At 45.4% G+C, this 112676-nt stretch overlaps 3 protein-coding genes across 7 annotated transcripts; 2 read left to right on the plus strand and 1 right to left on the minus strand.

Moving 5' to 3' along the window:
* The first annotated feature begins 13622 nt into the window (after positions 1-13622).
* Positions 13623-43586, plus strand: CBFB (core-binding factor subunit beta). Of its 4 annotated transcripts, none has more exons than XM_083163747.1 (6): positions 13623-13829; positions 18602-18688; positions 19372-19488; positions 38795-38911; positions 39435-39563; positions 43033-43586. In XM_083163747.1, exons 1-5 carry the CDS (start codon positions 13752-13754, stop codon positions 39558-39560), a joined length of 525 nt encoding a protein of 174 aa, XP_083019873.1. In that variant the 5' UTR covers positions 13623-13751; the 3' UTR covers positions 39561-39563; positions 43033-43586. The 4 variants fall into 4 exon arrangements, with proteins under 4 accessions (XP_083019873.1, XP_083019872.1, XP_083019874.1 ...); XM_083163746.1 differs by having other exon boundaries at positions 43051-43586; XM_083163748.1 differs by having other exon boundaries at positions 39435-39530.
* A 6757-nt stretch (positions 43587-50343) lies between these two features.
* Positions 50344-78445, plus strand: PHAF1 (phagophore assembly factor 1). Its single transcript, XM_083165262.1, has 17 exons — positions 50344-50402; positions 55074-55198; positions 57021-57103; positions 58030-58113; positions 58205-58248; positions 58654-58733; positions 58828-58922; positions 60522-60619; positions 60718-60830; positions 60922-61055; positions 61348-61431; positions 63180-63262; positions 64118-64161; positions 66195-66238; positions 67134-67192; positions 71268-71340; positions 74037-78445. Exons 2-17 carry the CDS (start codon positions 55135-55137, stop codon positions 74124-74126), a joined length of 1272 nt encoding a protein of 423 aa, XP_083021388.1. The 5' UTR covers positions 50344-50402; positions 55074-55134; the 3' UTR covers positions 74127-78445.
* A 5147-nt stretch (positions 78446-83592) lies between these two features.
* Positions 83593-102215, minus strand: B3GNT9 (UDP-GlcNAc:betaGal beta-1,3-N-acetylglucosaminyltransferase 9). 2 transcript variants are annotated; one of them, XM_083165606.1, is made up of 2 exons: positions 101611-102215; positions 83593-84943 (listed from the first exon to the last, which is right to left on the minus strand). In XM_083165606.1, the coding sequence occupies exon 2, from the start codon at positions 84878-84880 to the stop codon at positions 83657-83659; it is 1224 nt and encodes a 407-aa protein (XP_083021732.1). In that variant the 5' UTR covers positions 84881-84943; positions 101611-102215; the 3' UTR covers positions 83593-83656. The 2 variants fall into 2 exon arrangements, with proteins under 2 accessions (XP_083021732.1, XP_083021733.1); XM_083165607.1 differs by lacking the exon at positions 101611-102215 and adding an exon at positions 89380-89574.
* Between the last annotated feature and the right edge of the window lie 10461 nt (positions 102216-112676).

Below are 112676 nucleotides of genomic sequence, written 5' to 3' on the forward strand. Positions count from 1 at the left end.
AGCTATACTATTGGGATAAACATACTGGTACTTGTTTCCTAGAACGGCCACAATCGTGAGTGATCGTGGCTCTTAATTAAGGGACACGATCCTCACGATGTGGCCGATTTTTTACAATTTTTTCCCTTTGAATGACAGAAATCGGGTCAATCGGTCGGTCGCGACCAATTAAAATCGGCCGCGATGCGACCGACCGATTCACCCGATTTTTCCATAGACTTCAATGTTAAAAAATCTTTTAACATTGAAATCGGGAGGATCGCGTCGGTCTTGTGCCATTATAATGGCACAAGATTAGATGGACTTGATTAAGTCCATCTCACATAGGGAAAAATGATAAAAAAGGTGAAATGGGCCAATATGACCCATTTCACATTTTTTATGTGCCCGCCATGACCCCACGATAGACGTCAACCCGAAGCGTGGCGAGCGCAGCGAGCCCGCGAGGGGCGGCGGTACGCGTCCTCCGACCTTTTCATTCCCCTACTATCCACGTCGGCGTGGAGTTGAGAATATATAGTGTGGCGAGCGCAGCGAGCCACGGAGCCCGAAGCGTGGCGATCGCAGCGAGCCCCGCGAGGGGACGCGTATACCTGTGAAGTTATACGCGTCCCCTCGCGGGGCTCGCTGCGCTCGCCACGCTTCGGGCTCGGTGGCTCGCTGCGCTCGCCACACTATATATTCTCAACTCCACGCCGACGTGGATAGTAGGGGAATGAAAAGGTCGGAGGACGCGCACCGCCGCCCCTCGCGGGCTCGCTGCGCTCGCCACGCTTCGGGTTGACGTCTATCGTGGGGTCTAGCCCACTTAGTAACATTTGGGGGGGCAATTGAAAAAAATAGGGTGAAAAAAAAAAAAAAAATCGGGTGAAAAATCGGTCGGTCGGATCGGTCGCATGCGACCAAATCGCATGCGATGCGATCGATCCGATTTTTTATCTTCCGACCACAACGATCTAAATCGTTGTGGCCGTGCTAGGAAACAAGTACCAACATACTTACCATAGCTATACCATAGGGATAAACATACTTACCATAGCTATACCATAGGAAAAACATACTTACCATAGCTATAACATAGGAATAAACATACTTACCATAGCTATACCATAGGAATACACATACTTACCATAGCTATACCACAGGAATAAACATACTTACCGTAGCTATAACATAGGAATAAAGATACTTACCGTAGCTATACTATAGGGATAAACATACTTACCATAGCTATAACATAGGAATAAACATACTTAACGTAGCTACACCATAGGAATAAACATACTTACCATAGCTATACCACAGGAATAAACATACTTACCATAGCTATAACATAGGAATAAACATACTTACCATAGCTATACCACAGGAAAAAACATACTTACCATAGCTATAACATAGGAATAAAGATACTTACCGTAGCTATACTATTGGGATAAACATACTTACCATAGCTATACCATAGGGATAAACATACTTACCATAGCTATACCATAGGAATAAACATACTTACCATAGCTATAACATAGGAATAAACATACTTACCATAGCTATACCATAGGAATAAACATACTTACCATAGCTATACCATAGGAATAAACATACTTACCATAGCTATACCATAGGAATAAACATACTTACCGTAGCTATAACATAGGAATAAACATACTTACCATAGCTATACTATTGGGATAAACATACTTACCATAGCTATAACACAGGAATAAACATACTTACCGTAGCTATAACATAGGGATAAACATACTTACCATAGCTATACCATAGGAAAAACATACTTACCATAGCTATAACATAGGAATAAACATACTTACCATAGCTATACCATAGGAATACACATACTTACCATAGCTATACCACAGGAATAAACATACTTACCGTAGCTATAACATAGGAATAAACATACTTACCGTAGCTATAACATAGGAATAAACATACTTAACGTAGCTACACCATAGGAATAAACATACTTACCATAGCTATACCACAGGAATAAACATACTTACCATAGCTATACCACAGGGATAAACATACTTACCGTAGCTATACCACAGGAATAAACATACTTACCGTAGCTATACCACAGGAATAAACATACTTACCATAGCTATAACATAGGAATAAATATACTTACCGTAGCTATACTATTGGGATAAACATACTTACCATAGCTATACCATAGGGATAAACATACTTACCATAGCTATACCATAGGAATAAACATACTTACCATAGCTATACCACAGGAATAAACATACTTACCATAGCTATACCATAGGAATACACATAATTACCATAGCTATACCACAGGAATAAACATACTTACCGTAGCTATAACATAGGAATAAAGATACTTACCGTAGCTATACTATAGGGATAAACATACTTACCATAGCTATAACATAGGAATAAACATACTTAACGTAGCTACACCATAGGAATAAACATACTTACCATAGCTATACCACAGGAATAAACATACTTACCATAGCTATACCACAGGGATAAACATACTTACCGTAGCTATACCATAGGGATAAACATACTTACCGTAGCTATACCACAGGAATAAACATACTTACCGTAGCTATACCACAGGAATAAACATACTTACCGTAGCTATACCACAGGAATAAACATACTTACCATAGCTATAACATAGGAATAAATATACTTACCGTAGCTATACTGTTGGAATAAACATACTTACCATAGCTATAACATAGGAATATACATACTTACCATAGCTATACCACAGGAATAAACATACTTACCATAGCTATACCACAGGAATAAACATACTTACCATAGCTATACCACAGGAATAAACATACTTACCATAGCTATACCATAGGAATACACATAATTACCATAGCTATACCACAGGAATAAACATACTTACCGTAGCTATAACATAGGAATAAAGATACTTACCGTAGCTATACTATAGGGATAAACATACTTACCATAGCTATAACATAGGAATAAACATACTTAACGTAGCTACACCATAGGAATAAACATACTTACCATAGCTATACCACAGGAATAAACATACTTACCATAGCTATACCACAGGGATAAACATACTTACCGTAGCTATACCACAGGGATAAACATACTTACCGTAGCTATACCACAGGGATAAACATACTTACCGTAGCTATACCACAGGAATAAACATACTTACCGTAGCTATACCACAGGAATAAACATACTTACCGTAGCTATACCACAGGAATAAACATACTTACCGTAGCTATACCACAGGAATAAACATACTTACCATAGCTATGCCACAGGAATAAACATACTTACCATGGCTATACCATAGGAATAAACATACTTACCATAGCTATAACATAGGAATAAATATACTTACCGTAGCTATACCATAGGAATAAACATACTTACCATAGCTATACCATAGGGATAAACATACTTACCATAGCTATACCATAGGAATAAACATACTTACCATAGCTATAACATAGGAATAAACATACTTACCATAGCTATACCATAGGAATAAACATACTTACCATAGCTATAACATAGGAATAAACATACTTACCATAGCTATACCATAGGAATAAACATACTTACCATAGCTATACCACAGGAATAAACATACTTACCGTAGCTATAACATAGGAATAAAGATACTTACCGTAGCTATACTATAGGGATAAACATACTTACCATAGCTATAACATAGGAATAAACATACTTAACGTAGCTACACCATAGGAATAAACATACTTACCATAGCTATACCACAGGAATAAACATACTTACCGTAGCTATACCACAGGGATAAACATACTTACCGTAGCTATACCATAGGGATAAACATACTTACCGTAGCTATACCACAGGAATAAACATACTTACCGTAACTATACCACAGGAATAAACATACTTACCGTAGCTATACCACAGGAATAAACATACTTACCATAGCTATAACATAGGAATAAATATACTTACCGTAGCTATACTGTTGGAATAAACATACTTACCATAGCTATAACATAGGAATATACATACTTACCATAGCTATACCACAGGAATAAACATACTTACCATAGCTATACCACAGGAATAAACATACTTACCATAGCTATACCATAGGAATACACATAATTACCATAGCTATACCACAGGAATAAACATACTTACCGTAGCTATAACATAGGAATAAAGATACTTACCGTAGCTATACTATAGGGATAAACATACTTACCATAGCTATAACATAGGAATAAACATACTTAACGTAGCTACACCATAGGAATAAACATACTTACCATAGCTATACCACAGGAATAAACATACTTACCATAGCTATACCACAGGGATAAACATACTTACCGTAGCTATACCATAGGGATAAACATACTTACCGTAGCTATACCACAGGAATAAACATACTTACCGTAGCTATACCACAGGAATAAACATACTTACCGTAGCTATACCACAGGAATAAACATACTTACCGTAGCTATACCACAGGAATAAACATACTTACCTTAGCTATGCCACAGGAATAAACATACTTACCATAGCTATAACATAGGAATAAACATACTTACCATAGCTATAACATAGGAATAAACATACTTACCGTAGCTATACCACAGGAATAAACATACTTACCATAGCTATACCACAGGAATAAACATACTTACCATAGCTATACCACAGGAATAAACATACTTACCATAGCTATAACATAGGAATAAATATACTTACCGTAGCTATACCATAGGAATAAACATACTTACCATAGCTATACCATAGGGATAAACATACTTACCATAGCTATACCATAGGAATAAACATACTTACCATAGCTATAACATAGGAATAAACATACTTACCATAGCTATACCATAGGAATAAACATACTTACCATAGCTATAACATAGGAATAAACATACTTACCATAGCTATACCATAGGAATAAACATACTTACCATAGCTATACCACAGGAATAAACATACTTACCATAGCTATACCACAGGGATAAACATACTTACTATAGCTATAACATAGGAATAAAGATACTTACCGTAGCTATACTATTGGGATAAACATACTTACCATAGCTATAACATAGGAATAAACATACTTACTATAGCTATAACATAGGAATAAAGATACTTACCATAGCTATAACATAGGAATAAACATACTTACCATAGCTATACCATAGGAATAAACATACTTACCATAGCTATACCATAGGGATAAACATACTTACCATAGCTATACCATAGGAATAAACATACTTACCATAGCTATAACATAGGAATAAACATACTTACCGTAGCTATACCATAGGAATAAACATACTTACCATAGCTATAACACAGGAATAAACATACTTACCGTAGCTATACCATAGGAATAAACATACTTACCATAGCTATAACATAGGAATAAACATACTTACCATAGCTATAACATAGGAATACATATACTTACCATAGCTATACCACAGGGATAAACATACTTACCATAGCTATACCATAGGAATAAACATACTTACCATAGCTATACCATAGGAATAAACATACTTACCATAGCTATACCACAGGAATAAACATACTTACCGTAGCTATACCATAGGAATAAACATACTTACCATAGCTATACCACAGGAATAAACATACTTACCATAGCTATAACATAGGAATAAACATACTTACCGTAGCTATACCATAGGAATAAACATACTTACCATAGCTACAGTATACCAGGCTTGCCTACACTCCCGGAATGGCCGGTGGGCAAGTCTTTTATATATATATATATATATATATATATATATATATATATATATATATATATATATACACACACACACACACACACACACAATAGAAAACATCCTTGCCATTGTTATACTGTAGGAATAATTAGAAATGACATAAGTATTCTGTAAGCTTAAAACATAATACCTAGCAAAATATATCATATAGGAATAAGCACTTACTATAGTTATTCTATAGGTATAAAACACCATAGTTATTCTATAGGTATAAAACACCATAGTTATTCTATAGGTATAAACCAGTTACCATAGTTATTCAAATTCCCATACATCTATAGCAGAATTTCTTTTCCAATTACACCAATTAGCATGAACAGGTAAATGTCCATGTAGTTACACTGATGCACCACTAGAGGACTCTATCATACTGTATGCAGTGTATGTGAAAGGTCTAGTGATTAGTAGATGTCACTCTGTCCTCTCATAACCCCAGGAGTTACCATCCCCATGCTAAAGAATTCTTGTGTCAAAGAGAATGTCCCTGCATGACCTTGTTCAACATGGTGAAGACTGTCACAACAGCACATAACAATCTGGCACCTTTCTCCCAGACATAAGCAGCACAGAATTAATTGCAAACATCATATAACTTATCGATGGAGCACATTTGTCTTAGATGACCAGTATGATTGAGCTACAGTGGCGTGGGTTTGGTAAACATAGCACATTGGGGTAATTCAGACCTGATGGCATGATGCCACAAATTCGCATCGGCCAGTGTTCATGTTAACACAAGACGGGAACATGAGGGAGGAGGGTCAACATGGCGATATGAGTGGAGTGGGAGGGGATGAAGGAACACAGTACATGAGGTATGCCACAGGACATGGGGTGATAGAGAGGGATAGAAGGGACACAGGACCTGGAGACAGGAGGGAGGGGGGAGGTACACAGGACCTGGATACAGGAGGGGGGTGAGATGGGACACAGGTCCTGAAGACATGAGGGGGGGATGGAGAAGTGGGACACAGAACCTGGGAATATGAGAAGGAAGGAAGATGAGGACATGGGACAAGAGGGTAAAGGGACATGAGGGACACAGGACCTGGGGACAGGAGGGTAGAGGAAGATGATAGAAAAAGACATGAGGCCAGACAGAGCATGCTACACACACATTACACCAGGCAGAGCACGTTACATACATTACACCAGGCAGAGCACGTTACACACATTACGCCAGGCAGAAAACCAGAACACGTTACACACATTACACCAGATGGAGCACATTACACACATTACGCCAGGCAGAGCATGTTACACACATTACGCCAGGCAGAACACCAGAACACGTTACACACATTATACCAGATGGAGCACATTACACACGGCAGAGCACGTTACACACATTACACCAGGCAGAGCATGTTACACACATTACACCAGGCAGAGCATGTTACACACATTACCCCAGGCAGAGCACCAGATCACATTCCACACATTACACCAGGTAGAGCACATTACACATATTACGCCAGGCAGAGCACGTTACACCAGATGGAGCACATTACACACATTACGCCAGGCAGAACACCAGAGCATGTTACACACATTACACCAGATGGAACACATTACACCAGAAAGAGCACATTACACACATTACACCAGGTAGAGCACATTACACATATTACGCCAGGCAGAGCACGTTACACACATTACACCAGATGGAGCACATTACACACATTACGCCAGGCAGAACACCAGAGCATGTTACACACATTACACCAGATGGAACACATTACACCAGAAAGAGCACGTTACACACATTATGCCAGGAAGAGCACCAGAGCACGCTACACACATTACACCAGACAGAGCACCAAAGCAGGTCAAGATATTTTTTTGTTAATGCTCCAAAACTCTGTTATTATTGACCACCCAAATCTCTGTTATTACTGACCCCCACCTACTGTATGTCTGTGATAAGGGAATCCCCCATTATGTAATAACTGCACCCACATCTCTGTTATCACTGACCCTCCCAATTTATGTTACTACCCCCAAACTCTTTTTACAGTGGTGTCCGCGATGCCGGCAACCCCCCGACCACAGATTTTATGGGCTGCCACTCAGAAGCCCATAGAGAGGAATCCATCTCTATGGAGGCATCTCCAGTAGGAAATCACTGCCAGTCAAAGTGAAGCCAGTGTATCCTCACAGACTGCATTTACCTGGGGGTAAAAACCACCCCTCCCTCTGTTATGATTGAGCACAGGGCGGGGTCAGTTAATGTCAGGTGCATGTACTGCTACAGCTGTGGGCTGTACAACCTGAAGTTGCTGGTTGTTTGACTGGCGCACGCATGCACGCACGCACGCACGCACACACACACACACACACACACACACACACACAAATGTGAACTTTGCTTATGACAAATGATATGTTATAAACTGCAGACCTTAGCCCCCTTTCTCTCTGCGCCCGGGACTGGAGTCCCCGCAGTCCCCCCCTGATGGCTGCCCTGCTGCCAGTGGTATTGGGCCGACAGTGCATATGTGCTGTGTGCTAGGTACCACTAGCACTACCAAAGGTAAGGCCCTGCATTTATCCCTCAATGCTTATAATAAGTCCGACCTACTGTTATTGTTGATTTTAAGGTGCCCCAGTGCTCCACAGCAGGGGAAATGGATGTGCACCAAACAGGGACATACATGTTAGACAAAATAAATGCAGCCTAGAAAACATAGGGGGTTATTGTAGTTCACTCTTTCTGACAAAATCCTTCTTAGATGGACAAAACCATGTGCACTGCAGGTGGGGCAGATGTAACTTGTGCAGAGAGAATTAGATTTGGGTGGGGTTTTACTTCAAAGTGATATCTATATTGCAGTGTAAAAATAAAGCAGCCAGTAATTACCCTGCACAGAAACTAAATAACTCACCCAAATCTAATTCTCTCTGCACATTTTACATCTGCCCCCCTGCAGTGCACATGGTTTTGTCCATCTAAGAAGGATTTTGTCAGAAAGAGTGAACTAGAATAAGGCCCATACTAGTGTGGGGTGAGCCCTGCTCACAAGAGAGCTCTAACCAGACTAGTATGCATGTAAACTGAATGTGGACATTGGGACAGTTTTGAGGGTGTTCCAATGTAAACAAACAACAGTAATAGTGTGTACACACGGTGCGATATGGCTTCCGATGTTGTCGATATCGTGAACATCGGAAGCCATATCGCATGGTGATTGAATGCTTTTTTAGGGCTTGCGAGCCCGATGTGCTGCCGATTCGCGCTCTCGTGTGAGTGTAAGTCGGCGGTCAAATAGAGACGGCAGCCAAGACTATATATTGCAGATCTGCACCATATAGTCAAAATTGTGCCACTGCATGCATGCCGTGCTAGGCGAGTCCCGATGCGATCTGATCGTATCGGGACTCACACAGCACGGCATATCTACCGTGTGTACACACCATTACACAGATGCGGCCATGTTGGACTGTCTGGTGAGTCACCTGAGCATTCCAGCTCCACTCACTAGACCATCTGCACCAATGAGCCTTAATTGTTTCCTATATAAACCTGCACCAGTGGCTGAGTAACCAATAGACTAGGCCTGGCAAAAGCACCTGCTGCCCACGCCCCTCACTCGGGCAGAGGTATATGCTGTTCTGTAAGTGTACCGGTAGACCCATCCTGTGCGGAGCCCCACCATAATGCTGGTTGAATTGCTTAAGTGACCCAACTGAATTAGCCCCAATATACAGAACGTTTGCGTACTATTTACTGATGAACCTTTCTACAAACGATTCCTGGCACCGAACTGTTATTTTATCGAGGAGTATGCACCCAACAGCCATGCCTCTGAGGATATCAGATTGTTTGCACATCATATAGGGGCCCATTTATCATGGATTGCATATTGAATGTGATCTGGGCAGAATCTTAGCATCCAGGATTGAATTGCATTACGTGTTCCTATTGGCTGGATGCATCATCAACATGAATCCACAGTCAGATCACACTGCACAGTGGCCACTTCTGGAGGAGGGTTCCTGGGTAACAGTGGCATATTTATATTGGGTACATACTTATCCTCCTTAGTCTGGGGACATCGGCAGGGGATATCAGGCCATTTCTCCGGTGATCTGATCTGACTGAAGATGCACAGTGGAGTCTGAAAGCTCTAATGCTCAGACTCCACAATGGCAACAACAGCAGCAGCAGCGATGCAGAAATCGCTGGAGAAATGGTCTCTGACCCATGTTTCCCAGAGATACTTGAATGCACAGTAGGGTCTGAGCGATGTAATCAGGGGCAGGCTGGGCCGGGGGGCAAGGTGCCATCTGCCCCCGCGGCCGCCTTAATGTTTTGTTTTTTTGCACTGCCGGCAGCCATGTTCCTGTAGACTGTTTGCGGCCACAGGAACATGGCCGCCGGCCTCCACGGCTGCGTGGAGGAGGGCCCGGCCACCTGTTACCTCTAATCCCCGGGCGGCAGTGGCAGACGCTGGGTGTGGACGTCATGACGATGAGGCCTCCCACCCACGCGTCTGCAGAGGACTGAGGAAGGCAGACTGGAGTCTGGAGGAGTCGGGGGGTCGCAGCTGCAGCAGGACAGGCTGCAGAAAGTGAAAGTGAAATTCTGGGAGCCGCAGCAGGACAGGAGGGAGAAAAATACAGTAAGTAAATGAAATGATTGATTATACAGGGGGAGCAGCCTGTGGTGTCATGACATTATTATTATACAGGGGGAGCAGCCTGTGGTGTCATGGCTCCCCCTGTATAATAATAATGCCATGACACCACAGGCTGCTCCCCCTGTATAATAATAATGCCATGTATAATAATAATGCCATGACACCACAGGCTGCACCCCCTGTATAATATAAAAGTAATGCGCTGACACCACAGGCTGCTCCCTCTGTATAATATAATAATAATGCCATGACACAAATTATTATACAGGGTGAGCAGCCTGTGGCATCATGGCATTATTATTATACAGAGGGAGCAGCCTGTGGTGTCATTGCATTATTTTTATACAGAGGGAGCAGCCTGTGGTGTCATGGCATTACTTTTATTTTATACAGGGGGAGCAGCCTGTGGTGTCATGGCATTATTATTATTATACAGGGGGAGCAGCCTGTGGTGTCATGGCATTACTTTTATATTATACAGGGGGAGCAGCCTGTGGTGTCATGGCATTATTATTATTATTATACAGAGGGAGCAGCGTGTGGTTTCATGGCATTATCCCATGACACCACAGGCTGCTCCCCCTGTATAATAATAATGCCATCACCAGTGGCGTAACTAGCAATTTTGCTCCCCCTGCTCAAAAAAACATTGGCGCCCCCTCCCCTCCTAAATGACAGCAGGCACTGGGGTTCGAGCGGGGTAGGCTGGACGCTGACACATGTGATACACACACACACGGTAGCTGGCGGGGGATAATAGCTGGCGGAGGTGAGCGCTGCGGCTTGGCAGTCTCTCTCCTCCACTCTCCTCCCCTGCTTACCACGTCCTGACTCCTGACAGCTCCTGCCGCCGTTTTCCACCAGCCGAGCTGGGCCTGGCCACAGTGATCAGACAGCCTATCTGATCACTGTGGCCAGGAGCGGCGAGGCAGGCAGAAAAACTGTCTCAGCTGTCCCCGTCCACCGGGTACATTCTCCGCCTGGCTACAGGGAGCCCGGAAATACACAGCAGTGTGCAAGCCGGAAGGGCAGCGCTCTCTGGCTGTGTGAGGACGCTCCGTGACCCTGTCACTGCGTCCTCACACAGACAGCCAGAGAGTGCTCCCCTTCCACCATGCCCTCTGCTCTTGGGCTACATTAGAACACTGAACCTGCGACCCGGTGGTGCCTGCTCCCCCCCCGCGCCGGGGCTGCGGAGCCCCAATTACGCCACTGACCATAATTCCCTCTGTATAATAATAATAATGCCATGACACCACAGGCTGCTCCCCCTGTCATTGCATTATTATTATACAGAGGGAGCAGCCTGTGGTGTCATGGCATTATGTTTGGTATTATTATTATACAGTTGGAGCAGCCTGTGGTGTCATGGCATTACTTTTATATTATACAGGGGGAGCAGCCTGCGGTGTCATGATTATTATTGTACAGGGGGAGCAGCCTGTGGTGTCATGGCATTACTTTTATATTATACAGGGGGAGCAGCCTGTGGTGTCATGACATTATTATTATACAGAGGGAGCAGCCTGTGGTGTCATAATTATTATTGTACAGGGGGAGCAGCCTGTGGTGTCATGGCATTATGCCATGACAAAACAGGCTGCTCCCCCTGTATAATAATAATGCCATGACACCACAGACTGCTCCCCCTGTATAATATAAAAGTAATGCCATGAAACCACAGGCTGCTCCCCCTGTATAATAATAATGCCATGACACCACAGACTGCTCCCCCTGTAAAATATATAAGTAATGCCATAACACCACAGGCTGCTCCCCCTCTATAATAATAATGCCATGACACCACAGACTGCTCACCCTGTATAATATAAAAGTAATGCCATAACACCACAGGCTGCTCCAACTGTATAATAATAATGCAATGACACCACAGGCTGCTCCCGCTGTATAATATAATAATAATAATGCCATGACACAAAGTATTTATAATATAATCAACTTCAGACCTAATTTTTTTTAAATTAATACATATTTTTTATTAAATGAAAAACCTGCATTTAACAATGCGCTACTTATGGGCTACTTATGCGCTACTTATGGGCCAGTGCTCTGGACTTGCCCCCCAGGCTAAACTTTGCCAGCCAGCCAATGGATGTAATGTTGATATCTTTAACGCTATCGGCGGTGCCACGAAGATCCTCAGATTTGACTGCATGTTCAGACTAGGGATGGCGATCGTTGCCATTGCCATCAATGGTTGCCATCGATAGCAATTTTGCAACTGCCCATCGATAGTGCTTAACTATGCAAATGACCATAAATATCTTTACATATCGATGGTCATCCATTGTATTTGATTGATTGGCCTGTGGGCCAATCAAAACACGGGGCGGGGCTTCGCGGGTGTCAGGGGCGGGGCTATGCTCCGTGTCCCGGCACTTTGGGGGAAAAAAAACATTGTTTTGCTATTACATCGATGGAGGGAAACCATCTGGTTCTCCCCCATCGATAGCAAAAGTATTCGACATCGGCCATGAACCATCGATGAGTTCAAATCATTGATGGTCAATGGCCATCCCTAGTTCAGACGTTTATCGTTAACTATCCATGGGAGTGCGCATCGTTACCGATATACTGGGTGCACAGAGAGTGGGAAATTTACCAAGATGGGAGTTCTATAATCACAGGGGATGTTGCTATGGGCAACCAATCAGATACTATCTATTATCTTCTAGGGAGCTAAATAAATAAGTAGATTCTGATTGGTTTCCCATAGCAACATCCCCTTTGAAATACGACTCCCATCTTAGTACATTTCCCCCAGAATGTAATAAACGATAATACCGTTATCGTGCGTATCGTTCATTAAAATCAGCTAGTGTGTAGTGTACCAGCTTGTTCGAGGCTCTGATTTCAGCTCGGGGAAGCCCCAGAGTACTATGATGGCCCCACCTGTGTTCAGGTCCAGCGTGTGACACAATGCTCTGAGTAGAAGGGGGTCGCTGCATTTTGTTGTGACCCAAATACAACGCCACGAGACAGCCAGCGGCTGGTGCCTCACTCGCGCTGTGACGGTTATCCTTGGTGTGAGTGACGTCACAAAGCACAGCTGAGGGCTGTGGGCGGGGCCAGTGAGCGATGAGTTGGGACGTGAGTGGGTGGGCGTGGCTATAAACTGTCCAGGAAAGGGGCGGGGCTTAGGACCAGCAGCGGCCACCGGGCGGGAGACACCCCAGAGCGCCGTGACCCGGGGGTGACAGGAAGGCTGTGCGGTGACCCGGCCGGTGACAACATGCCGCGGGTGGTTCCAGATCAGAGAAGCAAGTTTGAGAATGAGGAGTTCTTCCGGAAACTGAGCCGCGAGTGTGAGGTGAGAGCCGGGGGGAGCAACTCCGGCCCGGGGGGTGAGGTAGTGGAGGATGGTGAAAGCACCGGGAATTTGGGGACGGGGAGAGACCCTCCCTCCTGGTAGGGAGGGGGCAGGGGTGATCCAGATGTGGCTGAGGCTTCCAGGTGTTCCCCCGTCCTAGTCATAGGAGGATGGGGCTGGGGGGAGGATAGCAGGGCCTGAGTATATTGGGGCGGGGCGGGGCGGGGGGGGGGAGTGAGTGATGGGGGTGCTGAGTGCACTGGGGAAAGTGAGTGATGACTAAGTTTATGGGGTAAGGGAGCATAAGAATATAAAAAAGGTGAGTGTATTGGGGAGGGTGAGTGATAGGAGGGCCTGAGTGTTTTGGGGAGGGTGAGTGATGGGAGGGTGAGTGTATTTAGGGTGACCTTAGTGTATTGGGGAGGGTGAGTAATGGGAGATCTGTGTGTACTGGGGAAGAGTGAGTAATGGGAGATGTGGTTGTACTGGGGAGAGTGCGTAATGGGGGGGGGGGTGGGTACTGGGGAAGAGTGAGTGATGGGGGGGGGCTGTGTACTGGGGAAGAGTGAGTGACGGGGGGGGGGCTGTGTACTGAGGAAGAGTGAGTGATGGGGGGGGCTGTGTACTGGGGAAGAGTGAGTAATGGGGGGTGCTGTGTACTGGGGAAGAGTGAGTGATGGGGGGGGGCTGTGTACTGGGGAAGAGTGAGTGATGGGGGGGGTCTGTGTAATGGGGAAGAGAGTGATGTGGGGGTCTGTGTGTACTGGAGAGAGTTTGTGATGGTGTAAATGCGTATTGGGGATAGTGTTGTGGGGGGGGGGGCTTTGTTTTAGGGAAAGCAATGAGGGGGCTGTGCACTGAAAGCAGTCCATGTTGCTGAGATTGATGAGTATTACGTACATTGGAGTGGTTTCTGTGTTTTGGGAATGGTAAATGGAGGGGAGACTGAATATGGGGACAGGTAGTGGAAGGGGAGATTGAATGAGGAACGTTTACGATGGGATATGAAATTTTATAAACCAGAATGAATAAAAAGTTGTGGCTGCAGCCCGAGATTGCACGATCACAACCTACACAATGCACCAAAACAATGGCTGGCCCAATCCAGCTCCCCACACTATACTGAAAAAACTCAAAGTGAACTAAAGCTCTGAGCAGCATGGGATTGGACGGCTGGGTACTGTGGTTTATTTTCACTTCTGCACTACAGAGCAGTGCATGCTGGACACTGGCACCAGTAACGTGGCTCCTGCCCAGATTCAGCCCAGTGGGCTCTGGGACTCGCCTGACCGTAAGTGGCCACATAGAAAATCCTCTACTGCTGGTTTCATGTGTAATAAATTGCTTTGGGTGTTTCATCTGTTTAATAAAACTGCAAATGTAATAAAAACTATGAGGCTGATTTGTATAGTATGAGGCTGTGGTTCAGTAGGAAAATGCCCATAGCAGGAAATTATCTTTAAGGAAACCTTTATAAAGTACATTCTATACAATGGTAAGTAGATGCTGATTGGTTGCTATGGCAACTTCACTGGTCCATAACCCCTCTGTGACAAAATATCCAGTATTCCAGAGACCTTCATTTTTGGTCAAAGCGGATGCGTGTTGTGCACAGAAATCAAAGTAGCACTGACCCGAGTGCCTTACTCATTTTACACGGCCTGGTCAAATATCTCCGCTAATGAGACCTGATAATATAGGGGTTATTCAGACCTGATCAGTTCTAATTTGCAGATAGGTGCCGCCTCACCTAAGGGGGGGATTCAATGTAGGAATCCTGGGCCCTTTCTGTTGGCTCGCCTGCAACTCGTCTGGCGGAATTTAATGTTCCGCCTGTTGAGTGTCGGAGAAAACGGCCACGGATTGTCAAGAAACAGCCGTGAACTGGACAATCCTCGGCCGTTTCCGACCAAAAAGATTTGGCTTGTCTTAAAGTTGGATCTTTTTAGTTGAACTCCGCCTTCAATGCTGTCAGGAACGCAGTGGAAATAGCGGCCCACATTGAATAATCCCCTTAGTGAGATCTCACCCTGTGCAAGGCTGCGAATGGCTTCAGAAAATATCGCAGGTTGACGATGAGCAGCAAATCCATTTGCAACTTGCCGTCAAATGATTATTCCAGTTTATGCGGTCTGTGTGAAACAGAGGACTTGCTTATAAGGGGTGATAGAAACAGGCCAGAACTGACGTCGCATACATCCTCCCTAAAAAACTCCTGGGCGCTCCTTGACACTCTTAAGAAAACAATAGATAAATAAATATGAATCTCTGGGCTATTGACATTTTTTTTTATAACAGGACTAACATGGATGGTACATAAATACAGTAATAAGTAGGCGTAAATAATGAATATGTTTAATTTACACTGTAAACACAACAATTAATTGAATTTTAGATTAAAGTATACATTGATAGTGTTCATTCTAGCACCCGCCATCTTTTAAAACCCATGCAGTTCCTCTTCCCTGCCTGGGGTGTCGTTGTCTGCTGGAGTGCTTCTAGAACAGTGTGGTCTGTATATCAGCACTGATATGCAAACCAGACCTGTGCTAGAAACACCACAGCAGACAGCGACACCCCAGGCAGGGAAGAGGAACTGCATGGGTTTTCAAAGGTGGCGGGTGCTAGAATGAACACTACATTGAATTGAGGCACATATAAAAAAAAAGAAGTAATAAAGGAGGTGATTTAGATACTCCACTACCTTAATTGTCCAGTAGTACATACTGTGATTTTCAAATGCTAGTGCAAAAGCAATGTCCCCATTCATGTATAATGCAAATGTCAGTGTGGATAAGGCAGATATCAATAGGGCTACAGGGGTTAAAAAATATGCTGCAGGAAGGCCCACTCAAAAAACTTCTTTGTGAGAGGTAAACTCTCACAAAGGAGAGTTTACCTCTCCTTGGGCCAGATGCTCTAAGCTTCAAAAGTGATAAAATGGAGAGTGATAAACAGCCAGCCAATCAGCTCCTACCTGACATGCCACAGGCTGTGTTTGAAAAATGTCAGACAGGAGCTGATTAGCTGGCTATTTATCACTCGCTGCTGCAGGGGCTGCCGGATGGGGTCCCAACAGTTGGGATCCCGACTGTTAAAACACTGACGGCCGGGTTCCCGACGGCCGTCAGCTATTTTCCCTCGTGGGGGTCCACGACCCCCATAGAGGGAGAATAGAATAGGTGGCGAGCGTAGCTCGCCACCGTGCCCGCAGCGTGGCGAGCGCAGCGAGCCCGCAAGGGGCTTTGTTGCGCTGGCCACGCTGTCTGAGACCAGGCAGTCGGGATAATGACTGTCGGGATCCCGACTGTCTGTGAATCAAACCACACACGCTGCAGGCGGAGGGGCGCTGCTGCTGAAGCTTGCAGCTGCAGTAAGTGCATCTCTCTCTACCTTCCTCCGATGGCCATATAACCCATAGTTCCCTTCTGCGTCTGGCTTGTCCACAGGGGTGGTTAGCAGGTCCACTATAAAAGTCCCTTGATGCCTTTTTCTCCACATGGAGCTTTATTAAAGAGGGCCGGTGAACACCCACAAATGGCGGCTTCCTCTAGAACAACTTGCGAATGGCCAAAAATAAAAAGCTGGATTTAATTGCTGATTGGCCTCGCGCATGCAAACTACGAGCCATATGCGTTTGATTATCGCCCAGCCTGCAAATTTGCAAGCCACTAGTCAGGTCTGAATAACCCCCATAGTAGTGACACGAAAATGGTTACTGTGGTCTGCTTAGTATGTGTGTAAGTAGGAACATGCCTGTTAAAATTTATAAATCCATCTTATTTCTGTGTCACATGTAAGCGCTCATATACGTTATATAATATATATATATATATATATATATATATATATATATATATATATATATATATATATATATATATATATATATTTTTTTGTTACCCATGTTGTTGCCATTTAATATATTGAAACTGTTGGGTTACAAAAAAACAAATATACTTGGGACACCTGACCAGTTGGATTATTACCTTAAGATTGGAAGGTTTTATGAAATCTTAGTTTCAGTTTATTAGCAGTACAGTATTCTCTTTATTGTAGCTACTCGTTGGTCTTTTAGGAACTTAGCCGAACACGTCTTAAATAGTGTGTGTATATGTGTGTATATATATATATATATATATATATATATATATATATATCTGTGTATGTATGTATGTATGCTGATCTAGTGTTCATTCTAGCACCCGCCAACTTTGAAAGCCCATGCAGTTCCTCTTCCCTGCCTGGGGTGTTGCTGTCTGCTGTGCGGTTTCTAGCACAGGTCTGGTTTGCATATCAGTGTTTATATACAGACCACACTGTGGTAGAAGCACTGCAGCAGGCAACGACACCCCAGGCAGGGATGAGGAACTGCATGGGCTTCAAAGTTGGCGGGTGCTAGAATGAACACTACTGATCTGTCTATGTGTGTATACTGATCTGTGTATGTATGTGTGCTGGAAAGAGGGGGGGGGGGGGGGGACTGGACTGCACACCATATTTTTAAACATAATGAGAAGTGCTACCAAGTTAAGGCTTCTAGTACCATACTGGAAAAGAGAACAATACTGATGCACACTCTAGGTGCTAAGAGCACTGATAGTAAAAATAATCTTACAATTAACATGGAGTATAATTGAAGTTCTTAGCACACATTTGCGCAAATATGTGGGCCCATCCACCGCGTCCAGGTGAACTTCATTAGATGGGTCCCTAACATTTCTAATACTAACACATTGCTGATCTGTTTGCCTTTTGTTATTTCCTTACAGATCAAGTACACAGGGTTCCGTGACCGACCGCATGAAGAGCGCCAGGCACGTTTTCAGAATGCCTGTAGGGATGGCCGATCTGAAATAGTAAGTTATCATTACAGGTACCTATACACATTCAAGGGGTATTTAAAGAACACACAACTCAACAAGATTGTTTCTAGGGACATAAAATCTGCCTGAGAAGTTGTAGGGCTCAGTACAATTACAGGCGGTGTTCTTACTCCATGAGTTTGTGCTGCTATATTTGTACTTACGGAACCAGTGGGGCATGGCCAGATGTATGAAGCAGTGATAATGGAGGAGGAGTGGCCCATGGCAACCAATCAGCTGCTCTGTATAACTGTATATTATGCAAATTATAGATGTTTCTTCAGTGCTGATTGGTTGCCACGGGCCACTGCTCCTCTGGCTCACCCTCTCCCTTATCACCGCTTTGTGCATCTACCCCTCAGTACGGAGTCATTGTGATAAATGTGTGCTCCATCTTTTGGCGATCCATGTTCTTGGAGCTGACAATGGGGCCGTTATCATGTAAGTGGCCATGTAGGTGAAGTATAGCTTGAAATGGCCACTGATGAAGCCTGGCCTTGCTGTTTCCATTATTGCTAATTGAAATCTACCGCCTAGATTAGAGTTCATGTTGCTTCTGAAAACTTGGACTCTTTAACGTAACCCCCAATATCTTATACGGGATAAGGCATTGGGACTTGCTGTCAGTACTAATACAGAAGCGCGCTGACTTACTGTCTGTTGATTTTCTATTTGAGGCATTCGTGGCCACCGGAACCAATTTGTCGCTGCAGTTTTTCCCAGCCAGTTGGCAAGGAGAGCCACGTCAGGCACCCACCCGTGATTACGTGGACTTTGAGAGAGAGTCTGGAAAGGTAAGAAGTGGGGCATTAATGAGATGCGTGGTGTCGTGTATGTGTCACGGACATAAAAGATGGCTGCTTTGATACCGTCTTTGTGCAAATATATGATAAATAGTTATCATTCCATCATAGTGACAGAATAATACACAGGTTCTCAAACTCGGGCTTCAGGACCCCACACAGTGCATGTTTTGCAGGTCTCCTCAAAGAATCAAGTAAGGGGGGGGGGGGTACGGTTTAACCTTCCCCTCTCCAGTTTCGACTCTCCCCTCTCTCTCTTTATCCCCCCATGCTGTCCCAGTGCACATAACCTGTTACAGGGGGGAACCTGGCCTGGGGCAGGCAGAATCTATACAGGAGGGAACCTGGCCTGGGGCAGGATCTATGCAGAGTGGCATGATCTGGGTGGGGCAAATATCTCCTGCTAGTCAGTCGCTGCTGGGGGAGATCCTGAAATATGTCGGGCAGCAGCGGCCCTTGTAGCGCGGTAAGTCTTAGTAGCCAGTGACAGGGTGGCATATGAGGGCTGGTAGTGGCCGCAGCAAGGGAGGAGAATGACAGCAGCAGCGCACGATGCCCCCGGGCTACTAACACCGGTTGTGCACAGGGCGCTCAATACAGACTCCGGCGGCAGATGCCCGCTCCCAGGAAACAAGCCACGGCAGGTTCCGAATCTCCCGCAATCGGCGTCACTTCCCCACTGTGCATTGCTGACATCTGTCTGTACCAGAGTGATGCTGCCAGTGCCCTGCATCCATTGCCACAGATAACTGTCCCTACTTTATGGGCACCCTTCTGCAACCTGATCCCTTTCTCTGCTGCATACATTGTTCCCTGATCATTATCCCCACATTCTGGGCACCAGCCTTGCCCCCTGTGGGCACCTTCCATCTAGTCACCTATTGGCCGGTGCATGGCACACAGATTACAGCCAGGGATGGGACATTCTCCAGCGGTGTGGCAGGCATTGTCTCTCCCCACCGCCAATGCCCGATCTGACGAGCTGCCTAGGATTACCGGACTGCGCTTCTCTTCCCTGCAGAGCACCTTCCTTCCAGCGGGGTGAGCACTTCCTCTGCTGCTCGGCCGCCCCGCTGCCAGTGCCCGCGCTTCCTACGGCACCTATTGGCATTCACTCCACACCGCCGTCCGGGGCAGCCAGGACAGTCAGGGACGCCACATCTCCGCCACTCATGTGTTTTGTGCCACATAACAGACAGAGTATGGCAGGAAGGCACTATGACATATCACCCCCATGATTAAACCTGTACCCATGATGGGCACCCTTGTTTGAAAAGAATTAGTCTTCCCCTTTCAATTGATGCTGCCTACATCTATATTTTATTGCGATATTGGGGAGCTCAGGCAGAACAGAAACCTCCCATGGAGCAGAAGGGCAATGCCACCCTGCCCTATGGAGAAATAGGAGAGGGCACTGGGTATGTTCCATCTATCTCATACTGGCACAAACAAGCGGGTTCATATTTGAAAGAGAGAATTCTTTAGTAGTTATTGGGTGATCACAAGATAATGATTGAAAGATACACAAACAAATATACATGTGAGACGCATACAACACCCAGATCGCCTCCATGTTTTTTCCACTCATTTTTTAGGTTGGTTGATTAGTATAAAAAAAAACCGATATGCCTTTTGTTGGGCTACCATAATAATCTCACACGTTGTGAATGCAGTTACTTTATGACGGCAAAAAACAACTTAAAAGTACGAAAACGTTTTTCTAAATATGGGAGGGGCTTTATCGATTCGCTGTCCAATGATCTAAAGTCGCAAATCCACAAATGCTTCCATTCCACCCAGTGGTACGAGACCCGTGTCCTCACTGGACCCAACCCGATAGACTTCCCAACAAATACGGCCACTTTTTGAATGGTGATATGGCTTGGGTCGTGTCTGCCCTCAGTGTTGGAATTTTATGCTTATTCAATGTTAAATGTGGTCCTATATGTATGTTTAAAAAAAATGTGGTACTTGTGTAATATATGGGCGCCCGATTTTGTCATTGTATTGCATTGCATCGCATCGCATTGCATTGCATGCAATATAGTGGCATACAATTCATGCAATGCGATTTTTCATTGTAAAGACCCAATTTTTAATTGTATAGTCAGCCATGGGTGATTTCATACCCCCACTATCCATCTACGCATGGAGTTGATTTTATATAGTGTGGCGAGCGGACGCAGAATACATGTACACGCGTCGGGCTCGGTGGTTCGCTGTGCTCGCCACACTATATAAAATCAACTCCATGCGTAGTTGGATATTGGGGGTATGAAATCACCCATGGCTGACTATACAATTAAAAATTGGGTCTTTAACAATGAAAAATTGCATCGCATCGCATTGCATCACATTGCATCGCATGCCTTAAGTAGTTGCATGCAATGAAAAAATCGGGCGCCCAGATAATACACAAGTTCCCAAAAATTTTCATAAGAATGTCATTTTCATAAGATTCACTGTGATTGTAAACTATGCCAGAAATATGCTTAATCCTTAATAAAAAAAAATGTTTTTCCAAAAAAAAAAAAAAAAATTTTAAAGTGCAGATTTTATAAAACCTCTGCATGAAATCTATTTTTTTGTTCTGCTTTGGAAAGGTGGATTACTGCCAAAGCAAATATCGTACAGCATTTCTTTGTCTATAATTTCTTTTTATTAAAACCACATTTGCTATTAGTTCACTTTGTTGCAATTTCAAGGAGAAAAAAAAACACTTATGGGTCAAATTTTATTTTGTGTGTTAGAAGAAGCAAATAAATGAGTGCTGGGAATACGGTGTCTTCAGGATGAAAACAAGGTGTACAGTAGCCTGGGTACTGCATAGATAAAGTGACATTTATGGTAGTATGGGACAAATGCAGACATAAAGGTGGGCTCAGAACACGAGCGATAAATCAGCACTGTCAGCAGTGAATTGGCGTTACGTTCCCTTACGCATTCTGTTGCCAGAAATGTTTAGTACTGTAGAGAAGAGATTATTTTCACTTTATTGTGCAGCTTTGGTTTTGCCACTAATGCCGCTTTCGCACAGAAAGCCAAATTACAGGGTGAAGCCGTTCTAGCCGGGAATTGGCTGAATAAAACGGGTTATTTTTCTGTATGAAAGACCCGGGAATTTACCAGGGTCGAGGACCAGGGATTAATGATCTGGGTTGACCCTTTCACACAGAAAAGGGAGACCAATTTTTTTTTTTTATTCAAGCATAGAAACTGCTGTAGCCTTTAGTTGGGTTAAATACATAAGTGTAACTGTATATTAACTGTCATAAACGTCCTTTTCTTGCCTCCATGGTATGTTTGCCCTAAGCTGTGTCTGCCACTTGGTGATTGCAGGGCAGTTGCATTGATCTGACACAGCATTGAGACGCAGTTCCCCATTATGTTGATCTGATTCTGACATTTAGGAGATAACCGTGACCAGTGATCTGCTGAGGAAATGACTACATACAGCATGTTAAATATCCCTGACCGGCAATCATGTTTTGGTTTAAATTGGTGAACAGAGGATTTCCAAGATCTCCCCCACCAATCCCCATGCCTCTACAGAGCAGGGAAATGCCCCAATGGCTGCCTAATATATAGTCCCTATTAGCGGCCAAATTGGTATCTTAAGACCTGGTGACAGCGAGGTCCACAATGAATAGTGGCCTTAACACGGACTATAGGAGAATGGGGCATTACTAGATTTGTATATTTATTTAAACACTCTGGGGTAGATGTATGGAGGAGTGAGCCACAGGAGAACTGTCCCATGGCAACCAATCAGCTGCTCTGTATAATTTTATATTATACAAATTATAGATGTTACTTCAGTGCTGATTGGTTGATATGGGCCACTCCTCATCCCTTATCACTGCTTCATACATCTACCCCTGAGTGTATCACAATCCCATCAAAAACTCTCTAATACCCCTTTTACACCAAAACGCCGGGTCACACCCGGGTTTTTGGACCCAGCTTCAACCCGGGTGCGATTCGCCGTTAGTTACCTTTTTACACTGGCGTTTCTTACCTTTTCCACACACAAACACCCCCCGGCGGAGGCGGTTCCTGAGCCACCGCTTGGAGATGGCATCATCTCCAAGGGCCGGGGACCGCCGCACTGGGGGCAAGCCCAGCACCGAGGTAAGCTGCTGGGCTGCCCCCAGCCCCCGTCCATGAGGTGAATTGATGCTGCACACAGGCATACATTCACCTCCTCCCTGCCTCCACTGCTGTCTGCACAGTACAACAGACAGCAGCGGAGGCTGTGTGCCCTGTGTATGCCCCCCGTCCAACCTGCGGTCCGGAGGTTGGGCTTCCCTCATTGATGTAAACGGCGGCTGAGTCAGATGACCCGGTGTACCCGTTTACACTGCCCTCTACCCAGGTCCTGCCCGTGTTTTACCCTGGTCATGACCTGGGTAGAAGTCCCGTGTAAGGGACACGGGTTAACCCAGGGCTGGGCAACACCGGCCCTCCAGATGTTAGTGAACTACACATCCCAGCATGCCTTGCATCAGTTTCAGCATGGCCACATTGCAAAACTAATGCAAAGCATCCTGGGATGTGTAGTTCACTAACATCTGGAGGGCCGGTGTTGCCCAGCCCTGGGTTAACCCCATTTAAACCACCGCTGACCAGGTTCCAAGAGAGATAGATAGATAGATATATATATATATCTATATATCTATATATATATATATATATATATATATATATATATATATATAGATATATATATATATATATATAGATATATAGATATATATATCTATATATATATATCTATATATATATATCTATATATACAGGTCGAGTATCCCGTATCCGAATTATTCCGAAATACGGACATTCCAGAAAGTGACAAAAAAAATTTTTTTTGCTAAAAACTCACTGGGGACATATGTAACAGCATCACTGGGGACATGATATGTAACTGGCACTATATATGTGCAAGACAATGATTGCTTGGCATTCAAATTCAGTGCTGAGATAGTACACACATTTTGTTTCACGTTTTGAAACCTTGTTTTTTTAACAATTAAAATATGTTTGTGTGTATTTTATGTGGTAATAAAATATATTTGTGTGTATATTATGTGTTTATACAGCATAAATGCAAGATACTTCAAAATACATCATTGAAATATTAAAATATTCAGAAATACGGAATAATCCGTTATCCAAAATTCTCCTGGTCCCGAGCATTTTGGATACGGGATACTCAACCTGTATATGTATATGTGTGTATATATATATATATATATATATATATATATATATATATATATATATATATATATATATATATATATATATATATATTAGACAATGTGTCAGTTACTGTTCTGTACATACTGTATGAAAGCAAACGGTTTCTGGTGCTTGTAATAATGACATAAGAAGGAAGAGGACTGAAAAGAGAACTGTACTTTTCTGCTTTGAAACCTTTGCTGTTTCGTCTACGGGCAGTTCATGTAGTCGCTCCGAGACAGATGTTGTGTTAGAATTCATGTACGGTACAGTACGATGCCACATGAATTAATCACACATCTGAGTAATAGGACACAGTGGCTATATTTAGCGTACGCTACCGCCTGAAGAATACCATGATGGACAAGTCACTGCTTATCAATTATTCACAATATAAAATTGTACATTTATATTTTTAAAGTAGGATTTTTTTTTTTTAAATGACTGTTTAGTAACCCAGCTGATCCCAGACACCGCAGTTCTGTATGTGAATATCGGAGTCTTTCTTGGGTGATCGGCAAATCAGTCAGAGCCTGTAGTCCTAATTATTGTGTTGCAAGGCGGCATTCACAACCTACTCTACACGAGGCTCAATATGTTCATTTTGTTGGATTTATCTCCTGACATATTATTTGGTGGTAGTGGAGTGTTTTTTTTTAACTAAACTTTATAATTAGAGTAGAGGGGCGCTCCATTGTGCATGTAAACGATATATTTATTTGGAGAAACAAAACTCCTTCAAGACAATAAAAGCAGATGCTCGTACCAATATAAAAATCACTGTGGGCTGGTTACCACATGATATAGATATAAAATACCCAGGCAAGCTGCTCCAACCGCCACTCCACAGACATCTGATTTACAGGAACAACACGCTGGCCGTTGGCCGCGGCAACACGTTTGCGCTGGCCGGACTTAGAAGGGCAGGGAAGACGCAGGCAGAAGACAGCGCCCGGACACAGTCGGTACGGGTATCACTGACCACGCCCTAACGCGTTTCGTCAGAGGACGTGGTTCAATGACTACCTAAGAATAATTTGATTTGATAATTTAATGTGAAAATTTAACTGGTGAAAAAAATGGGTGCAATAATGGACCAGTCTTGTCATTGTATTCATACAGGAGCACGAATATAGGTATACTAGTTAAAAGCTAGTCAAAACGACGGCTTAGTCCCTATCTGCTCCTACCTCCAATCTCTGTCTTCACAGCTCCCTCTCTCCATATCCACCAAGTTTGACACAGATCATTTTGGTTTCACCTTATGTTAACCAATTTGGTCTGTCAAGTGGCCTCTAATAGGTGAGGAGGATTTAGGATATATATATATATATATATATATATATATATATATATATATATATATATATATATAGTCTATGTACTTTGTTTGCTGCCTGACGAAGGATAAATCCGAAAGCTTGCACTTCTGGCGTTGACTTGATTCCTTGCTGCTAAAACCGATGGGTGCCGCCCTTATGGACTGATCTGTATGAATATTTGGGGCTTGTGCACTGCGGTAGCTGTGAATACTTTACCCATTAGGAGGGTGCCGGCTAATTGGACATATATATATATATATATATATGTGTTCATTCTAGCACCCACCATCTTTGAATACCCATGCAGTTCCTATTCCCTGGCTGGGGTGTCGCTGTCTGCTGTGGCGTTTCCAGCACAGGTCTGGTTTGCAGATCAGTGCTGATATACGGACCACACTGTGCTAGAAACACTACAGCAGACAGTGACACCCCAGGCAGGGAATAGGAACTGCATCGGTTTTCAAAGATGGCGGGTGCTAAAATGAATTAAGCCTGGAAAATGCTTCAAAAGCTAGTAGATGTAGTTACACTTGCTGCCAACAGATGGCAGTGTTTCGTAGTCACACGGGCATTAGACATACTGTATATATGTTATAGTAATATATAAAATGCTGCAAGTGCCCCTGCATTGACACTTCTACACACTTGTCCTAGTCTACTTCCTCATTGTTGTGATATTTCAGGATCTCCCAAGCCCCCCATTTCTTTACAGTTTCCTCCACACAGACAGAGATCACAATCTCCTTCCTGGGGGTGGGGAATATCTGATCAGAGGGCTTTGGCTGGGAACTTCACCAGTCGCTTTCCTTGTGCCTCTGAATGTTGAGGATGTGGTCTAGATCAGCCTTATCACTAATTATATCTCACTTCTCCTGTAGTGGAACTGTGCTAGCTACAGTAGATACAATGAAAGAATATTGCGATACTTTCGGTAGTGTGAGGATGGTTACTTAAACCCCTTTTAAGGCCCCCATACACTAGGGCGACTTGTCCTTAGGACAAGTCGCCCCCGACTTCCCCCTGAGCTTCCCCGGCTGCTCCCCGGGGGAGCTTGATTAGATTGGCACTTGATGTGCCATTTTTTACATGTGATAAATCGTCTCGATTTATCACATGTAAAAAACCCGGGGAGCAGGGGGGGTGGGGGGGGGGGGTGAGAGCTGGTGGGAGCAGGGGGGCTGGGGACGCTGCGGGGGACACATCTGTGTCCCCCGCTGCTGGGGACACAGCGTCTGTGCGGCGATAAGGTAGAGGGAGCAGGGGGGGCTGGGGACGCTGCGGGGGACACGTCTGTGTCCCCCGCTGCTGGGGACAGCGTCTGTGCGGCGATAAGGTAGAGGGAGCAGGGGGGGGCTGGAGACGCTGCGGGCGGGGGACACAGGCTGCATAGAGCCGGGCAGGGGGAGCCGGCCGGGAGCTGTCAGTAATGAATAAAAAAAAAAGCCCATACAATGAATGGGCAGCCTGTGATTGGCTGCTGAGCGCTCTCTCAGCCAATTGCTGACTGGCTGAGAGAGCGCTCAGCCAATCACAGGCCGCCCATTCATTGTATGGGCTTTTTTTTTATTCATTACTGACAGCTCCCGGCCGGCTCCCCCTGCCCGGCTCTATGCAGCCTGTGTCCCCCGCCCGCAGCGTCTCCAGCCCCCCCCTGCTCCCTCTACCTTATCGCCGCACAGACGCTGTCCCCAGCAGCGGGGGACACAGACGTGTCCCCCGCAGCGTCCCCAGCCCCCCCTGCTCCCAAGTCGGGTGGTCGGACGTGCAGCAGGTCCGACCACCCGACGCAGATCCGATGCGCACGGGACCGCGCATCGGATCTGAGGGAACATCAAAACTAGACGATTTTGGTCCGATTTCGGCCAGATCCGACTGATCTGGCTGAAATCTGACCAAAATCGGCTAGTGTATGGGGGCCTTTACACCGAGGCAAAAAACCCGGTATGGAACCGGGTCAGCGTCGGTGTGAAAGGGTTATTGAAAAAAATCAGCTTGCCCATGGCACCCAAGCAGCTGCTCTGTATAATTTTATGTTATGCAAATTATCGATGTTACTTCAGTGCTGATTGGTAGCCATGGATCTATATATACCAATGGAAGAAGACAGCGGCACTCCTGGAATTCAGTAAAAAAAAAAAAAAAACATGGTCTGACGTTTCGAGGCTGGACGCCTTTTTCACACCTTGAAAAAGAGGGGTCCAGCCTCGAAACATGGGCACATGTTTGGTGATGCTTTTTTATCGAAAGTTTTTTTCACTAAATTCCAGGAGTGCCGCTGTCTTCTTCCACTGGTACTAACTGCATATAGAGGGAACCATATATCCCGAGTGGGAGGAGTGCCGGGCATCCACAAATATTTATATCTATATAATATATCTCAACCGCTCCCATACTCCGCAGCAGAATTAGAAATTGAACTCCTGATGCCTACTTTCAGACTTGAGACACATTGGGTGCTGTGCATGCTGGGAGCCACATTGTCTGGAAGCTGCATTGTCTGTATTGTGACAGTGGTGTGCATCAGGTGATAACAATGGCACTTCAGTGCAGCTAGAGCTTGCTCTGTGGATAGACTGGAGATCGCTGCAGGCATTTCAATTGAAACTTTTGAATGTGTGGATTCTTCTATGTATAAGAGAAGTCTATTGTGCTTACATGTGAATACAGGCACGGAGAGGGGGCCAGATGCACAAAGCTTCAAAAGTGATAAAATGGAGAGTGATAAACAGCCAGCCAATCAGCTCCTACCTGCTATGTCACAGTCTGTGTTTGAAAAATGTCAGGCAGGAGCTGATTGGCTGGTTGTTTATCACTCTCCATGTTATCACTTTTGAAGCTTCGTACATCTGGCCCTATGTTTGTGTGGTAGAATATACTGTGCCAGTCTCCAACTGATTTTATAAGCTTTATAGAACCATATTTTACATACTCCCTCTATGCCACCAGTGCTCGGCTTAGTGTTCACTCTAGAAATTGTGCCGGGCAGGGCGCCGGGGGGCGGGCCGGGGCAGCCGACGGCACACTTGTGGGCGGTCCCGGACCGCCAACGTCAGTAAAGTGGGCAGGCCGGGCCGCCGACATCAGTAAAGTGGGCGGACCGGGCCGCCGACGTCAGTAAAGTGGGCGGGCCGGGCCGCCGACGTCAGTAAAGTGAGCGGGCCGGGCCGTCAGCGTCACTAAAGTGGGCGGGCCCGGCCACGCCGAAGATGCTGTCACCACAGTGGGAAGGTGCCTTGATGCCGGGCATCGCCTACTAAGGCGGCCCTGGGCTTCCCCGTGCAAGGAGTCGGGCAGGCACCAGGCTGTGTTAGCGGGGCGGGCCCATTTTGCCCTTTAAAAAACGGGCAGGGCGCAGCGCCCCGCTAAAACAGCCTAGCGGGAACACTATCGGCTCCCCTTCATCATCAGTTCTGCTGTTTTTACTTGTTCATATGTATGACCCACTTCTGGTATCTCTCCTTCAATGTCTGGGGTGGAATTGTAATATTTGTTCGGCCATTGTATGTTGTACTTATACTTTGATGCTCCTTATTGTGGATAGTTCCTTAGTTCCCCTGTACGGTGCTGCAGAACTCTTTTGTGGTGTCCTATATATGCCGATAATAAAGTAGGAGTGGCTGGTGGCAGCCTGGTAAAGTAATGCTTTACTGTGTTCACCTCCAGTCTCCTGGGTACTATGGCATGCTGATGTGGCGCTACTGATCACCCAAAGACTGGTATGTCTAATTGATCAGAGATCTACCCGCTGCAGACCCGTCTATGGGACACGCCCGCTGCACCGGAGGGTGTTGTGGGCGATGTCAGGGCCGGTGCAAGGCACCGGAGCGCCCCAGGCAAGTCGGGCTGGGGGCGCCCCGGTGCCGGGGGGGGGGGGGCAGAAACGTGGCGCAATTGCCGATGGACCAGCAGTGAGGTGTGGGGGGGGTTACCTGTCGGTCGGCGCAGTCTATTTAAATCCGGCGGCGGAGGCAGCGGGGGTCCCTGCAGTCTATTAAAAATCACGAGCGCTATCCGCCGGGCTATGAAGCGCTTCTAGTGTGAAAACTCTGGCAGCACGCTGATTGGCTGAGATCAGCGTGCGCCGTGCTGCCAGAGTTTTCACACTAGAAGCGCTTCCGCATAGCCCGGCGGATAGCGCTCGTGATTTTTAATAGACTGCAGGGACCCCCGCTGCCTCCGCCGCCAGATTGAAATAGACAGCGCCGGTAGGACAGGTACCCGGGCGGCATTTTCCGCCCTCCAGTGGCCGGCGCCCTAGGCAAATGCCTAGGTTTGCCTAGTGGTGGCGCCGGCCCTGGGCGATGTACTCTTGTAAGAGGTCTTTAGCAGTTACGCTTTATGACGGCTCTAGCGTATATTTGGCTTGTTATTTTACACTGCATGGCTATAACTTGTGTATAATGATACCATACACACAAGAAGTACAGCACTGAGGGAGAAAGGATATTGAATAAAAAAAATAATTAAATGAACAATTGGATTGTCTTCACAGATCACACATTTTAATTCTGCACTAATATCACAATATATAAAACAGGGGTGTCAAACTCAAATTCATCGGGGGCCACATCAGCAGTTTGGTCACCCTCAAAGGGCCGGTTGTATCTGTAGGTCCCTCTGTATAATTATAATGCCATGACACCACAGGCTGCTCCCCCTGTATAATATAAAATTAATGCCATGACACCACAGGCTGCTCCCCCTGTATAATAATAATGCCATGACACCACAGACTGCTCCCCCTGTATAATATAATAAAAGTAATGCCATGACACATAAATGATTATACAGGAGGAGCAGCCTGTGGTGTCATGGCATTATTATTATTATACACGGGGACACCTCAGAAAAAAGCAGATATATATTTTTTTTTTATTGTGAGTATGATCCTCACTTACTGTTTCTCCGTCTGTCCTGCAGCTGCTGCGGCTTCCAGCTTTTCTTCACTGCTTGCTGCGGCCACACTGTCCCCGACTCCCGGTCCAGCTTCCCTGCCTGCTCCTACTTCTCTACAGACGCATGGGCGGGCGGGCGGCGTCATCGTCATGACGTCCCCACCCAGTGTCTGTCACTGCCGGGCATCAGAGGGAACAGGCAGCCGGGCCCTCCTCCACGTAGCCATGTTTCTGTAGCCGCATACATATGTGCCTACATGAACATGGCCACCGACAGTGGAGGAACAGGTAAGGCGGCCGCGGACGTGGACGCAGCACTCCTGTTTTAGACACACTGCCCCTGCATGCTATCTCCTCGCGCGGGCCACATGACGAGGTCTGGCGGGCCGGTTTTGGCCCGCGGGCCTTGTGTTTGACACCAGTGATATAAAATAAAGTGCAGGAATAATACTATGTTGTCGCTGTTTATGCTCTAACAAAGCAATGAAATTGTTGGTTCCTATGTTAATCTTGTGGATCCAATCTGTCCTTTTTAATTGCAGTTTGTTGGTGAAACACTTAAAGCAAAATATTTACTGCCCCACTGTGATGGCGGGTACAGTATATCCACCTGTAACAGGTCCTTGAGTTCAGGGGGCTGGTGACCAATCCCAATTTGCCACTGGAGTGGAGCCCAAAGTGCTTGTGGTGAGACAGCACAGAGACGATGTCTGGGGTAGGATTTGCTGAGTACTTTAGGAGATGAGAAGGTCTGGGGCTGGTTCAGACAACTGACGAGCGACTTCTGCTGGCTGCAAGTACATCTGCCGTAAGTACATCTGCCGTGTGTCGGATACAGCTTTATTGATAAAGCTGTACCTAATGTGTTACTTGGCGAATCCAAGCCCTTGGGCATCATCACTGTGACTTAGCAGATGATTCCTTGAATGGTTATAAAAATAACCAAATAAAAGTTCTATACCCCTTGTTTTATTCTTCCCAGCATTCACTGAAATATATTACAGTGAGAGGACACACAAGCCCTACCCCTATCATTCCTTATACACTCCAGTACATAGTTCATGCTGTGAGCATGTCTGTCATCGTCGGATGCTTTGTACAGAAATCTCTATTGTTGGGTTATTCATATGCTGATCACGGACACCCCATCTATCAGCAGACCGCTGTCCTGGAACTTATTCATCGCTGTCATCCGTAAGATGATGAGTTTCTGGCTGGTGCTGGTGGAGGTAGAACTTAATCAGTCAGCCAGGAAGATAACAAATTCTATTTCTCAGAGATCACAGTTAATCAATGTTACAGGTTGTGAAATAGAATGTATTGGGGGGGGGGGGGGGGAGCAGGCACTCCTGAAGTTGCTAGATTACATGTCTGTACAATACCATTCATATACATAGGTTTAGCACTCCACTGGTGTCAATTGCTTATCTAGCCTGTTACCCCTTGAGTTGATCATTGCCTGATCGATTTGTTACTTTGGGAAAAGCCGGGAGCTTGTACTGGGGACGCACAATAGTTATAATGTATGTACGGAGCTGGAAAATCCCGAGTGTCCCATCTTATCTACCTGTGTGGTGAAACACTTGAGAATCACTGGTGAACACGAATATTGGTGGTACATTGTCACACACAGCTTGTGGTACACAGGGTGGTGGTGGTGGTGGTGGCGGTTGCACATTACACCTCAGTTTAGAACTCCATCCAACAGAGGGAGCGGGAGAGACTGACATCTTCCTGCACGCCGTCATTTGTTTGGCTTTTTTTTTCTTTTGCGCTGCCACTTTGTGCTTTTGAATTGCGGTGTTACAGGCAGGAGGAAGCTATGAGACGATACCTCATCCAGGATTATGGCTGCCTTCTGCTAGCTTCAGCATTGTAAATACAGAAGCCCGTGCTGCTGCTGCTGCTGCTCGTGGTCACTGGAGAGAGGAAGGGGAAGTGGAAACAGATATGAACGACTTGGGCGATAGACACAGATGGAGCAAACAAGGGGTTACATGCAAGGTGTCCCGGAGAGGAGGGGACACGTGTCAGGAAGCTATACAGGAGACAGGCGTTATTAATCCTTCCCACGATGGTGAGCAGGTCAGATAAGCGCCAGGATGAGATAGGTGTGCTGGTTCTATTAGTTGTGTTTAACCGTTCTAATTAAATGGTCGACATGGTCATTAGGTTGACACAAGCATTAGGTGGACTTAAGTTTTTTTTATGTTTTTTTTATTTTTAAGAAAGGTGTTTTTTTATTCTTTACTTTTCAAGTGGGCTTAGAGTAAGAATATAATGTGTCTGAAGCATGGCGAGCGAAGACGCGTTACATACGGTGTCCGTGTCGACTTAGACACACAAAAAAGAAAAGATAAGCATTGTATTATGTCCGTATTGTGCAGCATGTGTCTTAGATTATGAAGTGCAGTATTTTTTGCCCGCATGTCCCTATTAGTGAGAGCCATCAGCAGGGGACATGTCCGGCTGCTTGCAGAAATGTGCAGCACTTTCTTGGTGAATTACTGAAACCTCTCTCCCCGGCTCTCATTTCTCCCTAGTTGTGCACCCGTTGAAATCCTCCCTGATCCTGCGGTCTTTGGCACATGTGAAATGACTGTTTTCTTAAGGTGCCCATACACTGTACAATAATTGTTTGCGTTATGGAACGCTCCGTGTATGGGCGTGTGCCAGATCTGTGTGCAGGGCTGTGTGTCGAATGAGCTCTTAGAGTGTACTCGTCGCCTCCAAGCTGTAGTCAAGAATACATGGGCTGAAGCAATATTCTGCTTACTGATTCACTGGAAGAACAGTGACCGTGAGATATGAGGAACTTCAAGCCTCACCCAAACCACCTTGTACTTAGTAACCTGCTTGAGCATTGGTTCCTTTACAATAACCTTTGGCCCTGTAGTGTACACTGTAAGTGAAAACTCCTAATTAGTGTGCTTGGCCAGTTCAGCTATTGAGAGCAGGTGCGTTAAATCTCGCACACAGACCATGTGACCACACTCTCCAAATTTTGACAGCTTAAGCACGCGGTGGGGACCAGATCCATAGCAATGCCAATGATTTTGGAATGAGACGTTCAACAAACACTTATGAGTATAGCTGCCTGCGCTTTTTACCGAAAATAAAGTAGGCAACTGGATCGTATCCCCCTCTGCCTCTCTATCCTGCCATCCGCACTGCCAGCCCTAACCTATTGGATGACCTAGGCAAGATTTTGTTTGGTTCCCCTGGCATCATCGCTAGTTCTACTTCGGACCCAGCGACACAGATCACGGCCGCAGCCAGCAACACCTATCACCCTGTAGCAATTCTCATTGCCAACAAGAGCATTGACTCACCCATGTTTTAAACCGGTCTAGTGCTTGCTGAAGGTGCTCGGCCCATAAAAGGGGTGTGTTCTTGTTGGGAAGGGGTGTGGTCACAATAATTATTTTGACCTACCACTACTAATATTGCCCAAACTGATGTTATATATAGATAGAATGGTCTATAATGGAAAATCTATATTTAAGTGCTTATTTGATAAGATGATAAACTGTCTATAAAGTAAAGGCTTCTGGCTGAGACACAGTAGAATGGAGGCAGAATCCGCTATTACAGATCGCATATGTGCGGTAAGTGATCCCACTAAGGCCACTTCACCACCACAAGTATATTCACCGGAAAGTTGTAAAGTTTCTGTGTCATCACAATGTTATTACTTATGTTCTGAAGTAACATCATCTCCTTCAGTACTGCCCAGGTTATAACGAGCACATAGAGGGCATTATAACAATTCCAGGATTTTAACATTCCTTGCAAACTACACCCTGCAAGAGCTTACACAAGGATTCTGCCTTCATTCCGCTGTGATCCTTCTGACAAGCCTTTAGTCCCCTTAATCGCCCTTTAGAAAAACTTACACTCAGCCCAAAAACATCATTAAACCTCATCTTCCATCCTGCCAAATCTGCCACGCAAACCTCGGGCCTGGCGCCAAACCACTCGCCCCGTCATATCCCTGAACAGTGAAACCAAAGATGGGTCACAGACATTCCCAGGCCTCTTCCTTTATACCCTCACATAGCACCTTTCTCACATAGTCCCGTATATACGAATTCCATTCTGCAGTCATTGTAACACCAGACTCCGCCTCTATTCCACACTGCCTTTATAAAGATGGATGGTGCCGAGTCGTGGGAGCTGATAGTTCTGGTCTGCATGAATGATGAGCTATGTATGATGGGTCACTACATAAAGTAACAGGATCTCTTCTGTGTAATGTTCTCTATTGCAGTGGTTCTCAAACTCTGTCCCCTTGATTCTGCGAGGAGACCTGCAAAACATGCACTGTGTGTGGTCCCGAGGACTGACTTTGAGAACCTGCGCTCTATTGCAATCTAGTTCCTCGCCAGGCCAAAGAAGTATAACCAACAGCTGAAACTCACGAGCAGCTTGGCGAGGTTGTACGGTGATGTCATTTCCTGGACGCAGGTTTGGGTTGGCGCACTGCCAGGCACGTCCACCACAGGCAGTGCGCCCAACCGCTTTCTGTGACATCACCGAATACACGTCGACAAGTTGGTGATGTAATTCAGCTGCTGGTGTGATGTATAGAAGCAGAGATCTGATGACCGTAGCTCGATGTCAGAGCATGTTTATGGCAGTCCTTCCATCGTACTATTGATGTGTTATGACTGATATAATGTGTGGTGTAATGGCCGAAGCTGTAGCCTACCTGCGCTGGCCTGTTCAGAAATTAGAATAAAAAAAGTGAACTTTACACACGTGAGAGATCGTGTAACCTTACTGAGTCACGCTTGCATTAACTGTCTATGAGCCCTGCGCTTACTGGAGTCTGTTGGATAAGCTACAGTTCTCCTTGTAACGATCCTCCCATTAGAGCAGGGCTGGGCAACACCGGCCCTCCAGATGTTAGTGAACTACACATCCCAGGATGCTTTGCATTAGTTTTGCTATGTGGCCATGCTGAAACTGATGCAAGGCATGCTGGGATGTGTAGTTCATCAACATCTGGAGGGCTGGTGTTGCCCAGCAAAGCATTAGAGAGTAGTGAATGTGTTACACTGAGTGCGAGGCTTCGTCTTGGTACATCCTGCTGGCACTGATGAATCATACAGGGCCAGATTGGGAGCAGTCTCCTTCACACTGCTGCAGAGCAAACATCTGTAAAACCATGGTCTGTGGGAGACTAAAAGCCCACAGCATCCTTTTCCTGTGCATGGAAACCTCCCACAGCCACTTCATCCATGCAGGCTATTTCTGTGTTCTGTGTGCACCGTTCTCCCCTTCTGCAGACGACTCTCCTCTCCCAACCTTCTCCCCTGCACAACAAGTCCTTTCAGACACCCAGTCGCCCTATGACCGTTCATTTTCCCTTCATTTCAGAAGCTCAGCATCGGAGACGGGCAACATGTGGCACTACAGTTGCTGTCGCACTACACATTTCAGCATGCCCTGCCACAGGTATGGGATTTTTTAACCTGCAAAATTGCTGCCGTGCATCCTGGGATGTGTAGTCCGACAGCAGCCGGAGTGCTGTATGTGTCTTCTTTATCCCCTGATAGTGTCAGAAGTCTTATATCAAGGGAACCTTTGACACTCCAGCTGTTGGTGAACTACGCATCCCAGCCTGCTCTGCAACAGTTTTAGCATGGCCAAATAGCAAAACAGTAGCAGGGCATGCTGGGATGCGTAGTTCACCAACAGCTGGAGGGTCAAATGTTCCCCAAAGCCCCCAGCATGTATCTGGCCTCATGGTACACCTAGCCTCATCATTCTGTCTTTTTGTGGAAATGTGAAATAAAGCAATAAAAGGTATTTAATGCAAGCAGCTCACAATGACTATTTGGCACATCAATTGTTGTGTGTGTAAGAGGCAGGGATTGGCCAGTGTTTCCTATGCCCAGGTCTGAAAGTAATATGTCCAGTGTTTGTATATATGGTCATGGTAGAACAAAAAAAACAAATTGGAAATGTTCAGTGTTAAGTTTCCCCAATGATTTTTCATGAACCGCGTGCTCTGTATAATGGTGTACGTTGCAGGTGTTCGCTTTCCTGTCTGCGGTGCTTTGTAGTAGTCACAGGGCGATATCAGCCAGACTTGCTGACTCAGTGGTCGCTGAGTGACCATGTCGTCCGTGTTTCCCTGGACTCTTATTTACTCTTCCCCCCGATGGACATAGCTGTATTGCATTTTACTGTAACATTAGTTATATTCTTTTGGTTTATTAATAAATGTTGACACTTTAACTTTTTGATAATCGTTTTGCTAGACAACTAGTACATATTTATCATTCTTTATTTGATTTGTTTTCTTAGTTTTGGATGTATCTAGCTACCTTTTAAAGAAGCAGAGGCTGCAGTCAGCTGCTACAGCGGGCAGTGCCTTCTGCGAGCTGCCAGAGCGGGCAGGGTCAGTATTCAACTGACCCCCTGCACACGCCGTTTCCCCCTTGCTAGGTTTTTGGAGCGAGGGGGAAAGGGCGTATGCGGCCGCTAAAACAGCAAGACATGCAGCGGGCTCCCTGCATTTAGCCGCAGACACTCCATCAGTTTAGGAATATCACTCATGTGCGTTAAAGGGAGGGGTAATACGAAGTAGGAAAAAAACACTTTTCCCTCCCAGCACACTTAAACCCCTTTCCCATTGAAAATTCCGGGTCGCACCCAGGATTTAAACACGGGTCCGTCCCGGAGCGACAAAGCATTTGCTGTGTTTAGCTGTTCACAGCGACCCGGCTTATTGCCAGGTTGCTGGCATCATCCAGGGGCGGGACGGTGGCGCATAAGGCGGGTGCGGATGGAGGAGACAGCAGCACTGAGGTGACGCTGCTGCTTCCTCCATAGAAGCGGGTCGCTCGACCCGGCTTCCTGTTTCACACTGCCCAGAAATAACCTTTCTTTTATCCCAGGTTGGATTGCCGGGTTTCTGGACCCGGGATATTCCGAATGGTGCTTTCACACCGCCCCTGTGTCGACCCGGGTTATTTGTGCGAAAGGGGATTTAATGATATGAGTAACCAGATTTTAATACTGCAAGTTAATACAATTCAGAGATCTTGGTTACATTTATTTGCAAATATATGGATAAGCCCCCAAGCCATCCGTCAAGGCTTCGCTGAGTATTGGGGGTCCCTATTGCTACATCTAGGTGCGGGGCGCAGCACCCGAAAAATCCGCATACGCTAAAAAACCCAGAGCGGCACACTAGTGGGAAAGCTAAAGTGTTAATAAATGTTAGTGTTAAGAAGGCAGAGCTATATACAAAAAGTAGGTGTGCCGGTTCGGTTTTACTCGGTTCTTATCGACAAATTATGGCAAGTTCGTCATTTTCCTCTGTCACTGTCTGGATAGCCAATAAGTTCCCGCTGTGAGAACCGTATAAATCTGGGTAAAACCGAACCAGCACATCTCGGTGTCATTCAGACATATCTCGTCGGCGTTGCAACACAGACGATGCTTGATATATCGAAAGATACATCGGTGCATCATTCTGTGTGTACGGGCGCACCGGGAGCCGCTGGTGATTGACAGCTCAATGATCGAGCACCCACTCATTTGTGATGTCAGTTCCGACCGATTGGGCAGTGTGTATGGAGTACACTCTGTCCGGTCCTTCTGTAGATAAATCTGCATATCAACTTATAGATCTACCAGTGTGTACCCAGCTTTAGGGTGCCTTGGGCACCGAGTTTGGGAACCACCGCCTACAATGTGGTTTTCAATCTTCTGTGTACACCCTATTGTGGTAACGGTGACTGACGCTCAGAGAATGGCTGTATGCCTCTGCGTCATCACACATCCTACTGAAATAACATTCTGCTTGTTTTGGTTCTTTTTCAGGTTTATTTAAAGGCGCCAATGATCCTCAACGGTGTTTGTGTCATGTGGAAAGGATGGATAGACCTCCAGCGGTTGGATGGGATGGGATGTCTGGAATTCGATGAGGACCGAGCGCAGGTTAGTGATGATCAGTATTGGAGGAACTTATGTCACGACAAGCCTCCCAGGTGTCAGACACACCAATACATACACACCTCCTTCCTCACGTACTCACCCTACCTCTTTACCACACCTGTGCTCCTGTCCTGTTCTTCCCTTCCTCTACTTCATCTTCAGTCTCCTTGACAATTTCCACACCTACTTCTGAACTGATGCTGATTTTAGTTCTACCAGCTATACCCCTATTCATACTGTATATTTCAACACACCCTGTACGTTACCTTGTAATTTGTTTTTTGTTTGCTATGTACGGCGCTGCGGACACTTTGCGGCGCCTTATAAATAAACTTACTACTACTACTACATTGTACTATGACATGAGGGTGGATGCAGTACTGTCATAGGACACAAAGTGCACTGTTGACATCCTGGGAGCTATTTGGAACCTTAGCAATAATATTATTCTTGCACTGAACCACTTGCAGAGGCGTCTCAGAGGTCTGAGTTTGGCAGACTGCCCACTATTCTTCTCCTCTTGCAGCATGAGGATGCCCTGGCACAGCAGGCCTTTGAGGAAGCTCGCAGAAGGACCCGTGAGTTTGAGGACAGAGATCGCTCTCACCGGGAGGAAATGGAGGTGAGAGTTTTACGACCCCGCTACCTGTAACTGGTCAGTACCCCTGTGAAGATCATAATGACAAATTTTGTGCATGAGCTTTTCCAAGTCTGTCCTGGGGTGGCGTGCATGTAAAACGTGTCTAAATAGAAGGCGTTGCAATACTGGTTTCCTAGCAGGGCGCCCGGATTTGTTACGTATGCAAACGTACTGAAATCGCATCGTAACGTTATAGTACCATGCAATGTGATTTTCCCGTTCCCGCTCCTTGTCATTCCCTCCTAAAACACCAGCACTATCCACACCAACCCGAAGCATGGCGAGCGGCGGCGGTACGCGTCCTCCGACCTTTTCATACCTCCACTATCCACGTCGGTGTGGAGTCGATTTTATATAGTGTGTCGAGTGTGGATAGTGGGGGTATGAAAAGGTCGGAGGACGTGTTCCGTTACGCTCACCACGCTTCCGGGTAGCGTTGATACTGGGGTTCTCCTCAAACAGTGACACTTATGCTGGACAGTTAAATCAGAAGCTAGAGCCATTAACCACACTGGCATGGAGCTTTTCAGCCATTCTGTTCTCAGAATGCATTGTGAGGTGATACCTGGGTTATTTGATTTATTATTACCAGTTATTTATGTAGCACACACATTCTGCAGCACATTACAGAGAATATTTGAGCATTCCTATCATTCCGTGCCTCTGGAGCTTACAATCTATATTACCTACCATGCCTACATTCTCTACCATATACACACACACATTCTAGGATACGTTTTTGCTGGAAACCAATTAGCCTACCTGTATATATTTTTGGATTGTGCAAAGAAATCGGGAGGAAAAGCCACGCAAGCACAGAGAGAATATACAAACTCCACACAGGGCCATAATGGAAATGGAACGACCTCAGTGCTGTGAGGCAGTAATGCTAACCATTACACCATCCGTACTGCCCCGTATATATAACACATGGTGGGGATAGAACCCATGACCTCAGTGCTGTGAGGCAGTAATGTAACCATTACACCGTCCGTACTGCCCGTATATATAACACATGGTGGGAATAGAACCCATGACCTTAGCGCTGTGAGGCAGTAATGCTAACCATTACACCGTCCGTACTGCCCCGTATATATAACACATGGTGGGGATAGAACCCATGACCTCAGTGCTGTGAGGCAGTAATGTAACCATTACACCATCCATACTGCCCCGTATATGTAACACATGGTGGGAATAGAACCCATGACCTCAGTGCTGTGAGGCAGTAATGCTAACCATTACACCATCCGTACTGCCCCGTATATATAACACATGGTGGGGATAGAACCCATGGCCTCAGTGCTGTGAGGCAGTAGTGCTAACCATTACACCATCCGTACTGCCCTGTATATATATAACACATGGTGGGGATAGAACCCATGACCTCAGTGCTGTGAGGCAGTAATGCTAACCATTACACCGTCCGTACTGCCCCGTATATATAACACATGGTGGGGATAGAACCCATGACCTCAGTGCTGTGAGGCAGTAATGTAACCATTACACCATCCGTACTGCCCCGTATATATAACACATGGTGGGGATAGAACCCATGACCTCAGTGCTGTGAGGCAGTAATGTAACCATTGCTACTATCAGTCTATCAGTCTTTAGTGTGCTACCAGTTACGAACGTGTTTAGTTTTTTCTTTGCTGTAAATATCCCCCTAATATAATTTCTTTATGTTTTGTAGCGTTCTATGCTTTCAGCAAAACGTTGTTTTTTTCTTCTTCCCACCTTCCCCTAAATGCCCGACCTGACAGCCATCCTTTACCACAAGCCTGCATGTTCAGCCCTTTTACATATCACAATGTGCCAACTCGCGAGTTCACTTTGGGACAAGAACAATATGTAGGACGTAGATTTCAGCGCCCTCTGCTGTTCACAACTGTGATTACAGATTTTGTCCTAAAGATTCTGCAGTGGAGGCATTCATGCACTTTCTGCTTCCTGTCTATTAACATGATACATAAATCCTGTCCATAGCATACATAATCCAGTTCTCAGAAGAATCATACTTAGATAATTGTGTACGTGGTACGTTCAGAGATGCGGGTGGGCCATGAAAAGATCATATATTAGCATCTCCATTTAATAAAACACCTCTCCGAACATTTAAACTTGTATTTGATACATTATAAAATATGGTTTGTGTTTGAAGTTTAACCTCGCTAACACTTGAAACCGTAAAAGTACAAACGAATGAATGTCTTGCTGTTTTACCTAGAAGTGATGTGGAGCTTAGAACAGTGATCCCTGTGCACTTATGTCAATCCTGTTAGATGTCACTGTGTAGTGTGTACAGTATATGATGTAGGCTCTTACAGACAGGACACACCTCTCCTCTGTCTTGATTGGTTCAACCTCCCACGTGCCTATGTGGTCCAGCCAAGCCCTTAATATCTATCTTTTAAAATTGGCCCGTCGTAACAAAATAATGCCCCTTTCAGACCGCACTTAAAAACCGGTATTTTGCAGATTTTTAACCGTTTTAAAACGGTAATCTGTGCGGTCTGAAAGGTGCAGAACCACTTTACCGTTTTAAAAAAGCCGTTTTTTTTTAAATGGGAGGGTCCTACCCGTTTCAGACCCGGTATTTTGGCATCAAAATCGGGTCTGAAACGGTATTTGTGACCCAGCCAATGAGCCGATTCCGGCGGTATGGACGGTTGCACTTGTAAAAAAAAAGTTTCTTTCGGAAAATGGCTGCCCCATAGGAAAACCTGTTTAAGAAAACTGTCTTTCGTATGGGGGCAGCCATTTTCCGAAAGTATTATAAGAAAGGCTTTAAGAAAAGTGACTTTCTGAAAATGGCTGCCCCCGTACGAAAGACAGTTTTCTTAAACAGGTTTTTATATGGGGCAGCCATTGCGGGTTGTGTGTGTGTTAACCGGGGGGGGGGGGGGTGGGCGGGCGGGCTTAGTGTGTGTGTGTGTGTGTGAACCCGCTTGGGGGCGCACGCTGAAGACCGCACTGGCTTTGACCCTGTATTTGGAAAGCTTCCAAAAATGGGTCTGCCAGTGTCAAAAAAACCCCACTTAAACGGTAATTTACCGTTTAAGAGATGCGGTGTGAAAGGGGTTTTACCTGGCAGACCCGTTTTTGGAAACGTTTTTAAATACAGGGTCAAAGCCAGTTATGCGGTCTGAAAGCAGCATAAGGTGAAACCGATACAGAATAATTAGGAAACATTGAGGCGGTGCTAGGCTGCCGCCGGGGAGGCGGTGCTAGGCTGCCACCGGGGAGGCGGTGCTAGGCTGCCGCCGGGGAGGCGGTGCTAGGCTGCCGCCGGGGAGGCGGTGCTAGGCTGCCGCCTGTGAGGCTAATGTGATTGTTATCTATCCCCCCCCGCCCCCTCGTCTGTCTACTCAGATATGTCAGAACCTTATCTACCTGCTTGAATCCCTCTTATTCCATGTTCACGCTCTGTTTATAACTATTATTTGCATTATGCCTAGTTCTCTGTTCTAACTTTAAACAGAATTTCTGTCTGGTGTAGGCTCGCCGGCAGCAGGATCCCAACTCTGGTTTGGGCAGCGGTGATGACCTGAAGTTGCGTTAATACTGTACCTACTCCTCCCACTTCCTTCCTCATCTGCTCCAGCTTCTAAACCCAGCAATCTGCAAGACCGGGAGAAGACGCCTGTGGCCATCTCCGCTCGTCACTCCCAACCATCAACCTTCGAGCCTCCCGTCTTCGTGCATGCTGTCTGCGTCCTATACAAACGGTTCACTTCCAAGCCCCTCTATGCAAGCTCTTAGCCTCATGTGATGTGCACTAAGGCGGATGTATTATTTTTAGTTACGTTTTGATGATGATGATGATGATAATATAGGTCAAATGTTTTTTTAAAGAATTGTTTTTTGTTACTTTTGTTTATTTTGTTGTACATGCTTTTAGTTGCTGTTGGATCTGTAATCTGTCCAATGACAAACGGTATAAGACGGTTGGGTCAATCAAAAAAATCACCATGGATAATTAGGGGGGATCTTACAAGATCAACTCCTGCAAAAAAAAAATGGATCTTAGAGCATCCCCCCCCCCCCCCCTTAGTGAGCGACAGGCTTAAGCAGGATTGATCAGCACACATTGCGGTACACGGATGTGCTGAGCTATCTGTGGCCCCCCCCCAATGTAGCAGTACTGTCTTCCCCTGGGGTAATGGTGACTCGCGGGGCTGTGCATCTTCTGGGGCTATACACATATAATGATCAGTTCTCCATTTCTAAGCAATCGCATCGCTCGGAAATGGGGCTAAAATCGCCCCGTGTGTATGCCCCTTTATAGGGATCCCGCAGTGCTGTATCTCATTGCTATCCCTATGCCTCAGGGGCTTGTGTGTGAGCGCACCTTGGGTTCCCTGCCATCGGCACTATTAGTACAGGTAACCTGGGTAGCTACTTAACGTACGTTGACCTACACACGTGGCGATCTGTGCGATGCTAGATCGCTCAGCGATGTGTGCTGAGTGATCTGTCAGGGCGGCAGGACGTTTGGAAGGTCCGGCATTCAACCACGCCAAGTTCATTCAGCGTCAGGATCCACACATTTCTCTTCAATGCCTCGAATTCACACGGTGAATTGCAAATACATTTTATCGGTTCTGCTGCTTTCTTTCAACCCTTTGAGTTGCCGACGTCTCTGTGGGAAACACCAGCGTTGCTCACATTTGTTATATAAATTTAAATAAAAAATGTCTAAAAAAAAAGATTCTTTGGTACTTATGTAGTATCTGGGCTGCCGATTTTTTGATTGTATGCCTTAACTTAAGGCATACAATCAGTGCGATGCAATATCGCATTGCATGTGACCATATCGCATGCGATGCGATGACCCGATTTTTCCATAGGATTCAATGTTAAAATGGACTGAGTCCATTTTAACATGGAATTCAATGGGAAAAAGGGGTCCTTTTCATACCCCTACTATCCAAGTGGGCATGGAGTTGGATTTAAACCTGTGGCGAGCCACCGAGCCCGAAGCGTGGCGAGCGAAGCGTGGCGAGCGAACGGTATTCTGTGTCCCCCTCGCAGGGCTCGCCACGCTTCGGGCTCGGTGGCTCGCTACGCTCGCCACAGGTTTATATCCAACTCCATGCCCACTTGGATAGTAGGGGTATGAAAAGGACCCCTTTTCCCATTGAATTCCATGTTAAAATGGACTCCGTCCATTTTAACATTGAATCCTATGGAAAAATCGGGTCCATCGCATCGTATGCGATGCGGTGGACCCGATTTCAAAATCGGCAGCCCAGATACTACATAAGTACCGATTCTTTCTTCTATAGGGTAACATTACAGGTCATTATGACGAATAAAAATGTTTCTTGGCAATTTTCACACCTATTTTGACAAATGCAGTTGGCACTCAAAGGGTTAAAAACGATTAAATTTTGTAAGCGGGCATGTACAGCTCCCTTCACTATTCACTACAAAAGAATGGGGCACATGATCAAGAATACTGTTCTCTGCAAACCCTGAGAGGTATATGTACTAAGGTGCGGGTCTTTAGAACTAGAGAGGTTGCCTGGAGCAACCAAACAGATTCGATGTATTTATCTAGCACTTTCTGGAAGATAATAGCTGGGTTCTGGTTGCTTAGGGCAACATATCAAGTTCTAAAAGCCTGCACGGTAACTCTACCCATTAAAATGTGCTACATTTAAAAAACTTTGTTTCAAAAGCAAGAGAGCCGGCAAATCATGTTATTGGAAGGGTAGGAATTTGATTGTAAACAGGTGTTGAGTGGCCCCTATTTTTTTTTTTTTTAAGCCTTTTTATTTCTTTTGTACGTTTATCGGCAGCTTTTTTTTTTACATTTTGTTACGTTGTTTTGATATTTTTATACCGCCTTTACACTATTAGTTGTCTGTTACATTTCTATAGAAAAAGCATCATCTCCTCCGGTTTCAGAAACTGGGTGCCCAGCACAACTTCCCACCAAACATAACTTTCTGGATAATAAAAACGGTCTTTACTGTATCTTTGCAGGTCACCCAGAACCTGAACGGTTAATTGCTTTATATCGTGTTTGTATGTTGTCCTAGTGTATACTGTATGCCTTGAATATGTATCAATTTCCTGATTTGATTTTAATAAATATCTGGCGTTAAAATAACTAGCTGACTGTCTGGGTTATATTTACAAGTTTTAGGTCACTTTGTACCATGCATGGGGCACGAGGGAAGACATGATGCGGGTGTGCAGCATAAACTGGCAGCACTGTAGGAAAACCGTACGGGCGCAGCTTGTAGTGAGTGTGCAGCACTCTACTACGTACATGTGAAACAGACTGCTCGTTATTACCAATACACATTGTAAGGGACCGGTGCACATAGTTATTAAGAAACTCTGAGCCAGATGTATCAAGCTTCAAAAAAGTGATAAAATGGAGAGTGATCAACAGCCAGCCAATCAGCTGCTAACTGCCATGTTACCGACTGGGTTTCAAGAATGACAGGTAGGAGCTGATTGGCTCCTTGTTTATCATTCTCCACTTTATCGTTTTTGAAGCGTGATACATCTGACTCCTCAATCTCTTCCAATATATTTCTGATTTGTGAGCTCTGGAGACTGAACCTCACTTCTAAGGAGAACAGGTAGGAAGACCTCCTATCATCTGCGACTTTGAAGTAACGCACGTCTGGAAAGGTGGCGTGGCCTCGCAGCATTCCACACTCTGGGAGCAGCAGTATGTGCTTCCCCTAATACATTCCCAACAGGGAGGGACATAGAATTAGATGGCAGATGGTAACTAGTCTTGGCCATCTAGTATGCTCATGTACACATTCAAACAAATACAGGCAGCGCTCATGACCATCGACCAACCATAATCAATGCACCTGTTGATGCTTGCAATGGCTGGATCGTTGGGTGTAGGGAAGAATTTAGCCCATTGCACCCATTCCCAGTGGTCCGGATAACGTGCGTTGCATCATGACATCACGTGGCTGGGGCCGCAGACCTGCTCCCGCACTTTCGGTAGAGATGCTGGACGTCTGAGACTGCTGCAGCAACTCTGTGGCGGGAGCGATGAGGAGGAGCAGCAGTGGCAGAGAGCAGTGAATTTTTCATTAACTATGGTGCGGTAAGTAATGCCTACAATGGTCTCTATGCACTCAGAGCCTGTAATTACATACCCTAGAAACTACCATTGAAAGTATAGAAATGGAGGTGTGGCCACATCCCTTTCCCATGGCCACGCCCCTTTCTGATTTTATACTAATTTCTGGCCTCAGATGTTGGAGGTGCTAAATCTCAGGAGTGGATGTGGAATTCAACAACACACACAAGCTAGAGAGAGAAAGAGGGAGATGGGCGCTCTGCCTGGGTGCCGGCTGCTCAGTCTGGTTTGTCCAAACCTGGGTTCAATGTTAGAGATACGGGAGTGACTAGCGCTCTGGCTTTAAACTGAAAATAGGAGTGATGTAGTATCTGTAAGGCTGGATAAGCCGCAATGATGATGTAACCAATAAATGTGATAAAATAAATATTTTATTCGATATAAATGGGTGTAAATACACCATATGGGGTGCGGGTGGAGGGGGGGATGGGGGATGGGAATGTGGAAAATGGGGCTCTCTGCAGGGGTGCAGGAGGGCGGGTGCTGGCTAACACTAGCCTGAGTCCAGATCGATGGGATAGGAAAACAGAGCACACCCTGCTTCACCTCCTGAGGTGAACGCAGTCCGTGTGTTCTGGGGGGAATGGAAATTGGAGGATGAGTCCTTCTAGCGGTAACCGCTGTGCAGGTCCTGGATGGTAACAGAAAGTCTCTCGCAGTAGGTCAGTGTAAGTTTGCCAGGTGTCGCTCGGGGAATCCCTGGCGGTGCACCTAACACTTACCTGGTGCCCGCTGGAATCTTCAGTAATTCCGTCCCACGCCGCTTCGCTGTAGACGGACTTAATCCTGCTGGTGTCTGTACAGCCGTGCAGATCACCAGTGTAGAAAACCGTGTCGCTTCCACAGGAATAGAGGCACTTCCGGGTCCCGCTGGCGTGCGTTTACCGGGTGCTTCCAACTCCTGGAGTGACACGGGCTGCACTCCCGGTGGGGAGGAGACTGCTGGAAAGGTCTTGAAGGTGTGCAGGTGTCGTCCAACGCGTTTCAACCCCGCTGGGGTCTTTTTCAAGGATAGAGATGCTGGACGTCTGAGACTGCTGCAGCAACTCTGTGGCGGGAGCGATGAGGAGGAGCAGCAGTGGCAGAGAGCAGTGAATTTTTCATTAACTATGGTGCGGTAAGTAATGCCTACAATGGTCTCTATGCACTCAGAGCCTGTAATTACATACCCTAGAAACTACCATTGAAAGTATAGAAATGGAGGTGTGGCCACATCCCTTTCCCATGGCCATGCCCCTTTCTGATTTTATACTAATTTCTGGCCTCAGATGTTGGAGGTGCTAAATCTCAGGAGTGGATGTGGAATTCAACAACACACACAAGCTATCAAGTCAGGAGCGGTGTGTTTTAAACAACAACACCACACCTGATTGCATTACTGTCATTTGAGTATCAATGCAAACACATTCTAACATTATAGCTATGTACACACACTTCGTTTTGCTTTAGATTCGATGTTAGATTCGATTTTCTATTAGATCTGGCATTCGATCTTCCCATTCCATCTGGCATTAGATCTGTACTTTTGCATTAGAGATCAATTTTGATATCGAATTCTATTTACATTCATGGTAAGTTGTACACATTCGGTTTACTGGATCGAATTCGATATTTGATACTTGGCTGCACAGTAGACTTTTTCTGTTCAATTTTGAGAAAACGGGAGCGCGCATCGATAAAAAACACAATAAAATGAATATGATCGAGGGAAAGGGTCAGGATTTGTGATATGGCACATTACAACGGTGAGAGAGTACATAACGCACAACGTGCGGACACAGTCTCTGTTGCAATGGTCCAGTTTGAGTGTCCATAGAGGGATAGCAAGAGTAGATGTCCTTCAGAATGGTAAAGGAGGGCTTTGAATGAGAGCCAAGTGTCCTTGGGTCTCACTGGCTGTAATTGCAGCCGTGGCTCAATGCTGTGTATGGCTGAGTTGGTGAGCAAGTGGAGCCCCAGGCTTGCCCCTGTCACCGGTGAGGTGCTGGATGGAATCAGGCCACACGGGAGGAATGCAGTGGACGATTGGGTGCCTTGCTGAACAGACTGTCAATATTGCCAGTATATTCTGTGTGGTCCCCCGCTCCAAACCCCTTCATCATCCATCCACGTGTCCTGCTACAGGCTTATATATACAAAGGCCACATTGCTGAGACACCTGTGATGAGTGACCGGGAGCTACCATGGTGAGAAGAGGGAGGAAATGGTAGACAGGAGAGGGGGCGTGCATTAGCGGAGCGAAGAGGACAGGTGGGAGTGTAAAGGGAGATCAGGGCAGAGATGCAAATTGTAGATATGTGAGGGCTGAGTGTGAGAAGCTTGAATTGGATTCTGAAAAGGAAAACGAGCCAGTTATGGGCTTTTTAGAGATGGGCTGTGTAGTAGTATATTTGGTGAGGGAGATGAGCCTGGCTGCAGCATTGAGGATAGATTGGAGAGGAGACAGGCATTTGTAAGGGATGCCACATTGCGGTCTACCCTGTGCACATGCCATTGGGAACAACAGTGTCTGTGACCGTTCTGGATCTCCGCCTCATATATTCCTAGCACACACAGCAATTCCAGCCATTGCCGATATTGTTAACATTTGTGTCAGCGGGTGTAATGTATCACATATTTGTTATACACTTAACTAGATTGTTTAACAATATCGCTCAGTGATGTCACCAGTCACTTATACAGTATATTGTCAGATAAAGCTGCATGCACAAACAAGGGCAGGGGACATTAATAACGCGTGGGAGCGAACATCGGCCATCATTGCGTACACATTATAAAGATATCGCTCAGAAGGGCCAAAACAAGCGATACCTATCATTACATCGGTCAGTCACCATCAGTGTGTGTATGCACCTCTGCATAGAGCAAAATATCACTTGTCGACACTGTACACATGTTAACTGTCTGCGTTACAATAATGCCAATGTCTTAAATGTTAACACTGTAATGTCAGCAATGGCCATGCCGACCTCGTAGCCCCTCAGCGCTGTCACCATACACAGTGCTATCCTCAGTCACCTCACTGCCATCATATCTACTCACTGTAGGGCAGTACGTAAGTGGCTGGCATTCTGTCACCACCAGATACTCACTGCACATACATGCACATACATACATACATGCACATACATACACACACATACATACATGCACATACATACACACACATACATATACATACATACATACATACATACATACATACATACATACATACACACACACATACATACATACATACACACACATACACACACACACATACATACATACATACATACATACACACACATACATACATACACACACATACATACATACATGCACATACATAAACACACACATACACACACACACACACATACATACATACATACTTACACACACATACATACATACATACACATACATACATACATACATACATACATGCACAAACATAAACACACACATACATACACACACACACACACACACACACACATACATACATACATACATACATACATACACACACACAGATACATCCATACACACACACACACACACACATATATATATACACACACACACACACACACACACACTCTCTGCTAGCTATCCTCAGTCACCTCTCCCCCCGCCCCTCTCCTCTTCTAGCGCTGGGCGTGGCCACGTCTCACTTTACGGCCGTTCTCATCATAACCGGAAGTTTTACAGCAGCGGCCGGGAGAGAAACATAAACAGAGGTGAGAAATACGTACAGCGGGCTACATGGAGATGGAATATGTAGCCGGATCACAGCTCTGTACTGAGAGCCTGTGTGTGTGCGCTGTGTCTGTGCCTCTGTACACTGTGCTGCAGCTCTGCTCTGCATAGGCAGCTGTATACAGACAGGCCATTGTATGCAGGTGCTGTGTGCCCCACAGGCCGGTGCTGTATAGGTGCTGTGTGCCCTACAGGCCAGTGCTGTATAGGTGCTGTGTGCCCTACAGGCCAGTGCTGTATAGGTGCTGTGTGCCCTACAGCCAGGCCATTGCTATACAAGTGTGTTCCCCACTGGCCAGTGCTGTATAGGTGGGGTGTACTCTACTGTGCATTGCATACAGGTGGGGTGTACGCTACAGGGCATTGCATACAGGTGGGGTGTACGCTACAGTGCATTGCATGCAGGTGGGGTGTATGCTACAGGGCATTGCATACGGGTGTACGCTACAGTGCATTGCATACAGGTGGTGTGTACGCTACAGGGCATTGCATACAGGTGGGGTGTACGCTACAGGGCATTGCATACAGGTGCTCTGTACGCTACAGGCCATTGCATACAGGTGCTCTGTATCCTTCGGCGCATTGTACGCAGGTTCTCTGTACCCTTCAGCCCATTGTATGCAGGTTCTCTGTACCCTGCAGCGCATTGTACGCAGGTGCTCTGTACCCTTCAGCCCATTGTACGCAGGATCTCTGTACCCTTCGGCGCATTGTACGCAGGTTCTCTGTACCCTTCGGCGCATTGTACGCAGGTGCTCTGTACCCTGCGGTGCATTGTACGCAGGTGCTCTGTACCCTGCGGCGCATTGTGCGCAGGTGCTCTGTACCCTGCGGCGCATTGTACGCAGGTGCTCTGTACCCTGCGGCGCATTGTACGCAGGTGCTCTGTACCCTGCTGCGCATTGTACGCAGGTGCTCTGTACCCTGCGGCGCATTGTACGCAGGTGCTCTGTACCCTGCGGCGCATTGTACGCGCAGGTGCTCTGTACCTTGCGGCGCATTGTACGCAGGTGCTGTCTACCCCAGAGACCATTTTGTACCAGTGCAGTGTGCGTCACAGATCATTGTATATAGGAGCAGTGTACCACACTAGGAGTTCCACCACAGCTGAAGTGCCATTAGATGTATTTGCCATGAATACAGGACATGCACCCATATAGTGAAGGTGAGGCAGGACTTGTATAGCACAGATCTGTGTAACAAATACCGTACTTGCTGTAAAATGTATTAAATCATTACACAAAGGTATATTTAATGGCCCTGACAGTGAGGGTGAGAAGTGCCGACAGCTCGCCGTCAGGGTATTCAATTCCTTCCCCTTCACTCTCTTTCCACCCCACCTGTTCCCTGAGGCGAGGGGAAAACAGCGAGTGCGGCCATTAAAACGGCGGGACTCACCACAAAATGCAGCGGACTCGCACGTCGAGGCCTTGTCCCTCACATTGAATACGGCAAGGAGAAGCCATCCTCGCCGTACAAACCCCCTCGCTGGCCGCATTGAATACCGTCCATTGAGGGGTGATATACAGTAGCGCCATCACTGCAAATATTGCTACATAAAATTGGAACTATATGTATATTTCAAATATAGGGAATTCTAAGTAATGTACACTGTAAAACAGCGGTGTCAAACTTATGGCCCTCCAGCGGTTGTGGAACTACTCGTCCCATCATGCCCTGCCACAGATTTTATATAATGGCTTGCTAGAACTGTGGCAGACTAATACAAACAAGATTACAGAAACCACTAGCGCTCCTTCCTGTTCACAATTGGTGGATAAGGAAGCGATGTTCCAATCAGGTGTACTCCAGAACCTGAAACAATACAAATTGCCTCCAAACACACCCTCAATAAATGAGATATGTGGTGAGATGGAGACAGTTCAGACAAATTGGTGCAATACGTCTGGTATTATAAAGAGTAACAATTTATTCGTTTAAAAACACTCACAAACATATGAGGTAATTTTTGCGCTTGGATCCTTAAATCCACTTTGTTCTAGAACTGTGGCAGGGCATGCTGGGACGTGTAGTTCCACAACAGCTGGAGGGCCATGAGGTTTACACCACTGCTGTAGAATTTAAGTGACACTGCCGATTGAGAATCTCAGAGACTCTATTTTATACTTAAATGTGTGCCCCAATTGTATCCAGTCCCACTCTGCTCCTAGTGCCACTAATCTGTATGAAAATGATTTCCGTATAAATAATGGATTATTCCATTGCGGGAATTATCCATTTCTGCCCTTGCTCTGTAGCAGATAGTTATAGATATGCACAGCTGAATAACAAACATTCATTATACATGTATGTATGCAATCAGCATAAAACAGATCACACCCTGTTGGAGACGGCAGCTGCATATTTTCCAGTGCACAATTTCTGATGTTCTGCAAATCTCTTTACCACTCATTGCTCAGTTAAAGTTACCTGGAATATACCATAATTATAATTATCCTATTATATGACGCCCAGAAATCCACAGCGCCTTACAAAGTAGATAAACCAAAACAGTTTAGCAAAATAAAAGAAAAAGAAACAGTCCAAAACATAAAATCCAAAGAAGCAGCAACAGGTGAACCTACATCTCTTTTCTCTCACACATGCACAAACACAGAGGCAATCACAAGGTAGCAGACTAGCTTTCAAAGCATTTGGTTCGAGCAGGCTTACTCGTAATTAATATCAATGTACCAAAATGAATATCCATGAAAGAAGTTTTTCTCGAATAACATGTGCCTGGTGCAATACTATCTTACTTGTGAGCCAGCATTGATGGGACATCTATTTACCTAGTACTGTAGTAGGTCTGATTAAGAAGGGCTTCTTCTGAACCAAGATGATTGGCCAATCAAAGGAGTTAAATTGCCCTGTGTTACGTAACACTAGACCATGCATGTACAATAAAATAAACTTCACTGAACAACATCTTAGAAAAGGGAATATTATTCTGCACATACGTTTATGCTTTGGGGTAACTACAGACTAGGAGTTTTAGTTTGCAGGATGTAACCTGAATGCACATACATGGTAATACATAGATATATAAGCTTATTTACCTGTAATCATTTAAATGAATTAACAACATGGATAGAAGTGTCAGTACTGGATGTAGTCGTAACAGTGACACCATTGTGTTGACCGTTCTAATGTTGACATTGGACATTTCAGCATCAGAATGTTGATTTGTGAAATGTGAACATTTTACAGGGACCTGGGATTAGGGTTTGCAGTAGGGGGAGGGTTAGCCATTCTTACCACCAGAATTTCCCCCGGATGGCCGGAAAGTGTCAGGACTTCACCACTGGAGCCATCAATCCTGCTGTACCAGGTACTGGAAAGCTCCCCATCCACTACTGAGACTTCTCTGACGCGAGAAGTCGCTGCTGATCTCCCTGGAGCCGCCTGGGAAGGTCCCGGGCACCAGGATTCCATGTGATATATTGTATGTGATTCCATTACCCGCTGCGGCAGTGACGATGGATCCTTGCTGCGTTAGTGACGATCTCCGGCTCCGATCCGATGGATCCTTGCTGTGGCAGGGACGATCTCCGGCTCCGATCCGATGGACCCTTGCTGTGGCAGGGACGATCTCCGGCTCCGATGCGCACGGGACAGCACATCCGATCAGAATTGGAGGTTAAACACAAGTCATTTGATTGATGAAGCGTACTCTTGGATAGGGCCCATAAGTCACCAGGGGTGTTTTGACATAATTTCATCAGTGCGATGAATTTCTACATGATCAGTGTCGGCGTTATGAATGCCGACAAAATATGCCACACCCTGTCGGAATAAGTTTACTCCCCCATCTGTAGAAATGTCTTTATTAAAGTTCATAGTACCGAATGCACGCAGCACAAAGCATTATGGGTCTGTATTAAGTAAGTGGCTATCATTAGATTTTGCATAGATGGGGAGGGGGTACATTGATCAAAGTGTGGGTATAGAGAAGTGAAGACCTTTCCCATAGCAACCAATCCGATTTTAGCAGATCTCTACTAGAAGGTGTTACATTAATAAGTGGATTCTGACCGGTTGCTATGGCAACATCTCCACTTCCGTAAACCTGCAGTGGGACCCTTTAAATACCATGTGTTGTTATTATATGGTTAGTTACACATAAGTGAAATGTAGTTTTAGTGGGTGTTACAACCATCTCCATAACCCGTTCCCAATGGGGTGCATGACTCCGGTCACTAGGGGGTTGTAAAACCATTAAGAGCTGTAAAATGTATTGCAATGGTGTCTGTCCACCTTCTGCAATTATCTGGTCAATAACGAGCGCTGTCATTTTTAACAGGTATTCTGAGGATCTCTGACAGCAGCTTTGGCACTCAAAGGGTTTACGGCTCTACAATGAGTATATAAAACGATCATTACATTTCTGTTAAACATATTTTTATTTGGTTACATTGCGGTGTGTTATGATCTTGTTTACAAGCAAGGCTGTATTAGTAACTGTAGAATGTCAAACCGTTGCTTGTACGACTTTGGTTATGTAAATAAAGTTCTTGGTTAAAAAAAACAATCCTCTTTTGCTCAGCAAAGCCTTTTATCTGCATGTATGTAAGCTTTACATCTGCACAGGACTCACTGGAGGCAGGGAACACCTGATCTAAGCAGCATGTTTTTTTAATGTACTTTTACAGGTTCAGCCGTGGTAACATTCTGGATCTTAGCTGACCCCTGGAGCCTCCCTGCCCTGAGCCAATGCTGGATCTGGAGGTTGTGCCAGAGAGATCCCTGGGCAACCAGCAATGGGAGTTTACCTTAGGTAATCAATATACTTTGTTATGCACGCATTAGTGTTTGCAGGGAGAAAATAATGGCCCTTGGGGTTGGAGATGTCTGGAAAAGGACAGGGTGGTGACTTCTACTCACTCACATTCATTTTACAGTAAAGCTCCATACACACGGAGCAATATATAGCTCAGTGTCCCGTTTTCATCCGCGAACAGAGAGGGCCTCTGATGACAAGTAGACACTGGCGGGGGAAGCTGCCAGGGGAAACAGCTGATCGCCGGGGGGAGCTGCTGGTTGCAGGAGCATGCTCCTCAGACCAGTGACCACTAAAAGGCTGGTCGCGAAGGTGCACTCCTGGCGACAGTCGCCCTGTACCCACAGAGATATGGTCGTTCAGCGACCCCCGGGATAATGGCTGACATCTCCCCGTGTGTACGGGCTGAGCTGCAGGGTTCCCCATCATTTAGAGAGCATTATATGTCCATGATATTCCTCTGCTGATTCCTATTTCCATTGTTTGGTTTAGAATTGCAGTTACTGTTTAACTTTGGAGGGGCTGAACAAGCAACTAATGAAACAAACGCTTAAAGGCATTGTTCTGTATCATTCGGGATCACGGGATATAAGTAGCAGAATCTGAGTCATAAGTGATCAGTCTTTGGGACATTTGGTGGCTTGTCCGAGGTGGTGACGTGTGTGTCAGACAGGGAGTAACCAGGTGTGTTTGCTGTTATTGTGTAACAGCATGAGCTATCAGTTTGTTTTTCTGCCTCATGTGATTACATGAGTTCGGGAATCTTGCCTGTCTTGTCCTCGGTCATTTAGGCATTGTGACACCAGGAACATTCTGGGATGGCCCATTTGGATAGTAGCCAGTGGTTTCCTTTTTAACCAATTGTTGACAATGAGGAAAGACAAACCTGTCACTAGGCTCTAAAGTTTATATAGTACATTATTCAACCAGTCACTTGCTACTGGAGTAATCCCAAATGACTGGAAAAGAGCGAATGTAGTTCCACTGCACAAAAGTTGAAGCAAGGAAGAGGTAAGCAACTATCGACCATTGAGCCCTACATCAGTAGTAGGGAAATTGATGGAAACACTCTTAAAACAAAGAGTTGTAGAATATCTCAAAACCAGAAACTTACAGGATCCTAAACCATATGGGTTTACTGGGGGAAAATCAGGTCAAACAAATCTTATTATGTAGGACGGCAGGATTGCATGCAATACATCGCATGCGTCCCTTTCACATGCAGTGTATCACATGCAATCCCCCCCCCCCCCCAATGCCAAGCCAGAGGTCAAACATGCAGCAGTTCCGACCTCCGGCACAGGTCTGATGCGCACGGGACCAGGCATCGGACATGAGAGGGATGTGAAACACATCCGATTTGTGCCGATTTCTCTGTCCGATCTGTCGGGATTGGATGAAATTGTACTAGTGTATGGCCACCTTAAGGGAGCCCATGACTCATGCTGTTTTGGCTGCACGAGGGGGATTTGCATAGTGTTATTCAGGTGGATTTACTGTTCCGATATGGGTGTATTTCAGAAGACCTATAGTTATATTATACTGTCCACTTTTAAGGTATTAGAAGCCTTGACTGGTGTGGGACTCGACAGCTGCAGTGTCTAGTGCAGGGCTGGACAACACCGGCCCTCCAGATGTTAATGAACTACACATCCCAGGATGCTTTGCATTAGTTTTGCTATGTGGCCATGCTGAAACTGATGCAAGGCATGCTGGGATGTGTAGTTCATCAACATCTGGAGGGCCGGTGTTGCCCAGCCCTGGTCTAGTGTAACGTTATTGGTGTAGCCCAAATAATCATGCTGTTCCTTTGTGACAGGAATGCCCTTGGCTCAGGCAGTAGCAATCCTCCAGAAGCATTGCAGGACCATCCGGAATGTGCAGAACCTCTATAGCGAGCAGGTGGGTATGAGTGTAAGGAATGCAGTAACCTGTACCAACCAGTAAGATGTTTGCTTTCAATTTCTAAAGTTTACTTGAAAAATAACGGCATTTGATTGGCTCCTCTGAGGAGCATCAGTTCCAGGCGCCTCAATTTTTACATTTAAAGTACTGAGGGCAGATAATGATTGGTTATCTAGTCTGTTCTTTTAAATAAATTGGTGGGTTTATCCGCTGTGCGTATTTGTGCCAGTTTACGTGACCTAGAATAGAGCAATGCCAAGACCCCAAGGGCCAAATGTAATGGGGTGTAAGAATCGGAAAGTGAGATATTTTGGGAGAGTTTTCCCTTTTTTTTTTTTTAAAGCGGCGGTCAATTAATCTGTTTTTTTTTCCCCAGTGTAAATGATTGCCGCTTTAAAATAATAGGAGAACTCTCTCACTTTCTGATTCTCACACCCACAGTGTCAGTGCAGAAAGAGGCAATTCCCACAACTGTCAGCCTAGCACAGTGATGGAGGAACCTTGGCACTCAAGCTGTTGTTGAACTCCACATCCCAGCATGCCCTGCAACAGTTTTAGCATGGTCAAATATCAAAAGTGTAGCGGGGCATGCTGGGATGTGTAGTTCAACATCAGCCGGAGTGCTAAGGTTCCCCATCACTGGCATAGTAGGTGGAGCGGAACCTCTAGTGCTCTCTTCCCTTCTTACAGCCAGCTATTTTCATATAAAGGTGCAGACTGCTCTTGATTCCAACCAAAATACTACACCCCAGTTCTGACGAAAGATGGACTGTATATATTGATATATATTGACAATACATTACATACCTGGCAGATTGGAAACCCGCAAAATAGAGATTCTTGGTTCCCAACCCAGCTAAAGAGTGCTATATTTTGGGGGAAGATCATGTTAATTGCACTGATACCTCTGCTCTTATCCACAGTGTCCTCTGAATCATGACCTCATTCTCAGCCTGACTCAGGATGGAATCAAACTGCTGTTTGATGCTTATAATCAAAGGTTGAAGGTGAGAGGCTTGTTAGATGCCGCTTACAGATTGGGAAATGCTGGCAGTTCCGGTCCCCACTAACACCGTTACTCTCCATCTCTCCTTTCAGGTGATAGAAGTCTATGATTTGACGAAAGTCAAATTAAAATACTGGTGAGTATAAGTAAGAGTATCTGTAACTAACATTGGTTAGTATTCTAAAAGGACAATAGTCATGTTCTGTACCTTTATCTTATATTTAAGGTAAAAATGGGTTTGATTTCCGTCATGGCCCTAACTGTGTGGAGTTTGTATATTTTCCCTGTGCTTACATGGGTATCTTCTTGGTACTCTGGTTTTCTCTCACAATCCCAAATTATACTGGTAGGTTAACATTTCCCAAAAACCGTTATCATACAGTACTCTTCTACACTGTGTCATTTGCCCATCAAGTGGTTCCTTGACCTTCATTGTCTCACCACAGTCTACCTCGATCTCCTACTTTGTCTTTGCCTCTTGAATTGAGCAACTCTGTTGTCTGATCCGTCATTGATGAACCCTATCCTTGTATTGTTACAGTGGGGTTCACTTTAACTCGCAGGCAATAGCACCCACCATAGAGCAGATAGATCAGTCATTTGGAGCAACACATCCAGGAGGTAGGAACGTATCTGCTTTAATGAGAACCCACTTATGCCTCTGTCCCCGTGTCCTGGGCATATGACATTAATCGTTATTTCATGTGTATTTCAGTATATAACTCAGCAGAACAACTGTTCCACCTCAACTTCCGTGGTTTATCTTTCTCGTTTCAACTGGATTCCTGGACAGAAGCCCCCAAGTATGAGGTGAGGAAGCGGGCGGGAAATTCATTCCGTATGGCACACTGCCATAGTGGCTCTGCTACCGGTATATAACATGGTAACATAGTAAAAAACGGCTTAAAAAGACATACGTCCTTCGAGTCCAACCTTTGGTTAGATGGTACGGTCTATTTGTTATATCCATATGTATGAATTGTGTATTTTGATTTAATTGGACAAATTATGATTGTACCCATGGATATTTTTAACCGATAAATGATTGTCCAACCTTATTTTAAATTAATTTACTGTGTCTGCTGAGACCACCTCTCCATCTGCCGACACTACCTCTCCATCTGCCAACACTACCTGTCCATCTGCCGACACCACCTCTCCAGGAAGAGAGTTCCATAGTTTAACTGCCCTGACCGTAAAAAAAAAAAAATACAAAATCTCTCCTGTAGTCTAAACTCATGCCCACGTGTCCTGGTCTCTGACCTCAAAGCAAAAAGGGTGTCTGACAGTTCGCTATATCGGCCCCTGATATATTTGTTTGTGTTAAGCATGTCCCCCTTAAACGTCTCTTTTTCCAGTGTAAACAATCCCAATGTATCCAGTCTGTCTTCATAGCTTAAATTTCCCATCCCTCTTATTAGCTTGGTTGCTTCTTCTCGGGACTTTTTCCAGTTCTATTATGTCCTTTTTGTAGTGCGGAGCCCAGAACCGTACTCCGTATTCTAGATGCGGTCTAACCACTGCCTTGTACAGTGGCATAATTACATTTGTGTAGCTACAGTAGCCTCCACGCCCATTTTTATACAGCCTAGTATCCTGTTGGCCTTATTTGCTACATGACCCTGAGCACCACACCCCAGGTCATTATATAATAATAGTTATTATTGTCAATTTGGACTCCTAGATCCTTTGCCAGTTCTGATTTGCCCAATGCCACCCCATTTGATTATAACTAGCACACTGGTTACGTCTCCCGAGATGCATATTCTTACAGTTTTCTGGGGTAGATTTATTAAACTTGGTGAATTGATAAAGTGGCTGGTTTTTATCACCGGCCAATCAGCTCAACTGTGAAGTTACAGGCTTGGTTTGAAAAATGACAGGTAGGAGCTGATTGGCCGGTGATAAACACCAGACACTTTATCACTTCACCAAGCTTAATAAATCTACCCCTCAGTTCTCTATCCTGCGGCCAGTTTCATACCCATCTACAAATTTTTACCCCTAGTCCCATTTCCTCCATTTTAATGATCCACCTCTTATGTGGCACCATATCAAAAGCCTTAGCAAAATCCAGGAAGACCATGTCTACAGCATTTCCATCATCTAGGGCAGCATCTACAAACTATGGCCCTCCAGCCGTTGTGAAACTACAAGTCCTATCATGCCTTGCCACATTTGTGCTATTAGGGAATGCTAAAACTATGGCAAAGCATGCTGGGATGTGTAGTTTCACAACAGCTGGAGGGCCGCAGTTTGGACATGGCTGATCTAGGGAATGCATTAGTGATTTCTGAGCAGTGATCATTGGGTCCATTTAGAGCATCATTTACATGTTCTACTCCAATAATTGCATTACTGATTGTATACATGGAGAACAGAGACCAATCGTTATTCTTGTTTTCAAAGCCCAACTTTGCCCATGGATTGGCATCGATTCAAATACCCCACGGAGCCATGGTGAAACGTATGTACATCTACAGCGGTAACAGCCTCCAAGATACAAAGTGAGAGCGAATCCCCGCACAACTAACTTTTTAGGAGTCTTTCGCTGTTTTCCCATAATGCCATGCTGTATTTATCCCGCCCTCTTCTCACCTGGCAGAGCACCGCCCATGCCGCTGAGCTGCTATTTGGGCAATCTGTACGCGGAAAGCGTGGATGTTCTGCGAGATGCATCTGGGCCGCTAGGACTGAGACTCCGGCTGCTTAGCACTGGTAACTCAGCATGTATTTGTGACGGACACTCTCCTGCAAGAAACGCAGACCTGTATTTAATCCCTCGTTCTGGTGCCTCTTGTCTTGGCAGGTTGTGGTCCTGGGGTGATGGCTGAAGCCAAAACTCGGGTGTCTGAGCGTTGTGTGTATTTCGGAGATTCCTGTCAGGATGTGATGAGCACGCTTGGTGCCCCACACAAAGTCTTCTACAAGTCTGAGGATAAGGTAAGTAGGGATACTGATATAAGAGAAGCTGCTGCGGCTTCTGCGTTCCGCTACGTTGACCACATTTAAATCCCCTGAGTTTCTAACCGCTATGTACATGCGACTGTGTCCATGGGCATCACCCAGTCAGCAGTGGTTCTCTGCATGGGGAGACCTAGAATACTGTACAGGGAGCAGGATTGTGTTTGTGGGGAGTGCAACCTAGATGACTTGTAATCCATCGCATTGTCTCCCGTGGGCTTTGTTGCTGACCGAGCCGGTATTTATTCTTTATCGTTCTTTAATGCCTTAGATGAAGATTCATTCCCCGTCCCCCCACAAGCTGGTTCCTGCCAAGTGCAATGATTATTTCTACAACTACTTTACACTGGGAGTGGTGAGTATACGGATGATGCAATAAACCCTTATTGTACAGGGGCAAGTGACGGAACGCTTGGTCCACTTTAGCAATCCGCTTCACCATCACCATCGAATGATTTAATCAGCCATCGCTGCGAAAAGTATGTCTATACTTACTTTTCCAATGCCCATTATCCGCCAAATTTAGGTTGGGGCGCTGACGTTATGTGCGGTAAGCCACCCGCCCCGAGGATGCATGGGCACGCCTGCGTCTGCAGGGGTACACCCAGCGTTTCCATGGGCGCTGCGGCCACCATTTTTGTGGGCCAGACCAAAAAAACGATGGGCGTTTGCCTTCTGCCCGCCTCGTTCCTGCCCATCCTGTTGCAAACACCCCGGTGACTGTGAAACTCGCCAAAGGCATTCGCTTCCGGGGTGTGCACGTTCTTGGATGCGCAAACCCACACCATCGGCCATGGGAGCGAAGTCGAACTGAGCGATCCAGTCTGAATAGCCCCTATTGGTATTTATAAGTATATAGCACTTATATTTTTCCCAGTATATGGGATACATTTGTATTTTAAATAGCACAAGACACAATAAAAACAACTATTAATAGACTACAGAAAAGAGAAGTCTTAAGCCTATTATTATTTTTTGAACAGAAATGCGTTTTCTTTGCAAAGTAATGGAGACTAAGATGCAGCAGGAGACGGCGGAGTCATCTGATATGTGACGCTAAATTGTGTGCAACTGAGTCTATATTCGGAGCACTGGGCATTGAATGAAAAAGCCACAGCTGCTGCATGATGGCTCTTTGTGTACGGATTCAGACTCAGTTGCACACACTTATATAAGGGTCACATATCAAATTAATCAGCGCAGTCTACTGGTGCATTCTAGCTGCATTGCATTGCGACTTATGCCCCCAATCCATGCCAACACGGCCAATCAGCGGCCATAGGTGATCGTGGGGGATCAGGGGAAGTATGTTAAATATGCCCGATTACGCAGTCCTCAACGGGATTGGGGATCAGGATTTTTAAACATACTTAGTATTTCGGATGTCCTGACACGACCGCCATAGGAGCAGGCAAGCGCAACCTAAGCAAGGGAGGGTGGAAGGAATCAGAAGCTACCTACAGTAAGCCTAAAGGAAGCACAGAACACAACACAGAGCCTAATTCCGACCTGATTGCAAAGCACCTTTTTCTCAAATGGACAAATCCATGCTGCACGTGCAGCAAGAGTTAGATTTGGGTGCGGTGTGTTCAAACGGAAATCTGATTTGCAGTGTAAGAATAATGCAGCCAGTATTCACCCTGCACAGAAACAAAATAACTCACCCACATCTAACTCTCTCTGCACAGGGTACATCTGCCCCACCTGCAGTGCAGCATGATTTTGTCCATTTGACAAAAATGTGCCCTGCAATCCGGTCTTAATTATACTCCTAGAACCCAGATGTCCTCTTCTATCAGCCTGAACACTCAAATCAACATCATTTAGCCAGTGATGGCATCGTAACCTATTTAACAATGCCAATGATATAAACTGCCAAGGCTGCGGTAACATTCCAGTATTATTAGTGATCTCCATCATACATAACGCTGTTGCTTGTAGACATCTGACATTTGCAGTGTTTGGAACATTTATTGATCGTCAATCATTTTTTATTTTTTTTTATATTATTATTCCCAAGCAAATAACATTTCTAAGAGTGGCATTGCTGCCATGCTCTCTGTCTGCTTCTGACCGTCTTTGTTCTGTGTCTGACATTTGCAGGATATTCTCTTCGATGCAAACACACACAGAGCCAAGAAGTTTGTATTGCACACTAATTATCCCGGACATTACAACTTCAACATGTGAGTAGACGTGTGTGAGTATATGTGGAATTCCCACCTCTGCTGTTTGTGTACAGTGTATATCTGTCTTTAGACATGTGGTGTAAGCTAAGCCAGCTTGGAGCAGACACAACTACAGTTTATTCTCTCTTTATCCCAGGGGTCCTCAATACAGAGTTCTGCTTCTTCTGTTTTTGGAAGCCTACTCCAAACCAGTGTTTACTCTATTGTGTTCCCAAATATATCCTCCTTATTTTTTAAGCATGCGTTCGCATCCAATGTGATACATAGCAGCATTTTATTGGAGGTGGTATGTTTGTAAAGTCACAGGAAACTTGTTTATGTGACGCTGATTTTCCATCACTTTGTTACCAGTCCTGGTGTTTTCCTAGCATTTTTTAGTCCGGCGGCTCATCCCATTCGTTCATTATAAGAACTCAGGGGTAGATTTAATAAGCTCGGTGAAGTGATAAAGTGTCTGGGTTTTATCACCGGCCAATCTGCTCCTACCTGTCATATTTCAAATCATGCCTGTAACTTCACAGGTAGGAGCTGATTGGCCGGTGATAAAAACCAGACACTTTATCACTTCACCGAGCTTAATAAATCTGCCCCTGAATTATTTACTGTATTTGCCATAAGCGCTAGATATCAGGTATGTTGACATGTTAGAACTTAATGGCCCCAAATATGTATATCATTCATTTCAATGCAATATTTTCAACAGGAAAGGCTGCAATGAGAAGAAGCTGCAGTAACTATGATTCTCAGAATTGTGCATTTATTTTATCGTATGATGTATCTGTCTTGCACCGCTGGCTACTCTTTTAATGTGTCAGCGATTTCCTAGCATCTCATGGACTTTTCTCTTCTCAGTTATCATCGCTGTGATTTCCAGATTCCATTAACAGTGAAGCGAGGTAAACGCTTGTTCTAGACTCTTATTCTAGACTGCGTGGTCCAGCATCATGTATTATTTACAATTTCTCTTTCCTTGTATCATTACATGATCATGTACTGCTTAGTTGTCTAGTCTCCTGGATCCTCTCATAGGGCCTTATTCTAGTTCACTCTTTCTGACAAAATCCTTCTTAGATGGACAAAACCATGTGCACTGCAGAGGGGCAGATGTAACTTGTGCAGAGAGAATTAGATTTGGGTGAGTTATTTTGTTTCTGTGCAGGGAAAATACTGGCTGCTTTATTTTTACACTACAATATAGATCTCACTTTGAAGTAAAACCCCACCCAAATCTAACTCTCTCTGCACATGTTATATCTGCCCCCCCCCCCCCCCCCCCTGCAGTGCACATGGTTTTGTCCATTTGAGAAGAAATTTGCCTCTAGAGTGAACTAGAATAAGGCTCCATAGTCTTATTTAAAACTCTTCTCTCCGGCTGCCATAATGGGCCCCATACATCAGCAATCACAATTAATGGATTTCCAGATCTAGGGATTTTTTTGGCCAGATAAATGGATTTTACAATCTATTTGACTTGCCCACACATTACAGATTTATTTCAGTGATCGGCAGATTTTTCCATCTAAAGATTGCATCTTCATATCTGGAAATCGCCCAATCGATTGCTGTTCATAATGTAAATAGATGAAGACGAATTGGGAATGCCCACACATATAAAAAAGATCTGCAGATAATACCAGATTATTAAACATGTTTAAAAACCTGATTAAGCAATCGATTGGCGATTTTTGATTGGGATTGCCAAAAGGGGGAGCCCACACATCTAAAATTAATTGTGGCAATCATCTCCATATCTGAAAATTGTCACAATTAATTGCTGATGTATGGGGCCCTTAAAGATTGCATCTTCATATCTGGAAATTGCCCAATCGATTGTCATTTCAGCTGTTCATAATGTAAATAGATGAAGACGAATTGGGAATGCCCACACATATAAAAAAGATCCGCAGATAATACCAGATTATTAAGCATGTTTAAAAATCTGATTAAGCAATCGATTGGCGATCCCTATTCATTTTTGATTGGGATTGCCAAAAGGGGGAGCCCACACATCTAAAATTAATTGTGGCAATCCTCTCCAGATCTCAGGATTGTCACAATTAATTGCTGATGTATGGGGCCCATAACTTTATAAATCAAGTCTCCCTATTTTTTTTTTTATTGCAGTCAGAGTTCCGCCAAGGAATTTCTGGGCAAGGACAATAATTTGCAGCAATCACTAGTGTGACTTCTGTCCAAGCTCATCAGCATCTGATGTTGTGAGCTGTAGAATATTTTATCAGAAATCTTTAGTTAAGTACACAGAAAGGACAATATTTAAAAATATATATAGATAAATAAGTTTTTATTTTATTTTTTTAACCAAAAGATTATCATCAATTGAAGGAAGAGCTCACACAAGGTCAAATTGCCTTTGGCGTTTATTGCATAGGCATCACATTTATCATGTATATTGTGCTGAGCAAGAATAAAAAGAAATGTGACAACAAGGGACCTGATTCTTGATCGATATTGTGCAAATTCACAGTCTGATTATCGAATGAGTCTGCGTGCGTACAGACATCGACAGAAATAGTGAAAATATCTAATTGCAATACCCTCGCAATTTGACCGCCAGGAAGCTGGCATTTGGGGGGGTGGTAACAGCCTGTTCTCCGGGCATGTCAGAAAAAAATGCAACCATGCCCAGGTATTTTAAGGTAGGGTGTGTGGCGCCGGCGCTGGCCAAGATCATCCTGTCTCTGTCACTGAGATGTGGAAGTGGATGTGGAGTGCATATGGATGTGCGACAGGATAGGGGATATGGACACACCCATATGTTGGGCTAGACCTGCCCTTTGGGTGGAGCATTCCCCTCCCTCATGCTTGGCACACTGTACCCTGCTACATACTATAATCACTGACACTGAAGCAGACTGGTATGACGCACTGTAATATGATAATAACCATCCTTCTGTAATTCTTTGCACAGACGGCTGTGAAACGCAAACAGAAATCTGTACAACATACAGCAAGGTGAGATGCTCCGTATAAATATCGTTGTTCCGTTCATTGTTCACCCACCTGTCACCAAAACACAAAAGAGTACAAACAGACCATGCAAGGGAAAAGGTGAAACCCTGAAATATGGGGACGACAAACAGAGGGGAGATGTACAGGATGAGGGGGGAGATGTACAGGATGAGGGGGGAGATGTACAGGATGAGGGGGGAGATGCACAGGATGAGGGGGGAGATGCACAGGATGTGGGGGGAGATGCACAGGATGTGGGGGGAGATGTACAGGATGAGGGGGGAGATGCACAGGATGTGGGGGGAGATGCACAGGATGTGGGTGGAGATGCACAGGATGAGGGGGGAGATGGACAGGATGAGGGGGGAGATGCACACGATGAGGGGGGAGATGCACAGGATGAGGGGGGAGATGCACAGGATGTGGGGGGAGATGCCCAGGATGTGGGGGGAGATGCACAGGATGAGGGGGGAGATGCACAGGATGCGGGGAGAGATGTACAGGATGCGGGGGGAGATGCACAGGATGAGGGGGGAGATGCACAGGATGAGGGGGGAGATGCACAGGATGCGGGGGGAGATGCACAGGATGCGGGGGGAGATGCACAGGATGCGGGGGGAGATGCACAGGATGCGGGGGGAGATGCACAGGATGCGGGGGGAGATGCACAGGATGCGGGGGGAGATGCACAGGATGAGGGGGGAGATGCACAGGATGAGGGGGGAGATGCACAGGATGTGGGGGGGAGATGCACAGGATGTGGGGGGAGATGCACAGGATGAGGGGGGAGATGCACAGGATCACCTGTTCTTCCCTTTTGAATGGATCAAATGGGTAATCCTTGAAAATGTGTACAGCAGCAACGTTCTATGTCACATATACTGTCTTTGTGTTACAGTGGGACAGTATTCAAGAACACCTGGGTCACCCTGTTGAGAAGCCAGTTGTCCTTCACAGGTAAAACAAATATACATTTGCGATAAGTAATTGCCCCATGCTGCAATATTATCAGAGCATTGTCCTAAAGTGCACTCTCCCACTCCAGTGCTGGCAGCCATTGTGGGCACTGAGACAGTATTCATAACAATGCTGGCAGCCATTGTGGGCACCGAGACCGTATTCATAACAATGCTGGCAGCCATTGTGGGCACCGAGACCGTATTCATAACAATGCTGGCAGCCATGGTGGGCACTTAGACAGTATTCATAACAATGCTGGCAGCCATGGTGGGCACTGAGACAGTATTCATAACAATGCTGGCAGCCATTGTGGGCACTGAGACAGTATTCATAACAATGCTGGCAGCCATTGTGGGCAATGAGACAGTATTCATAACAATGCTGGCAGCCATGGTGGGCACTGAGACAGTATTCCTAACAATGCTGGCAGCCATTGTGGGCACTGAGACAGTATTCATAACAATGCTGGCAGCCATGGTGGGCACTGAGACAGTCTTCATAACAATGCTGGCAGCCAGTGTGGGCACTGAGACAGTATTCATAACAATGCTGGCAGCCATTGTGGGCAATGAGACAGTATTCATAACAATGCTGGCAGCCATTGTGGGCACTGAGACAGTATTCATAACAATGCTGGCAGCCATTGTGGGCAATGAGACAGTATTCATAACAATGCTGGCAGCCATTGTGGGCACTGAGACAGTATTCATAACAATGCTGGCAGCCATTGTGGGCACTGAGACAGTATTCATAACAATGCTGGCAGCCATGGTGGGCACTGAGACAGTATTCATAACAATGCTGGCAGCCATTGTGGGCACTGAGACAGTATTCATAACAATGCTGGCAGCCATTGTGGGCACTGAGACAGTATTCATAACAGTGACAGCAGCCATTGTGGGCACTGAGACAGTATTCATAACAATGCTGGCAGCCATTGTGGGCACCGAGACAGTATTCATAACAATGCTGGCAGCCATGGTGGGCACTTAGACAGTATTCATAACAATGCTGGCAGCCATGGTGGGCACTGAGACAGTATTCATAACAATGCTGGCAGCCAATCAGTTATTTGTTATTATTATCCTTTATTTATATGGCACCACAAGGTATCTGCAGCGCCCGATTACAGAGGACATAAATGAAGAAGCAAAACAGTGACTTAAAGGTTCCCACACACAGGAGCGATTCTAGCCTGTGATTTGAACTTTTTAGTTCAAACCGCATCACGTCGAATTCAATTCGCACCATGTTTATTTTGCCTTGCAATGCGATGCACGCTTCCGTGTAGGCAAAATAGTTTGTTCATTTTTGAACTGCATCGCATTGTGTCGAGTTCAAATCGCACCTTGTGTAGGGAATTGCATGTGATATGTACTTTACATATTTACATGACATATTGTAGTCTAGTCCAAATGTTATGCAGTTCTAATGGCACAGTGTATAAAGTACAAATTACATAGCACACATTGTATAGCTCAAATTGTACCTAGCACCCATCTCACCATGGGGCAGATGTATTAAGCCTTAACAAGAGATAAATGCAAGGGTGATAAGGAGAGATAAACGTCCAGCCAATCAGCTCCTTACTGACTTTTTTCAAACCCAGCCTGTAACATGGCAGTTGGCAGGTGATTGGCTGGACGTTTATCTCTCCTTATCACCCTTGCATTTATTTCTTGTTAAGGCTTAATACATCTGCCCTAATGGCCCTTATTCTAGTTGATTTGGACGGATGCGTATTTTGGGAAGGCCTGCTCGGATGGTTCCGACCGATCGTTTTCTGTACGGACTTCACGCCGTGTTCGGACGTGCCAGGCATTTGCACATGCGCAGAAACGCCTCTGCAAATGCGCAAACACAATACATCGGCCGTCCGACCGAACACGCAGCCGTCCGACTCAATCAGAATAAGGGCCAATGTGTGGGCACCATTACATTTGAATACAGTAGAGGATAAGTACATGGGACGTAACCATAGCTGCATCAGCAGAGGACACTGGAATAAGTAACAGCTTGGCAGAAAACAATAGGATTTGGTGCTGTCAAAGATGGATTAAGTAATACCCCTTTCCCACTGACAAATATTTCCCAGGTTATTGCACATGAATGCGCAACAACCCAGGAAATTGTTGTGTGAAAGGGTCCTGAAAGATTGTCCCGGGTCCAACGTTCTGGGATTTCAACCCGGGTCTTGACCAGGGTTGGACTCGGGACACTGGCGAGTCCAGGAGCAGTGTGAACGGGTAATCCAGGTGGACGCGACCCGAATCCTGTTCACTGCACTGTAATTGTGCTGCTGGAAGATGCTGATATCTCCCAGCACCGCCCCCAGCCCCGCCTCCAGATTACGCCAGGTTGCTCCTGGGATTTTGTATCCAGCTTGCAAGAGCTTGCTAGTGTGAAAGGGGTATAAGAAAAAGAAAAGTATATTATGGAAGAGGGCCCTGCTTGTCAGAGCTTACATTCTAAACTTCCCTAATAGTGACATCACTGAGGCATTTACCAAGTTGGTATTTTATAGGCTGGCAGTTCGTTGCTACCGCCATTCTTTGTAGGCGATGTGTCAATTTAAGACTGCAGTCTATTTATACACAGAATAATGGACCCTTATACTTCCATTATACCAAGTACTGTAGATGCTCTGTGACTTTCTAAATGCTACTACAACTGTTCTGCAAACTGGGGGTAACAGGCAGCATGTGGACTCCCTAATGTCAACCTACTGATAATGTCCACATCAACCTTTATCATATGAAAATTACGTTGACATGTCATTAATGTTGACGTGAACAATTGTGGCATTGTGAGCATTTCGACATTATGTCCCTGGTGGTCTTGTGGTGCCATACCTGCTATGGTGGGTCTGGCAGTCAGCAGATGATGATTTTCGACAGATTCTGTGATAAGTATGTGTAACGTCTATACATAAGGATAAGAAAGAGAAAGAGTGTCCTTTTGTGGGTGCACCGTAAAGAAAGGGTAAGTATGTAAAAAATAACTTTTATTATAGTTCCTTTAAAAGGCTGCGAAAAATAATTAAAAAACACATATAACATACATGGGTAGGTTAACACACTTATTTTAAAACCAAGGTGGCAGGCAGGTATGGCTGTATGTTATTTATTATGACATGTGGAGATTGACCAGTGTGTAAGTGCCCCAGTTCGTGCAGTGGATCTGCGATCTCCGCCTGCTATCCAAACTTCTGGGGTACCAAGAGGAGCTAGGCTATCAGATCTCAAGTAGCTCATGTGGCTGAGCATTGAGCCACACCACTACTGGTCGTGGGGTCGAGGTCTCTCTGCTATCCTGACAGAGGTGACACCCCAGCATTAGACCTTGGTGATATAGCTGTTAGATATATGTGCTTGTTATATATACAGCACTTGAGATTCTGTATTGTGTAATGGTACACTGAGATCTTACCTAATTTGGAGCTACTTGAGATCTGATAGCCTAGCTCCTCTTGACACCCCAGAAGTTTGGAAAGCAGGCGGAGATCGCAGATCCACTGCACGAACTGGGGCACTTACACACTGGTCAATCTCCACACATCATAATAAATAACATACAGCCATACCTGCCTGCCACCTTGGTTCTAAAATAAGTGTGTTACCCTACCCATGTATGTTATATGTGTTTTTTAATTATTTTTCGCAGCCTTTTAAAGGAACTATAATAAAAGTTATTTTTTACATACTTACCCTTTCTTTACGGTGCACCCACAAAAGGACACTCTTTCTCTTTCTTATCCTTATGCGTTCAAATTAAGTATCCATAGGTAGCACACCCCTGATCATACCAGTATTATCCATTTATATTTCTATAGGGGTCCCATTATATTCAGTCTTGTGCGAATGACCATAAACCTCCCTATCTTCTCTAACGTCTACACCTCTCTATACTGTGCCTCATTCTACTTGCCAACTTGTTCAGTGTCAACATACTTAGTGTCGATATCGTATCTGCCAACTTTGTGATGGCAACATTGTAAATGTCAACATTTTAACTACATATATAGTTAACAACACAGATCTGTCCAGTAAAACAATGGCTTATTCCGTTTCAGATCATCCTCGCCAAATAATACCAACCCATTTGGTTCGACCTTTTGTTTTGGTCTGCAGAGAATGATTTTTGAGGTTAGTATGTACAGTATGGGGTTATTTATAGCGGCATTTAACGTTTGTGAGGTTATTGGTACTTGTTTCCTAGCACGGCGCCCATCGCTTGGCATTGCGTACCGTTTTTAGTGCTGTGCGATGCGATGCGATCTCTATGTTAAATGCTTGTACAATGAAATATCGCATAGGATCGCATGCCAGCAAATGGCATACCATGCAATATTTCATTGTACAAGCACCCATGCCATGAGATGTGATGGGTGCTTACAATGAGATGTAACCCCCAGTATCCACGCCATCTCGTAGCGTGGCGAGCGCAGGCGGTACGTGTCCTCCGAGCTTTTCATACCCCACTATCCACGTCGGTGTGGAGTTGATTTTAGATAGTGTGGCGAGCGCAGTGAGCCACCGAGCCCGAAGCGTGGCGAGCAGACGAGTCCGAAGCGTGGCGAGCGCATGCGGAATACATGTAAAGTAATCCGTGGTCCCCTCGCGGGGCTCGCTGTGCTCCCCACGCTTCGGCCTCGTAGATAGTGGGGGTATGAAAAGGTCAGAGGACGCGTACCGCCGCCCCTCGCAGGGCTTGCCATGCTTCAGGTTGGCGTTGACACTGGGGGTGACAATAATACCCCATTCACACCAGAAATGCAGGGACAAACCCGGGAATTCAGTTCCCGGGACAAGCAGGGACATTGCCGGGTTTGGACCCATTCACACCAGAAATGTCCCTGCATTTTCTGGTGTGAGAAGGGGGCGGGAAGGAGGTGGGAAGGAGGCAGGATGGCATCGGGCAGTTGGCAGGATGGAGGCGGAGGTGGGGAGAATACTCACCCCGGTTGCTGGTCCTCCGCACAGGCCAGGGATCCACACAGGCGGCGGCCCAAATGACGGGACAGGCGGCAGATGAAGATGACGCAGCTCTCCGGCGTCCTCACTGCTGCCGGAGAGCTGCGTCATCATCATCCACCGGCTGTCCCGTCATTTGCGCCCGCCGCCTGCATTAATTCCCGTCGGACAGGACACAGAGGACACGGCAACCCGGGAAAGTATACCCTTTACCTTTCACACTAGCCAGGTCCCCGGGTTGAACCCGGAAACAACCCTGCTACCTAGCCAGGTTGGATTGCCGGCAAATTAGCCCGGTAATTTGTCCCGGGTACCTTTCACATCAGAGGTAGTACCGGGTTGTTCCCGGACTCAACCCGGGAATTTAGGTTGGTGTGAATGGGGTATAAATGATGGACTCACATTGTAAGCACCCATCTGTGTGCTTGTACAATGAAAAATCGCATCGCATGCCGCAATATTGTGGTGGATGCGATGTCGTACGATGGAATCGTAGGCGTTGTTCTAGGAAACAAGTACCAGTTATTTACTAAGGTGTAAATGTATAAATCTGTACTAAACTACGGCGCTTACACAGGCATGTGCTTTGCCGGTATCATATCCAATGCGGTTACTATCCAGTTGTGTTAGTTTGTTAGTAAATAATCCGTTTTGTTCAGTGGTTCTGGTTTATTTTATAATAGAACATTTATTACTATAAAAGGCTAATGATGCTCCTCACCTCTGTGATGGACATTGGAGGGTGCCCTATGAAGCTCCATTCAGGAAACCAATATAACCTGGGTTTTTGAGCGGGGATGCGAATCGACCCGGGTTTTTTGCTAGTGGAAAAGGGTCCTTGGAAAAAATCACGGGTCCAGTGTCCCGGGAATTCTACCAGGGTAGAACACGGGAATGGTAACCCAGGTGGACCCGTTTACTGCAATGGAAAAGCTGGTGCTGGGAGATGCTCAGCGCCGGCTCAGGCCCCACCTCTGGTGACTCCACTCGCCCGGCATTATGCCGGGAGCGGAGGACGGTGTAAAAGGGGTCACAAGCCGGGTCGCACATACCCTTCCATATCGTGCCCCCTATATATAATGCGTCCCCTTACTCCATATACTGCTCCCGCCATTGTGTACTCTGCACCCCTCCTCCATATTCTATGCTGCCATCCTGGCACTTCGCAACAAGTAGCGGCAGCAACCAGGAAACTGCTTTCGGAACCGCAAGAGAGTCCACTCAACGCCCAGAGCAGAGGCATTGGGGCCACGTGTGGCCACTTACCGGCAGGAAGGGGTGATGCCCTGTGTGGGGTGAGCAATGACCGGGAGGAGTAGGGGATCAGTGCTGGTGCTGCAGATGATGCGGGTGCGGAGGAGGCTCCGCTGCTTTATACACTGTGTGCCGGCAGTGGGGTGGGGTCTTGTGCTTGCAGGCCATGCCCACAACCCCTTCTGCCAGCTGGTGGTGGCTACTTATCTCCTCTACCCCCAGACTGGCCAGGAGCTGTGCAGGGACTGGTGAGCTTACACGTGCTGGCATCATTTTAGCCCAATAGAGTTGTGCAGAATATATCTATCTATATAATATAAAATGGTTCCAGAGACGCGGCAAATCCTGTGTGAGTAGTGACCGTCCTCCCTATAATGTGGCCCTGTGGTCTGTCATTTTGGTGGGCGTTTTAACTTGTTTTATATAATGAGATTAACTTTTATATTTATGGTGAACTACCTACGGTCAACCTCTAGGTGGAGCTATAGAATTAGTGTTTCATGGATAACGTTTTTACCACTGTGAATTTATCTATGTAGACAACATGGAACGTGTCATCATCGCGCAGTTCTTGGCCGTAGTGACTTCTGCACATCCTTTTCTTTCTGTTGTAGGTGATGCAGAACAACCATATAGCATCGGTTACCCTCTACGGGGCCCCAAAGACCAGCGGGCAGCAGAAATCCTCAGAGCTGAGCCAGTAAACACAGATACGTGTGGGGTGGTACAGCCCAGCGTGCCTTCACTTGTTGACGGATACCCACACAAGACACAGCAGTGTGTGCTGTTGGCAGAGCGGTACAGCGCTGTATAGATTGTGGGTGTTTGCAGCCGCAACGTCATCTCCAATTACTGCCAGGCATCCTCCTAGCAGCAACTGCGCCCTCCAGGCCCCTGTAACCTCTACCACCGACTGTCGGGGCCGCGGGGGGAGCTCTCTGCTGCGCGTACAAGCACAAACCTGCGCGAACCACGTGCAGGAACAGGACGTAAGAAGCCTTCGTGTTAGTGTTATTGGATTACGTGATAGTCACATCTGTATATATTAATATACATGGGTATGTAAACACATTGATATTTCTGTGATTAAGGACAGTCTAACGTGTAACCGGCGTATGTATATGAACAACGGTTTATATATACAGCCACGCATTCAGGTACCGCATCATGTGACTTCAAAAATGGAGTATACACAAACTACCGTCAGCATTGGTGCGTCTGTGCACATAAGGAAATGTTTTACCCCCCCCCCCCCCCCCCTGCATCCCCTGATCCTAATAAAGGGGTTATCCTTTCTTCACTGTATACGATATAGTGACAGAGCTTCATGTGCGATATCAGCATTTACAAGGATCACTCAGAGATGCCCGATACTGGATGTCTGGAACATGATTTTGGGACAAATAAAAGATAATTCCCATTTAAGATTCAGGATCAGAATCCCAGCAGTTTTCCAGACCGTGGTGAGGGGAACCTCTCCATACGCTTGCTGGCATTTCAGGCAGACGGAAGCCATTGTGATCTGTCCAACAGGGTGCCTCCAACCCCTACACACAGCGGAGTTGGACATTTGGCGGACTTGGCCAATAGTAACGAGATAGCAGCCTACCAATTCATTAGTAACTATTGTTAGCGCAGAGGCATTCCATACCTCATGCCTCTGTGGTGATTACAGTTCCTAATGACTTGATAGGCTGATTTATTGATTTAGCCAACCAATCAGCGGCCTCTAATGACTGTAGGCGAAGGACAGGCTTTTAAAGGGGGCGTAACGTCTTTGTATCCATTATTTGGGCAGTATCCCACAAACCCTGCGGTCCTTCCTGTAAGCACGCGGAGTTGGTGGCCTGTCTGCCCGCCGATGACAAGCACCCAAATAAATGTGCTTGTCGCCTAGTATTTTAGATTATTGTTTTTTTTGTTTTGTTTTTTAACCATATGCACTACATACACTTTACTTGATCAGTCGATGTGTTCACTCACCGTTACCTTAGGGTATATTTTGGACATTCGAGCGTTGAGTGAAATTCTGATTTATACAGCGGGAAGTAAATCCCCCCCCCCAACCTTTTTTCCTGCACTAATAATTACTTGACAAGTTGATTTTCATATTACAACATCCGATTCACCTCTTAATTTTGCTTCCACGTCCATTTAGCTGTTAAGTTTCTTTGTGACATTTTGCGCTTCTCTACTTTTGATTCTTTTCACTGATGTGATGTTGTTGTTTTCTTAAGGGAAACCTTACGTTTCAAATGGACACAGCTTTATTTAGACTTATCGCTGTGCTCATGCTACTTTCCTCTCCTCCCCCTGATCCATGACGATTGTAATAAAATGTACACACAAAGTCTTATCGATAAATATATATATTTCTTGGAACAGTGTTTCAAAACCGAGGCCAAACACCCTGCTAATGCACTCTTCACATAATAGGCATTTTTGCCCCCCCCCCCCCCCTCTTCCCCCCCCCCTCCCCTCCCCTCCTATTATTATATACCATAGCCAAAGACCTATTCAGCATGTGTGTCTGATGATTTTGCCTGAGAATTTGTAAGTATATATAATGCATCAACCCACAATTCACACAATTTGGTGATGAAATGAACTAGATTGGATGCATACAGAAGACCAGGCATGGACGTGTACCGCGGAATGCTAGAACGTCGTATTTATGTCCCGTCTCGCCTGCATCCTCTGTAACGTGTTCAGCAACATGTGGCTTTTTGGCTCTGGCTGAGCATCTCCCAGCATGCCACAGGTTGCTTGACCCCAGCGCATCATATGCTACAGACCTGTCATTTTCTATTGTAACAAAGGACTTGTCCACTATGACCATCAGGTGACGGCTGGGAGGGGAGTGATTATGTATAGAAATGTATCCCGTTTGTAATATTTTGCTGTAACAACTTGTGATACATGGACAGATTTTTGTGGATTTTCCAAAAAAAAACTGTACAGATTTTTGTATATATGTTTTTGTTTTTTTTGTAAGAGTCGCTTGTATGTATATAATATGAAGATGCAGGTAGAGAGCCAGAATGAAAAAGAGGAGGGCACCCCTGGAATCAGAGGTCAGGATAACGTAAAACATACAGGAATTTGAAGATTATATATTGTCGATTTCCCCCCCATCCCCCGGACGGCCATCTTGTTTCTGCTTCTCCTGTCAGATGGCCAGGTCCACCGACATTCACTTCTCCTTGCTATATGCTTCAAATGAAAACATAAGGCACCGTGATGTCACATTATCATGTGGACGCGTTCTCCAGTGGTCATCCATGATGTAGAAGAATATTATATTCTATTATTGGATTCTACAGGATGGAGTAGGCCGGGCATTCAATTAGCAGTGATGTGTATAGTAGCCGGACATTGCAGCTTCACCAGCATACCTCTATGGCTGTGCTATGGTATATATAGTCATTGGGATAAATCAAACAGGCCTTGTTTCATTATCTTGAAAATACCTTGCTGGTCACAGGTGTATCCAATACTCACTGGCACATTTGAGAGGAACCACAGGTAATTATTGCACTTGCAATTCTGTGAATATACCTGGGAAACACGCAGTTAGTGGGTGCCAGGGACTGGATATTCGCGAGCACTGCGCCGTGAGGAACAACTCTGCTACTTAATGGTAACAAGCTTCAATAGAATCCGTTGGACCGCCGGCGAATCTTAACCACCGCACCAATGGATATTGCTCTATAACCGTGGTTCTTAAACTGCGGGTCATGACAATAGCATGGGGTCATGACTCCATATTGCTGACCATAAGGCTGATGTTACCTCAGACTCCTTGCATTATTTTGTGCCACCACAAAACTGTCACGCATGTGCGGTCAGTTGACCACACGTCTGGCGACCATTTTGCTGCAACTTGCTTGGGTCCTGTAATAAAAATGTTTCACACAAAATGGTTTCATCCACTGTATGTGGGCAGTCGGCTTACTTTAAATATGACACCGGTATTAAGTCTAATACCAAGGGGCCTAGAGTCTGATTCACATTTGTACGCATTGCCGATGTTCACGCAGCTGAGCATTTATCGGTAAACTGTACATGCGCCAAGGTACCCTGTCGATGTCGGCTGCAAGCCACAGCAAAAATATAGTGCTATGGATTGTCTGATGCGGGCCCCAAACTGGTATCTTGCCTAGGGCCCCATGAGGTCTGTATCCCAGGATAAATAATATTTTACCAGCACAGGGCAAAGCCTTTGGTGACTTTTTTTTTTTTTAAGAGTAAGCTGTATCAAACGATGGATACTGACAAAGTGAAGCAAAGTAAAATACTGGCCAATCAGCTTCTAACTACCAATGTACATTGAAAAATCCCAGGAGCTGATTGGTTGGTAGAATTTACCATTTATGAAATAATCACAGTAATCGTCTTCGAATTGTCTGTGTCCCCTTACAGAACACTTGGAGAAGGCTTCTGCATCCTGGCCGTCACATAGACCTGTTATAAACAGGAGAGTTTAAAGAGCATGGCCAATGTCCCACTAAAAGCCAAATAACCCATTTTCGCCCAAGGTGTGGTGTAGATTATACAGTCCCCTTATTACCCAGCCCTGGGGCAGCCTCCTCTGGTAGCAAAACTGCTGCTTGTGTTTTCTTTTTGTTTACATTGCTCATCCCTTATAGTATTCTGTTCTGTAGGTCACGGGACTACCCCGGTCCATGTAACTGATCTAATGTATAAGAGGAGAGGAGCATATTCTGGGCCAACACAGAGAATCGCTATACAGATAAATACTGTATACAATTAGGGACTGGGGGGGGTTCAGAGCCAAGCTGTGTGGTGTCTGTGTGGGGTGCTTATTTTTTTGTACAGGGTCAGTTCAGGAAATTGATGTTTTTAATTGAAATACGGATGTTTGTGATGATTGATTTTTTTTTTTTCTTAATTTGTTTATTTTATTTCTATTTTTTTTTTTTTTATACGAATACTCTGGCATCTGTAGCCCCCAAGAGCATGTATACCCACAGGTCAATAAAGGGAGACCCTTGGTCACAAATTCTTTGCGTTGCCCATGATTTATTTTTGTACTGTATGTTCATTGTTACACCGTATGCTCAGGATGGAGAAATCGACCAAAAGCAATAGTAAGTTACAGTGGGGGAAATTTACTAAGATTGCCAATCATGGCCGTCGGGATCGTCCGTGATCGCCCCCAAAATATGGGCTGAGAATTCAGCAGAGTTACTAACATGCTGAATTCTCAGGCTTCGTATTTTCCGATGGTAAAGTCATTCATGTTTGGCCGCCGAGTTATCTGGCAGCCAAATACGGACGAGCGAGAAGCACCGCAAGGATAAGTCAGATCTGTGTGATGCTTCTCTGTGTAAAAAATAAATAGATTAAATAAAAAAATTTGGTGCAAGGTCTCCACCCCCCCCCCCCCCCCCCCCCCCCTCTCCTGGCTCTTTGAGCCAGTCCTGGTACAGGGTAAAACAATTGTTGGGGTCCCCCTGTATTTCTGAAACTAGTGCCGGACTCTTGGACCGACCCTGATTAAAAAAATACAGGCTACAAAAAAAAAAATAGGGGTCCAGCTTATTTTTATAACCAGCACCAGGCTCCAGCAGCCACTGGCGTCATGCCACAGCCGGGTGAAACTATAGTAAGTTCCCCAAAGCATGATCACCCTGGCCACTCAGCTCTGGCCTTTGCCCCGGGGGTGATGGGCACCTGGTTGATCCCTATTACAATGTTAAATTTTTTTTTTAAATAAGGTATTGGGTTTTGTAGTAGAACTGCAAGGCTCCCCCACATGCTGGTACTTGGAGAACCACAAGTCCAAGTATGCGGGTCATTAATGGGCCAGCTGTGACTTTTATCACCTCTACAGAACCAATACCCAAAGAACTGACACACACACATAATAAAGTAAATCTTTATTACACACTCCATACATACATACATACATACATACATACATACTCGCCTTTCTTTAATCATGTGGGTTCGGTCCTCTTATCCAGTAGAATCCAAATGGATTGTGATGCGTTTCATTACAAGCAGATTTTGGGCCTTATTCTGGTTCTCTTCTTTTGGCAAATTCCTTCTTCGATGGACAAAACCATGTGCACTGCAGGTGGGGCAGATGTAACATGTGCAGAGATAATTAGATTTGGGTGAGATATTTTGTTTCTGTGCAGGGTAAATACTGACTGCTTTATTTTTACACTGCAATATAGATCTCACTTTGAATTAACCCCTTCAGTGGCGATCTCGAGAATTTTCCAGGCTGTGCCTCAGTGCCCAGTCTGGCAAGCCCGGAAAATTCTCGGGATTGCCACTGTTTAGAGCCGGGCACCGCTGCTGAGTTCAATCACTGAACTCAGGCAGCTTCAGTGCTGCCCGGCTCCCTCCCCTCCGGCTTTTGTATTGAAGCATATGACAAGCCGGCTGCCAGGGACAGGGGCCCAGGTCCAGGCAGTGGCTGATTGACAGTTCAGCTGCGCTGCCCGGACCCAGAGAGGCAGTAGTGGTTTTTTTTTTAAGGGAGCGCTCCCCATAAAAAACTCGCCCAGTGTGGAGTGCTCCCCCCCCCCCCCCCCCCAAAAAAAAAAAAACACCACTGAAGGGGTTAAAACCACACCCAAATCTAACTCTCTCTGCACAAGTAACATCTACCCCACCTGCAGTGCACATGGTTTTGTCCATCTAAGAAGTAATGTGCCAGAAGGATTGAACCAGAATAAGGCCCTTTGTCTGGGGGACTTCCTGTTGTGGCCACCAGTGCTGAAGATGAAAGCGTCTCTTGCTGTCCGGCTCCAGGATCTATCCATGTCTAGCGTAAAGCCATTTGCAGTTTCAGTTTGATTTGGCCACCTGGGGCTTATCCTCGGACGATACTTTGGTGTTATGCTGACAATCGAGCTGTTTTAAACTTAAATATAAATGAGCTTTTATTTAATAGTAAATTATGTTTCATAAATCACTTATTGGGCCATTCTCTGATATTTCTGCATGCAAATACTCCCTGAGGTCTTGGTTGGGCTTCTTTGGAGAACAGGCTGCGCACTACATTGAACATTGGATGGACTTTAAACCACTTTAAAAAGGATTGGACCTTTTCGGTGTATTTATGTATGCATATATATATATATAATTTAGCATTGCATGGGTTTAGAAGTTCAAATCATTAATGCCTGGTACACACCAGGACGACTAGGGCCCGATCCCCTCAATCTAGATCCAATTCCGACCAATTGGATGTAGATTGTGTGGTGATTGGGCCCTTTTCTGTCCTGGTGTGGACCGATACCGATCCGATGCGCGGTCCCGCGGGTCGGTCGTTATTGAGATCCTACCTGCTGCAGGTAGGATCTCAATGACGACCATACAGCCGGGTGCGGGTCGCCATCGGATCGGACCCGCTCACAGTGCACATCATGAGCGGGTCGTGCCCCCCCGCGTCACCGTGAGCGGGTCGGACGAGACACTGACGACCCGCTCACGATGTGCATCGTGAGCGGGTCGTCCTGTTGTGTACCCTACATAAGTTATCAATGAGTTGGATGTTACTTTCAGCAATTTAAAAATGAATTAGCAGCTTAATGCACACCCATGAGGTGATTGACCAGTGTTATTTGTGCTGTCACTGGTAGCCCTGTATCCCAGCATTCCTTTCGGTACAGTTTTAGAATCTTTCCCATTGGGAGATGGGTTTAAAGTTCTCCTTCTTTTATCAGAATTACTATTCCATGGCTTTAAGGTTCACAATATTTTTTTGTCTTCCCTACTCCATTTCAGTCCGTTATTTCAGGTCGTTTGAATTATGGTTATTCATTTCTGTAAGTTATTACTGTCCATTAACATTTTCATCCAACTCCGTCAAGTGGAAGACCCAGAACTGGTTCCCTGTGTGGAAGATCTGTCCGGCCTACACCAATGGATGGACCAACCAATGCTATCACTCCAAGTTCTGCTCAGCATTCATAAGCGCGAGATCCGAACCAGAACCTAACCACCACCTAAAATCTAGCCAGGGTCCAACTAGACTACCTTGTGTTGGTGACTGAATAAATAACCAGACAGACAAACAGACCGATGGATATTATATATAAGATGGTCTTAAAAAGCGGAGCTATGTCTGAAACATTGTTGCTTTCTTTGCCTTTAGGCCTAATAAATCCATTGATGTTTTTGTACAAACAGTGCATCTTATACCAAATGGTTCCCAACCTGGCTGCCGCAGGGTACTTATAGTGGTGTCATTTATTTATTTAGTTGCAGCTTCTTCTATAGCGCAGCATATTCTGTTGCACTTTACAATTGGAAACAACAGTGATTAAACAAACTGGGTACAAAACAAACCAACATGGAGGTAGGAGGGCCCTGCTCGCAAGCTTACAAGTTGGGTGGCGTAACAATTCTTTGAGATATTGTGGAACAAACATTCCCTGAATTTAGGTCTTGAGTGTTTAGTGTTAGTTATTGCAGAGCAAGTCTGGTTTTTTTTTTATTCTAATGGTGTGATCTTATACCGTGGGCATATCTACACTGGGTACAGGGGGTACCATTGTTATAGAGCCCTCATGCTTAGAGGGGCCTGGATCCAGGTTGTAACGATGTATAATGATCCCCTAGATTTGCATGCTATGCAATTGGGACTGATTCGTTTTCCCAGTGGCAGATGGGCGTTTAGTTTTTGTGAAATTCAAAAATTTTCAACTACAAATAAGAAATCAGTGAATAAATAAAATAAGTATCTGTAATAGACATACACACCTGAGGATGTATTTTTATTTTTGAACAATGGATGGCGAGTACCCTCTCTCTCTTTATTATATTCAATGCTATAAACAGCATCAAAATATATTCCATTATACAGAAATGTGGCAGGGAGACCAACCATGTGCCAAGTGCTATAAGGAGACATTTTTACAAACCAGGAGTACAGGTGTTCTACAGCGCCACAGTATGTCACTCATAGTTAATGATTTATTATTGTCCAGCAAGACTTGGCAATAGAACAACCTGTCTTAGATCTTATTACTCTTATGGTGATATCACTGCAATATATTTCAATGGCTTGCGCCTATCAGAATCTACTTCTTATTTAAGAAGTGGATTCTGATTGGCCACCCATAGCAACATCATGGGGGGAAATGTAATAGGATGAAAGATTCAGATAGAGAGAGATTTGGTAAGAAATCTCCAGGTTTTTTTTTGTTTGTTTGTTTTTAAAGCGGCAATCATTTACACTGCAAAACCAGTTTGATTTTGCAGTGTAGATGATTGCCGCTTTAAAAGAAGCTGGAGATATCTTACCAAATCTCTCACTATCTGAACTCTCATCCTATTACATTTCCCCCATGATGTTGCTATGGGTGGCCAATCAGAATCTACTTCCTAAATAAGAAGTAGATTCTGATTGGTTGCCCACAGCAACATCACATGTGAAGTAGAATTCACATCTTAGTAAATGTCCCCCTTAATGTCTTATCAGTTCTTATAACAGTGACGCAAGGTCCAAATAACAGCGGGGGGGGGGGGGGGGATAGCGTCAACTAACTGTTTAAGGTCAGTGCTACTTAAATGACTTTGTAGCAGCTGCGGAAGATAAAGCAAGTTGATCTTATGAGACGCTTAGGGAAGTGCTACGTGTGACGATTCATATATTAAAGTGACTTATGGTGTCCGTCTGAGTCGTCCTTGTAGCTTGTGGAATTGGGTGATGAATTGGTACTTGTGTATTTTGGCGGCGCCCGATTTCTGCATCGTACGATGAACGTATCGCATCGCATGCCATGTACCCGATGGCATGCAATGCGATGCAACGCGATTTTGACCCCCTATATGATTAACAATCGTATAAGCACCCTAATGGGTGCTTACAATGTTAAATGCACCCCCACGCCACCCCCCCCACTATAAACATGAACCCGAAGCGCAGCGAGCTTGCGAGGGGCGGCGGTACGCGTCCTACGACCTTTTCATACCCCCACTATCCACGTCGGCGTGGAGTTGAGAATAGATTAGTGTGGCGAGCGTAGCGAGCCACCGACCCCGAAGCGTGGCGAGGGGACGCGGATACCTTCACAGGTAAACGCGTCCCTTCGCGGGCTTCACAGGTATCCGCGTCCCCTCGCGGGGCTCGCTGTGCTCGCCACACTAATCTATTCTCAACTCCACGCCGGCGTGGATAGTGGGGGTATGAAAAGGTCGTAGTCACTGCAATAGTGCAAGTTAGTTCACAGCAGTCTGTATCCCTTCTTTAGCTTGTAACAGCCTTCACCGCCTGTTTTGTCTTTTTCTTTTTCCAATGGAAAGGTTTCTTGATCCGCTGTCTTTGGGAACATGGTGGTTGTTGACTGTGGAGAAGACTCCACATTAGCCAGATCTCTGCTGCCTTCAGACTGTGCACCACCATCAAGTCCCTGTAAAAGCAGGGATCAAATGTCTCCAGATGGGGAGCAGCTGAGGGTTTTGTAATACCAAATGTTTTAAAGCCTTCATGAAGCATTGGTGTGAGGTTGATCCTTTGCAAGCACATCCCCAAGAAGACGTCATCTATTGGGAAGAGCTCTACCTCCTTGCAGGATTGGGAGAGTTTTTTCATGGTGACCCCAGACATGAGGAACCCACCCCCACCTGCATATGCTGGGTACATGCCTAACCCATACATAGTCTCCGGGATGTAGTATTTGCTTTTTTTCGATCGTATTGGCTTAGCATGGTTTATGATATCTCCAACAAACAAGTCTCCGGAGGGATCCTGAGTTTGTAAGAAGTGGATTAGATTCTCTACATTGACAAAAACGTCTGCGTCACCCTTGAATATAAATTTAACATTGCTGCAAAAGTCTTCTGCCCAGCTTAGGAAGTGGATCTCCTTCAAGGTTAGGTTGAAGAACGTATCAAGGAAATCCCATAGTAAAATATCCTTGTAGTAATGACTTTCATGTTGCAGGAGAGACTCCCACATAGAAACTGCAGTCTTATTCCTCGGAATACCTAAAAGGAATATTCTCCTCACCCTTGCCCCATTAATAACCCCTTCCTTGCCCCAAGTCTTGCGGACACTTTCTCGTCGGTCAAAATCTTCCACAATGGACTTCACAGCGATCAGCAGGAAAGTATCTTCCGAGGGCTTTGTACACTTGTTCGGCTGGTTGATCAGTAGGCTGAAGTTGCGATGATCTTTACTCCTTAGATATTGTTGGAAGTCAAATGTGGGTTGTGTCACCGGGGTGGTGGGCTTGACCTCCTCGCTGACATCCTGTGCATTGTAGACATCCGAGAGGAGTTTGGCTTGACCTGCCTTACCTTCAGACTCAAAGAATGTCTTGGGCTTTGCAGTTGCAGGCAGGGCCTTGGACTTGTTGATTTTAGCAGGCAATAGTCTTTGCGTTGGTCTCATTAACGTGTAGAGTAATGTGCCTAGAGCCATCACCAGGAACAGTGTGCACAGAACATCTGCCTTAAGTCGAACTCTCATTGTTACCTGAACGTTTTCCAGTATTACGTTCTCATGTCAGGGTGCAGCATGGTGTCAGGCCATCTGAAAGAAATAAAAAAAATAATGAATACATAGCTAATGCCGTTTACAAGAGTAAAGGTGAATGCACACTGATGATGTATGCACTGAAAGACATTGATGACCGATTTCCCTTGAACTTCCCCAGTGTCCCGGGCGAAGGATGTTGTGCATACACACTGAAGGATTTGACGAACAATCTAGCTACAGTCTATAGGCTTTTTAAATAAATATGTCCAAATTGAGCTGCCTGCACAGTCCACGAACAATGATGAACGAGCGGTGGAAACGCGCGTGGTCATTTGTCGTTCGTACATACACACTGGCTGTTTTTTTTTTTACCAATATTGTTCAAAAGGGCCCTATATTGGGAGGAAATTTATATAAACCAGGGAGAACATACAAATATATGCAGCACCAAACACTGACCCAGCGCTGTGTAACAGTGCAACCACATTGTTACCATAACACCCATCAAATATGTTGCAGGTTGTTGTGTTGTATATTTATGGCACTGTGTGTGTTGTTCATATGTTTGTAAATCCAGTCATAAGGACAAAGAGACATGTAAGTTCACTGCAGTGCTGTTTTATTGGATTCAGTATGAATCCCGACCTCCGAAATCCCCACAAGGGGGGGACATGGATCGCCCCCCCTTGCGGGCTCGCTGTGCTCGCCACGCAGCGGGCCCGGTGCCTCGCTACGCTCGGCACACTTATTTATTCTCCCTCCAGGGTTATCGTGGACACCCATGGAGGGAGAAAGTGTCGGGATTTCGGCGGTCGGGATTCCAGCGTCGGGATTCTGAACGCCGGGATCCCGACCGCCGGGATTTAAACTGCATCCCGTTTTATTCCATCCAACTCCAGACACACTGTCTCAGCACCAGCCACTTCCCAGCATTCCCCTGGTCCTAGGGACCATCACCGAAGATTCATTCATATTAGTAAGGGAGTGTCTACAAATAGTAAGCATTCTAATACGCTAACATCACACTGTGCACTGCCTTCAGTTACTTATTATGTTAGTAGTATGTATGTGTAGTTGTATTTTTTTATTATTATTATTAGTACACCATCTTTAAAAAAAAAAAAAAATAATTCTCATTCACTACTAGCATACATATCGTATCTACAAATAGTGGGTTATTCTAGTTCACTCGCAAAGGCAAATTCACTCTTGAATGGACAAAACCACGTGCACTGCGGGTGGGGCAGATGTAACTTGTGCAGAGAATTAGATTTGGGTGGGGTTTGTACTTCAAACTGAGATCTATATTGCAGTGTAAAACTAAAGCAGCCAGTATTTACCCTGCACATAAACAAAATAACTCACCTAAATCTAACTTTCTCTGCACATGTTACATCTACCCCACCTGCAGTAAACATGGTTTTGTCCATTAGAGAGTGAATTTGCCTTTGCGTGTGAACGAGAATAACCCCATAGTTTGTAGGCAGAGCCCATGTACAGTATACAGTATCTCACAGTAAAAAATTAATATAAGATTCTATTGGTCAAAATAGAAAGCTTTAAAAAAAATGTTTTATATATATAGGCCCTTATTCAGATCTGATCGCAGTACAAATTTGTTCTCAAAATGGGCAAAACCATGTGCACTGCAGGTGGGGCTGATGTAACATGTGCAGAGAGAGTTACTTTTGGCTGGAGTGTGTTGAAATCTAAATTGCAGTGTAAAAATAATGCAGCCAGTATTTACCCTGCACAGAAACAAAATAACTCACACAAATCTAACTCTCTGCACATTTTACATCTGCCCCATCTGCACTGCACTACACATGGTTTTGCCCATTTTGAGAACAAATTTGTACTGCGATCAGATCTGAATAAGGGCCATAGTGCAGGGGTGTCCTCAGACAGCGAAGGGTTAATATTTTGTGAGTCAGCCCTAAAAACCTGAATCTTCAGTTCTAGCTGAAACAGCTGGAACGTCTCTTAATGACTAAACTCTTGGCGGCCGTTCTGGTTATGGAAATCAAAGTTCCTTACAGATCTGGAAACACATTGCCAACAGTGCAGAGTTTGGCACAGAAAGCCACCTTTTCCCATGTGTCATTATGTAGTTCAATGCCTAACTTAACAAGCTTTTCGGGTGAGCTATCCAGTTTTCCTGCAAGGTTGGTACAGAAATATTGTGACATTAGTGTAACATGTGCGCTGGGACTTAAAACCAAAGTGTGAATTTTATGAGAGTCTGAAGGCACAAAAGGATTCCCGCTTGCCAGTCCTTCCTAGCCGATCCAGGAACAGGATTCCCGCAGCAGATGGATGCTTCATCATAATTACTTCAGACACGTGCTCCGCTTGCCCAGCAGACACTTTCCATTCAACATGGTATAAACGTGGCTATTGTGATTACAATGCTGTCTCTGTGTTTTTGGTAGAGAACAGCCATGTGGATTCAATTACGGAGGTTTCATATCAACGTGCTTGATTTCCCCTTTTCCCACCAGACAGATAAAGGAATCAGAGATGGATTAAAACATTATGGACCGTTAGGAATCATACTAGTTTGGGACACAATTCCCCTCAATTTGTTGAGAAGGAGAATACCTAATAACTGGTTAGGGTAAGCCAGCCCATGCAGTTGATACTGGACCCGGGATGGTCGTCTGGGTCTGGGAGGCCTAATATACTGTATGATCCAGTTATAAAAGTAATGCAGTATTGTAAAGTACATTGCTAGTACAGGGAAAAGCGGTTGTGGCTAAAGCAAAGTGTCTCGTTTCCCACCTTACATGAAGAGGAAGAAAGCATAATTATCCATTATTTCAATTACTATTTATGTATAACTGGTTAAAGGCCCGTCCCTATCTTCTCTTACCTCCAATCTTTAAATTGGAGACAGATCATTTTGGTTTCACTTTCTGCTAAGGAGTAATTTGGTCCATCCAGTGGCCTCTAGTGGTCATTGGCGGTACTTCACCCCAAAAATGTGAGGATTTAGGGTCCCATTTATTACATTGATGCAATGCTGCCCCATGTTAATACATGGGGCAGCATCGTATCCCCCATAGCAACCTACAAGGTATGTAGGCGGCGGCGGTTCAGGAGGGATCGCCGTCTCTCCTATCTCTGGTCACATAAGACTTAAGGTGCCCACACACAACAGCGATTTGGACTCTTTTCAGCAAACTCCGACGGATTGGGCCGAGAAATTGATTGAAAAGTGTCGAAAAGCGTGTGTTATGTCCCCGATTCCAATCCGATGTGCGTTCCTTCCCATGCACATCTGAGTCGGAGATCGGACCTGCTGCACCTGTCCCGTGCACATCTGGCAGTGGTGAATGGGGTTGCATGCTATATATCACATGTGATCCTGCCACCAGGGAAGCTCCCGGGTGGTTTAAGGAAATTCTTATGTGACTTCTCCCTCCGAGAACCCCTCCATGTGGGCACCTTTCCACTCTATCTTCCATTGTGACCTATTATTATCCCACTAGGTGATTCATTGCGCCCTACGGGCACTCTTCACACCGGCGTAAGGGGCTGGGCCCCCTTAACCTGTGAACTCATTTATTGCTTGGGTGAGGGTAGGGTGCTATAGGTGGGGGTAGGTGCTTGGGTGTGGGGGAGCGGCTGGGGATTGAGGAGTAGGGATAGACATTGGTTCCGAGCCATCGATAGTGGGAAACTCTCTGATGTATTGATGGATATCCATTAAAATTGATGGAATGGCCTGTCGGGCAATCCCAACTGGGGGGGCGGGACTACTGGGTGTCAGAGCTATGGCCCGTGTGCCGGCAGTGGTACCTTGGTAAAAAAAAAGGTTTTGATTGCAGCAATCTGTTCGGGATTGGGTAGAAACCGGAACGATCCAGACCCCAGAACTCCAAACCGGATGGGATCCCTGCAGCAATCTTACCCACTGTAGAGTTAGTATTCTGCCCCATCTGTCCCCGTTTGAGGGGTGTCCTGTCTGGGGGTGGCAGCAGACATTGGGGAGACAGTGAGGGATTACAGCCTTACTGTATGATCCAGGGATGTGGGGGGGGGGGGGAATGGGACAGTCTGGACCAATTAGTGAGGCTGTAGTCTATCTCTCCCCGGTGACTGCTGTCAAATACACCCCCTGAGATGGGACACCTTACAGGTGAGGACGCACTCTACTAGCAGGAATCCGGTCCAGTCTGAATTCCGAAATCAGAACCGTACCCAGTCCCAATCTTTTCTAACCACTTATATTTTACAGTACTGCAGCAATGACTGTGCAAGACCCAGATTTATCTCTCTGCGGATCTGCTATTTCCTGTTGAGTTATATTATACCACATATTTAACTAATAAAAGGAACATCTGCCTCGTCCTTAAAACAGGTCAACAGCAAAAAAAAACGTTCCCTTCGCTTCTGGAAAAATGAAACTCTAATACCTTAACAAAGGGGTTAATAAAACAAAACGTTTCATCAAACCGCAATAGAATAACGATGTAAACCCTACTTACTGTACCCAGGTAGAGGCATCCGTAAATTATGACATCCCTCCCACAAATCCATACGCACTGCCAGAACCATGATGACCAGCTATGAAGTGGGCACTATTCTTTGTGTTGGCATGGGAATTTGGAAGCCCTCTCCTGTCTCCTAGCACACGGATAAAGCATTGTAGGTGAGAGATAATCAATCTTACCCTATGTGTGGAACAGGAAGAGTCTGCAACAATCCAAAAATCTATCTTGGACCCATATGTGAAAAGGGAGGTGTTCCCTTGGGAGAGAGATGTCTATTGGTTGATGAGACACAGACTTGTGTATGGAGGCTCCAGGACATGTTGTGTTCCTCATATTCTAGGTTGCATTATTTCCAAATATGAGAAAGCCCCTGTCTTCGACAGATATATCGTCCTATTTGTGGATTGTTTGCAGACTAATAAATAAATCAGTGCCACACATGGCTTCCGTTTACAGACTGTAGCATTTAATAAACTCCAATAGCTCTATCGCAGCCTACGCAGAAACCTTCTTGGTAAAATGATTGGTGTGACTGACAAATGCAGTACATAGACATAGATCTGTGGCAGCACAAACATCACGGCACCCATGGAACTGGCTGTCAACAACTCAAAAATGACTTATACCCCATTCTCACTGCCGCAAAAACCCGGGTATTTGCCAGGGCAAGCAGTAATTTCCCGTGTCCTGTCTCAATGTGAAAGGGTCTTTGTGAAATTCCCAGGTGTTATGCCCCAGGAATTAGACACTTTTTTTTGCAGGGTTTTTCCTGGGTAATACACGGGTGTACGGCAGTGTGAACAGCGCAGACCTGTGTTTTTCACACATTATGCCAAAAAACAAGCTCATTGGGGATGTAATCATGTGATATGTGACAGCCAGCCAATAAAAGCTGTTTTTTAAATAGCCAATCATAGCAATTTGTACAAATTTCCCAACACCCAATCAAATTCCACACACTTGTTGGGAGGCAGACCATGGAAAGCAGTGTGAAAGGGGCAGACACTGGAAATTCCCGGGTCTGAGGTGCAGTATGGAGGGGGTCTGTTGAGCTGAGAAGCTCTGTGCCCCGCAAAAACATGGGATTTTGCAGGGGCGTCAATGAGAACGCAGAATAACAGTCAGGGCTTAAAGTTGCCCTAGAGGTGGAATTCATTTCCCTCTGCCATTGAATTCCCCCTTCACCTCCCACCATTAGGCAGAGCCAGAGCCAGTGGTAGGGTGTTTGGCACCCCTCAGCAAACTATAATGCTTTTCTTTTAGAAATATTGTGCACGGCCAAGGTGGAGTTTGAACAGGTCCACCTCACCATTACAGGGGTTGGAGGGAGGGATCCTCGACAGGGGTGATGGTGCTGTGCCAGTGGTTCACCACTGGAGGCACCACAGTCGCACCCTTTCTTTACAGTGGCATGCACAGTAATTCAGAGCAGCTCAGCCCGAGATATTTCCAGGCATACCACCAAAGGGGTTAAAGGGCTATAAGGGTCCATTAAATAAAAAAAATTCACTTTACAATATTTTTAAGAAAAGTTTAAACTTTCGCACGTCTGTCAGATCGGCCTTAAGACTAGTTGAATACATTTATTTATTTACAGCGTCTTATACAGCGCAGCAGATTCCGTTACAGTGTCTTATATAGCGCAGCAGATTCCGTTACAGTGTCTTATATAGCGCAGCAGATTCCGTTACAGGTTCTTATATAGAGCAGCAGATTCCGTTACAGTGTCTTATATAGCGCAGCAGATTCCGTTACAGTGTCTTATATAGCGCAGCAGATCCCGTTACAGTGTCTTGTATAGCGCAGCAGATCCCGTTACAGTGTCTTATATAGCACAGCAGATTCCGTTACAGTGTCTTATATAGCGCAGCAGATTCCGTTACAGTGTCTTATATAGCGCAGCAGATCCCGTTACAGTGTCTTATATAGCGCAGCAGATTCCGTTACAGTGTCTTATATAGCGCAGCAGATTCCGTTACAGTGTCTTATATAGCGCAGCAGATTCCGTTACAGTGTCTTATATAGCGCAGCAGATTCCGTTACAGTGCCTTATATAGCGCAGCAGATTCCGTTACAGGTTGTTATATAGTGCAGCAGATTCCGTTACAGTGTCTTATATAGCGCAGCAGATTCCGTTACAGGTTGTTATATAGTGCAGCAGATTCCGTTACAGTGTCTTATATAGCGCAGCAGATTCCGTTACAGTGTCTTATATAGCGCAGCAGATTCCATTACAGTGTCTTATATAGCGCAGCAGATTCCGTTACAGGTTGTTATATAGGGCAGCAGATTCTGTTACAGTGTCTTATATAGCGCAGCAGATTCCGTTACAGTGTCTTATATAGCGCAGCAGATTCCGTTACAGTGTCTTATATAGCGCAGCAGATTCCGTTACAGTGTCTTATATAGCGCAGCAGATTCCGTTACAGTGTCTTATATAGCGCAGCAGATTCCGTTACAGTGTCTTATATAGCGCAGCAGATTCCGTTACAGTGTCTTATATAGCGCAGCAGATTCCGTTACAGTGTTTTATATAGCGCAGCAGATTCAGTTACAGTGTCTTATATAGCGCAGCAGATTCCGTTACAGTGTCTTATATAGCGCAGCAGATTCCGTTACAGTGTCTTATATAGCGCAGCAGATTCCGTTACAGTGTCTTATATAGCGCAGCAGATTCCGGTACAGTGTCTTATATAGCGCAGCAGATTCCGTTACAGTGTCTTATATAGCGCAGCAGATTCCGTTACAGTGTCTTATATAGCGCAGCAGATTCCGTTACAGTGTCTTATATAGCGCAGCAGATTCCGTTACAGTGTCTTATATAGAGCAGCAGATTCCGTTACAGTGTCTTATATAGCGCAGCAGATTCCTCTACAGTGTCTTATAAAGCGCAACAGATTCCGTTACAGTGTCTTATATAGCGCAGCAGATTCCGTTACAGTGTCTTATATAGCGCAGCAGATTCCGTTACAGTGTCTTATATAGCGCAGCAGATTCCGTTACAGTGTCTTATATAGCGCAGCAGATTCCGTTACAGTGTCTTATATAGCGCAGCAGATTCCGTTACAGTGTCTTATATAGCGCAGCTGATTCTGTTACAGTGTCTTATATAGCGCAGCAGATTCCATTACAGTGTCTTATATAGTGCAGCAGATTCCGTTACAGCGTCTTATATAGCGCAGCAGATTCCGTTACAGTGTCTTATATAGCGCAGCAGATTCCGTTACAGTGTCTTATATAGCGCAACAGATTCCGTTACAGTGTCTTATATAGCGCAGCAGATTCCGTTACAGTGTCTTATATAGCGCAGCAGATTCCTCTACAGTGTCTTATATAGCGCAGCAGATTCCTCTACAGTGTCTTATATAGCGCAGCAGATTCCGTTACAGTGTCTTATATAGCGCAGCAGATTCCTCTACAGTGTCTTATATAGCGCAACAGATTCCGTTACAGTGTCTTATATAGCGCAGCAGATTCCGTTACAGTGTCTTATATAGCGCAGCAGATTCCGTTACAGCGTCTTATATAGCGCAGCAGATTCCGTTACAGTGTCTTATATAGCGCAGCAGATTCCGTTACAGTGTCTTATATAGCGCAGCAGATTCCATTACAGTGTCTTATATAGCGCAGCAGATTCCGTTACAGTGTCTTATATAGCGCAGCAGATTCCGTTACAGTGTCTTATATAGCAGCAGATTCCATTACAGTGTCTTATATAGCGCAGCAGATTCCGTTACAGTGTCTTATATAGCAGCAGATTCCATTACAGAGTCTTATATAGCGCAGCAGATTCCGTTACAGTGTCTTATATAGCGCAGCAGATTCCGTTACAGTGTCTTATATAGCGCAGCAGATTCCGTTACAGTGTCTTATATAGCGCAGCAGATTCCATTACAGTGTCTTATATAGCGCAGCAGATTCCGTTACAGTGTCTTATATAGCGCAGCAGATTCCGTTACAGTGTCTTATATAGCAGCAGATTCCATTACAGTGTCTTATATAGCGCAGCAGATTCCGTTACAGTGTCTTATATAGCAGCAGATTCCATTACAGAGTCTTATATAGCGCAGCAGATTCCGTTACAGCGTCTTATATAGCGCAACAGATTCCGTTACAGTGTCTTATATAGCGCAGCAGATTCCGTTACAGTGTCTTATATAGCGCAGCAGATTCCTCTACAGTGTCTTATATAGCGCAGCAGATTCCTCTACAGTGTCTTATATAGCGCAGCAGATTCCGTTACAGTGTCTTATATAGCGCAGCAGATTCCTCTACAGTGTCTTATATAGCGCAACAGATTCCGTTACAGTGTCTTATATAGCGCAGCAGATTCCGTTACAGTGTCTTATATAGCGCAGCAGATTCCGTTACAGCGTCTTATATAGCGCAGCAGATTCCGTTACAGTGTCTTATATAGCGCAGCAGATTCCGTTACAGTGTCTTATATAGCGCAGCAGATTCCATTACAGTGTCTTATATAGCGCAGCAGATTCCGTTACAGTGTCTTATATAGCGCAGCAGATTCCGTTACAGTGTCTTATATAGCAGCAGATTCCATTACAGTGTCTTATATAGCGCAGCAGATTCCGTTACAGTGTCTTATATAGCAGCAGATTCCATTACAGAGTCTTATATAGCGCAGCAGATTCCGTTACAGTGTCTTATATAGCGCAGCAGATTCCGTTACAGTGTCTTATATAGCGCAGCAGATTCCGTTACAGTGTCTTATATAGCGCAGCAGATTCCATTACAGTGTCTTATATAGCGCAGCAGATTCCGTTACAGCGTCTTATATAGCGCAGCAGATTCCGTTACAGCTTCTTATATAGCGCAGCAGATTCCGTTACAGCGTCTTATATAGCGCAGCAGATTCCGTTACAGTGTCTTATATAGCGCAGCAGATTCCGTTACAGTGTCTTATATAGCGCATCAGATTCCTTTACAGCGTCTTATATAGCGCAGCAGATTCCGTTACAGCATCTTATATAGCGCAGCAGATTCCGTTACAGTGTCTTATATAGCGCAGCAGATTCCGTTGCGCTTTACAATTGTAGACATTGCTAAAACAAACTGGGTAACAACAGACAGACTTGGAGGTAGGAGGGCCCTGCTGCAAGCTTACAATCTATAGGGACATGGGAGGAAAACACAAGGAGAGGCAGTGCGTCAAAGGGTTATGCGTGTAGAACTTTAATATGATTGCCTGAAGAGGTGAGTTTTCAGGGAATACTTGAAAGTTTGGAGGCTAGTGTTTCTTTCTTCCATTGTTAGTTTACTCTCCAGGGAGCACCTCCACTTTTATTCATTATCTGATATTTCTATCATTGTATAACTAGCATCAGTGGATTCCGAATGGATTAATCACCTACTTCTAGATTTCCTACGCCAGTGCACTTGTCCCCTTTTCCCTATAAACAAATGGCACTATATATGGGGCGGGATGTTGTAACATCCGCTGCCCATTATCGCCGGGCATCGCATTAATAACGGAATATGCTGTAACATATGCGGTTATAAACGCAAGGGACAGCTCTTGCGATAACAGCTGTCCCTTGCGATGCGGCGCCGACGCTGGACTTCTGGGTCTGTGACAAGTGTCAAGGTAGATATATCAACAGAATCCCAAGAAATACAAGTGCAATAATTTTACCAAGAGCTCCGGTTACGTAACTAAATAGAACAGCAGTTCCCGACCTAGGTACCCCTGGGGGTACTCTGCAGACCAGTTGGGGGTACTTGAAAATAATATTGGTAATGGCATAAGAAGAGCATCTGCCCCACGGTGACACGGGTGGAGGAAGCAGCGGCATTAATCCTACAGGCATTAGCGGGAACCCCGGAGACAGTACACAGCCAGCGGACAGATACAGAGGGGGCCAATTCCTGACCGCACACTACTCCTTAATATAAGGACACGCAAACCGCTCATTCCCACACCACTCGTAAATACTGTGGATATTTCAAATTGAGACGAGGGGGTACTCATTACTGAAAAGCCTAATCCAGGGTTACGGAAGAGAAAAACCATTGGGAACCGCTGACATCGAAGATGCTACGAGTTTACGTAAGCTCCTTTCTGCGGTCAGCACCTCCCAGCTCTCCTGCATCCATTACTTTATTGTGAAGTTACTTTGGCGCAGCTGTCTCTCCCACCCACCACATTGTATTTCGCAATCAGCAGCCCTCACAGCGCCAATTGCAGTAACATAATTAGAACAGATTTATTTATCTTTGGAAGCTGAGGGAATATAACATAACTGAAGAAAGCTGCAGTTTTGTGTTTCAGGCGTTATCGGAACAATGGGCACTAGGCAGAGGAGTGGGTGTTCCAGCTTGGATGAAGATAATTTCAGGTGTACAAAGGTAGAAGGAGAATAAATACCTTTATACACAGATACTCTAGAAGTGCCCACACACTAGAAAGATCTGCGATCATAAGACGTGCGCATAAATTAGCCTTGAATTCTTTTGCCCGTCCTGGACAAAAGATTTCAGGCAAGCGCACATCTGTACCGAAGATTTCTATGTGCGTTCCTATGGATCTTTTGTTAAATCTTCTGATCTTTCATGCAGCACGTAAGATCAGAAGATTTAGCAAAAGTAGGAGCGGGCGTCCAACCGATATCGGACGATTTTCGGCCATGCTATGAGCCTTTACGCAAATCTGATGCATACTTGCCTACTTTTGAAAACTAGTTTCAGGGAGATTATAGTTGGTAGTAGAATTTTGCACAGTGCCCCATTGAGGGGGCGTGTCATGCTCCACCTAAAGGGCGTGTCTAGTTCCATATATGGAGAGATTGTGAAAAGAGATTGTGAACGTGGCACCTAGAAGCGTGGGAGTGTACTGCTACATCAGAGGGGGAATCTTTAAAATGATTTATATCCAAATGTAGATGAGCCCCAAAGCAGTTAGTAAGAGCTACTATACTTGATAATAGGAGGAAGATTGGTAGACTAATGAGGGAGAGAGGGAGATTGCTGTTATTTCAGGGAGTCTCCTGCAGAATGCAGGAGGGGAGGTAACTATGATGTAACAGTGTAATGTGGGCTAGGTGACATGAGGAGATTGCTAGACTAATGAGGGAGAGAGGGAGATTGCTGTTATTTCAGGGAGTCTCCTGCAGAATGCAGGAGGGGAGGTAACTATGATGTAACATTGTAATGTGGGCTAGGTGACATGAGGAGATTGCTAGACTAATGAGGGAGAGAGGGAGATTGCTGTTATTTCAGGGAGTCTCCTGCAGAATGCAGGAGGGGAGGTAACTATGATGTAACAGTGTAACGTGGGCTAGGTGACATGGGGGAGATTGCTAGACTAATGAGGGAGATTGCTGCTATGTCAGGGAGTCTCCTGCAGAATGCAGGAGGATAGGCAGCTATGATCTGATGGTTTGTGTGTACAATGTAAATGCTGAGAGATCTGCACATGATCTGATTCCAATTAAAGAAACACGGATATTAGGCGCTCATTTGTTCCTTTTCAAAAACGATATAATGTATAAAAGAACAATCAAATATATCTTGTAAAGCTGCAGCTTCTGGTGTGTAGATGTCTCCATGCCCAATTGTTTAACTCTGCTTTACCCTTCTGAGTGGGAATCAGGGTAAACTAGAATATACAGGACAAAGTGGAAGCATATTGTTGCTGATTTTATTATACTATACATTTCTATTTGGAGAAAAATACATGAATTGTATCATATGTATTTGATAGATGTTATGAATTGATTGGGGGCCACCTAAGATCAATACAACTTTTTAATATTACTATATTTGTTTATTATTTGTTTAATCAATATTTTATATTATTATTGGTGCCTGTTCTTCAGCCTATGGTACCAGACTATGGGATCGATGATCCTATTAACCCCGAAGGGTGCAACTTGCCGTTAGGGTGCCGTTTTCACGCTGAAAATGGCACCTGAATTAACCCTAACTCGCACCCTTCGCAGGGGCCGCATTCACTGAAATTTGCTCGCACCCCTATGGAGGTGCTAGCACTTTTCAGCGAATTCGGCCCGCTGTAAAGTGTGCCGGGTGTCGGGACGATTCGCACTCGGCAAATCCCCTGGCACTGGCCCAGGCTCTGCCTAATGAGGGGGGTGTAGATATATAAAGTAACAACAACCAACCGTCTCCTAGCTGCTATGTTACAGAAGGTGTTAGGAGGTGATTGGTTGGTATTTTATCTTTGTCCAAGGTTTGATTAATCTCCCCTATATGCACTGGTCAATAAGGTATAAAACCATCATTATACAATAAATGTGCAATGTGTACAGCCTATTATCACAGAATAACGTCAGCACACAACACGGAACAATTAGTAGGAGCTTCTGCGTTAGCCGGAGGTGCGGTACCGTACCCTGGCTGAACTCAGACACTGTTACCTATGCCCCCACTTGTTGGTTCTATGTATATTTCACTTGAAACGCACTAAAGCAAAAATGCAGTAAAAACCCTGTTATCTTGTTTTTACAGAATTCTGCTCTGCAGGAAACCCGCACAAAGTGTTTCCGCTGCAGGGGCTGTCGCCATCAAAAGCTGGCCATACCCCACAGAAGACTATGGGCTTCATATCACATCCACCACCAGCCCGCACGGACCCCCGTCGATCCCCCCTCACCTGAGTCCAGGAGCCACTGGAGGCCTGCTCGTAGGGTGACCAACTCATCCCTTTAATCCGGGACACATATTAATTACACAGGTTCTGTGGCAGTTTAAAACCAGGTGAAATGGAGTCTTGAGGTGTGGCAGTTAAAAACCAGGTGAAAGCCAGCCACAGAACCTGTGTAATTAATATGTGTCCCGGATTAAAGGGATGAGTTGGTCACCCTACCCGCTCGCCCCTCGCTGGCGGCTTCGCAAAGGGCCGCTCTTATCGCAAGAGCTGCCGTTGCTGTACTAATCGCATATGTCAGAGCATCTCAGCGGTAGCCGGCGGAGGGGGGCGAAGTGGTGCGGCGGATGTTAGTGCATCCCGCGTAATGAGATCTTCAGTGACAAACAGTAGGCTAATGAATTAAGATTGGGGGGGGGGGGGGCAGAGGGAGCGCTGGCAGCATCCGTCGGTGTAGTTTATGTTGTACGCAGAACTCTGCTCTGTGATCGGGACATCTCACTGAACCCAAACGGAATGTATGATTGTGCTAGTGCACCTGGCGAAGGCTTGATACTTCTTGCCTATATTGTTATGTTTGCCAAACAGACGGTCTGTGCCCGGTCTTCCCTGCCCAGGCAAACTTTTTTTATTTTTATGTTGTAAATTTACATCTATCTCTTAAACCTTTGTTCCAATTTTCTGAACAGTTCACTAAACAGCGCTACCAATCCAACAGCGCTACCAATCCAACAGCGCTACCAGTCCAACAGCGCTACCAATCCAACAGCGCTACCAATCCAACAGCGCTACCAATCCAACAGCGCTACTAATCCAACAGCGCTACCAATCCAACAGCGCTACCAATCCAACAGTGCTACAGCGCTACCAATCCAACAGTGCTACAGCGCTACCAATCCAACAGTGCTACAGCGTTACCAATCCAACAGCGCTACCAATCCAACAGCGCTACCAATCCAACAGCGCTACTAATCCAACAGCGCTACCAATCCAACAGCGCTACTAATCCAACAGCGCTACCAATCCAACAGCGCTACTAATCCAACAGCGCTACCAATTCAACAGCGCTACCAATCCAACAGCGCTACTAATCCAACAGCGCTACCAATTCAACAGCGCTACCAATCCAACAGCGCTACCAATCCAACAGCACTACCAATCCAACAGCGCTACCAATTCAACAGCGCTACCAATCCAACAGCGCTACCAATCCAACAGCGCTACCAATCCAACAGCGCTAAATCTAACTGCTATGTCTTTATTGTCTGTATCCTGGTGCACTACATGGTTCAGCAGCCAGTATGCCATGAATAGATTTACATACACCTGTATACCCAACCTCTTAACGTTAAACAGAGCATTCTGGGACTTGTAGTGCACCATAGAATAATTTGATCTTCATCACCCAATCTTACATTTAGAACTACAGAGCGCAGTACAGTAAAGCACATTTTGCATCCAACTCATCACAAACCCCAGAGATTGCAAAGCTGCAGAGAACACTGATTACTCATATTATATTTGTAGTATTGCTTGGAAGATATTACCGTAAAACATTTTTGTCGTCACATTTTATAGCAAATTTCCACCCCCTCTCCCCCCCCCCCCCCCCCAAAAAAAATTTAATCGATCTGAAATGTAAAAAAGGAAGAGTTTGCTGTAATTATTTGACACATCCAGGGCAGCCAAGAGGGGGGGGAGCGGGTACTAATTACCCAGGCCCAGGATTGCTGGAGGGGCCCCACAGGGGCCCTGGTCCGACCCCTCCCTTCCCCCTCCGTCCCTCCTGGGTAGCAACAGCAGCACAGCCCGATTTCACCCCTTCCCGACGGAACAGGCAGAGAAATCGACCCAAATCGGGTCAGTGTAATGTTCCCTCAGGTCCGATGAGCTGTTCTGTGTACATCGGACCTGCATGCCGGTCCGACCTTTGACCTCGGCCCTCCCGGCGGCAGGCCGGACAGGGAACAAGGGTCTCATGCGATCCATCACAAGTTAAGGACTGCATGTGATGGATCACATCCGACCCTGCCGCCGGGAAGGTCCCGGGCGGCTCTCAGGTGGACGGCTGGGCATACAGTGCTACGATAAATCACAGTAGTGTATGGCCAGCTTTAAGGGCCCACTGCTGCCCCTGTCACCCACTGCTGTGCTTTACATTGTAAATTTGGGTTGGGTTGAAGGAGGGGGGCCCAAATTATATTTTTGCACCTGGGTTCACCACCCACAAGTTCCGCCACTGATTGTATGTAATGGTATACCATCAGTGGCGTAGCTATAACTCCGCAGCCCCCGCGGTGGCGGGGAGGCGCAGAGAACATGTGGGCGCCGGGGGTCTGCGGGGCTATAGCTACCACTTACCCGCTGCTGTTGGTGCCCTGCCATCACGGTCCCGTCTCTCCCGGCGCCGGCTGCTATAATAAAAACGGACTCTTAGAAAATGGCTGCCCACATAGTGCAGACAGTTCTTTCTGCAGTATGGGGGCAGCCATTTTCTAAGAGTCCGTTTTCATTATAGCAGCAGGAGCCGGCACCAGGAGAGACGGGACCGTGACCACAGATGCGGCAAGGCAGGTACGCTGAGGGGAGGGAGGGCGCTGAGGGGAGGGAGGGAAAGGAGGGCGCCGAAAAATCTGTGGCGGGGGGGCAAAAATTAGGTAGTTACGCCACTGTATACCATCTACTAAGCCCTACACCACCACTCACCCAATGCCTATTTACAGGGTTCCTCAACACACAGTAAATCCCAAATAACCATGTGTGTGATATGTAATAGTGGGGCTAATTCAGTAAGCCCTGAAAAAGTGAGGAAATCGCTATTCAGCCATTTCCACACTTCTGCCCGTCACGGCGCACAAACGCGACCCCTTAAACTGCAGTCGCATTAAGAAAAATGCATCCGCAGTCTAGGGGGTGACGGGGCAGCAAAGTGGTGTTTGGGAGGAGTCAACACAGTGTTGGGGGGCGGAGCCTGGACCATTTGCAGGTGGGTGGTGGTGGCTGTGTGATGTCACACACAGCATCTGCAACCAAAATCATTGTAGCCCAGATAGGCTGCGCAGGCAGGGAGCTACCTTAAAGATGCAAACACTGATGTCTAGCGAAGCGTTCACATTTTTTTGCGATGCAATTGCAAACTTTGCACTGTTGGGAAGGGACCCGGCATGTGGGGAGCCTTGCGCTATGGTGGGCAACCCCCTGCATTCTGGTGGAAGCAGTTCTCTCACAAACAACTCTAATCTTATATGGTGCTCTAACCTATCAGCACCTAACTGTCTGTTACAGACTGTGGGCCAGATGCCTCAAAAAGTCATAAAATGGAGAGTGATAAACAATCAAACAATCAGCTCCTAACTGTCATGTTACAGTCTGGGTTTGAAAAATGACAGGTAGAAGCTGATTGGCTGGTTGTTTATCACTCGCCATTTTATCACTTTTTGAAGTATGATACATCTGGCCCCAGTTTGAAAAAAAAATGACAGTTAGGAGTTGATTGGTTGGGGCACCATTTAGGTTACTAACGATTGATAGCAAGCGTATGACTCATACGTAAATGGGGCCCTTTATAGTGGGAACTGCTGGCCCCCGTGATCATGTGCACTCACCAGACATCCAGAGTGATCGCGTCCTGCTGCTGTTATGCAGGAACATGTATCCGTGTGTGTCTCCTCTGGACTATCAGCGCCGTATGTCAGCTCACAACGCAGACCATACTGTAATATATCTTCTTGTACATTTGCATTGATTTGTGTCATTAGAAATAAAGGGAAATGTACATTTAATAATTCAGGTTTTGGAAATCTGAAATGATTCCAACTTTCTATTTGAGATGAATTTTCCTGATGATATATTTCCACTTGACAGGTTAATCCAACAACCGATCAATCACATTCCCCTATGGATCTGCAACAGGTATCCTGGCCAACTTGCAAGTCTCCAGGTAACACCACCGTATTCTCCTGGGTCTGTGTATAACCAATGTCCTTCCAGTTCGTGATGTGGCAGAAAGCATGAAATCCGCTGTAGAAAACTCCAGAGCAGCCAGTGACAGCTGCCGGGTCTTCCACAGAGATGCTAATTATATGCAAGGCTGGGCATGTCAGAGGAACATGCTGTTGGAGAGGATGAGAGGAGGATGTGTTACTAGCAGATCTCCCATCACTTCTCTATACCGGCCCTTCTCAGAGTTTTAGGCTTTCTGTGTTCTGTGTGTGTGTCTGTCTGTGTGCTACTTTCTCAGGACTGCCAAATAAGCACATCTGGATTTTTTTCAATTTGTACATTCCATAAGCCTCGCCTCTTGGACAGAAGCTGGGCCGGAGCCAGGCGTCCCATGGCAGGACTAGACTTGCATCCGTGTGTGATAGACTACAGCTTTACCTACCTCAGGCTCCTTTGTGTCCCAGAACAAACCTAACGTTTACCTTGATATGAATGGTTCTGCAGTTTACACTTCTGATACATCATTACCTATACATATGCGATTGCATTTATGCTTCTGTCATTTCATTTGGTGCAATCAATAAACGTAGGGGGCTATTCCTAAAGCAGAGAAAAGCTGTGGTTGCAGAAAAAAAGGGCTTTTCTGTGCTTTAGGCCGTTCCCAAAACAGGTTACCATGGAGAATTTTTTTAACTTCTCCAGCGGCAACCCCAATCCGTGCCTGAATCATATCACCATACTTTCCATTGCGCCTATCCGGCTGGCACCTGGCGCTAGCTCTGCCCCCTGACCTCTCAGTAGCCCCACACCCTCCCTTGCCATCTGCGGCCAGTGCATGCACTGGTACAGTAATTTTAGTCATGAATGATTGCAATGTACCAAGGATGTATCAAAAGAGGACCCACGTGTAGCCTCTGCTGTGGGCCTCCACCTCTCTGATGGAGAGTAGACTCTGGCATTAGAGTCAATAGTGCATGCGCAGGTCTCCAGGAACATGGAGGCCGTGCCCAGGGCCGGTGCAAGGCACCAGAGAGCACCCCAGGCTGAGGAGGGGGCGCCCCGGCTGAGTCACTCCACAGGGGGAGGCGGCGGCCGCCAAGTCGTTCCACAGGGAGGGGGAGAGTTGCGGCCGGTGCCTCTCACCTCCATCCAGGGAGGGCTGCTCCCAACTGCCGCCCTCCAGTAGCCGTGCCCCAGACAAATGCCTAAAGCTGCCTAGTGGTGCCGCCGGCCCTACCTGCGCCTTGTTCCCGGGGACATATAGTGCTCATGTGCAAATCACCCGGAAATGGCCACGGCAGCCACTTTTTTGAGTGATTTGCATCTCTGGTGCAGAGATGCCGCTGCGGGACTCCCAAGGGATAAGTATAATGTGTGGGTGCAGCATAAGTGCAGTGGCCCCCCCTGGACCCAGGGGCCCATGTGCACCGCACACACTGCACCCATGAATGTACCTCATTGTGCTACATGTGCCTCTTCTAAAAGCCAAGTGTTACTTGGCAATCCTAGTCATTCCTTTGCTTGTTGTCATCAAGTCCTTACACAAATACTGTATTTGGCTAAATTTGCTCATAGAGGGGAAACAGTACGGCTTACCAAAGAGAACAGCGAAGGGAAGAATTGCATAATCTGGGACAGGAGCTTTCAATAAAATAAGTTAATTTTGTATATTCCTTTAAAAGTCTAAATGCATCCCAAACCAATCAGATACTATCTATTATCTTCTAGAAGGTGCTAAATATATAAGAAATAGATTCTGATTGGTTGTTGGAAAAATTTGGACCAGGGGCGATGAAGAGTTGTAAACACACATATGACATTCACATCCGTGGAGTTCTCATATGTATGTTATATGGAAGAGAATAATAAATATCAATGTGTAGACTGTCTACTAAACATCTCTCACAATGGGTACCCTCACTCACGCAAAGAGAAGATAAATTGTGTAAAGGTTTCTTTACATATATCCCGGGTTCACCACAGGTGCAGTCGTAGGTTCACAAGTGAGATATAATGTTCACAAGTGAGATAGAATGTGTTTGTAAAGGTACATAGAAACATAGAATTTGATGGTAGATAAGAACCATTTGGCCCATCTAGTCTGCCCCTTTTTTATCCTTCAGGTAATCTCAACCCTTTTTGATCCTTATTTCTTTGTAAGGATATTTATATGCCAAGCATGTGTAAATTGTTGTACTGTTTTAGCCTCTGCCACCTCTGATGGGAGGCTATTCCAGTTATCCACTACCCTTTCTGTGAGGTAATTCTTTCTAACATTTCCCCTGAACCTACATCCCTCCAGCTTCAGTGCATGTCCTCATGTTCTATTAATTATTTTCCTTTGAAGAAAATTTCCCTCCTGTACTATGTTAAAACCCTTGATATATTTGAAGATTTCTATCACGTCACCCCTTTCCCTTCTCTGCTCCAAACTATACATGTTAAGATCTTTTAGGGCCAGATGTATCAAGCTTCAAAAGTGATAAGATGGAGAGTGATAAGTAACCAGCCAATCAGCTCGTAACTGCCATGTTACAGACTGGGGTTGAAAAATGACAGGTAAAAGCTGATTGGCTTTTTGTTTATCACTCTCCACTTTATCACTTTGTGAAGCTTGATACATCTGGCCGTTAGTCTTTCCAGGTACGTTTTGTGATGTAGGCCATGCACCATTTTAGTTGCCCTTCTTTGTACACTCTCCAATGTATTTATATCCTTCTGAAGATGTGGTCTCCAGAACTGGACACAGTATTCCAGATGAGGTCGTACCAATGACCTATAAAGTGGCATTATTACGTCTTTTTTTCTGCTACTGATTCCTCTCCCTATGCAACCAAGCATCTGACTAGCCTTCCTCATTGCTTTGCTACATTGCTTTCCTGCCTTTAATTCACTTGAAATAGTGACTCCTAGATCTCTTTCCTCCTCAGTAGTTTCCATTATAGTACCCTTGATACTATATTGAGCCTTTGTGTTTTTGAGTTCCAAGTGCATAATTTTGCATTTTTTAGCATTAAACTGTAGTTGTCATGCTCTTGACCAATTCTAAAGTTCACCTAGATCATTAGTCATCTGATTTACACCTCCTGGTGTGTCTACTCTGTTGCATACTTTCCCTTCAATACCATTTGCAATGTCACTAACAAAGATATTAAAGAGCACTGGTCCAAGTACAGACCCCTGGGGTACTCCACTGGTAACATGTCCCTCCATAGAATGCACTCCATTTACTACAACTGTCTGTTTCCTTTCCAGTAACCAGGTTCTTATCCATTTAATTGTTTTATAATCCAATCACAGACTTTCATCAAGTTTATTTAGCAATCTGTGATGTGGGACAGTGTCAAATGCCTTACTAAAGTCTAGATATGCCATTCATCTAGTATTTTGTTCACGGAGACAAAAAAAGTCAATAAGATTTGTATGTCATGATCTCCCTGCAGTAAAACCATGCTGTTTTGGATCCTGTAAGTTTATTAATTTAAGATATTCCACTATTCTTTCTTTTAATAAAGTTTCCATTAATTTCCCTACTACTGATGTAAGGCTCACTGGTCTGTAGTTACTTGCTTCTTCTTTGCTTCCGCTTTTGTGCAGTGGAACTACATTTGCTCTTTTCCAGTCCTCTGGAACAGTACCTGTATCTAGTGACTGGTTGAATAAATCTGTTAATGGCACCACCATCCCACCTCTCCTGCTGGGATCCCACCAGACCAGGTACCAAGCAAGGGGGGTTCAAGGGGCTCCTACTCTTCCCTGAATCAGGGTGCGGCATAAACAAAAACCCAATCCACGGCCTGGAGTTCTGCATATCAACTCCGGAGCGCCACAGGCCTTGTATCTCCATATACAGCTGCAACTCCCAGTGGCCACAGAGAGTAACTGCACTCTTCTGTAAACTGCACCCCATGCATCCCATTACAACTCAGGGCCTATTCTATACCTGACTTACATTTGGTCTAAAATGCCTGGGATGTGAAGTATCACCCCAACGCCACCCGTACTCTGCCTTTACCTGCAAACCTAATGTGACACTCTTGACTGATGCTGAGCTGGCACTGCACCAGTTTCCTCCACTTTACTGTCATTATTACACTGGACTCTATCTCCTCACCGGTGGGTGTGATGCCATCTAAACACACTAAAAGCACCCCCAAAGTGCCCCCAGTAAGCTTTTTTAAGTAACTCTCTCCTTCTCAAGGCACTACGAATAAACCCAAGTCTACTTCAGTACGGAATTCCCTCTCTTCTACTAATAACCAACCTAGTTCCTCTGCCACGACATCATCAGTGACGTCTGAGATGGCAGATGATGATGGTCGGCACTATGAAACAGCTACTCACCTCATTCAAGTCAGAGGTCTCACATGAATTTAAATTGGCCCTACAAAGCTGCCAACACTCTGTGGATGCTTTATGCCAACGCACTGACCATCTGGAGAACAAACTAGACAAGGTGGTAAAATCTCACAACGAGTTCATCTTACTTTATGACGACCTCCAAGTGGAAGTTACAGCTCTTTGTAGTAAGGTCGGGGAATTGGAGGATAGGTCCATACAGAATAATTGGAAAATTAGAGGAATCCCAGAATCAGTCTAAAATTCTGACAACGCAATTCGTTACGGATGTCTTCAGTTCACCTTACTGACTTTCTTTTGGATCGAATTCACCGCCTCCCCAAAGCGAGAGCGGCTCCGAAAGATGCTCCCAGAGCCACCCCAATGCATCTTCACTATTATCACATTAAAGAAAGAATCCTTCAAGCGGCCAGATCAGTGGACAATGCGGAGTCTAGACTGGGAGATCTCCAGATCTTCGGGGACTTGTCTGCCGCTACTCTGAGACTAAGATGTTCCTTCAATCTGGTCACCAGAAATCTACAGCAGGCGAATACACAATACCGCTGGTGCTTCCCACTCGCCTGATAATCAGACAGGATGGTCGCACCACGATTATCTCCACCCCTCCTGAAGGCTTCCAATTGTTGTCCTCCTGAAACCTGAATACGTCTTCTGACGACTCCCCGTCTACATCCAAATTGATCCAGGACTGGTCAACAGTGAACAACGCATACTGAGTGGTAACATTCATGAGTCGTTTATGTCTCCTTATCTCTAAAGTTAGGCCCTTGCTATGTAGGCCCCTACACTGTGGACTATTGTTTCAGTTTTGGCACTCTAAGTGTTCCTGCATAGTATTTTAAGAAGTAGATGTGTTGAGTGTATATTTTTTCACCTATGCTTTAGAATCTGTGTCTTTACCAGTTTTTGTCTAGTCCATGCTCATAGTTTATTTCTTAGCTTTGAATAAAATGGGTGGTATTGGGAATGTTTATATGTTAGAGGTGTACTGTCTTCCCCTTTATAATAATATGCGGAGGGCGGGTGGCGTACCTCGCTGCTGCTCCCCCCCCAATGTCACCGCTCTTGGTGGGCCAAAGTCACTCCTATAAGGTGCACAATTTTCCTCCCTTTCATTTTTCCTTTTTTACTATCCTTTTTATTGTTTTTTTTTTTTTTTATTGCCCCTTCCCATACTCCAATTCCCCCCTCAGGCTATCACGTGGAGACACACAGAAATGAACACCATAATCTCCTCTCCTCCCAAAAATTAAATGAGGTGATGTTGCCCATAGTAACCAATTCTGTATAGCATTCGAGAAAATTATAGATTGAATCTGGACCCCAAATAATTTCCATACATTTGTGCAAATCTAGATCCATAACACTTCCCTAGATTATTTTTAAAAGAGTTTCATAAGACAACAATATTATTCCTATCCATCTATGAATAACTGAAAGGATTCCGGGAGATCAGCCAAACAAGAAATTCAATTTGGAAAGAATTAAAAGATTCCCAAACTCAGATACTACACCAGAGCTCAGATTAACCTCTTCAGGTGATTCCAGGGAGAACACATTAATTTTACACTTGTACACATTATGACACTATTGAAAGCAGTATCCCACAATGCATCACTCACACAAGTCTATACATCACCATTAAGCACAGTATAGGGCATCACCCCCTTCATTAATGTTCAACTGTTTATATGGTGCTCATTTCACAGTCCCAGTGACTGGAAGGGACCATTTAAACTGCCTTCACTTAAGGTGCGTGCACACTGTCCGATATACCGGACATTCGATTGAACGGCCTATATATCAATGTACCATCAGCCAGTGTGTACGAGCGATATATCTGTGAACGGTGTCATTCACAAATATATTGCGTCGGCTCTGCAAATCAGCCGATGCCCGATATATTGAGAGATATATCGGCACGTCGTGCTCTGTGTACAAGTGATCCACTGATTGCCCTTACAGGTGCGCCAGGAACCGCCAGTGATGGACAGTATTCCACGCTCACTGAACATTAGATTAAGCGAGGGCTGCCTAAGCCAGTGCATAGTTAAGAGGCTTACATTTTTGGGTTTGCAGGAAGGAGTTTATGACTGCTAGTTAATTAAAAGTTGGTTTCAGTTTTGTTGTTAGCCTATGGGTGAGCTTAGGGGCGTGAGCTTAGGAGAGGGGTATATAGGCAGGTCCTTACAGGAAGTACTTCCTCTTGGAGAATTTCTTTCAGCCCCACCCACCCTCCCTTGCCGTCTCGGCATACAAATTTATAGTAATTTATGGTGCATTTGCCATTTCTCAGAAATTAGGCAGTACGGCATCACGGTCCAGCGTTCACTTGTGGCACAAGGGGGCATTGGGAGGCACTGCCCCTGGAAAAGACGACGGGTGTGTCTTGCCTTTGCTGGGGGACAATTTGGGCCAGATAAGGGGTGGTAAGACTTCCCAGCATTAGGTTGTACCGTAGTCAGATGGGACGTCTCAGTCGTCACCATGTTAATATCGGATAGTTGGGGCGTTTAAGTCGCCGCCATTTTGATGTGACTAGACCTGGACATCACATGGCGCCTTATTGCGAACCCTTTACGAAGAGAGGTCCTAGCACGTATTAAATATACATATAACCTTTAAATCTAATGCTTTGGTGTCCATGTCTTTATTGTGTCTGCGTGAGTTACTTTTAGTTAAGGTAGCTTAAAGTGTGTGTTAAGATTCAAACCTAATAAATGTATAGACGCCTTAGCAGTTACCAGCAAGTCCCAGGTTACAAAGTAGTTTATACCTGTTCTTAGCACACAGAGCATAAATTCTTCAGAGACCATTCATCCAGAGTGACCCCAATAGCTCACGTTTTGCAGGTCACATAGCAGGTGCACTCATGATTCACTGACCCATTTTATAAGATCCTCAGATGGATCTAATTGTTTCACTTGTAATTCTGTGCAGAAACCTGGAAACCGAGAACTGTGGGGGTACTTGAGGACCGAGGATTGGAACCACTGCACAGTCCAGATTTTTCAGTCCAACCAACCAGCTTGTTGGATGAAAAACTGGGTACACACCTAAAGATTTATTTGTTCAATCTGTCTGTTAAGTATAGGCACAAAGGACAATTAACCATTTGTTCCCAAACACTGCAATGGATAAAAATGAAGTGTCCAGATAAGTTTGTTGAATCACATGGGTTTAACCAATTTTTCTTCTTAATAAACATTGTTTTCCAGTGTTTGGGAGAAAATTTTAGATTCTCATTTGTTCCCATACATTACCAGATTTTTGTTCCCAACAGATATATTGGACAGATTAAGCTGTGGGTGTTTACCCAGCTTAAATTGGTCTAGTGCAGTGGTTCTCAAACTCGGTCCTCGGGACCCCACACAGTTCACGTTTTCCAGGTCACCAGAGTGGTGCACAGGACCCGCTAATTCTGACCCCCACCCAGTTCCAACGTCTGCCACTGACCCCCACCCAGTTCCAACTGGCATCACAGAAGCTTGAGGTTGATCTCATTCGAACCGAAATCGCTGGGCCTTCAATCCAGGCTGGTCCTTATGGGTTAATTTGATCCAGAGATATTGCGGGTAAACCAATTTTTTTCGTTTCTGACGTAATTTCATGGCTGTTCATGTTGTTGGAGGGCAGATTTCTCTGGAACCAAACGGCCCAGTTTGATGGGACCAAAATCATTTAAGCCCACTTAAAAGTTCTTCAATATAATACAGATCTCATGTAAATTGGTCAGTTGGTTCCGAAGATATAGCCGGTTGGTTAAAGGGGGGAGAGAGGGGGGGTGGTTTTCTCTCCCCCTCATATCAGAAAATGCAGGGACCAGGCTGGTGTAAAAGAAGAATGTCCCTGCATGATCCTGGGACCATATTCCAGGGTAAGTCCCTGCATTTTCTGGTGTGAAAGGGGTATTATTTCAAATAGCCGGGACCTGCAGTGCTCTGAATACAGCCGGGCAGCCTCCTGCTCTCTGGCCGGCTGTCTGGTGCTGTCACTTCTGCCCGGCGGCGGCTGTCCCCCAGTTACCGCGAGCATGTATTCCCCTTTAGCAATGAGCATGCAATCCCACATGGCAATGAGCATGGAACACCTGGCAATGAGCATGTAGGTAACTTTATGGTGTGTGGTATAACATGTAATGGGCATTATGGTGTAAATTTTGCCCCTGTTTATGAAGCATGTTGTGAATTTTTGCTCAATCCGTTTGGATTGCCCATTACATGTTATACCACATACCAGTGTGTATTTTGGCTCAATCCATGTGGCAAAATGTGAATTTTGCCTTAATCTGTGTGGCATAACATGAATTTTGACTCAATCCGTGTGCCATAGTGTGAATTTTGGCTCATTCCATGTGGCATAATGTGTAAGAGGCAAGCACTTTATAAGGGAGTTACTATTGTGTTGCATGATTTGTATAAGGGGTATATAGTGTGGTAAAGTTAGGTGACCACATTAAAGGTGCTGAAATGTTGCTTCTATTTTCCCTCTTTTCTGTGCCACACCCTTGCATATGCCAACCTCTTTGCCATTTTCCACCCTATACTAAACCCTTTGCATTTTTCCTATGCCAGCCCGCTGCCTTTTCCAGGCATATATAATTAGTTGAAAGTATTTACACAAATAGAGACACACCCATGAGCAGACCACCCAACCAGAACACTGGTCACGCCCCCCCACATTATTAGGTGCTGGCAACAACCCCTAGTATTGCACATAATAGGCCCTTGATAATTTTCAGCTCCAGGCCCATTTATACCTTAATCTGGCACTGGATAAGAGGTGTTTCACCACAGGTGCTGACAATCCTACATTACCAGCGAAGTTCAGGAACAGAATCTTGTCTCCCTGAAGGAGAGGGTCCGGTAGGCAATCCTGAGCTAATGATTTCACTTGTGATTCAGTGAGGAGACCTGCAAAACATGCACTTTGTGGGGTCCTGAGGACCGAGTTTGAGAACCTGTGGTCTAGTGTATGACCTACATTAAAAGAACAAAATACTCTCTACCTGGACTTCCCTTTTAATATATGATTGCAGTCATCTTTCTTATTAATTAAATAATTCAACACAGGTGACAAGAAAAGTGTTTCAACACAGTTGATGATAATCATATATAAAAGGGAAGTCCAGGAAAAGAGCATTTTGGGTTATGTTGGGTGGTGCGGACTAGGTCACCGTCAGAAGCACAGCCTCTTGTGTAAAAGACATTTTAACAGCAAGCTGACAGGTGTCTGCAATCCAGCTTTCTGTTGCTCGGACTTGGAATTTGAATACCTGGACCAGATTCCACAACCTGCTCCCCCAACTCCCCCACCGCCCTACCATGCACTTGTGGGACACTGCGACCCCCGGATTGGAAAGCAGGATAGTGTCCGCTGTGATTTGGCTAGTTGGGAGGTATGCGTGCATTGTATACCTCTGCACCTTTACGTAATGCCCTCATTAACCCTTGGCTCATATATTGTGTGTCCATTTAGCTCTAGTACTAACTAGTGCCAGCCATTTACCTCACCATGCTTCACTTAGGCCCAATGATGCAAACCACCCGTCCTCCCCATCAGTAGAAGATCAGTAAGTATTGTGGGTGTGCATGTTTGTATGTGTTCTTTACATACACCACATTCATTCATACATACATATTGTTTACTTCCCAGCATGACCCTCTCCAGGAGGGACACAATGCTCTCTTCCTGGACTGCCCCTTAATGTGTGATTGCCAGCACCTGTGTTAAACAGGTTAATTGATGACAGGTGCTTTACCACAGGTTATGGCAATCCTACATTACCAGGGAAGCCTAGGAACAGAGGAGAGCATACCTCCCAACATGACCCTCTCCAGGAGGGACACAATGCTCTGCTCCTGGACTTTCCTCTTAATGCATGATTACCTTCACCTGTGTTGAACAGGTTAATAGATAAGAAAGGTGCTTCAACACAGGTGATGGTAAGCATACATTATGAGGAAAGTGCAGGAGCAGAGCCATGTGTCCCTCCTGGAGAGGGCCATGTTGGAAGGTATGGTGTAGGGCTGACCAACCCAGGGTTGGACTGGCCCGCAGATGCACAGGGAAAATCCCTGGTGGGCCCCATTGCCTGGGGGCCCTTCTTATCAGCTATGGATCAGGTTACAGCCAGTGTAGATGAATGATACATGTTACCTCATAGTGCATATGACTACTGTGTATTCTCTACAGTGCACTGCAGTTATTAATCTGCTAAATCATCATGGATGGACTAGCAAACCTCTGTGGCAGCTGGCCACACCCCTAAGCTTGGGCCCCTACCACTACATTCCCCGGTGGGCCCTTCCTGCCCCAGTCCGACACTGAACCAACCTGTTAAGTGGCTGCAATAAATGTCAATAAT

The sequence above is a fragment of the Crinia signifera genome, chromosome 11 (genome assembly GCF_055691185.1).
Source record: "Crinia signifera chromosome 11, ASM5569118v1, whole genome shotgun sequence".
In the NCBI taxonomy this organism is placed as follows: Eukaryota; Metazoa; Chordata; class Amphibia; order Anura; family Myobatrachidae; genus Crinia; species Crinia signifera.

What these genes read in the sequence shown, in the direction of transcription:
- CBFB (XM_083163745.1), top strand. Translation starts at nt 13,752, where the DNA reads ATGCCGCGGGTGGTTCCAGATCAGAGAAGCAAGTTTGAGAATGAGGAG. An exon ending in TTGAGAGAGAGTCTGGAAAG is followed by an intron (nt 19,489 to 38,794) that starts GTAAGAAGTGGG and finishes GTTCTTTTTCAG; the next exon opens with GTTTATTTAAAGGCGCCAAT. An exon ending in TCGATGAGGACCGAGCGCAG is followed by an intron (nt 38,912 to 39,434) that starts GTTAGTGATGAT and finishes CTCCTCTTGCAG; the next exon opens with CATGAGGATGCCCTGGCACA.
- PHAF1 (XM_083165262.1), top strand. Translation starts at nt 55,135, where the DNA reads ATGCTGGATCTGGAGGTTGTGCCAGAGAGATCCCTGGGCAACCAGCAA. An exon ending in GCAATGGGAGTTTACCTTAG is followed by an intron (nt 55,199 to 57,020) that starts GTAATCAATATA and finishes CCTTTGTGACAG; the next exon opens with GAATGCCCTTGGCTCAGGCA. An exon ending in CTTATAATCAAAGGTTGAAG is followed by an intron (nt 58,114 to 58,204) that starts GTGAGAGGCTTG and finishes CTCTCCTTTCAG; the next exon opens with GTGATAGAAGTCTATGATTT.
- B3GNT9 (XM_083165606.1), bottom strand. Translation starts at nt 84,880, where the DNA reads ATGAGAGTTCGACTTAAGGCAGATGTTCTGTGCACACTGTTCCTGGTG.